This window comes from Mesoplodon mirus, assembly GCF_964341445.2.
Source record: "Mesoplodon mirus genome assembly, chromosome: 8".
NCBI lineage: Eukaryota > Metazoa > Chordata > Mammalia > Artiodactyla > Ziphiidae > Mesoplodon > Mesoplodon mirus.
Window position 1 is genome coordinate 14,716,046 of NC_138984.1, and position 144,179 is coordinate 14,860,224.

Genomic DNA, 144,179 nt, shown 5'->3' on the forward strand with positions numbered 1-144,179 from the left:
TAGTTGGGGAACTAAGATCCCAAAAGGTGTGTAGCGCAGCCAAAGAAAAAAATATAATAATAATATGTTTATTATAATAAGAAGAAAAGGGAAATAAAAAGATAATACCAAAAAGTATTTAAAAGATTTCTTAAAAACCCCTTAGTCCAACCACCCAGGGAAACCGCTGTTAAACTTATTATGTGTATCTTTCCAGGGTTGTTTTTTTTTTTTTTTTTTTTTTTTCCGGTACACGGGCCTCTCACTGCTGTGGCCTCTCCCGTTGTGGAGCACAGGCTCAGCGGCCATGGCTCACGGGCCCAGCCGCTCCGCGGCACGTGGGATCTTTCTGGACTGGGGCACGAACCCATGTCCCCTGCATCAGCAGGCAGACTCTCAACCACTGTGCCACCAGGGAAGCCCCAGGGTTTTTTTTAAATGCACATGTACATATAGAACACACACTTATAGATATAGTGTTAATGGGTGACTACCTTTTTTCCCCACCTGATGTAGTACGGATAGTTGGCCCATGTCAAAAAATTGTGCACCCTGTTAGCATTATTAGTTGCTGCAAAGTTGTAGTGGACACTAGCTCTGTGCTGTCCGAACGTGTACTGGGACTGCCAGTCTCCAACTCTGTGAGGTTAGGTAAGTCCACGTGACTTACTTCAGCCAATGAAGTACAGGCAGAAGCATTTAATTGCAGGCGAGAGGCTCAACCACCAGTTTCTTCCCAAGTGGTCACGGAAGTACATGTTGATAGAGGAGTGTGATGCTAAACCATCCCATGGAACCCAACTTGCCCTGGATTTGCAGTGGATGTTACATGAGGGGAAAATAAATCTTTGTTGTTTTAGTCCACTGAGGTAGGGTATGTGTGTGTGGGGGGGGGGGTTAGCTGCAGCATAATTTAGCCTGGACAGCGGTATTCCATTGTTCCATTATGTGGCTGAACCATCATTTATTTCACCAATCCCATGTTGAAATTAGATTATACATCTTTTGAATATTTGAATTTTTAATTAAAACTCTAAATATTTTAAAATACTAAACTCAGCATGCTTGTATATTCATCTTTTCCCATTTTTCCAATTATTAGGGTAAATTCTTAGAAGTAGGAATTGCTGGGTCAAAGAATATGCATATTGTGTTTATTCTTACTGCTAATATCCTCATACCATTGCCAACATTTGAATTTGTTCCTTTGAATAGGCAATAAACAGGCGTAGCTTATTGTCTTAATCTATGGAATTCTAGTTTGTTGATTTACGGGTTTCTGTAAGACAGTCTAGATAGAACCCAGGTCACCTCTGGCAGACTGTGCAGTGGACAAGGATGCGGGCGATAAAAGGTTGGCTGGATGACCTCAATGCTGTTACGACAGCCTGATGTGCTTGTTGCCATGGGTGCTGGAGAGTCAGCTGGTCGCTTTTCACTTGGAAAGTGGAAACAGACCAACAAGTTGTTTCCTGCCTTCCCTTTTTAGGTTTCACCTGGCTCACTTATAACAACATTCTCGGGAAGCTAATGCTGATACTTGAGTTATAGCTTCCTTTCCCATCTATCACTCTTTAGTCCCTAAGTTTCCTTGACTATAGTTAGATCTCTTTCTAAATCTTTTCACTGCACACACAAACCATCCCTTAGGGAGTTTATTACATATTGATACATATAGTTCCCCACAAAAGTTGAGTGACACACTATGAGACCACCTTCTTGACTTTAGTCTTGTCATCTGTGCTATAGAAATGGAGCCTGTGAGAGAGCTTCCCAGGTCAAACCCAAGTGGAAAACTGAAGATTCAAGCTCTGGTCTGTCTGACCTCAAAACTCATGCTTCTTTTTCTAGTACCCCATCTGGGTCTTTCATATTTGAAGAAATTTTAGATCCTGGAGAAAGATAAAGTAATAGAAATTTTGTTACACCATTAGCAAGGGATGTGTGGTATGTTTTCCCACACCCTAGAGTTTAAGGTCAAGAGGGGCATTAGAATTCTATCTGTCACCCCCTCACCTCCACCCTGGACTCATGAATCAGTGGTGTCACTGATAGGTGGCTTCTGTGGTGACATTTATAATGCCGAGTTTCTTACAAACCAATCATTTCCCGTATACTCCAAAGAGCAGTGATTCTTAATCTGTGTTTTATGATATTTATGATCCTCTACTATTTATACATCATTTTGAAACTGTTAAAAAATTCCTTCCAGAAAGTAAATTATTTTTATCTGAAATAGATTAACATTAATGCACAGCAAAGAATGTAGCAGTGTCCCCAGATCAAGCTAATAAATTTGAAAGAACTTGGGAATCAATCTTCTCAAGTATGGCTGTTAAGCCTGTGACACTGGTAAGGGACTTTTACTTAAATCTGCTCTCGTAACGGGGATTTTCATCTATTCCTGCAACATTTAAGAATAGCCAATAGCCCGTAGACTCCACCAAAATCAAACCCAACTAATAAAGTCACAAAACAGTTACATGATTTTACTATTTCAGAATTCAAAGTATCATTCCCTTATTAAATAAATATGATATTCTTTTGATAAGATAATGGTAACCAGATATTTCAATAGGTGTAGATTTTTCCAGTTAATGCTGTGATATCAAACTTTGCATGATTGCGCTATTTGTTGAATTCAAGATACCTGAAGTCACAGAAAGGAAAATTATCTTCGAACAATTGCAGGCTTATTTAAACTCTTCTTCTGGACCCGCCACATGCTTTAACTCATGACAGGAGACTTGATACATACATGGTGATGGCCTGCTAACATGTGCTCTGGTTCTTGCCTGAGAGCCTCTGAAAGGCAGGGACCAGCCTTTCTATCTGTATCCTCAATGCCCATCATACACTTGTTTCTTCTCATCCTTTGAAAATGCCACATTAGGCTGAATACGTTGAAGGTTTTATGTGCTCTTCCTTGAGCTGTTACCTGTAGTTAGAGGAACTAATTGGAGAGCAACTTCTAAAATTAAGTAGGAACATCTGGTTGAATTAACCCAGTGTAGTGTCAAAAAGAGGAAGGGAGAGGAAAAAGCATACGGTCAAACAAATTTGTTTTATTTCTGGATTTACTTGTGTAAAAATAATTCTTTGCTCAAGTGACTTGGGACTTTATTTCTGTGTTATTATTGTACTTTCCTATTTCTTGTATTTTATTGACATGGCATCAAATGTCTTCTGCTGCAGGAGTCATGTCAGCTGTAATCTATCAGATGAATCCCAAGTTGCAAATGTGTGCTGAAAATACAGGCAAGCTTGCAGACACAAACCTCAGTACAAGCCTATTGGCTCTACCTTCAAAATGTATCCCAGTACAGCCACTTTTCACCATTCACCTGCTATTACCGTGATCCAGTCATTTGTTTTGTTCCAGAGGCCTCCTAACCAGTCTCCTACCTCCTGCCCCTAACAGCCTGTTCTCAACACACCTGTTAAAACACGGCTCGGATCATGCCATTCCCATACACAAAACCCTCACGACTCCACCCCACTGACAGTAGAAGCCCAAGTTGTAAACTGTTCTGTCATTATCTCCCTGACTTCTGTGTTCTCCTTGCTTGCTCCTGTCTAACCGTGCAGTTCTTGTTTTCCTCTCTCTAACTTCTACGGGACAGAGAATTTGTGCAAACACAGCATGGAGCTGAGGATCAGGCACATCATAGACACTTAAATGATGATGCCTGTATGTGTACAGTTTGGGTGCTGTGTGCATAAATGCCAAGGAACTTAGGTGAATTTTCTTAGGGAGTGAGTCCGTAGTGTGAAATTCCTGTTCCTCCACCACCGTCATTCCTACCCACCCTATCTCACCTTCCAAGCTACTCTTACAGTTTCCAGAGGCTGGAAGGAGCAGTTAGAGAAAAGTGTAGAGAGGTTATAGAAGGTAAGTACACGGGGGACATGAGATGTTTCTAAAACATCAAGCTCTAGTTCTGGGAGTCTGATCATCATTAAGACCTAATCAGAAGACAACACTCTGCAGCTTCATGTTTGATGGGTATGATGGTTTAAAAATATTTCTGCAGATGCTTAGACCCTCCTCCTATTGAGTGGTGGGATTTAGGTACCCTCCCCTTGAATCTGGGCCAACCTTAGTGACTCACCAATAGAATATAGCAGAAGTGACACCGTGCAGTGTCTGAGGCTAGATAAGAAAATGCCACACAGCTTCCACCTGGTTCTCTGCGGGAAACCAGCCACCTGAGACCACCAGATGTTGTGGTCGGCGGCAGAGCTGAGCTCCGTCTGACAGCCAGCATTAACTGCCAGCCATGTGGGTGCGCCATCTTGGAGGCAGCCTATCTGAGCTTTCAGATGTCTGCAGATCCAGCTGACAACTGCCACGCAGGAGAGGAGCCAGTGAGGGCTGCCGAGGTGAGCCCTTCCCCAGTTCGTGACCCACCAAACTGTGAACAAAATAAAATGCTTGTTTTAAGCTGTTAAGTTGTGGAGTGATTTGTTACACAGCAGTAGTAACCTGAACAACAAGCCATTAATTCCTCATCTGGGAGCCATAGGACAGAGCACCGTCCCTACCCACCCGCCAACCCAAGCAAGAGAAGTGGACCCAAGGCAGCACAGTACCAACGGGCTTCTTCAGAAACAATTGGGGGTTTTTTTCGTAAGAGTACTCCAGGGACCTATAGCTAATGGGTCATGATCCTCATTGTCTTTCTTCAGATTTCCTTCGCATTCCTACCCACCAAGCCCATCGCCCTACCTCCACTCCAAATTTTTCTTTGAGATTTCCCTTTTGGACACATTAAACTTGTTTTTTCTTTTTAACTTTTTGTTTAATGTTGGAGTCTAGCCAATTAACAATGTTGTAATAGGGCTTCCCTGATGGTTCAGTGGTTAAGAGTCCGCCTGCCAATGCAGGGGACACGGGTTCGAGCCCTGGTCCGGGAAGATCCCACACACTGCGGAGCAACTAAGCCCATGCACCACAACTACTGAGCCTGCATGCCACAACTACTGAAGCCCGTGCACCTAGAGCCCGTGCTCTGCAACAGGAGAAGGCACCGCAATGAGAAGCCTGCGCACCGCAATGAAGAGAAGCCCCCGCTCGCTGCAACTAGAGAAAGCCCACACGCAGCAACAAAGACCCAACGCAGCCAAAAATAAATAAAATAAATTAAAACGAACAAACAAAAAACAATGTTGTGATAATTTCAGGTGCAGAGCATGTATCCATTCTCCCCCAAACTCCCCTCCCATCCAGGCTGCCACATGAATTTGGTTTTGAATTAACCCAGTCTGTACTAAGCATATTCAGATTTTATATTGGCCATATTTAAGGGTGCTCTAATTTTCTCAATGTTTTTTGCCCATTATGTAAATGCAAGTCATGTACCATGATTAGGGCATGGAGAGTTCTGAATTATGTAATTCCCAGTTTTCTAAGCACTGAAACGTTACTATATGTGATGTGTATTACATCATATATATTGTATTTTTACTGACACAACACCATTCATTGAAAAAATACTGAGTTTCTACCATGTATAGGTACTATTCTAGATCCTTGAGAAAAAAAAGAAAATGAACAAAACAAAGATCCTGCCCTTGTGGAGCTTACATTCCTACAGGGGGAGACAGACAATACACAGTAAGCCTAATAGATAAGTTATACAGTATACTAGAAGGTAATAGTGCTATGGAGAAAAGGCGAAGAACAGGTTGCCACAAATGGAGCATGCAGGTGGTGGGTAGGGGTAGTTTGCCAAATAGAGTGATCAGGGTGATACATGTTCAAAGGATTTGAAGGAGGTGAGGAAGATAGCTAAGAGGAAATCAAGGAAGGAGTTCCCAGGGAAGATAACTGGATCAGAGGTTCCAAGACAGGGGCGAGCTTGATGTGTCAGGGGAAGAGCAAGGAGACCAGAGTGGCTGCAGCGGAACGAGTGAAGGGGAGAGTTTTAGCAGAGAAAGTGAGAGCTCAGTGGGGGCTGGATCACTGCAAGGATGCTGGCTTTTACGGAGTGAGGTAGGAGCCACCTGAAGGCTTTGAGTACAGGAGTGACGTGAGCTGACTCGCATATTAGGAGGGTCACTGGCTGCTCTGCTGCCCATACCCTGTAGCGATGCGGGCAGGCAGGTAGCTGAAGAGGCTAGGAAGTAATCCAGGAGAGAAATGATGGCGGCTCAGTCAGAAAACGCTCCAAGTTTTCCCCTGAGCATTGGGAAGGGTGGGGCTGCCATACAGCTCAGAATTACGATCAGTTGTCGAGCTGAAGAGTAGATAGATGATGGGGAACCCTGATCCGAACTCGTACCACAAAAAGAACCCAGCATATTCAGAACTGACCAGATGCCAAGCCAATATTCCGTGTGCGTTTTTTTCTTTATTTCACACAACATCCATGAATGAGAACGAATCCCCATTTCACAGAGAAGGGAACTAAAGTTCTGAAAGGTTCAGAGACATTAAAGTTCAGTGACCTTGCCCAGCCTACTAAGTGGAGGGGCCGGGATTCAATTCCATTTTGACTCTACAGACTGTAGATTCTGCTGCATCCCTCAGGGGGACACTTCCTCACTGGACCTCAGCAGCTGGCATTTTCACTTTGTTTTTCATAATATGTTACTCAACTGTCCAGTTATGTAAGACAAAATTAATTATTGATTAAAAAACGTCACTGCCTCCTAAATCTCCCCTCTCCTGAATCAATGGATCCTCCAGTATCTTTATCCCTACAAATCCACTTGATTTACCCATTCATTCAACTTGAATGGCTTCTGTCCTTACTGTTTATTGTCTCATATCGCTTGAACACATTGCTGCCAAGGACTGTTGAAGCCAGGTTGCTTTGGGTCCTACCTATAGTTTTCTCATAATAAATACGTAATTCCTAATCATAGGTATCTAAGTATATAAGGTTTCTAAGAGAAGGTATATGAGTTACCTGTAGTTTCTGTGTCTTTGCTATGCTGACTTTGGCACCATTTTATTTATTTATTTATTTTTATTTTATTTTATTTTTTTCCGGTTCGCGGGCCTCTCACTGTTGTGGCCTCTCCTGTTGCGGAGCACAGGCTCCGGACGTGCAGGCTCAGCGGCCATGGTTCACGGGCCTAGCAGCTCTGCGGCATGTGGGATCTTCCCAGACCGGGGCACGAACCCGTGTCCCCTGAATCGGCAGGCGGACTCTCAACCACTGCGCCACCAGGAAAGCCCCCCATTTTATTTTTGACATCTAGATTCACTATGGTGCCAGATGATCTGTGAATTAGGAATGCCTGATAAACTACATTTTTACGTCTTTCTAGACTTCTGTTACTTGGAGATGGTTTTTTGTTTGGTTTGGGTATTTTTGGGCCAGGCGGCATGTGGGATCTCGGTTCCCGGAGCAGGGATGGAACCCGTGCGCCCTGCAGTGGAAGCACAGAGTCCTAACCACTGGACCGCCGGGGAATTCCTTGGAGATGTTTAATAGGAGGGAATTGATGAACGGTGGCAATGCTTGCAGGGGAATTACTGCTGCATAAATGCCATGCCTGCCGGACTGTTCAGCTCCTCGGGAGGTGTGGGTGTGGGGCACTAGTCCAGGATACTTTGTTAGATGCCTAGCTTGTCCATTTGAGAAGGGGGTCTGCAGACATTTTATTATCCCAGCTTGGAATAGTTATTGCAGTTATACCATTTTATTTGTTTTCTTTTCATTGTAGTTAATTATTTTATGTATATCCTTTTAAAAGGGTGAAGAAGTGTCCACTGATACCTTTATCATTGATAGATGGTGGCACGCAATCTGGTATGCAGGGTGCCTGCAAAACTACAACCGCTCCAGACTGCCTCAGGGCTTTTCAATCTTGGTTTCTTACTTTTAATTATAAGTGAAATTCAATGGAAGCTTGTTCACCTTCATTCGCTTTCTGGTTCCATTAAATGGTGCATAATCACCCTCACCCTCAGGGTCCTACAAGCTCAGGATTAATAACCTGTGTGGCTTTGACTCCTTAAATGTTATGCCCCAGGAGCCTCACATGCTGCACCCTAGTCCTGACCTGAGTCATTACCCTCATCTTCTTAGGAATTATCATCATCTGAAGCTGTCCTCTTCGTTCATTTACTAATGTGAATAATGTGACTAATATTTCTCTCTCTCCTTCGACTATAAGCTCAATGAAAATATAAACTCTTTGTCACAAACAGCCCACTTGTCCAGTAGGTTTAGGAAGCATCATGCCTACAGGCTCACAAAAGCTGTTTTATTTTAATTCCTTCTCAAATCAGAAGAAAACATGAAGATAAGAAGAATGAATATATAATAACGAGTCTAGCCTGGATTATATTTGTCTTTATACCAAGGTAGTCATAAAATATACTATTTAAGATATTTTTATGGGGACAGGGGGCCATGATGGCAAGAGTGGCCTGGGGCCCACAGAAGTTATAACGCAGCCCTGGTCACAGCACCTGGGACTGTGCCTGGCCCATGGCAGGTGCTCAGGAAATCTCTGTCATGAGAATGAGTTAGTGAAGGGAACATTCAACCAAAATAGAGATTTGGAGTCGAGTCAGGAGATACTGAACAAAGAATTTTGTCCCTGGAGTCTTCCATTTCTAAGAACTATTGCTTCTCATTTCAAGTTTTAATCTAGATTGAAACAAATACCCAAGGACTCTCTAATCCATACGGGTTCCCATATGGACTCTACAAAACCACCTGTCTGTGTGATTTACAAAGAATGTGAGGACATTCTTAACAGCCCAGGCCAGCATTCTTCAGCATTCTTGCTGAAATGGAAGGTTTTTTGTTTTTTGGGTTTTTTGCTTTTGGTGAAAATAAATGGTTATTGTTCTCCCTTCGCTGGCCTTTCATTTATCTAAAAAGTTGCCTAGTGTCTTCTCTTCATTAATTCAAATTCCCCAAGTTTTCACTTAAACACTTTATTTATACATGTCAGGAAACATTGGTGAATCTCAGTGAACTCTAGGGCACCATGCCCAAGGGTTAAGTGGATCACAGTGTTTCATATTTCAAGTCCCAGTAGTAGAAAATTCACATAGTTTATTTCAAAGAATATACAGCATAACCTCTTTGGGACCGATGATAAATACAGTTGATAAATTCAAAAAATTTAGTTTTTGTTGTTAATGGTGATAGCCCTTTCTTTTACAAGCATCTAACTTTGTTTGGGAAGGGGAGGCAGTGTGGGATAATGGTTAGGAGTGCATCCCCTGGTGACTTCATGCCTGGGCTTGAATCCCAGCTATCACTTACTGGCTGTGTGATCTTGGGTGAGTTACTTAGCCTCTCTGTGCCTTAGTTTCCTTATCTCTAAAGAGAAGGTTGTGATGGTGCCTACATCATTTGGAGTTTGTTATGGCCAAATCAATTAATCCATGTAAAAGTGTTTAGAATGGTTCCTGGCACATAGGATGTGTGCTCAGGATATGTTATGCAGATTCAAAATTCAGCTTATTAAGCCTTATTAAATTAAAATAAACACCTCTCTGTCTATAAACAGATAGGATTTATATTACTCAGGGAGGCAAATTTTAGATTAATACCAACACTCTTGCAAGTTCTCATAAAATATAAATGTTGTCATATTCAAATTCCTTCTGTTTCTTTGTTATATTCCCCCAAATGAGTCAAGGTCAAAGTTTCTATCAGACTCTACAAGAGACCCAGTTAAAACAGGATCAATTTTCATTAGAATTAAATTTTGAAAAGAAGATTTTGAATTATTATTTCTACAGAGTATATTTGATGCATTTTTCCATTTTTAATTTCTATTTTGAATTTGACATTAATTCACATTGTTTAATAGTCATAATTATGAGTGATATATATGTTGATTTTAATTAGGTTTCCAGTTTAGCTCCAAGACTTAAAACTATTATGACATCATTTTACTCATAATGTAATTTTAATCTAAAATGTTTAAAGCTTCCATTTTAATTTCATGAATTAAAAGCTAAAGCATAACCACCACCTCTCTCAAGATATGAAAGCTTCCTTCCTACCTTCCCACTGACCACCACCCCCTGCCCCCCAAAACACCCAGCTTTCTTTACTTCGACACAGTATTGCTAATTGATAACTAGAGAAAAGAGAAACGTAATTCTAGTTTTCAATGATTTCACAGTGACTTTCACCCCAGGTAAAAAAGGTTTCAATGGCCTTTTGTCTGTACAATAATCATCTTTTTAGAAAATAGAAAATATATTACAGAAATAAGTCCTTCAAAACCAATGGCCAACAACGACCTACTGTATAGCACAGGGAACCATACAGTTGCTCCTAGTTCCAAGTTCAATATCTTGTAATAACCTATAATGGAAAAGAGACTAAAAAAGATTCACTTTGCCGTACTCCTGAAACTAACACAACATTGCAAATCAACTATATTTCAATAAAAAATTTTTTAAAAGACAAATTGTCTTGATGTATTTGTCAGCATTTAAACATTATTTTTAAAAATTCCAATCATCTGGGACATGCATAAGACTGTTGAATTTATATTGGTCCTCAATTATCAATAATTGAGAATGCTGTCCACTGCTTTTTTCTTAACTTTTTATTTTGACACAACTTCAAACTTACAAAAAGTTGCAAGAATTCCCATGGACCCTCCCAAGTTCTCCAAATGTTAATATTTTACTACATGTGAAACTGAAGGCAGTCATCGGTTAGATCCCTTAAACTATAATTCACTTAATAAATAATATCCTGTAAACTGCCTTCACTGACTAAGCTCACTTTAATTATTTTTGCAAGTTGTATACCCTCCAAGCTTCACACAGTCTTGGTAATATATCACAAGACTCCCTAACTCCCCCCCCAACCCATAGATAATACCTCTGACCTATGGGTTGCTATCATAACAGTTGGAGCTGGCTAAGACTGGTTGGGACCACCGACACTCAAACTGGGCCTGTGCACCTGTCCAGTCTGACCTTTTGACGTCAGAGGGTCAAAATCTCCACCTTCAGAGCAAGCTAAAGCCACCATTTTCTGAACATGCATCCCATGAAGAGCATGTAACTCAGATATGTCTGTGCAGAGCAGCAATTGCCTCACCTTTTTCCTGCCTCAAATCACCTTCCCCTGCACCTCCGACCACCTTATACTCTTTACCCATAAATATCCCAAGCCCCTCGCCTTCAGGGAGGCCGATTTGAGAATTGTTCTCCCATCTCCTCACTTGGCTGCCTTGTGAAGAAACCCCTTCTCTGCTACAACCCTCAGCATCTCAGTGTTTGGCTTGGGGCACCTTGGGCAAACCAACCTGGTTCAGTAACACATGTAATGAATACTTTGAGACTCTGTGAACACCCTATTACTCTTCAAATTTTCACCCACTAGTTTTAGCATCCATTGGTGATTCTTGCTTGATGATTTTCTTGGTACTCACCAAGACTGCTTGATGATTTTTTAATTCCAGCATTTATTCTACATTTATTAGTTGCTTTCTAGTAAGAAAAGCTTTGCCTTGACCCAGCAATCCCACTACTGGGCATCTACCCAGAGAAAACCATAATTCAAAAAGACACATATACCCCAATGTTCATTGCAGCACTGTTTACAATAGCCAGGTCATGGAAGCAACCTAAATGCCCATCGACAGACTAATGGATAAAGAAGATGTGGTACATCTATACAATGGAGTATTACTCAGCCATAAAAAGGAATGAAATTGGGTCATTTGTAGAGATGTGGATGGACCTAGAGACTGTCATACAGAGTGAAGTAAGTCAGAAAGAAAAAAAACAAATATCATATATTAATGCATATATGTGGAATCTAGAAAAACAGTACAGATGAACCAGTTTGCAAGGCAGAAATAGAGACACAGATGTAGAGAACAAACATATGGACACCAAGGGGGGAAAGTGGCAGGGGTGGTGGTGGTGGCGGTGGGATGAATTGGGAGATTGGGATTGACATGTATTCAGTAATATGCATAAAATAGATGACTAATAAGAACCTGCTGTATAAAAAATAAATCAATCAAATTAAATTTAAAAAAAAAACTTTGCCTTTCCCTTCATCTGTTTGCTAGTTTGTATATAAATCAATCAATCCATGTAGACTAGTGAATTCTTATTTTATCCAATAGGTTATAATCCTTTACTATTATTATTTTATTGCTTGAATTCGTTTAGATTTTTCTCGTGGGAGTCCTTTCAAGCTGGCTCTTGTGTCCTCTTAACATGTCACTATCATTCTTTGCTTACTTTCTGGCACAACAAGACATTCCAGGCTTTTCTTACACTTTCCCTGTGTCAGCCCTGATGCCTGTCATTTCTTCAAAGTTTGTTTTATTTCATGGTATATAGAAGCAAGATCTGAGTTTTAGGTGGGCTCATTGCTTCTGGGGTATTACCGATTTTAGGCCTTTTCAAAGGAGTGAGTTTAGGAAATAGATATATGTCTTCACACACACATACATATACATATATACCTACATACACCTATATCTATTCTATACCTCTATCGTGCATTCGTTTTCTTTTCTTTTCTTTTCTTTTTTTTTTTTTTGGCCGTGCCACGCAGCATGCGGTATCTGAGGTCCCCAATCAGGGATCGAACCTGTGCTCCCTGCAGTAGAAGGATGGAGTCCTAATCACTGGTCCACCAGGGAATTCCCTATCATGCATTCTTAATGATAATTCCAACTTCAAGCCAACACTACAGGGTTCATTCTACCACCCACTCTTTCTGCATTTATGACTCCCTTCTACAACAGTGAGAAACCTGTCTCCCATGACCCATAATATATTTACTTACTTGTTGAATCCTAGAACATACAGGAAATAGTTTTAGAATTCCTAATCTATATCTCCAGATATATCTAATCTATATATCTAATCTATATATATATATATCTAATCTATCTCCAGATATACCTAATCTATATCTCCAGATAAGAAGAAGGGAAAGGAGGAGGAGGACTTGGGGGGAGGAGAGAGAAGAGGAAGAATTTGTTTACTAAATTCTGGTCCAGTATTTAACAGTTCTTTATTTTTAACCAGAGAGGATTTGGTCCAAAAACTGTACCCTGCAGGTTTTGGACTTGTCAGCCTCCATAACTGCATATGCCAATTTATTAAAATAAATGTCTCTCCAGGAATAAAGACACAGACCTACTAGAGAATGGACTTGAGGATATGGGGAGGGGGAAGGGTAAGCTGTGACAAAGTGAAAGAGCGGCATGGACATATATACACTACCAAACGTGAGGTAGATAGCTAGTGGGAAGCAGCCGCATAGCACAGGGAGATCAGCTCGGTACTTTGTGACCGCCTGGAGGGGTGGGATAGGGAGGGTGGGAGGGAGACGCAAAAGGGAGGGGATATGGAAACATATGTATATGTATAACTGATTAAATTTGTTATAAAGCAAAAAAAAAAATAAAATAAAATTTAAAATAAATGTCTCTCTATATATAGATCTCCCTCAACTCTTAATGGTGTTACAACCCAATCAACCCATCTTAAGTTAAGAATATCTTAAGTCAAAAACGTTTTTGATACACCTAACCTACCAAACATCATAGCTTAGCCTAGCCTACCTTAAACGTGCTCAGATCACTTACATTAGCCTACAGTTGGGCAAAATCATCTAACACAAAGCCTATTTTATAATAAAGTGTTGAATATCTCCTGTAATTTATTGAATACTGTACTGACAATGAAAAACAAAATGGTTGTTGGATTCAGAATGGTTCTAAATGTATGAGTTGTTCACTCTCATAATCGCCTGACTGGGAGTTGCATCTCACTGCCACTGTCCAGCATCACAAGAGAATATGGAACTGAGTATCACTAGCCCTGGAAAAGAGTGAAATTCAAAATTCGAAGTATGGTTTCTACTGAATGCGTATCACTTTCACAGCGTGGTAAGGTTGAAAAGTCATAAGTCGAACCATCATAGGTTGGGGGCCATCTATATATACACATCCTATTGGTTCTGTTTCTCTAGGAACCCCTGACTAATACATATGTGAAACATTAACCTGGATCCAAATGTTAGAACTGTGCCCAGAGCTATACATAGAGAAGTGACATTCCCCTAGCCCCTTCCTAGCTTCTCCATTCCCATCCCACTCACTATCTCTGGGTAAATAATCGGACAATGCCTGGTTTAGGCTCCTTTTGCACAAGAGGCAGATGCACGTGTGTTTTGTTTGCTCTTTTTTGTTGTATGAAGGTAGCGTACTATACATACTCTTGCACTTTGCTTTCTTCATTTAACAATATATCCTGGGAACCACCCACATCAGTTCACGGAAGTTCTTCTCATTCATTTGTGCTGCTACAGAGTATAGCTGTGCCATAGTTTATTTAGATGCCTCCTATGCACGGATTACATGTGGTTTCCAATATTTTGCAGTTACCAATAATGTCACAGAGATTTAGTTTGTACACTGTATTTTTATATTGTTGGAGGTGTATCTTCATGTGAGTTCTTAGAAGTGGAATTGCTGGATCAAAAGGTAAACATATATATAGTTTTGTTAGATGTTGACAAGTTACCCTGCATAAGGGTTGAGCCGGTTTGCATTCCCACAGCAATGGATGAGAGAGCCTGTTCCCCACAGCCTGCCAACAGAGTTTGTTGTCATACTGTTTAATGATTGATCCTTAACCAAAAGTTGAGGAATCTCCGGTTTTAATTTGCATTTCTCAAGTTGAACATCTTTATATATGTTTAATGGTCATTTAAAACATTGTGTGATGTCAATTATACCTCAATAAAAAACAAAAAGCAAACAACACCAACTTGTGTGTGTGTGTGTGTGTGAGAGAGAGAGAGAGAGAGAGAGAGACAGAGAGAGAGAGAGAGACAGAGAGAGAGAGAGATTTTTCAGTCAGGTATTTTGATCATTTTGTTCTCAATTCTGAGAAGTTCTTTCTATCTTAGGGAAGTAGCCCTTTATCTGTGGTTATGTTGCAAGAAATGTTTCCCCAGTTTTTCTTTTTTTGTCTTGTTTGGCCCTGCACGTGGCATGCTGGATCTTAGTTCCCCAACTAAGGATCGAACCTGTGGCCCCTGCAGTGGAAGTATGGAGTCTTACCCCAGTCACTGGACCCCCAGGGAAGTCCCTCCGCAGTTTTTCATGTGTCTTTTGACTTATGGTGTTTTTTTCCTGCCATAAAATTTTTTAAAAAATTTCATGTAGCCAAAGTTATCAATCTTTTATTGATTTTGTCTCTTGTTAGAAAAACTCTTGCATATACACAGGTTAAAGAGGAATTTATATGTTTTCTTTAGTCCTGTGTGATTTCCTTTCTCTTTCATTCTTCCTTTATCTCTTGCTCTCTCTCTTACCCTTCCTTCCTCCCTCCCTCCCTCCCTCCCTCCCCCCTCTTTCTCTCCCTCTCTTTCTCCCTTTCTTTCTTTTTTACAGTTAGATTCCTGATTCCTGTGGAGTTTACTCTCATGTGGCGTGACATATGGACCTAACTTTATTTTTTTCCAAATGGTAAATCAGTGTACCAGTACCATTTATTAAAAAATCCATCTTTGTATCAGTGGTTCAAGATAAGCTTTGTCATAAAGTTCCGAATAGACTTGGGTCTGTCTCTCCACTTTATAAGCCATTCCACTGGTCTATTTGCTCCTGTCACAAAGTGCTGTACTGCTTTAGTTCTAAAGGCTTCGTAGTATGTGTTAGTGTCTAGTAGAGCTAGTCTATTTTGTAGCTCCTTTAAAATGTTTCCTGATTGTTCTTGAATGTTTATTTTTCCATATAAACTTTATTTCTTCTTGTCTAGCTCTGTAAACAATGCCTTGGTACTTTTATTGGGATAAGTTATTTATGAATTAAGTTAGGGAGAACTGACATCTTTATAATGTTGAGTCATCTTGTGCAAAGAGAATGTGTTCCTTGTGTTCAAATCTACTTTGTGTCTTTCAGGAAAATTTTGGTCTCCTCTAAGGTTTTGCACATATTTTGTGTTAAATTTATTCCCAAGTGTTTTTTTTTTTTCTTTCATTTTTTGTTGATAGGGTAAATGCAGGTTTCTCAGCTATTATATCCTCTAACTGGTAATTGTGTATAAGAAGGTTATTGATTTGTTTTTGTCTTTTGAAATTATATCCTGCTTCTTTCTTTTTTTAACATCTTTATTGGAGTAAAATTGCTTTACAATGTTGTGTTAGTTTCTGCTATATAACAAAATGAATCAGCTATACGTATACATATATCCCCATATCCCCTCCCTCTTGCGTCTCCCTCCCACCCTCCCTATCCTACCCCCCCCCCAGGTGGTCACAAAGCACGGAGCTGATCTCCCTGTGCTATGTGGCTGCTTCCCACTAGCTATCTATTTTACATTTGGTAGTATATATAAGTCCATGCCGGTCTCTCCCTTTATCCCAGCTTACCCTTCCCCCTCCCCGTGTCCTCAAGTCCATTCTCTACATCTGCGTCTTTATTCCTGTCCTGCCCCTAGGTTCTTCGGAACCTTTTTTTTTAATATATATATCCTGCTTCTTGAATGAATTATTTTATTGGTTGAATGCTGAGGGTTTTTAAACAATTTTGTGTTTCCCTCTCCCCGCACCAAAAAAAAAACTGTTAGTCTTCATAAAACCTGGACATCAGTGATATAGTTATAATGAATTACTTGAAGATTTTTTTCTGCCACATTTCAACCACAACTTGTAAAAGTAGAAAAATGAAAATTAAGAAATGTACATTTTAATATAGTGTTATCTCAAACCTTCATATTTAATTATGGTAAAAAATGTCAAAATCCTAATTATACAACAGAGTTAAATTTGTAGCTGGTGTCTGGGAATGTGATATATATTTCTTTCACATGGCTCCTTAGAAATTCGTTTTATTTTTATTTATTTATTTTTGAATATTATATGAATTTTATTTTTCAAAACAGACAACTTTTTATTAAAGTATAGTTGATTTACAATGTTGTGTTAGTTTCTGGTGTACAGCAAAGTGATTTGGTTTTATCTATCTATCTATATATATGTATATGTATATATATATACATATATATTTACATATTCTTTTTCAGAGTCTTTTCCATTATAGGTTATTACAAGATATTGAATATGGCTCCCTGTGCCATATAGTAGGTCCTTGTTGTTGTTTATCTATTTTATTCCTTACAAATTCTTTAGAAAAACTTTAAGCCTTGTTTACAAATATTAAGCAGGTTATACTTATGTGAATTTGAACCTTCAAAACTTATTGGGTAAAGGGTAGGGAGAAACCTCCAAATAGTTTTCAGATTTCAGATTTCCAGAAGGCAGTAGACAAGGGTAGTTTTTGCTTTTCGATCGAATGGCTTATGTGTTAAAATGTATTAATTAAGGATAGTACACAATTAAGTACCTAATGGTGTTGAAAATGCAATTGCACATTTAGGAAAATTCTCCCTAGTAGCAAAGTTGCTTCTGTACTCCTATAATCACTTCAATTGCTCAGTGAAAGCTTCTAATTAAATGCAGAGTGCTGGATTTATTTCCATCTATTACCTAAGTCTCAAAACCAAGTCACAACAGGATCCTGAGGGGCATTTACAGCTCAGAAAATAAAATACCATTACAGAATTTGCCTCAGTGTTTGCACTTAGTGTCTAGAAAGCAAATATTCAAAGGGACATAAAAGGAAGTGTGTGTGCTTTAAGTCTTGAAACCTAGTTGCCTTTTTTTCTCTGACATCACAGGGCTCAGAGTTAATTCAATGACAAAAAAAATGTCCAGTATATTCTTCTAGATATCTCTGGTGAAATGAAAGAATATTGGGTTATTACTTACAGCCAACTGGTGTTTACAACAAAGTCAAATTAAAAAATAGAGCATTGAAGAACCAATGTTTCAAAGAGGGTAAATATTGATTCATGTATTTATTTATTTATTCATTCATTCAAATATCCTCTTCACATATTTAGTTTCTGGCACCGGTTGAAGCAAAACACTAGGGATACAGCAATAAATAAGACACATGAATCTCTGAGTGCTGGAGTTTATATTACACGATGATGGAATAAAACAGAAAGGGTTAGCTGAAATTTTGGTGTACAGGGACTATTTATAATCTATCTGGACCTTAATTAAAATTCCAGGGTCTTTTGGGCAATACACAGAGTTTAATAAGAAGGAAAAGTCCCTCTTCCTGGGAAACTTCAATTAATTGAAGATGACTCCTTAGTTGTGTTGAGAGGGGAGCACTGAGTAGGAAGTGAAGATGGTTAGTGAAGGACTAGTTAGATTGGTTGGTGAAGAATCCCTAGGGGATAGAGATATAGATACAGATCTAGATATACAACTTTATTAAAGTGTTTCCCTGGGGAAAAGAGGGAAAACTGTGAGTAGGAAGTTATGCAGAAGCTACTGCATACTAAAGATTTTTAAAACATGCATAGGTCCATGTAGTTTCACCTATTTAGCTTTACTTTACAGCTTTTCCCCCACTGGTTCCCTCTAACTGTAATCTTATAAATTTATTTATTTATTTATTTTTGGCTCCGTTGGGTCTTTGTTGCTGCACATGGGCTTTCTCTAGTTGCGGCGAGCTGGGGCTACTCTTCGATGCGGTGCGCGAGCTTCTCATTGTGATGGCTTCCGTTGTTGTGGAGCATGGGCTCTAGACGTGCGGGCTTCAGCAGTTGTGGCTCACGGGTTCTAGAGAGCAGGCTCAGTAGTTGTGGTGCATGGGCTCGGTAGTTGTGGCACACGGACCAGGGATAGAACCCATGTCCCCTGCATTGGCAGGTGGATTCTTAACCACTACACCACCAGGGAAGTCCCTAACTATAATCTTAAAAAAATTTTAATAAGCCTGTTTCTTTCCATTTACCATATTTTTATAAAAATAAAATTGAAAATGTCCACCTTGAAAGAATAGCCTCTTGCATGCTGAAAATAAAGGCACAGAATATATATTGTATTGCATTTTGTTCTTGAATCCAATGCTTACATTTTAGCACGGGGGTCAGGCCCAATTCCTACAGCACATAACATCTTCAGTACGCTGTGTTCTTGTTATTTGTTGCTTTCTCTTTGCATTTGTACATTTTCTCTGTTGGATTTTCGGCAGTTCATTTAAAAATCTGAATTAGAGCGTAACTAATTTCTCTATTCAAAACATATTTGCTGCCAGCATATAATTTTAAATTGTGTTCATTTGAGGCCAAGCCTGTCTGGATGTAAAGTTACATCTTTACTCGCCCCCGCCCCCCCTTTATTTTTTACCACCATGCTGCTGCTTCATCTTCCAAATGGCCTGGCATTACTGCTTCTGTGTGAGGCCCAGTGTGGGTTCCCTGCAGTCCAGAGGAGGTGGAGGTGGCATGGTGGTGCTTATTCTTTTTCAAATGCGGTGCTAAATTCTTCATCTGGGTTATTTGATTTAATCCTTTTAAAAACCCTCTGTGGTAGGAATTATTTTTATTCCTATTTTACAGATGAAGAAATGCTCCTCAAATTCTGGTTTTTCTGCCCAAGTGTTGATTCTGACTTCCTAGAGGAAGCCTACAGGAAGTGCTAATAAACACTTTCAAGACAGCATGGGGTAGAAAGTGCATGGACTTTGCTCCCAGATTTATCTGGGATTGAATTCCAATGCTGCTGCTCATTGGATATGTTAACCCGGGCAAGTTATGCAAACATCCTGGCCACTCATTGCTTTCATTACCTGTAGAATGAGTACAATAGTATTGCATATGTAAAGCACAAGGTGTTTAAAGTAGCTAGCTGAGTATCCATAATAGATATTCGTTTCTTTCCTCTCCCTCCCTTTCATTAGAAATGATGGTGTTAAAGTGGAGATTGAACATATTTTGGGGAAGTCGATGGAGAAGAGGAGAGTGGTGCGTGGGATATGCCCCTTGAGGCAAAACCTACTTTGGGTTGGAGAGTTGAGGTGTGTGGTCTGATTGCATCCTGAGTTCCTGGTTCATGGCCTAAAAAGAACACAGGGTGCTTTAATAAAATGTCAATACTGGGCAGTGCACGCAAGTGTTCCCTGACCCAGCCCCAGGGGTGCTTATTACCCATCAAAGAAAAGAAGCCATAAAATCTGATTGAGCAGGATTGAGGGATATGAGTGAGGCCGCCTCTCCAAGGGTAACAAAGAGTGCTCCGTACTCAGGGAGGGGAAACGTCCTCCATGGGCCCAGAATAGACCTGCTGGCCAAGAGTCCCTTAGGGGCCAGAAAGGAAGGGAAGGGGCTAGGAGAATCTGGAGTCTAGGAACACTCCTCATTGGGATCTTGAATCTTGAAGTGAGTTCCATTTTGATTCATCCAGTCATTCAACATTGATTCATTCAACTAATAAGCCCGCCTGCCCCCTGGGCAACCAAATAAATAAATATTTAAATAAATAAATATAGAGCATTTGGAGTTATAAATTAAAAAATTGATTTATTCAACATGTATTCATTGAGCACCCACTCTGCACAGCTGTTAGGGTTCGGTTAGGGGGATGGCCATGACCATGGGCTGTGGAGTCGAATGCCTGGACTGGAAGTTCCCTTAGGAGCTGTGTGGTCTCAGACCAGTTATTTAACCTCTGGCTTAAGATTTCTTTTCTATAAGGTGGGGAGAGTAATTACCTGCAGAGAGTCTAATAGTGAAGATTAAATTAGCTAATACATACAAGGTGTTTTGCACACGGCCTGCCACATATTCAATGCTCAGTAAACTTGAACTTTTTTTGTTTTTCTTATTATATTTTTCAGTAGCTTTTAAATTATATAATAAATGCATTTTTTTTTACAACTTAATTGATGTACGACTGGCATACAATAAATTGCCCATCTTTGAAGTGTACAGTTTGGTGAGTTTTGACATGTGTACACACCCATGAAACTATCACCACAAGCAAGGTAATGGATCTTGCCCTCACCCTCAAATCTTCCTCATGCCCCTTTGTTATCCATCCCCCTTGCATCTCCGTCTCCAAACACTGATCTGCTTTCTGTCATCACTATACATTAGTTTTCATTTTCTAGAATTTTATATGAATGGAATTGTACCATGTGTACTGTTTTCTGTATGCCTTCTTTTACTCAGCATAATGACTTGGAGATCCACCTATGCTGCTGAGTGACTGAACCTTTTGTTTACTTTTTTTTTTTTTTTGCATTACTCGGGCCTCTCACTGTTGTGGCCTCTCCCTTTGCGGAGCACAGGCTCCGGACGCGCAGGCTCAGCAGCCATGGCTCACAGGCCCAGCCGCTCCGCGGCATGTGGGATCTTCCCGGACCGGGGCACGAACCCATGTTCCCTGCATCGGCAGGTGGACTCTCAACCACTGCGCCACCAGGGAAGCCCCGTTTACTTATTTTATTGCTGAGTAGTATTCCATTCTATAGTATAAATTTGAACTTTTTTGATGCACCAGAGTGGGCCAGAAGATTAGAAATTCAAAGAATAATAATGCATCTCAGAGGCCTGCTAGGCACTTAGAGGGCCCTCCTGCCCAGCAGGTGGAGGCTGGGTATTGTCATCGAGGTGAAGACAGTGTTGGGCAGATCCCAGACCCAGTTCCCAGCCCTGCTTGATGAGGGGGTGTTTGAAAAGCCCAAGCTACATCCCAGGGTTTCACGTCTGAGTCTTTCTTCTCTGGTTCCTGACTGGCCTTTTGTAATCATGTCCTCTCATTTGGGGACAGGGACCACAGTGTAATGGGAGCCGCCCAGTCTGAGAGCCAAGCTTGGGGAATGCCATAGATTGGGACAAGTTGCAATGGTGACTCTTTTAAGCCTGGGAAGTTGCATGGAACTTTTGAAGGTTACAAGTTTAAAGTAGCTGAGAAGTGCCTAGGAGAGCACTGATGCAATCCCCCAGCTCCTCCATGACCCTGAGACCTGGTGAGGCTCAGTAACTTGACCATCCCAAGGCAAAGGCAAGACTAGAATCCACATCTCCAATCCTCATCACATACAATATATATGTATGGGAGTTTAGAGTTGAAATGGCTGCTGCACAGTACATGGACCAAACTTACTATTTTCACAGATGGTAACACTTAAGGCTCAGTATAGCTGAAAGACAGTTTATTACTGGCCCTACTTCTTAGTGCCACTGAATCTGAGCTGACTTGTTTATTTGGAAAGGTGGCAACTAATTATAGAAAAAATAAAGTTCCAAAGAATGGCCCTCGTGCATAAAGGACATTTTTCCACTTAACTCCTCTAATTTTCTCTTTTTTTATGTGAAATGTCACTTATTTTTATTAATACAATTTAGGGAGAAATCTCTTTGTCTTTTAATTTTTTGTGATTTTTTTTATTATCCAAGTATTCAAATCAATTCATTTCAATTTAGCAAACATTGATTACATTCTTACTGTCTGTAAGGCATGTAATTGGAATCCATTCACTTTTTAAAAAAAACTTAATTTTATTTATGTTGTGTTAGTTTCAGGTGTACAGCAAAGTGATTCAATTATACATATACATATATTCATTCTTTTTTAGATTCTTTTCTCATATAGTTTAACACAGAATATTGGGTATAATTCCCTGTGCTATACAGTAGGTCCCCGTCGGTCATCTACCTTATATATAGTAGCGTGCGTGGGTTCATCCCAAGTTCCTGATTTATCCCTCCCTCCTCTAATTTTCGTAAGTCAGGAGAAAAACAGGTTCATGTAGCAGCTATTACTCAAAATGAACACAGGGGGTCTCTACTGCCATGTCTTGGCTTGAAATTAGCTCACTCTTCTGGTCTTCCTTGAAAGCTGTACTAACACCTAACTCTCATAAGACTGTTAGAATCTAGTCTTTAAATCCAGCAGGAACAGAAAAAGTTATTTATCGCTCTGGGAACTTCATTTTACCAGAAGTCAAACTCTGAGCTAATATTCACACTCCCCTTTTGCCTGGAAGTGTAGGTTTAATGCAAGAGATCTAGGCAAATGCTCAATGATCACTAATTTGGAGCAGTGAAAAATGTGGATCACTCCCAATCCCCACATTCCAAGAAAAATGATTTCCTGTGCTGTTTAGGGGAGCTCAGATAAGCAAATACCGCCATAGCCAAGGGTTGAGATAGGTGACGCCATTTAAAGAAGGATTCAGAGAGAGGGGAGAGGAGTGGGGAACAAGCATTCTGTTCACGAATTTGTTAATCACGGGAACTAATGAGATTAGGGTGCCATTTTGTTTAGAAAGCTAAAAGAAAGAGATGTTTTAAGAACAAAATTCTAGCTCTATCAGAGCCCTAGAGGCCTGCTTCACCTGGGACCAAGATCTTCTTCAACTGCTCTGCCCCCCATTGTGCTCCAGCCCCACCTGCCCTCCTTCAGCTTCTCCAAGCACTCACCTGTCCTCTCCCATTCCCTTTACCTGGCTGGTCCCCTTTCAGCCCTCAGGTTAAATGTCTCTTCATCAGACATTCTCTCCCTTTATTCCCCTTCTAAGCAGATTCCCCATTGTACTCTGGCCAGTGGTTTCATCCATCATAGAATTCACCACAATTTCCAATTATAGTGTTTTTGTTGGTACTGGTTACTTTCCATCCCTCCACTAGATTATAATTCACTGGATACTGTCTGTTGCATCCACGGGTGCTTATACACCTAGCTCAGTGCCCAGCACATAGTAGGGACAAAATACAGAATTTCTGAATTGGGCTTAGAAAAGAAAGAAATGGTGGTGAATGGAGCAGTGCTTGCAAATAAGGAAAGTGGCTCTGGGGTCTTCACAAGGTGTGAGTCCTCTAATCATTTATGCTGGAAAGTGTGGGGTAGTCTCTGCCTTGACTTCGGGCTTCTCTACCCAGGCAGCTCTCGGGGAGAACGTCTTATTAGGGAGCATTCCAGACAGAACTGAACTGAAAAATAACTGCCTGTGGGGATGAAGAATGCTTGTGGGTGTCAGGGGCAGGGAGAGCAAGCTCAGAACTCCAGCTCCTCTATTAGTCTTGGGGGCACACAGTCCGAGTGAGATCTTTGTTTTGGCCTAAGAAAAAATTCACAAAAATTTAGTATCAACAAGAACAGTTAACTTTTATTAAGCACTTACTATGTACCAGGTACCATGCTAGACACTTTTCAGGTATTATTATTGTGCTTCATTCTCACAACAAAACTGAATTGCTTGTTGGTGTTATCTCCATTTACAGATGAGGAAACTGAGGCACAGAGAAGCTAGGCAGTCAGTCCAAGGTGGCAGAGCTAGTAAGTGGTGAGGCCAGGACTAAAATCAAAGCCTTGTAGTAGAATGTGAGCCCATAACTACCTCACTCTGTGCCCTGGAACAGATCTCCTGAGTCTGCATTTCTCAGGAGGGGCTGGCATATATATCTTTAGCATGTTCCTTCCTCAGTATTTCTGTGCACACCAACGTTTGGGATCCACTGGCTCTAGTGAGTGGGGCCAGAGTTCTCATGGCTTCCCATGGCAGGAATTTTCTCATGGGTGTTTGAGTTTGCCCTTCCCATCCGTGGGACCCTGACCTGTGTCCAGGGTGGGGACTCCCATACATCAGGCTTGAGAAGGAGATGTGAACGGTGTGTGCAGAACAGGAAACCTTCTTCAGGATTGTGCTCGAAAATGCTGGAAGTTTGGGAGTTGGGAATAAAGAGGACAAGAATAAAGGAAAGCTCAAGTTCTGGATAAAACACAGGCTGGGGACTGAAAGATTACTTAGTGGAAAAATACTAGACTTTGGAGCCAAGTTTGCCCAATCTGAACCCCAGCTCTGCACTTTACTAGTGAGGTGATCTTAACAAGTTTTTCACCATTCTGAGCCTCAGTTTTTTTATCTACAAAAGAGAGATAATAACTTACACAGAATATCTGGAACAATCTCAGTACTTTCCAAAATGTGTGACTAGGGAGGAAACAAAAGGGGAAAAAGCATGACCAGAGAGGAAAGGAGGAAAAATCTGTGGTTTAAGAAAATAGATAAAGAGGGGGCTGAGCCTGCATAGAAAACCTCAAGGCTGAATGAATTCCTGCTAATTATTTGCTTCACCCAAGTCTTAAAATACTATATCAAAAGGGCAGAATATTTGAAATAAAGATAAAATTAACAGCCAGTATGTGTTACCTCCTAACACTGTTTTTAGAATACTGACCCATATTAGAAAAAAGCCAAGCAACTGACAAAGGCTTAATTTACAAATATACAAACAGCTCATAAAACTCAATAATAACAACAGCAAAACCTCCCAATCAAAATATAGGCAAAAGACCTAAATAGACACTTCTCCAAAGAAGATATACAGTTGGCCAATAGGCACATGAAAAGATGCTCAACTTTGCTAATTATTAGAGAAATGCAAATCGAAACTACAACGAGGTATCACCTCATACCAATCAGAATGGTGATCATTAAAAAGTCTACAAATAGGGACTTCCCTGGTGGCACAGTGGTTAAGAATCTGCCTGCCAATGCAGGGGACACGGGTTTGGTCCCTGTTCTGGGAAGATCCCACATGCCGCAGAGCAACTAAGCCCGTGTGCCACAACTACTGAGCCCACGTGCCCAGAGCCCGTGCTCTGTAATAAGAGAAGCCATCGTAGTGAGAAGCCTGTGCACTGCAAAGAAGAGTAACCCCTGCTCGCCACAACTAGGGAAAGCCCGTGCGCAGCAAGGAGATCCACCGCAGCCAAAAACAAATAAATAAATAAATCTATTTAAAAAGAAAAGTCTACAAATAATAAATGTTGGAGAAGGTGTGGAGAAAAAGGAACCTTCCTATATTGTTGGTGGGAATGTAAACTGGTGCAGCCACTATAGAAAAGAGAATATAGGTTCCTTAAAAAACTAAAAAGAGAGTTGCCGTGTGATCCTACAATCCCACTCCTGGGCATATATCTGGAGAAGACTCTAATTCGAAAAGATATATGCACCCCTATTGTAAGCACTACTTACAATAGCCAAGACATGGAAGCAACCTAAACATCCATTGACAGATGAATGGATAAAGAAGGCATGGTACATATATACAATGGAATACTACTAAGCCATAAAAAATAATGAAATAACACCATTTGCAGCAACATGGATGGACCTAGAGATTATCATACTAACTGAAGTAAGTCAGACAAAGACAAATATCACACGATATCACTTATATGTGGAATCTAAAATATGATACAAATGAACTTATTTATAGAACAGAAATAGACTCACAGACATAGAAAACAAACTTACAGTTACCAAAGGGGAAAGGGGGGAGAGATAAATTAGGAGTTTGGAATTAACAGATACACACTACTCTATATAAAATAGATAAACTAAAAGGTCCTACTGTAGAGCACAGGGAACTATATTCATTATCCTGTAACAAACCATAATGGAAAAGAATATGAAAAAGAATATATCTATGTAGATATATATACAACTGAATCACTTTTCTGTACACCAGAAACTAACACAACATTGTAAATCAACTATACTTCAATTTTAAAATATGCAAATAGTACATACAACCTATATCAATGGATAATTGTATTAAATAAGGCAATACATTTAAAATCCTCTGCTGGAATCACAGTAAGCAGTTAAGAAATGTTCGTTATTATTATTAAAAAAAAAGAAAAAGAAAAAAGCCAACATGTAATCAGGTATTTATGATGGCATAATATTATAAGGATGGAAATTAGAAGGCAGAGAACCTGATCTCTTTCAACAGAAGGAGGAAAAATACTCTCTCACAAATTCCTGAATGCAGGAGGCAGTGAGCTGACATTTTCTTAGGTGACCATCTCCCCTAAGCATTCACATCACTTACCCTAAAGATCCTTGAGACCATGTGATCGCCCAAGTCCTGCTTGTGTGTGCAGATTATTATTCTGCTTATTACTTGAGTTTCATGTGAAAGTCAAGTGTGGTTTGCACTGCTGGGGACAAGCTGGCTGGACCCATGGAGCTACAATGCCATCCCACTTAGCCTTCTCCATTGCTTTGAAACATGCTTTTAAGAAGGCACATTATGGGCTTCCCTGGTGGCACAGTGGTTGAGAGTCCGCCTGCCGATGCAGGGGACACGGGTTCATGCCCCGGTCTGGGAAGATCCCACATGCCACAAAGCGGCTGGGCCCATGAGACATGGCCGCTGAGCCTGCACATCTGGAGCCTGTGCTCCACAAAGGGAGAGGCCACAACAGTGAAAGGCCCACGTACCGCAAAAAAAAAAAAAAGAAGGCACATCATTCTTTGGAAAAGGTGTTTTGGTCAGTGAGTATACAAGGCAGCTTTTAAATAAAGTTAATACTTATCAAATTTACTACTAGTGGTAGTAACAGCTATAATTATTGAGTGTGGACTTTTTAATACTGCTAACATCTTTAGGAGGCATAAGAATGAGATAAGGAAATTGAGGCACAGTGAGGTTAAACATGGTGCCCAAATTCACATGGCGGGTAAGAAGGGAGACCAGACTTGCATTCCGGGCATCTGATTGCAGAAACTCCTCTCCTCCCATAAGACAATCCCAACACATTACCTTGGGGAGATGTTAGCTCTCCACTCATTCCCTGTCCCAACTCACTTGAGGACTAGGTGATTCTGATTGTTCTCCATTGCCCTCCCCACTCCCTGCCCTGGATTTTGATATCACTGGCTTTGACGTTCAGTCTCTTGCCCAACATATACATTTATCTAGTGACTCTGTACACATGCTTAGCCTACACATGACCACAGGATTACATGGGGAGTTTGACTAAATGCTACAAAACCAGAAGTTGTTGCTTATCAGGAACACCAAGGCAAAGGATTCTCTAGTTGATGTGAAATTTAAATATCAACCATGGAGTTCAGTATATTTCACAGGAGACTGCCAGTGTATGAAACCAATGTGGCATTAAGCTTCAGAACAAACTGAAGACCCCTTCTACCCAGCTATAAATCTGGCCCCAAACATCACATCTATGTCTTGGGTAACTCATCAGTGTCACCACTGGGTATTGTGAGTGGCCACATGGTGATTGAGCATTCAGAATTCAAAGTCGGGTGGATATAAGTAGTGAGAAAATGGTGGCAGAAGTCAGACAAAAGCGCAATGCAGCACTCAGGACTGATGCCAATCCTTTGAAACCAAGACCCAGAATGGGGAAGGCAAGTCTCTGAACATGACTGGAGGATCAAATCAAAGGCCAGTTCTCACACAATAAATTGTTTCTAAGGCTCTCCAGTTTCCATGGCATCCATTATACTGACATATTCTGCATTGTTAATGGTAATTGTAGCTGCCAGCCAATATCAAGGTGTATCTGCATTCCATTTTCTTTTCTCCTTTGGTGTGGCAGTGATAACCATCCGCCTGCTTTGTTGAAGTATCTTGTATTTGACCAGATTAACAAAATGAGAAACCCAGGGACTACTCCTCCCATTCCATTTATTTTTATTTTAGTTAGCCTTTAACCAGATTACCATTATGATTAAGAAAAAAGAATGACCTTGTACATTGCCTGACAAATCTTGTTGGATGACATCAGTAAGACTCATTTATTTGCAGATTCCAAAGATTACTGTTAAGAATTCAATCAGGAAGGGTTTTGCAAATCACTCCTCCCCACCCCACCCCGCGCGCGGGCGGCCCACACACAAAGGCACACTTTGTACCTTTTTTCTTTTCTAAAGACAATCTGGCATTTACAGTGTGATAAATTAACATTTGAATAGTATTAATTAGTACATACATCTGGTTAGATACCATTAAACCTCTAAGGCAGAAATGCAGGTAACTGCAGGGATATTTGTCTCATGCTTTAATAATTTCACATTCTCAGGGATTTGCAATGTCCACGAATCCTTCAGTGTGTCAAGAAGAGATGTTAGACCAGCCCACTCTTGGTGATATGCATGTAGCTATGTTTTTAAAGCCAATTTGTGGACTCTAGAGATAATGGCATACTTAACTTATGGAGGCACCAGTGGGGCCTGGCAGTCTAGGACTTTCCCCTAAGAGGGAGGAGCCCACTCAAAGTATCTGCCACTGCGAACTTGTAGGGGTGACAGTGTTACCAAAAGCTTGGCCTCTCTTTTGGTAACACTGGGGCCGAATCAAATCTCAGAGACAGAGTTCTGGGTGAAGTAGAAAAGGATAGCTTTATTACTTTGCTGGGCAAAGGGGGACACACTGGGCTTCTGCCTCGAAAAACTGAATAGCAACCCGGGAGGGTTTGATGAAGGCTTTTATAACAATGGGTCAAAGGTGGGGTCTCCAGCAAGATTAGGGCGTGAGCAGGGCTTGCACTCCCTTTACCTCATCTCAGGTGGTTGGTCTCCTAATCTTGATGAGCTTCTCTGTTCCCTTTAGTCTTGCCACAGGTGGTTTCTTGGCTACTTCTCCCTTGATTAGCAAATGTTCAACTCTGGAACTCAGGGAAGATCATGGAGGCTGGAGTCTTGCCTACCAGGAACAGGGAACAAAGGGGCCTCCGTGCCTGGGAGCCCCACAGGGCCCCGCTTGGTTTCAACAGTAAACCTGAAGCATCTGGCTTTCCCACCTTCCTCAAGGATATTTCCCAGCCCCACCACAACTCTGGCTCTAGGGCTTGCACCCCTCTTTCCATAAATCCCTACTGCATGAAAATCATTGTTGGAAACAAGCTTATATAGAAATGGAAACAGCTTGAGAGTTTGTGGATTGCCTTCCCTGGTGAATGGTTTCAATAATCAATAAAAGCCATAACACAAAGGAACTGAATTCTTGTAATTTTGCCTTTATTGGGGATGTGTGTGTGTGTGTGTGTATGCACATGTGTGCATGTGCATACATGCATGTCAGTGAATTAAGTCACATACACACACTGAATTTCTTGGCCAGGTTACCAGTTTCTTCTCAAATCCCAAAAGGTACACTTAGGGGCTTCCCCGGTGGCGCAGTGGTTGAGAGTCCGCCTGCCGATGCAGGGGACGCGGGTTCGTGCCCCGGTCCGGGAAGATCCCACATGCCACGGAACGGCTGGGCCTGTGAGCCATGGCCGCTGAGCCTGCGCGTCCGGACCCTGTGCTCTGCAACGGGAGAGGCCACAACAGTGAGAGGCCCGCGTATCGTATCGGGGGGGGAAAAAAAAAAAAAAAAAGTACACGTAAAATCCCACTTGATTGGACATCTAGTTGTTTGAACAGTCCCTCCAGTCATCATGTCCTTATGCCCTGCAGCCAAATACCGTCTCAAGTTAATCTCTTTCAAGCACAGCTTTGTTTCAGCCACATGTTAACCTTTTCCACTTGAAGCCCCTCCTGACATGCTCACCCCCACTATAAAAACTTCAATAGATCCTCATTGTCTAAAAGTAAAACAGGAATTATTTGACTGACATTAGTGCCCTTTAAAAATTGGTCCAGGGGACTTCCCTGGTGGCAGAGTGGTTAAGAATCCACCTGCCAATGCAGGGGACACAGGTTTGATCCCTGGTCTGGGAAGAGCCCACATATCATGGAGCAATAAAGTCCGTGCACCACAACTACTGAGCCTATGCCCTAGAGCCTGTGAGCCACAACTACTGAGCCCGTGTGCTGCAACTACTGAAACCCATGTGCCTGGAGCCCAGGTTCCACAACAAGAGAAGACACTGTAATGAGAAGCCCGCGCATTGCAATAAAGAACAACCCCTGATCGCCACACCTAGAGAAAGCCTGAGCGCAGGAAGGAAGACCCAACTCAGCCAAAAAAAAAAAAAAAAAAAAAAATTGGTATAAATACACACTAGTGGCTTTGAAACACTATCTTAACTCATGCCACATCTCAGCTAAACTAGGGAGTGAATGTGAAGATGACAGAGATCCAAACACTGAGTGTGGGTAGGCCAATGCTTAGAGGATTGGAATAAGAGGGGGATTTAGTAAAGGCAAAGGACGGGGCCAGTGAGGCAGAAGGAGAGCCGAGAGAGTGGTGTCCTGGAGGCCAAGGAGACAGTGTTTCCTGGAGGAGGTTGCCTGCAGTTTGGTCAGACCTGGCTGATGGGTGGACTGAGATGAAGATTGAGCGTTACCCACGGGGTTGGGCAACGTGAGCTCATTGGCGATCTGGATAAAAGCAGTGTGGTGGAGGCAAAAGCCTAATGGGAGTGGGTTCAAAAGAATGTGGGATCAGAGGATGCAAAGACAGGGAGTAACAGCTAACTGAGTCTTTACTGCTGCAGGAAGGGAGATCCCCTCCAGGGCCCGAGAGTGGGCTTTTGTTTAACACTCTGATACGAATTGTCCGAGGAGACACACGTGCTGACAAAGCAAGAGACTTTATTGGGAAGGGGCACCAGGGAGGAGAGCAGGAGGGTGAGGAAACCCAGGAGAACTGCTCCGCCATGTGGCTCGCAGTCACGGGTTTTATGGTGATGGGGTTAGTTTCCGGGTTGTCTCTGACCAATCACTTTGGCTCTGGGTCCTTCCTGGTGGCGTGCGCATCGCTCAGCCAAGATGGATTCCTGTGAGAGGGATTCTGGGAAGTTGGTAGGACATTTGGATGGGATCTCCTCTCTCCTTTTGACCTTTACCGAATTCTTCTGGTTGGTGGTGGCTTGTTACTTCTGCGTTCCTTACCAGGACCTCCTGTCGCAAGATAACTCATGCAAGTGGTTACCATGGTGCTTGGCCCGGGTGGGCGGTTTCAGTCAGTGGTTCCCCTAACGTTATTATAAAGGAGAGAAGAGATATAGGGTGGCAGCTAGAAGGGAGCACAAGACCAAAGGAAGTTTTGTCTTGTTTTTAAAGAATGGAGGATATTACTGCATGTTTAAATGTTGCATGGGGATGGGCTTGTAGAATGGGACGAAGTGATGATGAAAAAAAGTGTGGCAGTTCCAGAACAGGCTTCTGTGAGGGGCAGGGGGGTACTTCGTGCCCAAGCGGACAGGTCCAGACAGGCCATCCGTGGTAGTAATGGAGCAAGGGGGAAACATGAGAGAATTCGGGAAGGCTGGAACACTGGTGTTTTTTGTTTGTTTGTTTGTTTTTTGTTTTGTGGTACGCGGGCCTCTCACTGTTGTGGCCTCTCCTGTTGCGGAGCACAGGCTCTGGACGCGCAGACTCAGCGGCCATGGCTCACGGGCCCAGCCGCTCCGCGGCATGTGGGATCTTCCCGGACCAGGGCATGAACCCGTGTCCCCTGCATCGGCAGGAGGACTCTCAACCACTGCGCCACCAGGGAAGCCCAACACTGGTGTTTTAAGGCAGGGGAAGTTATCTTTCTTTTTTAAATTTTTATTTTATATGTGAATATAGTTGATTAACAATTTTGTGTTAATTTCAGGTATACAGCAAACTGATTCAGTTATAGATATACATATATCTCTTCTTTTTCAAATTCTTTTCCCATTTAGGTTATTATAGCGTATTGAGCAGAGTTCCCTGTGTTATACAGTAAGTCGTTGTTGGTTATCTATTTTAAATATAGCAGTGTGTCTTTTGATTGCTTCTGTTTTCTCAGTGGAATAAAAAGCTGAGAGGGAGGAAAGGGGAGAAGGTGCTGAAGTATGAGGAGAGAAGAGAAGGTCTTCAACAGCCCTCCAGCCGAGGGGAGCAAGTTGGCTGGGGGATGCAGTAAGACTGCCAGTTGGCCCTAAAGGCTATTTAAATATGTGGGCAGGAATCTAAACTGAGACAGGTCAGCAGAGTTGTGAGTTTTCTCCAACTGAATTCAGCTGGAACTTTGTTTATACTGAAATGTATTCTTAATTCAAGAGTTACGTGGGTTTTTTTATTACTGGTGGGAATATAGAGCAGGATAAACTGGATATATATATAGAGAGATGCTTCAAAAAGGTTTATTCTTTCAACTAGTAATTTGAATTTTATGAATTTATCCTGATGTAACCAGAAGCTTGGAGAAAAATTTTATGTACAAGATTTCCATTGTATTGAATAATATTCATTAAATAACAAGTGGAAACAATCTCAGTATTTAGTCATAAGGACTTAGATTCCTGGAATTTCCTTATATGTCAGTTATAAGGAAATAGAATATGCATAGCCCAAGAACAGGCTATTTATATGTCCTTTAAGTATTGTGGTGGTGTTGTTTTTGGCTGCGTTGGGTCTTCGTTGCTGTGCGCGGGCTTTCTCTAGTTGTGGTGAGCAGTGGCTTCGCTTGTTGCGGAGCACGGGCTCTAGGCACATGGGCTTCAGTAGTTGTGGCATGTGGGCTCTAGAGCGCAGGCTCAGTAGTTGGGGTGCATGGACCAGGGATCGAACCCGTGTCCCCTGTATTGGCAGGTGGATCCTTAAGCACTGCGCCACCAGGGAAGTCCAAACTGGTTTCTTATTGATTCTCCCATCTCTAGAGAGCAGGCTCAGTAGTTGTGGTGCATAGGCTTAGTTGCTCTGCGGCTTGTGGGATCTTCCTAGACCAGGGCTTGAACCCGTCTCCCCTGCCTTGGCAGGCGGATTCTTAACCACTGCGCCACCAGGGAAGTCCCTGTGTTTTTGTTGTTGTTGTTTTTTAACTAGAAATTGATACTGAGAGATTCTCACAAAATAGCATTAAGTAAAAAAATCCAGGGACTTCCCTGGTGAACCAGTGGTTAAGAATCCGCCTTCCAATGCAGGGGACACAGGTTCGATCCTGGTCAGGGGAACTAAGATCCCACATGCCACGGGGCAACTAAGCCTGTGCACTCTAGAGCCTGTGCACCACAACTAGAGAGGAGTCCAAGTGCCGCAACAAAGGTGCCGCAACAAAGATGCCGCAACTAAAACCCGATGCAGCCAAATAAATAAATAAATAAATATATTTTTAAAGAATCCATTACAAGAATCCTGGTCAAAGTCACTGTATCATCTTTCACTTGAAATATTGCAAAGACCACTTAGATGCCCTGTATCCTCTCCTGTCTGCCACCAGTTCTATTCTCCGCACCATAGCAAATTGTTAATAAACATCTTTAAAACACAAATTTGACACTTCTTTACTTGTAAGCTTTAAATGGTTTCCCACTTCTTGATCTCATATTCTGAATGCTTAATCCAACCTCCAGGGCCCTGCGTGATTTGCCCTGTCCCTGCACTCAAGCCTTTTTGGACCCATGTTCTGCAGCTTCATCTGCTCCAGGCTCCTGAGCATGAGCATGCTGTTTCTTGCCTTCAACTGGTCTCCTCACCTCCCTCCCACTTCAGGCCTGCTTAACTCCTATTCATTCCTCAGATCTCACCTTATACCTCCCTTTCTCAGAGAAACCTTACCTGACTCATTTATGCCTCAAATCATCTTAATCAACCAAACTGTGACAACCAAATTAGTTCAGGTAACTGCAAAATCCAGGGTTAGTTTCTGGCTTGATCCGGGACTCAAAAAGTGTCACCAGGACCTGGTTATCTTCTCATCTCTTGGCCGCATTTCTTTGGTGCTGGTTCCAAAGAGAAGCTCATCTTTCATGCTAAGATGGCTGCAGTGGCTCCAGCTTCCTTCTTCACCTTCAAACCTAGGAGGAAGAGTGGATATATTTCTCCAAGGAGATTCCAATAAGTGTCCCAGAATTTAGTCTTGTTGGCTTAGGTTACTTGACTCCAAGCATATGCCTATTTTAGAGCCAATCATCGTCACCATGGGAAAGCAATGCTTTGATCCACCAGGACACTGTCAGGCCATGTGCTACTCCTAAGGCTAAGCGTTATGTGTGTGTTGGGTCCCCAAACCTAAACTGGGATTTCAGGAGGCAGGGAGACTGGATCCTGTAGAGGCAAACAACAAATGTCTGCTAGGACTTTTTTTTTTTTGCAGTACGTGGGCCTCTCACTGTTGTGGTCTCTCTCGTTGCGGAGCACAGGCTCCGGACGCGCAGGTTCAGCGGCCGTGGCTCACGGGCCCAGCCGCTCTGAGGGATGTGGGATCTTCCCAGACCAGGGTACGAACCCATGTCCCCTGCATCGGCAGGCAGACTCTCAACCACTGCGCCACCAGGGAAGCCCCCTGCTAGGAATTTTTTTACTACATGTTTGCATAGCACTTTCTCCTTTGTGATAATTACACATTTATGTATGTTAGTTACAGAAAAAATTATCTTCCCTATAGCACTGCATACTCATCTTGGGAGGGACCATGCTTTTTTTTTTTTCTCATTGTTCTATGCCCAGTAACCAACACAGTTCTTGGCACAAAGCAGATGCTCAATTAATATTTGTTCAGTTACCAAAAAAAAAAAAAAAAAAGCCCCAAACAAAAAAAAAAACCAATCAGTAGGATATAAAACAGTACATATGGTAGGATCCCAATTTTTGTTTTAAAAACTAAATCTCCCTCCTCTCCTCTGTGCCTGTAGAATAAAAATCTGAAAGGAAATACACCAAATGTAACAGTGGTTATTTCTTCATGGTAAGATTAAGAGTGGGGCTTTAAAACAACACTTTCCTGTATTTTCCAAATCTACAGTGAACCTATAATATTTTTTAACTGAAAATTTTCTAAAAATACTCTTTAGAAACATATTGGATAATGTTCTTTTATTTGGAATAAAAATGTCCAGTTTTGAAAAGAAAAGAAGTTTTCTAAAAACATAAGTCCTCAAACCACAAGTTTCCCCATGACGAGGTGAATTCCTGAACACTGCAGAGGGGATTACTGGAGATGTTGATTGCTGGAGACACTAATAGGAAGGCACTGAAGAACAGCAGGGCCAGGCTTCAATCAGATGTGTGCTGCCATGCAGGAATTGCACAGGCTGGCTTTGAAGTTGCCTTCTCCTTTGCTTCTTTTATTTTATTAAACTTGTAGCTTTACTTTCCTCAATTTCTAGAATATCAGTTTCTATATATTCTGGTTTATGGACTGTCATCATTTTGCTTTATTCCCATGTCCCTGATTTGTAACCTCACCCACCCCACTTCCCCTCTATGGACTCCACGGTGGCTTTTACTGAATTCTCTGTACTTTCTGTTACTATGAGTTATAGAGTGATCTGAGAAGTGAAACTCATAACTCGAGTTGACCTCCTACCAGGGCTCTGTGCACAGAATCACACCAATCTGCTCAGAGATGGCCTGATCTGAACCACATCCCCCACTGTGCTTCCTGGCTTCTGCTTATGGCTGTAGATTTGGAATCAAAGGCACCTTCAGGATTGGACCATCTTCCCGGTGGAGTATCGTGATATACAGGACCTCTGGGTCCTCCTTGGGGTTGGCCTCATTATTGGTGGACCTGCTGTGGAGTTCAAAAGGGAGCAAAGATGGGATAGGGAAGTCAAGACTCAAAAATGCAAGTAATTCCACTAAGATCCATGAGTATTCTGAATAAACACGGCTTATCCCCCACTGTGTGTCCTGAGTGGCTCTGCCAGGTGTGAGGCTTCAGCGGGAATCAACTTGAGCCTCTGAAACCGCGCACCTGAGATTGGGACTTGAACCCAGCCAAAACCCTGATTGGGACTTGAACCCTTGAACCCGACCAAAACCCACAGTCTTCCAACTGAGATAACACACCTGGTTTCAGGACTTAATGAAGCTCAGGTTCTTGATGTCTCATCACAGAAAGAATTCAGTGAAAGACAAAGTGACGGGTAAAAAGTGGATTTATTTAGAGAGAAACACATTCCACAGAGTGTGGGCCATCTGAGAAGGTGAGAAAAGCACCAGGGTATGGGGTTTTCAGTTTTTATAGGGGTGGGTCATTTCATAATCTAATGAGTGGGAGGAGTATTCCAGCTATTTCAGGAAGGGGCGGGGATTTCCAGGAATTGGGCCATCGCCCACTCTTTGATCCTTATGGTTGGTCTTGGAACTGTCATGGAGCCTGTGGGCATGTCATTTAGCTTGCTGATGTGTTACAGTGAGCGTATACTTAGGCTCAAGGTCTAGTGGAAGTCACTTGTCTGCCATCTTGGACCCATTTGGTTCTAATCAGTTTATGTCATGTCCTTGGGCTGTGTCATTCTTTCAAAGGTTGTGCCCTGCCTCCTTCCCTCCTGTTTCATTCCCCTCTCAGAGATTTTACTCCCATATTCTTATGGGAAGCAGAAGGGCATGGTCCAGTCTTATGTAACTGCTTCAGGGCTGAGTGCGGGTGTGGACCCTCTCTGTCAGGGAGTAAAAATCTCTGGATGACTGATCTAGGGGCCCCAGGGTCAGGGCAACTCCTTGTTTTACCTCATTATGGGCTGTAATCCTCGCATAGCCATCATCTTGGTGTGGAACTGTTGTAACTGCTTCCATAGCTTTTCTATAAATCTCCTTGATGATGAAGCACTTTTTGTAACAGCATCAGACTACGAGAATATCTATAAATGACAAAAGACTTAAAAGTCATGGTTAAACATCTGATTATAGTGTAATCAATAAGGAAACTTGGTTACAATAACCAGAATTCTGACTGATGACATTTAACTTAACATACCAAATAATCCTAGTTAAATATTTCTCTTTAAGATACCTCAGGGGACCTCTAAAGTACCCCAAAGTTAGCTGGAAATCAAAAGAAACAATTAAAATTTGATACTTGGGAAGTTTGTCAAAAAGTTTTAAAACACTTGGTCAAATAAGATCATAGGTCACTGTGAGACAATACTTATTCCTTAACCAAAGTTACAAAAGATCTCAAAAGCAAATACAAGTCACTTAAAGGCAAAGAAACTCACACAATCTGTTGTCAAAAGCAGAATTTCAAGAATACTTTGGAGGGAGAAACCAAGTCCAGTCTTGTTCCAGCCCATTCCTAACAAAATCCATTTACTCAACTAAATTCAATCCAGTCTTAGAAAATCCTAATCATGAATAACTGTTTTCAGTATTTTTCATTCTTCACACCTTCTTTTACTAAAAACGCATATCTTACTTTTCTTAGAAGTTTTTGCACATTGAGATACTTTTCTTGTTGACAAATTTGTAACAGAGTAAGGTCTTATTTGACCTCTAATAAACCTAGGTACAACACAAGTATTATACTCAACACTGATGACTCTAACTTGCCTGTATTAATCAAACCAACAAGCTTAAGCCACCTTCAATACCAGATATCAGATTAGTACTGAATATTTTCCAGATGACATGAACCTGAAATTCATTCTGGCCAGATTATTTTCTATTTCTGAGTATTTATATAATTGCTTTTTTTTTTTTTTTTTTTGCGGTACGCGGGCCTCTCACTGTTGTGGCCTCTCCCGTTGTGGAGCACAGGCTCCGGATGTGCAGGCCCAGCGGCCATGGCTCACAGGCCCAGCCGCTCCACGGCATGTGGGATCTTCCCAGACCAGGGCTCGAACCCATGTCCCCTGCATCGGCAGGCAGACTCTCAACCACTGCGCCACCAGGGAAGCCCTACTTATTATTATTTTCTTTTTTAAAAGCCAATTAAGTAGAGCTCTGAATTCATTTTTGGCAATATCATACACCTACAATGCACATATAGATACATATGAACACACAAACACAGAGGCCTCATAGTTCCCATTCCAAAATTTCAGCCCTGAGTCAGGTACAGCATAAAACCATCAGTAACAAGGGGTTGGATTCAAACTGGGCTTCTAGCAGATTGAAAATCAAGGTCACCTACCTAGATGGCTAAACCCTATTTACTCGTGTTTACAGAAAAGACACTTAAGATTTCTATTTATCCTTGACAAGTCAAGTTCTAAATTACTTTACCCTCATTTTTAAAATTTGCAATTACAAAGGTGGCAGAGATAAGGCTTTCTGAAAAGACCAGATAGGACATTTTCATCTCAAAGGTACAGGCAAATTCCTCCTAGGATGACTTTGTTTCCCCTTTGTTTAATACTTACAAGCCTCTTAAATACATAGGGAAGGTTTTGGGAGTGGTAAAAGGATTGGTGGGTTTTGGATTATTTTTGGAGCCACACCTCTGGTCCTATACAGACTACATTTGTCAAACAAGGACAGTTTTGTTTTCTTTTTCAAAGAATTGGGTGGTTACCTCAATGATACTGAAGGACTGACATACCCATTCACCTAAGTTTTACTTTTCCTCATTTCGCTTAGGGGAGAAAGCCTCTTCCAAAATTCCCATCAGGCTCTGAATATCAGCTATGGTCAGCTTAGTCAGACCAGTGGCCTCCTATTTTGGTAATCTTCTTACAAACATTTTTGAGGATCTTCCCTAGGTTTAAGAAATTTGTACCTTATATTCAGACACTACATAACACTTTTTACTTAATAATCACTGGCTGGATAACTTTGGCCAAGCCCAGAACCTCGATATTCCATATTCCAGGGTCTACTAAGGCTTCTATTTTAGCTTCAGATTTTATCTGTTCCTTTTTGCTTTTTGTTAGAACCATTTGGTGATGAGGGTGGCTCCCTTGCCCCTCAAGAAACAGAGTGGTCCCTAACTTAGTTCATAAATCTCTTGCAATTAAAGGGATGGGACAGTCAGGCATGAACAGAAAGGAATGTAAAAACAGTTGGCCATTGATCTTGCACAAAAGGGTTCCAGGAAAGTGTGTCCCTGTCTCTTCCCTGACAACCCCATTACGTATTCCTTATGACTGCTAAGGTTTCCAATCCTTTGGGTTAAGACCGAGAAGGTTGCACCAGTGTCTATAAAATAATTTTATCAAGTGGCCCGCCACATCAATGACCACCTGAGGCATGACGTTAGTTATGTAGATGGTACTTCTAGGCAGAGCCACTTTCGGCCTTGGGCCCCTTTAGTCTTTTGATTGCAAAACCATCAATAGAGGAGGGGGCCCGTCACTCTCTGGCGTCTGGGGCATTCTCTCTTCCAGTGCCCTGGCTGTTTGCAAAGGGCACATCCATCACAATCCTCCCTCCAGTGCCCCTTTTGTCCACACAGGGTAACACTGGCCTTGTATGGGTACCCGTGGGCCTTGGGGTCTGTCAGGGCCATATTGGCCCAGAAAAGCCAGCTTCCCCTTTGGTGGCCTCTGAGCGGACAAAGCTACTGCCATCATTTGGGTCTTTTGCATATTTCTCTGGGTGTGTTCAGCCTTTTTGGCTACATCCTTATTACTGAAAACCAAATAAACCAATTGGAACAAACCATTCATTGGAGTCTGAGGACCAGCAGTTGTTTTCTGAATTTTGCACCTGATGTCTGGGGCAGACTGGGCTATGAAATGCATAACAAAAGGGCCTGTACCTCAGGGGAGGAGGGATCCACGTTCATTCGGGATCCATGGCCCTGTAGGGTAGGTCAGTTAAAAAGCCCTCTGTGTCCTTCCTAGAGTTACCCCTCTGAGCTACACACGCCTTAGATTTCTTTTGGGTTTCATTGCCTAGATACAAGGCTGTGAAAATCTGAACATAGGGTACTTCATTTTAAATTTCCTAACTCATATTGTGGCCAAACCTGATAACATAACCTACTAAGTTTTTCCTTTTAATTAGTTGTCCAAATCTTTCCCAGTCCCAGAGTATATGGTCCAGGGGGTATTGGTTGAGATTGATGCAGCCTGGCCAATTTCAGACAAGCCTGAGCCTAACTCCTGAGCTATCCAAATTCTACTCTTAAGTCAAAATCCACTGCACAGGGCTTCCCAGGTGGTGCAGTGGTTGAGAGTCCGCCTGCTGATGCAGGGGATGAGGGTTCGTGCCCCAGTCCGGGAAGATCCCACATGCTGCGGAGTCGCTGGGCCTGTGTGCCATGGCCGCTGGGCCTGTGTGTCCGGAGGCTGTGCTCCGCAACAGGAGAGACCACAGCAGTGAGAGGCCGGTGTACCGTAAAAAAAAAAAAAATCCACTGCACAATTTGGTCAAGATTTGCACTTACGATTTTAGATGCTATCCTTTCCAAGGTAGTCTCCCAACCAGGTTAGGGTCCCAGAAGTTGCAAAGAAATGGTGCAGATGTCCCCAGTGGTGTTGACGATGAGCGGGAGTTGGTCTAGCTATAAGTTGGGAATGAAGGGTCAGCACTTGTAAGGGTCAGAGGGAGGGGAGTAAAAGTAATAAAAAGTACACCTTGGTGGTCACACAGGTCTTCTGGGGTTAATAGAAGAAAGAAAGAAATAGAGCAGGAATGAACAAGAATGCAAGAATGTAGGAGAAAAACCTCAGAGTCAAGGAGAAGAGTATAGGAATTGACAGTTTTGTCGTGGATCTGCTGTTGGATGTGCAAAAGTATATGGGGTTGACCTGCCGGTCAAAAACGAGCTGACAATCGACAGAGCCTCCTCCCCAGTGTGCCTGGCTTGTGGCGTCCCATGGGCCTCTTTAGAACCAAGACCAAACTCTCAACATTTTCTTACCTAATCACTATCCCTTCGTGGTTGCCAGCTGAAACCGTGCACCTCAGATTGGGACTTGAACCCATGTGCTGGGACTGAAACCCAGCCTAAACCCAGATGAGGACTTGAACCCACGCGGTGGGGACTCGAACCCAGCCAAAACTCAGACTGGGACTAGACCCACGTGGCTGGGACTGGAACCCAGCGAAAACCCACAGTCTTCCAACTGAGATCACACGGCTGGTTTCAGGACTTAATGAGGGTAAGAAGTGGATTTATTTAGAGAGAAACACATTCCACAGAGTGTGGGCCATCTGAGAAGGTGAGAAAACCACCAGGGTGTGCGGTTGTCAGTTTTTATAGGGGTGGGTCATTTCATAGGCTAATGAGTGGGAGGAGTATTCCAGCTATTTCAGGAAGGGGCGGGGATTTCCAGGAATTGGGCCATCGCCCACTCTTTGATCCTTATGGTTGGTCTTGGAACTGTCATGGAGCCTGTGGGCGTGTCATTTAGCTTGCTGATGTGTTACAGTGAGCGTATACTTAGGCTCAAGGTCTAGTGGAAGTCAACTTGTCTCCCATCTTGGACCCATTTGGTTCTAATCAGTTTATGTCATGTCCTTGGGCTGTGTCATTCTTTCAAAGGTTGTGCCATGCCTCCTTTCCTCCTGTTTCACCTTGGTGCCTTGATTGTAGGCTCAGCTCGGCCTCATTAGCCATCTATGGTTGCCTTGGTCTCACCGCCTCTGAGACTCAGGCTCTCATCTGTACAGTGGGCACAGCACCCCCTCTTTTACAGGTTGTTTGAAGGCCAGATAAGACCACCTATGTGAAGTGTCCTGCCCTGAGGGTGACTTTGGCTGTGATGTGGGAATTTGGAGGGAAGAACATTAGAGGGCAGAAGCTCAGGAGAGTGTCCTCTGCCCATCGCAGCAAGGTCGTGAGGGAAGGCAAAGGATGGTCCTATTCTTTTTTTTTTTTTTTTTTTTTGCAGTACGCGGGCCTCTCACTGTTGTGGCCTCTCCCGTTGCGGAGCACAGGCTCCGGATGCGCAGGCTCAGCAGCCATGGCTCACGGGCCCAGCCGCTCCGCGGCATGTGGGATCTTCCCGGACCGGGGCACGAACCCGCGTCCCCTGAATCGGCAGGCGGACTCCCAACCACTGCGCCACCAGGGAAGCCCGATGGTCCTATTCTTGAACCAAGCTTTTCCAAACCTGGGCCATACAGTAAGGGAACTTTCTTCTGCTTTTATCTTTTACTTAACTGTCATGACAAGAGCATTGAGATTTCTATAGCTTTAAGCCTCACCTTTAGCATTCCCATCTCTTTCCACTAGCAACAAAATCCTTAAAGCAGAAGCTCCACAGAATGGGCAAGGTGGGTGGGACAGGGCTGGACCCTGCCCTGAAGTCAGATAGAAAGGAGGAGACACAAAGTTTAGACCGAAGCCAAAATGCCCAAGAAAGGAAGAAAATGTACCCTGAGGGTAGAATTAGTTTAGAAAGCAGCTCTCCTAAATTTACAGTAAATTGCAGATCATCCCATAGCCTGGGGTTTAATTATTGCTTAAATAATCCTCTTCTAGTTGAGAATTTCCAGGTTGGAGACTGGGGTTGTCTTGGTGGCTTTTAGTGCATTGGTTACCTTAAGGTAGGGAAGACCCACTCCCTCTTGCCCACCCTCTGACCTCCTTTCACTTAATTCCAGACACAGAGGCTCTCTTTGGGGTCTTTTGAGAAGGACAACTCTTTTTTTTTTTTTTTCCTTCAGTGCACTGGTATCTCACCTCCACATCTCATGTCACCTTCTCAGGGGGAGGCTCTCCCTGACACCCCAGCTAAATAAATGTAGCTTCCCTTGTGCCTGTCCCAGCAACCTGTACTCATCTTCTTGGAAATCTTCTCATCTACTTAGCATTCATTACTTTCTAATGATCTATTTATTTGTTTATTATTTGTTGAGCCACAAGAGATTATAAGCTTCAGAAGAAAGCGCTTGTTTATTCCCAGCTGGATCTCCCACCCTCCTTCTGTAGGACTCTTCACAGAGAAAGCACTGATTAATGTGGCATCAACGCACAGATGGATGGAGCTTCCCTTATTTCCAGGTCACCTGGGCTGGACCACACCGCAGAAGGCAGATCTGAGGATTTTCACCAATTTTGGCTTCCAGAAACCACTCAGGCAAAGGTTCTTAACCTTTTTAGGGTCACAGATCTCTTTAGGTATTTGATAAAACCAAATGACTCTCCCAAATGAACATAAAAATGCACTCATAACTCTGCTTACAACTTGGGGGTTTGGAGACTCCTAACGGCCCAGGTGGAAACTCCAGACTTAAGAAAAACCAAGGGGAGAAGGAGAGAGATTAGAGGCTCCACGCCACAGTCTTAGGAGACACCTCTTAAAACCGGGCCAGTTTAAAATGACCTATGCCCTTGGATTGCAGATATATATATATATAATGCATGAATATGTGTGTATATGTATATATATGTGAAAAGAAAGAAATCAGAGGCAAGACATCGCTTCTTGCCAGCAGAGTTCCAGATCTGCCAAACGCTCCCCGCCTTACGCGGTTTAGGACAGGACAACCAGTGACACTTCCCGCAAGTGTCTCGGGAGATCTCTTAGCCAGGTCTGATCAGTGTTTGTGGGATGAATGAATGACACACTCGCTCGCAGAGTCAGGAAAGCAGCCCCCTCAGCGCTCCCCGTGCGGAGCCCGCGGGCTCTGGTTCCCGGCGCCTGGGCCTAAGAGGCTGGAGGCGGAGGCGCGCGCGCAGGTGTATTCGCACCTAGGGCAGCCCACGCGGCGCGGGGCGGGGCCAGCTGCGGCGGGGCGGGGCGGGGCGGGGCGGGGCGGGGCGGGGCGAGAGGAGGAGGGAGGAGGGAGGGGGAGGGGGAGGAGGGAGGGGGAGGGGGAGGGATGTAGGAGAGGGAGGGGGCAGGGAGGGAGCTGGTACGAGCCGGAGGGGAGGGAGGGCAGAGGCGCGGGGAGGAGTCTGCAAACTTTCGCTTCGAGGGCATTGTGGGAAGCAGCCATGGTCTGAGGCGGGCACCTCACCTGTCAGCCGCGCCGGCTCCTGCGCTCGCCTCTCGCCCTCGAGTCCACCGCTCTCGTCTCTCGCCCGCGGGGACGGCGGCGGCGGCCCGGCCACCATGGTTAGTGCTGGAGAGCGGGGCGGCGGCGCGGACCAGGGCGGACGTGTGTGTGCGCGCTCCCGGGAGGCACCTGCTGCGCCGAGCCGGGCGCGCGGCCGGGTGGGCGAGCAGCCCCATCCCGCCCCGCCTGTCCCCCAGCCCCCCGGCCCGCCCGCGCCTGTAGTCCCGGCGCCCGGATGGTGCGGATGCGCCCGGGGCGCTAGGGACGCCAGCTTGGGACTCTCGGGCACTGCCGCTTCATTCATTCCACCGTTTGCTGAGCGCTTAGTCTGTGCCAGGCGCGGTGCCAGGCGGTTGGAGATGTCGCGGGGACCAGGTGGAGTCCTTGCTATTGGCGGCTTACCTTCTAGGAGGACGATGTGGAAGGAGGGAGATGAGTAATATACCAGTAAAATGAAGATAACTTCCGAGAGTAAGTGCTCTAAAGTCTCAAGTACAACCGGATGGAGGGATGGAGAGGCTGCAGCTGCAGAGCGGGCAGGCAGTGAAGGCCTCCTTGAGGAGGTGACCTCTGAGCTGTTGGAAGTCCTAGGGGAGCTCTGCAGGTAGTGGGAGCAGAGAGAGCAAAGGTCAGAGAGAAGGAACCCTTGCTTGTAGTGAGAAAGGTAGACAGGGGCCAGACGAGGCAGGTCCTAATAAACCAAGTTAAGGAGTTTGGATTTTATTTCCACTGAGTGGGGGAGCCTTGGGAGCGGTTTAAGCGTGAGAACTGACTTTATCCCTTCTATACTTTTAAAAGATCGCTTTGGCTGTTGGTGGAGAGTAGCCTGGGGTACGTGTGTGAGGAGGTGTGGAAGTGGAGACAGGGAGACCAGTTTGCAGTGCTCCAGGTGAGAGGTCCTGGTTGCCTGCACTTGGATGGAAGCAGTAGCTTCAGGCACCTCTTGTTCTTGCCTTCTGTTTAGGGTAGTGTTTTGAGAGTGCGGTGGCCTGAACTGCATGAGTTCCACTTCTTCAGCTGAGCTCACTTCCCAATCGGAGGAGGAACAGAAGTGACCTGCACTCTGGGCTTGAGTACCCTCCACAGGCAGGAGGAGGAGGGCCATGTGGGTTACAAAAGTTGATGGACAAGGAGAGAAGTGGAGTGCCAAGCCCCTGGACGGGAAGACCACAGATGCTTTCCAAGGAGAGGTTTGGCTGCACAGACTGGAAGCGCCATTGTTGTTTGTTGAGGCTTCCTTGTAAATATAGCATGATGCAAAAAGGAGGCTGTAAATAATGGAGCAGCTCTCCTGGCTTGCTCAGGTTTCTCAAGGAAGAAGGTGACATGTGTGCAGCCCGCCACATTTTTTGCCTAATGGAGGGTGGAGCAAGGCCCTGGAGTTTCTGAGTAGCAAACATCTTCCATCCCGAGAGCTTGTGTAGGGTCCATGCTGTGGACAACACCTGCAGTGGAATTTTATTTTTTCTTGCTGGTGTCAAATGATGAGTTGATCAGAAATGTGCAGTTTCCCTAGCTTTTCTACTACATCTAGCCCAATGGGAAATATTGATGTTATTGAGTGCCTGTGATAGGAGGATGCTCAACTCTTTACCTTCATGATCTCAGTCAGTTCTTGCAACAAACAACCAAATGAGGGTATCATGCTCTTTGTATTTTACCTGCTCTGACCTGTCCCAGCAATGTGTCCTTGGACCATGACTTGACCTCTCTATGCCAGTTTGCTCATTTGTAAAATGGAGATAATAACTTGCCAACTCATAAGGCAGTGGTTCTCAAAGTGTGGTCTGGGTACACTTAGGAGTCCCCAAGACTTTTTAGAGGTCCACAAGGCCAAAACGATTTTCATAATAGCACAGAGATATTATTTGCCCTTTACACGTTCATTCCTACATGACTGTACATGACGTTTTCTCAAGGCTAACGTGACCTGGGAGAGTGCAACAGAGTGAATGCAAAAGCGGTAGCAGAGTCCAGCTGTCTTCTATTGAGCCAGACATTAAGGAAATTTGCCAAAAAGTAAAACAGTGCCACTCTTCTCACTATTTTTTGTTTGTTTGTTTTGGAAAGTATTGTTACTGTTCATCAAAGAGTTGTTTCTGATAATGTGTAACAGGTTGATTATAATTTTTAAGTGAATCAATAAGTGTCTAAAATGTTTCTCTATTTAAATTTATAATACCATACAGTAAATTCACCTTCCCAAGCTGAACTGTGAAGTTATTTCTTTATCTGAATTTATGTTATAAACAGCATGAGTGCTTCCCTTTCCTAAATAGGGTAATTCCAAGTTTCCCATGTTCATCATAATCTCACTGTATTACAGAGAAATAGGAACTGTGAGAAGCTGAGAGGGTGAGGGTGGAGATATCTAACTCTGAACCTGGAGATCCTGCTGTGAACCCCTCTCCAACACCCAGTATATCAATTTTATTGTCTGAGGCTTAAGTAAATTGTGATTAGTATGTATTGTTATTTTGGTGGTTTAAATTCCAGCTTGAGTGAGGAAGCCTATTATGGCAGCGGTAGCGAGCGCTGTCCTCCACTGAGACGTGGTCTGGGCTGCTGGCCAGCACTTACTGTGGGGTTGAGGGGTTGGGAAGAGACCCTCTTTGGTGTTCAGTTATCCAAAGAGGGTTCACCCACAACAGGCCCTTCCCACGGGCCTCCCAACAGCACCAGTGAGACTTGTGTTTACCCCTCCCCAGGGTTGTTACTTCTGAGTTCCCATTACTGGTTTCTGTGACAAATACTGTCAGCAGCTTACAATTTTTGTGTGGTATTTTATTGACAACAGCTGGCAGGAAATGGTCAGCAGATTGTGTATTTGCCCCACTGTTTCCAATGTCTGTCCTTTTGGGTCCCATGAATTATTTTATTACGGATGAAGACATAATGGATAAAGTCACCCCTTCCCATAACACAAATAAAGAAAGTTCCTGTATGAGTCCCCAAAGATTAGCATTCCTTGACATCTCTATGAATCATTCTTTCAATTTTATTTTCTTGTTACTGTACAGAGATTCTCCGAGTGAGCTGAGATTTCACTGGTGTGCCTTCTTTCCTGAGGCCTGTCCTTGCCTCTCTCTCTTTTTTTAAAAATGTTTTCCACAGCAGCTACACCATTTTATTTAAATTATTTATTTATTTAATATTTATTTATTTATTTGTTTGCACCGGGTCTTAGTTGCGGCACGTGGGCTCCTTAGTTACAGCTCAGGGCTCCTCAGTTGCAGCACATGGGTTCCTTGGTTGTGGCATGCAAACTCTTAGTTGTGGCATGCATGTGGGATCTAGGTCCCTGGCCAGGGATTGAACCTGGGCCCTCTGCATCGGGAACGTGGAGTCTTATCCACTGTGCCACCAGGGAAAGTCCCCTTGCCTCTCTTACAGTCTCCCTTTCTCACGTATCTTGTTTTTCTCTGATGGAATTCTTTGTTTTCTAGCCCTTTACCCAGGAGAAGCTCCCTTTCCAGATCCTGTGATGTAAAAGAAGGTATGCAGAGATCAGAGGCAAACACCCCTAAAATCCTCTCAGGGGTGTACTAAACTGTCTTGCCAGCACTCTGACTAGCAAGAGAAAATGTACTTCTTGCATGGCTGCTAACGTGGGATAAATTAAGAATTTTTACAGTGGAAAGGGGGTACTGCACACTGTTTCAGTTAGAAGTGAAATGCCACTGACCATTATGAGGAAGCTGGCCTTCAAAAAATCTCCCACAAAGTCCCAAGTCTGAACACTTCCCAACAGGTAGAGCTGGGTTCTGAAATAGCTCTCTAAATAGTTTCTGAAAACTGCCTGGGGAAAAATAATATAACCACTTGTTAGTCCCTCAGTGCGATGGGGCATAGACCTATATTACATTCAGTCAACAGCATAGGCATGCAGGATTCCATTTTTAATGTCCTTGTTGGATCTTCTCTAGCAGGGCTTCTGGGCCGGTAAGAAATGATGGGTGTGTGGCAAGGTTCAGTGGCCACTTAAATGCTACAGGAGCCTGCCTTCAACACTGGGTCTCTTAGGAGGAGGAACTAAGGCCACAGTACAAACTGTGGTGCTTCTGCCCTTTGTATACTTGCCCTTGTCAAGGGGGGACCTTCAGGGGTAAAAACAACTCATCCAGCTCATTATAGACTAAAAAAAGAATTTTTTTTTTTACATTAAAACATCAATGTATTTGGGTCCAAGAGGCAAAACTCCCATAAACTTTAAAGATAAAAACCTAAGAAATAGTTCGTTTATGGCTAGTTGCTTAAGGCTGACCCTCTAGGTCTCACAAGGCTACCTGCCTTTTCTGCAGTTCTAATTATTTGGGAAGAGAAATTTGAGACAGTGTTCTAAGGCAGGTGTCAGAGACATTTTTCTGTAAAGGGCCGGATTGTAAATATTTTAGGCTTTCTGGGCCTTACAGCCTCTGTCACTATTACTCAACCACTCTGCTGTAGAGTGAAAGCAGCCATGGACAAGATGCAAATGGCTGTGACTGTGTTTTAATAAAACTTTATTTACCAAAACAGGGCCAAAATTGGCCTGGAGGCTGAGTTTGTTCTGTAGACCCATGTTTTCAGGCAACTTCCATTAATTCACGCATGTGTACATTTGACAAATAAATTGGACACCTGCCCTATGACAAGCAGTGTTCCAGGCAGGACTGGCTATATAATTTGTGGTGCCCAGTGCAAAATGGAAATGTGGAATCCCTCGTTCAGAATTTATTGGGAATTTCAAGACAGTGGCAGCAGAGCATTAAACCAAGGGTGCTCCCTTTGTGAACCCAGGGCTCTGGTGTTCACAAAAGCCAGCCCTGGATCTGGGCCCCAGCGGTTGTATTGAACAAGCCAGAAGCTCTCCTGCTCTCCTGGAGCCCACGTTCTTGGCGGGAAGTTCTCTAAACTTTCTTAATATGTATTTTGTATCAAGCATACAGAAGAGGATTATACTATAAAGCACTGGTGAGTCATCATCTCATTTTTACATCATGGAAGTTGTAGATGATTCCCAGGCAGGTGGCATGGGGACCCGAGCAGTGCTGATCCTGGTGGCTACGTCAGGCCCTGCCATCCCTTCCCTTCTTGTCCTGAGGTCGTTCGTCCAGCTGGCTCAGACTGTACTTGGTCATTTCCTGAACCAGTTCTGACTGGATGGGGAGTTCTCAGCCATACCCATCTCCCCGCGTTTGCTGTTGGTTAGATCCTTAGGTTGTTAGTGCTTCTGCTGCCCTCATTGCCTTTGTCCACGTCCCAGTGGAGCCCTGGGCACGGGATGCCGTGGCTTCCCCAGCTCTTCCTGGGTCTGCCCTGATTGTCAGGTGTGGTATAATTTGTCAGCTTGGACAAGTGTGTGTAAAATGATGACACAGATATACCTGCAAATAAACAGAAAACTTGTAGAAGGGTATGCTAGAGACAGTGATTGTTTCTGGGAAGGGCTCTAAGCATCTGGTGTTGTAAAAAGAGTCACTTTTTATTGTGTGTTCTATTAGACATCTCAGTTTTTTTTTTTTGTATTTGAACGTAGCACCTTTTAAATTATACGAAAAATGACTTTTAAAATGTTCCCATTTATATTCTCCAGCAAAACTCTGCTTTGTTTTTCCCTATGTTTTGTAACTTCTTAAGCCTGGATGTGTCTGGAATTGGATGGAAGCAGGAGTTTCCTTAAAATACGTCCACACACACACACACAGACACACACATACATGTGCACATACATACATGTACACACACAGACATTTTCTCTCTTCTCTTCTCTTTAACTTGGTCAGGCTTCCAGGACTCCTGTTTGTACCTTGTTTTTTTTTTTAATTAATTTATTTTATTTATTTTTGGCTGCACTGGGTCTTCATTGCTGTGCACGGGCTTTCTCTAGTTGCGGTGAGTGGGGGCTACTTTTCGTTACCGTGCGTGGGCTTCTCATTGCGGTGGCTTCTCGTTGCGGAGCACGGGCTCTAGGCATGTGGGCTTCAGTAGTTGTAGCACATGGGCTCAGTAGTTGTGGCTTGCAGGCTCCAGAGCGCAGGCTCAGTAGTTGTGGTGCACGGGCCCGGCTGCTCTGCGGCATGTGGGATCTTCCCGGACCAGGGCTCGAACCCGTGTCCCCCGCATTGGCAGGTGGGCTCTCAACCACTGCGCCACCAGGGAAGCCCTGTACCTTGCTTTTGAATGAGAATTGAGACTAGCTGAGGGGGAAAAAAATTGTGATCCATCTTTCTCACTTCAGCGACTCTGAAAACTTTTGATAAAAAGGTAAAATAATATTGCTAGTCACTTCACAGGATGGAACCATGAAAGCACAGAGATGCTTGTCAGATGAACTAGGGTTGGCCTCACTGTGTTCAGTAGACAGCGGAACATTCTAGCAAGATTGAGAAGTCCTGTCCCTGAAAGAGTCAGGGAGGACCAGTCAAGCCCGGTACCAGTTTCAGATTGTGACTGAATAGTTCAGCCCCCAGTTTCAGTGTCTGCTGCCCACCTACAGCTTCTCTTGGCTTCCCTGAAAAAAAAAAAAAATCAGGGCAGCAACTTTTCATTATGTAGGTGAGGCTGCAAAAGGCCTGAAAAAGATGACTGTTTCTTTTAAGAGAAGTCTCAGAACTTCCTCGGGAGGCAGAAGTGCTGTTGGAGGAGACATCTCTGTTGTGTAAATGTTGAGCTACACGTTGCCTGTGGAGGTGACATGCCTACAGCGTTTCAGGAAGCCTGCCTGTGCTCATTTCTAAAGGCAGGTGTGGGATGCAGGTGTGACGTGGTGGTGAGGCAGAAGGCGCTGGGCTCCTGGGTGCAGACTCCGTGATCTGGGAGGCTCTGCTCTTTGCTCTCATAACCAGGCCAGCTTCCTAAATTTCCCTGAAGATTGAATGAGCCAATCCTGTTCAACCCTTAGCTCGGGGGGCTGGCACCTGGCATACATTCCATGAATGTTAGCCAGGACATTTTTAAGGGAAATAGGAAAAAACTAATGAAAAACTTAAAAATAGTTCTTAAGTTTTTTCTTCTTTTAATGAGAAATTTATTTGAACGGATGAAACAAAGCAACAAAATATCACAGACTGAAGATATTGGGGAGGTGGGAGAAGATAAAGGTTATCGTAATATCACATTTTAAAAAATGTGCTTCTAAACTCAGAGTGTGTATAGAACGTTTTCCTTTTATTTCTGAAACAACTGCTTGCCTCCAGTTTCTTTGTAAGAAGTCAGGTCCTCAATTCAAAGTGTCCTGTGTATGAGTCCTACCTTTCTAAGTCTGTTTGGCCTCACAATTTGGATACTTTAAGAATTCAGAAAATCTAGTCTACGTTGACAATCTTTGTAAAAAAATAAGGGGAAAAGAGGAGGCTTGACTATATAACAAGGCAGGTCTGTCTGTCAGATTGAACCTGAATTTTCAAAGAGTGTGGTGGATGTGCAATCTCCCACCTCTTAAATTTTGTGCACAACCATTAGCATGGTTGTCAAGGTATAAAGGCCCTGGGGACAGATTTTTAATGAGTGTGGAGTATAGGCTGCAATAGGAAGGAAAAGGAAGGTTCTTAAGTGATTACGATGCAGGGCGCTGAGTTTAGCATAGTAATCATAGCAAGTTGTTCCTGGCCACAAAAAAATTCACATTAAGAAAGATCAAATAAGCATCACTATGAAATATGAATGGGGTCCCAAGTTATTAAGGTTTCATTCGACTTCAAAGGCGAATTGAAAATTGCTTGGGATTTCTGCTCCCTTATTTCTAGGACCTTTTCCTCCTTGAATGATCTGAAACAGAACCAAAGGCCAGTCTGCCTCTCAAAAGACTCCAGGAGAAAACCTAATTAGGGACATATTGACTATAAGACAAAATTAAACCACCAACAGGTATTGTTGATTTACCCTAAGTTGATTACCTTGTCCAGATGAAATGATAAATGGAGAAATAGTACATGAATCACTTTTCAGGGTATTTTTTTTTTCTTCTTCATTTGTTAATCCTTGTGTTCTTAACCAAGGAAGTTATTAGAAAAGAAAACCCCGCAAGTATGAGATCTGTTTCTTGATTACAAGAAACTTGTGTTGTTGGGAAGAAATTTCTCACATGCATAGCAAACCTAGATGAGTATGGGAGTAGATAATTAAGCTGTGAAGTATGTCGTTCAGATTACGTAATTGCTGCAGGAATTCTGTGCAGGAGGACATGGGAGGGGCCCATGGGAGAGACAGGTGTGGGGCTGCCCCGGAAGAGCAGGTCACCCTGCCTTCAGCTCTTCAGAAAAGGGTGTGGGTGTCTGGTATGTATGTGAGTGGGAAGGGGTTAATAAGTAGAAGTAGACAACACGGAAGGTGGTATTAAGAAAATGTAAGTCCTGGAGGAGGGCCTGCTGAAGGTCTACCATGACAAACTGGTTTCTTTCTTTTTTTTTTTTAAAGATGTACCTTTTTTCCTTAATTAGTTGTATTCCATTTAATTAATTAATTAATTAATTAATTAATTAATATTTTTGGCTGCGTTGGGTCTTCATTGCTGCACACCGGCTTTCTCTAGTTGCGGAGAGCGGGGGGCTACTCTTCGTTGCAGTGCACGGGCTTCTCATTGCGGTGGCTTCTCTTGTTGCGGACCATGGGCTCTAGGCACACGGGCTTCAGTAGTTGTGGCATGCGGGCTCAGAAGTGTGGCGCACAACCCAGGGATCAAACCCGTGTCCCCTGTATTGGAAAGTGGATTCTTAAGCACTGCGCCATCAGAGAAGTCCAAACTGGTTTCTTATTGATTGTCCCATCTCTAACTCTGCCCTCCAGTCAACCCCACTAAGAAATTCTTCATCCAGTATTATCAGGAATGACATTTCTCACTGACTTTACAGATAACGAAAGAGGACAAACTTTTTATTTTAGAGTTAAAAAAATATTAATATCTTATTTAAGCATTTGGGGAAATGGGTCAAAAGTAGCTTGAGGCTTGTCCAGAGTCCAGGGGAGCCTCACTTCACTCAGCTGCATAGTTTTGAAGATGGGTTGCCTTCTTAGCAGCCAAGAAACAATGTTACTGAAGTTGTAGGTGTGTTTAGGGATGTGTGCATGTGTTTTGTCTCTGAGTAGGCTAGTTTCCTTGTATATCTCTAAGAAACAAGTGCTGTTACCTTCCTCCATCACTCTAATGAACGTTTTGAAAAGGAAAGCTTATTTTAATAGCAGCCGAAGACAAACATCACTAGAAAGACAGAAGAGCATGATGCTTGGAAGGATTGCTAGACTGGAAGATAAGGGGATTTGGGTCCTGTACCCAGCTATGCCAGCAACCATGACCTTTATTTACCACGTTACCTAACTTCCCGGGGCCAGTCCTCAGCTGTCTCTTGAGGTGAGAGAGAATCTTAAAAATCCTTTCTGGCTCTCACAGTTTGTAATCAGCTACAAGAAAGTCATATGCCTCTCCAAACCCAATATACATTATTTTCTGCATGTGTCAGGTCCAGAAGCAGGGCAAGCCTGATGCTGAACTGTTGACCCATATGTTCTTGTGTTGCTGTTGATCAGGAGCTGGGCTCCTTCGTAAGTGCAGCTTGAAGGTGGGGTTGTCACGTACCATGAAGGCCATACCAACCGAGCTCATGTAGCTTTACATCGAATCATTGCATTGCTCACATCTATTTGTGTGTGTGTTTAGGCACAGGTTTAAGTCCACTTTTGGCTTCAATCAAGTCAGGTGTAAAAGAAGCACAGCATTATTATTTTGCTATAGGTACACATTTACTGAATACCCCCTGTGTGGTCTGTACCCGGAATTGGAGATTCTTAAGAGATATAAAGGAGACAGAAATGATTTATGCTTCTTATCCCACAGGTAGGGAAAACATAAATAGTACAACTTGCATGTTTCTTTCAAGAATGTCGAAAATAGAGATGGAGCTGGGATGGGATAGGGTACATGGGGACGTGTAAATTTTATGAGAGATTCTGAAAGGATGTTATAGACTTGGTTGGGTGAAGGGTATATTTCGAGCATAGGAGAGGAAGGAGGAATGGGGTGTGAGATGCGTTCTAACAAGGCGTGTTTCAGGGCCTGCAAGCAGATTGGCGTGACTGCATCTGGGAATCAGTTTGGGAAACATACACACACAGAAAACTAGTTCCCGAGAAAAAGTGGAGTCATTTGGTGGAGGATGTTGAATTCCAGAGGAGATTTTCTCCCTGTCATTTGTTGGGAGGACAGTTCAGGAAGGTCTGGCTTTTTTGTTTTCTGTTCAGAAAGATTTTAAAGTGAACTTTAAAGTTTTATGTTCATTTTCTTTTATAGTAGGTAAGTTGAACAACCACACCCATATCTCAGAAAAACTTGAATCTATCTTTCATAATTTTTTCTTTATTTCCTCTTTATTGAGATGAACCTCCTGATCATGAGCTTGGGTGTTGGGGGAATGCCAAATTGCTATAAAAATTTTTTTTTGAGATATAACTGACATATAGCATTATATTAGTTTCAGGTGTAACTAATATAACGATTCAGTATATGTATATATTGTGAAATGATCACTGCAATAAGTCCAGTTAACACCCATAGTCATTTTTTAAAGGAAATTCAGGCCAAATATATTTATTTATTGAGCAGCTATATGTCATTGCTTGTTAAAATTCAAACCATTAAACTTATTGAAGAATAAAGTATTTTAAAACATAATGGACCAATGTGAAAACTTCAACTCTTGCTCCTGTGTAAAGCATTTCGAAAAAGACTTATCCTGTGTCAATTGTAAGACAAATAACTTTTGGTCTGAGAAAAAACCTTTTTAAAGTGACTTGCTTTGTAATAATGGGCTTGTCTAATTAATTGACGTTGATCCATATTTATTAGTAAAATCAATATCAAAATGCATTTTAAATCATGATAGAAAGTAATTTTTGGAGCAACTGCTTAGCAAACATTATGCCAATAAAATTTGCGTTAGCGCCATCTCTGCTGCACATAAGTCAGTTTTGGGATCAAAACATTGATATTTTAAAGACCCCGCTAAATCTTTCTGAAAAGAATTATGTCAAGACTTTTAAAGTCAGCTTTTAAATCTCATTTTTCTGAGCTCCTTTTTATAACCAGTGAGGACAATTGTGTTTTATCAGTAAGAGCTCAAGAACAGAATATTTAAGATAACTAACTGCAATAATCATTATATTTTTAGCAAATATTTACAACATGAATGCTTCCATAATATACTTCCAATTTAGAATTATATTCTGTACTACAGTCTTAGACATGGAAGCTAAAAATTTTGGACCTTGTAAAAGTGACCAAAAAAAAAAGGCACAAATTCTTTTTTAATTAACTGTGAAATAATCACAAACAGAATAGAACTTTTCTTTCCAGAGCTTCTTTTTTCTTCCCAGTTTTATTGAGATATAATAGACCAAAGCATCTTGGAGTGGTATTTTTTTGGTAACATCCTTGAAAGATTTATAATTAAACATCAGTTTTACTGCCAACTGCCATATTTATTTATGGGTGCCAATGACTTTACAGTTTATATTGTAGTTATACATTGCTAAAATTAGGTTAGGTTTCTGAATTTTAAATAAGTATTTAAAATGTTAGGCAAGGGAAAGAATTGAGAAAAATAGAGTGTCCTTTTCTTTCATTGCCTGGTTTTTCTCTGCTGGATGACGTAAAGAATGATTATTTCCTGCAAAAGTGACCCCAAAATACCTGTCGCATCCTCCCCTTAAAGAAGTCATACTATTTGTCAGGTCTAATGAAAAAAGAAACAAGTTTTCAGACTTGAAGATGTCAAGTCCATCTTCAGCCTGCACATGGCTGATTGCCATGAACCCAAGATGGGCCAGGCCAGTGCTGGTGTTGTCTGATGTTCCATGAGCTACTGCTGTGTAGGGAGCTGGAGACCGCCAGGTAGAGAATGGGTGCACTCTAGCTGGTGCACGTTTATTTACTGCCCAGCCTTAGTCTCATCACGTTATAAGAATAGAGAGAGCCCAGAAAGGGGTTATATAATGAGACTTGAGCAGAAGGCCAGACTCACTATCATGTAACTGCCGTGAAATTACTTTGTTGGCAATTAAAATATATTTAAACTATTTCTCCATGACTGAAGCTTAAATCTGTGACTATTAAATAAAGTCCTCTTCAAAGCAGCTGGTGATTCTTAAAGTTTTCTGGGATAAGAATCCTTTCGGAAATCTGCTAAAATTTCTGCACTTTGTCCTTAGAGCAATGCTCATAAATCCAAAATATACTTTTAGGAAGTCTACCAACAAGTCTACCTTTCCTCTTCCAGATTATCCTTAGACCTTGGACATTTCTTGTAAAGCTATAGAATGCTACCTGAATTCAATACTTAGCCCTGCCATCTATAGCTTGATGACTCCGGGAAAGTCTTTTAAGTGTCAGAAACTTAATTTATTATTATTATTATTATTGTCTTTAATGTTGGTACATTGTTTCGATATGTGTATTAAACAATATAAAGCATATAAACATAGCCAGCATTGTGCCTGCCATGCAGTGGGCCATTTCTACTGATTAATAGAATTGTCATGTGGAACACTGCGTTCATTTTAGTTGGTCAGCAGATTTGCATCTTCCTGGAGGAAAGGCCCCTTGAGAAGTTAGATGATGACCAGAAGATTTTTGGGGGGCTTAGGACCGGAGTAGTGAGAGTTGGTGGGCCGGTGACAATGTCTCTAGTGTCATATAACTCATAGCTGTTGCATCTGTCTCCACTTGAGGTAAAGAAGTCAACCGCAGATAATCACAGAGGCCAGATGGGGGCACGTTTGCCCCTGGAGATGTGTTCACAAATTCTTCCAAACTGTCTTCTTTTTCAAGGACTCTAAGCAGACCACTGCTGTTAACACAGCTTTCTTCAGACAGGCTCCTGTAGAGTAGATCCTGGAGCCACTTTCTTGTTGTCATTCCAGCCATGTCGTCCTCTGACCACACCGTGGTTATGTTGATTGGAACATGTCTTCTACAGAGGGCTAATCACGCTGCCTGTGGACTATTTTATTTTAATTGCCAAGTTATGGGGATTGCATGTAGTCATTTGTGAACAGTCTGCAGTATTGTTGAGCCTAGTGTTATGCAACACAGACTCAAAAGACTCATGTAGTGTAAAGCAGTCCCATCTACACTGTGCACATATGAAGACTGCCTTTTTTTTTTTTTTTTGCGGTACGCCTGCCTCTCACTGTTGTGGCCTCTCCCGTTGGGGAGCACAGGCTCCGGACGCGCAGGCTCAGCCGCCATGGCTCACGGGCCCAGCCGCTCCATGGCATGTGGGATCTTCCCGGACCGGGGCACGAACCCGTGTCCCCTGCATCGGCAGGCAGACTCTCAACCACTGCGCCACCAGGGAAGCCCCGAAGATTGCCTTTGATTGTGGGAAGGACTGATGTGTGGATAATGGGAAGACCTCAGGCTTTACAGTCAGATCTGTGTTGGAATCCCTCTCTGCCATTTACTAGCCTTACAGCTCAGTCATTAATGTAGGTATTATGGTGCATCTATCCATGCCCTCAAATGAACACTCACTATCTGTTCCTTGCTGATGGTTATCCTGATGGTGATGGCTTGTGACTACTTACATTTCCTGCTTCTTTTAGCAATGCTGCGTGTTCATGCCTGGAACTCTGGCTTTGTGCAAAAAGGGCCATCTGATCTGTTGATTTGCTTTCGACAAGTGACCAGCTGAAGTAGTTTTTTCAAATGAATGGGGATGGAAAAAATAATCATCTACTATCTGTCATGGAGATTCATCATTGAATATATTACTTACATTCCTAATTTAACCGATTAACCTAGCTGATGACAAAGTTCATTCTAGTAGTATTGTGTTCTATGGAATGCAGAATAATGTATAAATAAGAATGGTTTATGCGCTTGGATTATTTGCTGTGGAATTTTAAAAAATTTAGATTTTAGTCAACTAGGACCCATTGCCTTAGTTTTTCTTACAAGGTTCACATGTTAGGTTGGTTTCACAAATCTATGCAATATTCATTTTAGGCTTGTTTCTACCACAGTCCTTAGAATTTGAAGTTAGTTCATAAACTTAGGAGGGAAAGTGATTGTTATCTGAGAGTTGAGTCAGACCCTGAAGAAACATTACTTGGGTCTGTCTAGAATTTAACCCAGTCTCTGCTTTCCTTGAATTACATCCAAAATCAACCCTGGATGGTTTCTTCCAGAATGAGTTCCTTCAGACTCTTCCTCTCAAAGAAGATGTGTCTTACACTGGAGGCCACAACTGAAATTTACCAACCAAGGAGACCCAATGAATGTCCTAGTTTTATAGCAAAAGATTCTCAAAGGTTTTCCAATGTGGTTTATAGAACGTTGATATTTACTTTCAGAATCAATGGTATTGTTTTCCTAACTTTATCTATCCTATTGGTAGAATGAATTAAAAGTCCAAATGAAAAACGAAATCACATTCATTTAAAATAAAGATTGGGTCTTTATTATTATTGTCAGCCTGAAATCTCCTATACAGTCTTAGTATTTTTTTGTTTAATGTACAAGCCTCGTTTTGATTGAAGTACGACTATATTTGAAACATGAGGCTACATATTTTGCAAATGCTGGCTTTTTACATGATCAGTGAGAATTTTATTTGTGCTATTTGGTAGGTGATTGGAAAACCTGTCTTGGCCACATACCCCTGATTATTGTGGCCTAGAGGGCGGCCAGGGATGGTTTAAATGTTAGCTTCCAAGCATATTCAGTTTCAGAATTAGGTGATGTCTGAGAAGCAGAAAGGCCAGCCCTTTGTCGTTTTTGTCTCTTTGTTAAGCTCAGTACTGATGGGCATGGTCTCTTGCTCCTAGGCTGTGAATTAAACAGAGCAGAACAGAAAATGAAAGGCAGAGAACAGCTGCTTACCATTGTTAATGGACGAAACAAAGAACAGAGGGTGGGATACTCAATGATGCCAGCTGTGTCCACCGCGGTCTCTTCCCTGTGATTTTTCTCTGACTTGCTCAGCGCAGTCTTCCTGGCAATGAGAGCCACAGGGGGTTAGAGGCTGGGAGGCAGAGAGGGCACAAAGCCCAGGCCACTTCCATAGTCTAAACATGTGACAAAACAAAGAAGTGCCCAAACAAGGCTATAAGTATTGTGGCACCTTTTCAAACCTTATGCCTAACAAGATAATACATGCAGTGTTCATAAAATTCTGTGCACTTCCATTTTGCCTTTTGCGAAATATTTTAAGGATTTATAAAACTTTATTGATTCATTGTGTATGCCAGGATCTTGAACTGGTAGTGGGATACAAGCTTATAGCCACATAAAGAATGCCTCTTTCAGACTCGTTGGGTTTTTTCTGTGACGGTCTGAGTAACGCATGATTCTAAATTTCATTCAGTGGGGTTACCTCCGATTCCGAGGCTGATTTGTCTGTCTTTGCAGTCCCACACATTAGCACTCATAGTGTCCATATTTTGGAAAATGGCTTACAAGGGGCATGCAGGGGCCGTGTCAGAGTGGGCTTAGCCAGGCTGTGTCCTCCAAACAGGGCTATAGTTGGTAAAAGTTATTCAGAGTTGGGGATCTGCTGCCAACCTTGCTGGCTTCCAAGCCCAATTCTATCAACTATAGCTGTGTGACCTTGGACAAGTTACTTAACGTCTCTGTCCCTCAGTTGCCCCAACTTAAGAAATGGAAACTGACTGGTAGCAAATGATATTTCAAATAATGTATAATGGTAAGAAATTACTGTTATTTGTTGGACTATTTATTCTTCTCCCCAAGATTTTAATCTATTTGTTCTCTTGCTCTTGGGCTCAGGTAGGAGATGAAGGCCCATGAATATACCACATGGAGATGCTGTACTCCATCTCTAGGTATCAATTCTAAATGACAGGCTTTGAAAGTCATAGAAAAATCGCTCACACAGATTTTGCTCTCTGCTCTTGATCCATATAGCTCTTTTCTAATTTCTAAACCAAAAAAACTCCAACATTGATTTTGAATGAACTATAGGAAGCCTAGTGGACTCAGTCAATAGCGCTGACTTGAGAACGGCCATGGTCAAAGATGTAAGGGCCTCTTGATTTTAGAAGGTGTTCTATTACATCGTTCTCCATATGACTGATAGAAGCATTACTGGGAAAACTGTTATGAAGCCCTTGGTGCTAGTGCTGATGGAATCAGTTATTCACTCATTCTAGCGTTCTGCAGCTGGTGGACATTGCTGCTGTTCTGTGACTTGAAGGACAGCTAGAAAAATCATAAGGAGAAGAGAAGGGGATGGATGGTGACAAAGGCTTGGATTCCCATTCTGAACTTAGTGGCTTGGAAATTAAAACTTAAGTTTTTCCAGAAAAACAAAAAAGTAAAATGGCTACCTCTAATAATGTCTTTAAGAAAACTCTTGAATTTCAATTCATACTTACCTACAGTTTCAAGTGTCCTTAGGTAGAGGCTTGTTTTCTGCTTTTGTACAGTGGGAATTCTCATAATCTAGGTGCATCCCAGATGCACAGCCTAGTCTACTTTTGTGTTGTCAAGACTTTTCTTTTGGCCATTATTTGTTTTCTGATTGTTTATTGTCTCTGTCTCATTTTCTAGGAGGGGATAATGTTGAATGTATTGGAAAAACAGATATGTGGTAGCCAGTTGGAAAAGTTAAATGCTCATTTCTTCGTTTTGAGTTCAAGTAAATGTTCAGTCCCCGTGGCAGTTACTTCATGATTGTTAGTCTTACCAATAAATGGGCTAAGGGAGGTTTTTTTTGACTTTGCTATGATGGATCATTGCATCTTTTTTTTTTTTACAATGACATTTACAGGAAGGAAAATTCATAGTGTTTTCATGTTGCTTTTAGTATGTTGTCCTAGAATTATCCATCAGAGATTGACACCAAATATACTTGTATGCTGATAGTACATCAACAATTTCCAGAAAAACTTAATTTATCTCCTCTCCCACAGGCAAAATCTGCCATTAAAATGTGAGGCAGCAATGGATTTAGACATAATTCGAAACCCATCAATATTCTAAACATTAATCTTCTGAATTCTCATAGTTCTATTGTAAGTTAATTAAGTAAATACATTTTACACATTATATTTTCTTTTTTGTATTATGGAACTACTATTAAGTAAATTGTTGCTTTATCATCTTCACACAAGAGTTGATCTGCCATAGAACTTCATCCATTCATTCAGAAGGTATTTCTTGAGGACCTACTATGTGCTGGTCACTGTTCTGGAAGAGTGGGAAACAATGAACAAAAGGCAAAATCATTGGCTCTGGAGCTTACATTGTAGGGTGTGGAGTAGCAACAACATAATAAGTAAAATAGTAGGTCAAAAATACTGTGGGGCTTCCGTGGTAGCGCAGTGGTTGGGAGTCCGCCTGCCGATGCAGGGGACACGGGTTCGTGCCCCGGTCCGGGAAGATCCCACATGCCGCAGAGCGGCTGGGCCCGTGAGCCATGGCCGCTGAGCCTGCACGTCCAGAGCCTGTGCTCCGCAACAGGAGAGGCCACAGCAGTGAGAGGCCCGTGTACCGCAAAAAAAAAAAAAAAAAAAAAAAAAAAAAAAAAAAATACTGTGAAAAGTAATGGAGTGGGGTTCAATAGTAGGGGTGTTGAGGTAGGGTAGTGAGAGTGGCGCATTTTATACAGAGTGTTCAGGGTAGGCCTTACTGAGAAGCAGATTTTTTAATAGACTTGATGGAGGTGAGGGAGTGAGGCAAGCGGATATTTGGGGGAAGGGAGCATTGAGCAGAGGGCAGGAGTAGATGATCTCAGAGGTAGAGAGGGGCATGTGGAGTAAGGCCTCATGTAGGTCATGGTAAGGACTTGGCTCTTGCTTGGAGAGAAGGGTTTGAGGAGGGGAATGACCTGCTCTGACCTACACTCGATCTGGCTGCTGAATGAAGAACTGATGGTAAGGGAGCAATGGTGGAAGTTATTGTTATGATCTTCCTAATGAGCTCTCCTAAAACTTCACCAGCCTGTCAAAATTTATTGAAAAGAAAATGTTGAATATTTCCAAGGAAATTTAGCTGCATTGTCTTCTAGTTCATGATTCTAGTGCATTCTAGTTGATTTGCCATCAAAGAATCAAAATGTAGGGGCCTATTTAGGTCTGCATTAATGAAAAGATGTCATTTAAAATTAGAACTTATATATCATACAACTTTCAAATGAAAAGTGATTGGAAAGAGTCCTTCCTTCTGTAATGCTTCCAGCGGCCTATGGAATGACCAAAAAAAAAAAAATTCCCCTTCCATGTAGCATTAAATCCCCCTTAATTAGCCTAGAATTTAAAACTCATCCAAAGGGATGGGGCTACACAGGGAGGAGAAGAAGCAGTACTCCTCAGCCTGGCTTCCTGGGGCCCTCAGGGATGATGTTGGTTAGCAGCTGCTGGTGATGACAGGGTGACAAGATGGGCTTCTCCAAATCCTTGAAGCCCTTTCTACCTATGTCACCTTCTTGTGTTCTCAGGCCGTATCTTGCCATTGGGAAGAATTTATGTTACCAATTTTTTCACTTCTGATTAAGGAAGTGAAAGTATTAGTCTCTTTCTAGACGTAAGCCAAACATCAGCAAAGCCATATTTTCTTGGCTGGAGTGTGTTGGGGCATGGGCTGGGGTGTGTGGCAGAGTCCTTGCTCCGGTGTCCCTGAGTAATAGATCTGCCTCTAGCTATCCAGCATTCCAGAAAGCCCAGTTCTTCCCTTCCTGTGTTGGATTAGCTACTATATTCTATATTTCCCTAGGAATTGTAACTTAAATTTTTTTAAAATTGTGACTAATACATAATTATTATAGAAAACTTGGAAAAAAACCCAGAAATGTGAAGAAGAAAATAAAAACCACATGAAATGATGCCTTGGGAGAACCACTGCAATGTTGTTTATACTATTACTTTTTTCTTCAAATATTATAAAAAGTAAACATGAACAATATCTCAGCATATATCTATATATATATTTATATATATATATATATATAATATCTATATATAAGTATTTACATATGTTCTGAATAGTGAGAGTATAAAGTTTACTTCCAAAAATAAGAAAAGAAAAAAGGGAAATCTAAAATGATATAAAATGATATACAGCTAAAATGATATAAAATACAGCAGCTAAAGGACATAAAATTATATAAAAACAATCAGCTAAATTATATGAAAATATATACAGCTAAAATGATATAAAAATAATTCTTCCCTTATACCAAAAACTGAAATATGACCTTGAATTTCACAAGACGTGCATTTTGCATTTACTGGCGTGATTACCAGGAGGGGTTATTTGGGTTTGGCACTTTCAAAAGTGAAAGCATCCACTCAGTTGGAACCTGTCTGGTTTCTTTTTAACTTGGCAAGCATACCTGCTAGAGAGCTATGCAGTTTTTCTAGTGTTTGTATTCAAGTTTGTCTTTATTTTTATTTTTCTAGAAGTTAAAAGTTTGACATTCTTTCTCTGTCTCTCATTTGTTAAAACCTTTACTTAGTACCACCCACTCTCCTGTAACATTTGATTCTGTACTTGATCAGTGTTAGAAATGGAGGTTTCTGGTATACTCAAACTAGTGAAGGCGCAGAAAGTATTCAGATTTAACCTCAGATTCACCATCGTTTTCAAAAGTTCTGAAAAAAAATTGTAGCTCAATTATGTATACTACTTGGGTGAAACAAGTAAAGCAAAAGGGGAAAAGAAAACCCTCTCTGAGACTTCAAAGCAAAATAGGTCAAGGAACAGCCTGTGAGAAACCAAAATACTTTTTTTTAGAAGTATAAGAAGTTAGATGTGGCTCTGAATGACAACGAGGTATTAAGCATATATTTGTTAAAGTAATTTGGAATGGTATTAAATACACATCTAAAGTATCCGATGGATCACTTACCAAGCGGAATAAACTCTGAGACTAAATAATTTTGTCTTGACACCAGAAGTGTAGCACCATATATTGTAAATATAAAGGCACAATCTTCAGAAGTATTTTGGAAAATTGTACATCAATATATGTTAAAGCTGTAATGGTCACTACTTCCTACTTCCCACTGACGGATTTAAAGGCTTCTGTTCAACGTTGGCCTTTTCTTTGCTGGCCATTCAGAGGCAGATTCTTACTTCACTTGTTTCTCCAGGAATGTTTTCTCACAGGTTCGTTTTACTTGACTTGTACACATATGAGCTTAACGCCTGTATAATTTTAGCTGTTAGTTTAAGGTGGTTTTCAACTAACTAGAAACAAAGTGCCCATTCCCTACAACACTGCTGCAAAATTAAGACTTTATCTAAGATTCAGTATTCAAGATGGACATACATACAAATGCAATTTGTAAATTTTACCATTAATATCCTTACTTTAGAAACTCCCCCTCCTTTCATTTGATCCAGAAGAGTCTTGTCTTTTCCAACCTCCCCTAGTTTGGAATCAGGGACCTGGAAAACTGGAAGAAAAGTGATTATGGCATTGGCAAAGCACGCATGCTCACTTGAGAGTGCATTGTGGAGATAATTAGTGGTTCCACCTCCATGTTGGCAGCGTAGATTTGAAGCGACTAATTTGGCTTTGGGATGTGTGCTTAGCCACTGGCTGCTGTGTCATGCTAGAGTCATGGGTGGGACCTAAATTTAGGGGCATGAACCTAGGCGTCAATTGGGAGGTTTTCCACGTCTAGCTTTACCTGACTCTCATCACACATTGTTTTTTGTTAAAGGGCCATTATTCAGCCTATGGAAAATGGGAGATGCAGGGTAGGTTGGGTCAAAATCAACATTCTACTTAAGTTTGAATGGACATCCTTACACTCCACATTTGGGCTGTCCATTCCACCTTTCAAAGGTCAGGAAAATTGTACTCATTATTATTTTTTGGATACCTAATTTTCAAACCAGATAATCAGTGACCTGCCATCCTGGGACTTCTTAAGAACAATTTTCTTTGAGTCTGACCTGTCACTTGTACCCTCATGCTAGGTGCCATGCTATTAGGGTAAAACCAATTAATTACTGCATGAAATGGAAGCACTTACATATGGAATGCTGAGAAGTAACATTTAGTGACACTAAACTTGCACCATGAAATTGGGACATTATAAACCTTATTAACAGTCTCTAATTTTTGCATGCCATTTTGGTGCCTCTTGATCACTTTGGATATAAATTTTAAAAATTAACTGGTTGCATTCAACTTTGAATAAAGCTTTAGCTTTCTAAAAGAGGAAGACTGATAAGTGAATTGTTTGAGGATAGATCTTGGAGTTGGGGTGGATTGTCTTCAGTGTGTACCAATGATTTACATGAAGAAAACACTTGACTGCTGATGTGTGTTTATTTGCATTTGATAACATCATTGCAGTTTAAAGTTACCCTAAACAGGGTTCAAGTAGTCATAGAAAAAGGTTGGTCTGAACTATCAACCAATACAGAAATTTTGATTGATGGAAATGTTCAGACTTTAACACAATTAAGTAGATTGCCATAACTGGAAAACCATCTTACGTTGGTTCTAGCATATACTAGTTTATATAGCCAAGGATATAGATGCTTATTTATTGCAGTTTCATCTATAAAAAATGCTTAATTGTTCTAAAATATTTCTGGATTATCTATATTGCAGAAAGATATTTCTTTTGAGAACTGTGGATGGTGGAGAGGACTAAACACTTCAAAAAATGCTCCTTTTTGAAACCATTGATGAAACTCTTAATTTACTTGACACTGAGGTTTAATAGAGGAAAACAGTTTGTCTTTGCTGCATTTGGGATTTGTGTGGTTTTTTGGTTAAAATTGTGTAAGTGCTACTATTCTTTAACATAGTTCACATTATTGCTTAAGAATGTAATTTATGATTTTGGAAATTATTTTTTAAAAATGGGATTCATTACTGGGAATCAAAAAGGCAAAAGACCATTAGTAATTTTTACATTGTGTTTTATAAGAAAATACTTTTATTTGTCCTTATTTTGAAAACCTTTGAAATGGCTATAACAATCTAGCACAAATCACTATGAATTTTTTTTACATGTTAAAATAACATTAATTGGGACCCTGCATAGAAGCATTGCTGATTACATGGTTTATTATTGGAAAGGGGTTCATTATTGTGAAGTACTGAGACACTCCCAATCGACATAGTATTATTTCTTTTTTCCTGAGACATTTTGAAATGTTCTTTAGTTTTTTATTTCTTTTATTTTTATTTTTTTATTTTTATTTATTTATTTATTAATTTCTGCTTCATAACAGAAATGTTCTTCTTTAGTGAATCCAAAATTTAAAAAGAAATAGATAAGCAACACAGGATATAACTAATGCTGTCTTTCTCTCCAGGTTGTACAGATTGGCTCTAGGGAGGTGATGGGAAGGGGTAAAAAGTTTGACTCTTACTCCATGAGAAACACTGTAGGGTGGTGAACATGGGCTGGATACTACATCTGATTTTACTCACTTCCTTTGTGGTCTTGGTGAGTCATTTCCCATCTCTGTGCCTCAGTTTCTTTATTTAAAAGCATGGGATTAGAGCCAGTGATTTAAAAAGGTTCTCCTCACTTAACTCTGTTCTAAGCCTCTGCTGGAGAACAGTCTCTACATTCCAGAGGATCTTGAAGCATGACCTGGTTGAGTCTCCAAGCCTGTTGCCACCGCTATGACTGCCCTGTCCTCTTTGGTGGTTTATCTCCTACTCTTCCTGGGTTCCCTGGCTCAGAAAATTTGCTACCACTCTTGGGAATTATCCTTGACCCTTCTCTCCCTCTCACACCCACAGCTAACCAAGTCCCACTGGTTCTACTACTTAAATAGCTTTGACTACTTTAACTTCTCTCCATCCTCACTGCTACAGCGATGGAGGCCACTGTTGTCATCTATTGCATGTGTTACTCCATTCTTGGGCTCCTTTATTCCCCTTTCCCTTAGACTAAAGTCCAAGCTCCTTACCCTGGCTTACAAGACCCTCCTTCTGTTTGCCTCTGCCATCTTTCCTGTGCCATTTCTCCCCGCTCTTCCTCTCTCAGTCAACCAGCCATATGTGCTGTGCTCAGTTTGCAGAAGATGCCATAGCCTTTCCTTCCTGTGGCTTTCCTGTCCATTGTTCCCTCTGCCTGGTCATTCTTACTTAGCTCTACCCTTTCTGTTCCCTGTTTCCATTTGGCTGATCCTCTTCATCTTTCAGATCCTATCTTGAATGTCACTTCCCCAAGGGTTCCCTGACCGTTAGACAAGGTTATTTTATTTTCCCATAGCTCTTTGTGCTACTTGTGCTTTAACGCATCGGGCTCGGATAGAATTCATACTGTTTAGTTGTCCATCTCCCTCTGTTAGAAGGTGCGCCCCACGAGGGTAGGAGCTTTTCTGTTCTGCTCTTGGTGGTATCCTCATCTCTTGACACAGTACCTGGCACATAGTAGATATTCAGTAAATACTTGCTGAATGAATACGTGAAAGAAGGAAAGAAAGGAAGAAAGGTAAAATTCTATGCATTTGCAATAAGAAAGCAAGCCCAGCAGGCAGCAGCTGTACCTTCCTCCTCTCTTTTCTCGCCGTCCTCCTCCCTCCCTCCTACCCCATTTCTGTTAGGTACAGGGACTTCCCTACCAATACAGGCCCTGTTTTAGTTATCACCTCAAAGGAAGTAATGGCCTTCCCTCTCAGTAATGTTACAGACCCTGAGTAGAGCTATCCATGCAAATTTTTCCCAGGTTCAAGTTCCTCATTGGTCCCATTTATATGAGAAGTGATACAGGCCCATGTTGGATCTACCTAAACTGCATAGATGGCTTTAGATGATCTTTCTCTGCTAACAAAAAGTTTCCAGTCCAATAAACTTCGCTTAATACTTTCTCTACCCATCTTGATGTCATTGCTGTGATATGTTTAATAGTAGTGACTCAGAGTGATTCAGTGCTAATGTCATTATTATCTTCAGTTGAATATTTATTTGTCTTATTTTGATTTCTATAAGTACAGACCTTTTGGCCCTTCCTGCTCATTTTTAAAATTGTTACAGAAGCTCTTGGTATTGGATAAGGCAGGGACAGCTTCAAGGACTACCTTCTAGTTACAAAAATGGTCAATATCATGTTGACTTTAGAAGTGGGTGAATCCAGCCTCATTGGTGCTTGTCTGTATCTGTGCTGTCTCCCCATGAGGTGATGTTGCAGAGCAATTTAAAACGTGGGCTCCAGGGGCTTCCCCAGTGGCGCAGTGGCTGAGAGTCCACCTGCCGATGCAGGGGACATGGGTTCGTGTCCCGGTCTGGGAAGATCCCACATGCCGCAGAGCGGCTGGGCCCGTGAGCCATGGCCGCTGAGCCTGTGCTCCGCAACGGGAGAGGCCACAACAGTGAGAGGCCCGCGTACGGCAAAAAAAAACCAGTGGGCTCCAGAATCAAAGCCCACCTCTGGAACCTTCTTGCTGATTAACTCAGAGCAAGGTCTTAACTTTGCTGGGACCCAGTTTCCTTACCAATCAAATGAGGGTAATAATAATATCTACATCTTACAGTTTTAATGAGGGTTAAATGAGGTACTGCATGTAATGTGCTTAGCGTGGTGTTGGCAGGTGTTCAACACATGCCAGTCATTGTAAATAGGTCTCTGGGATTAGCATAAGACTCGCCTATTGTAATTATTTGCATAAATGGGAAAAAAAGTAGTAGTTAATTAGCTTTGCCGGAAAAAAGTGGTTTAAGGTGCCAAGTGCAAAGAGCCTTGGGCTGGGAGCCGGGAGATCGTCTTAACTCTGCCACTTGCTAAGTACCCAACTGAGGGTCAAGTTACCAGCTCTCTGTCGTAAGATGAGGTTTGCACCAAATCAGCTCTGCTGCCCTTTCTAATGTTATTAGCATTTTGTGAGTCCAGGAATGAGTGGTTATTTCATTTTAAATACCTCACTAGGGTAGACACTGAATAAATATTTTCTAAGTTGAATGGAATCTGCTGACTTTATCTCTGGAATGCAGATGATTCTTTTAAAAAGCTTTTTTCTCCATCTATTGAAATGATCGTATTTTTTTTTTAATAAATTTATTTATTTCTGGCTGTGTTGGGTGTTCGTTGCTGCATGCAGGCTTTCTCTAGTTGCGGCAAGCAGGGGCTACTCTTCGTTGTGGTGTGCGGACTTCTCATTGCAGTCGCTTCTCTTGTTGCGGAGCACGGGCGCTAGGCACGCGGGCTTCAGTAGTTGTGGCTCGCGGGCTCTAGAGCGCAGGCTCAGTAGTTGTGGCACATGGGCTTAGTTACTCCGCAGCATGTGGGATCTTCCCAGGCCAGGGCTCGAACCTGTGTCCCCAGCATTGGCAGGTGGATTCTTAACCACTGCGCCACCAGGAAAGTCCCAATGATTTAGTTTTATGATATTGAATTGTAATGACAGAAAACAATGGTGGTGATTTTGAGATTTAAAAAAAAGAAAGACAAAATGAAAAGCCAGAGACAAGCTGTATATCAGGGCTGTTGTAACAAAGTACCACACACTGAGAGGCTTAAACAATAGAAATGTATAGATTCACAGTTGTGGAGGCTGGAAGTCCAAAATCAAGGTTTCAGCAGGGCTGATTCCTTCTGAGGATTCTGAGAGACAGTCTGTTCCATGCTTCTCTTCTAGCTTCTGGTGCTTTGCTGCCAATCTTTGGTGTTCCTTGAGTTCTGCTGCATCACTTCAATCTGCCTTTATCTTCACATGGTGTTCTTTCTGTGTGCATGTCTTGTCCAAATTTCCCTTTTTTTATAATGACACCCGTCATATTGAATTAGGGGCCCACCCTACTGTAGTATGAGCTCATCTTAACTTATTACATCTGCAGTGACCAAGGTCACATTCTGAGGTGCTGGAGTTAGGACGCACGTCAACATATGAATCTTTGGGTGATGCAGTTGAACCCCTAACAGGATGCTTATTCTGTCCTTTTTGTATAGCTCTCCATCTCTCCATCCTTCTTTCTTACCTTCCTTCCTTTCTTCCAATAAACATTACTGTGCAGTACAAGCAGATTGATAACAGACAATTTTAGAAGCATCTTTAAAGCTTTACATAAATGGCCTCGAGCTAATTCTCAGCAGTTGACTTTTTAATTTGTGGCTTACTCATGACTTTTGTTTCTATCTCATTTCCTTTTTTTTTTTTCTCTTGCTGCCCCTCTTACTTTACTCTTCCTAACTCTTTCTTCTTCACCCAATTCACCTAATTTTCCTTCTTCACTGAGCATTTCACTTGTTATAAATAGATAGTTCTGCCACCAGATGGTGTGCAAGGACTGGGAAAGGATTTGAAACACACTGGCCGCTGTGGCAGCTTTTCAACATTTTATCTCAGGAAGAAAGTTGACGTAATAAGCCAAAAATGAGACCCTGAGATTGTGTAGATTTTACTTCTCTATATACAGTTTCTCTTCCTGTACTGTGCAAGCAGAACCCTGAGCTGGAAATCTTGAGGAAAAAAAAAAAGTGAAAAATTTTGATGAATAAGAGTTAACAGGAGACACTGATCTGAGAATAGTTTCAACAACAATATTAGGCTGAGAGGTGGAAGCAAGGTTCTGGGGTCTGGGGGCCCCTTCCTCAAACAGGTAGATTTAGAAACCACAAAAAAAGGGGAAATCTGTAGAGCGCAATAAAGCTGTAGAAAGGCATTCATGAAATAAGGCGCTTCAGCTGTCATTTAATTCAGCAGTTTCAAATGAGGCCTGCAGCCCAAATGCAGCTCACAGACCACAGCCACTCACAATGTGCTTTGCTTGGCTTGCACAGGGTTTTGTTATCATTATTCCTATTAATTGCCAATATTAAAACAATCCCGGTATTTCACATAATCATCCAGTTTTCAGGCTTCTTCTGGAAAAAAAAAAAATCTGAAGACCTGGCAATACTGGCTGAATGTTTTTCTTGGCAATACCTTCCTATGGCTGAGTTGAGGCTGGCCCTTGGAACCTGTGATTTACAGTTTGATTTTGTGTCTTACACCCCTTCTGAATACGGAACCCTCACCCTCATTGAAAATGTTGCCTGCCTCTGCCCAGCCTGTGAAAGGTATTTGACTACGTGACCCTGCTCTCCTGTTTCTTAGAGGAGGAGATGAGGCCCAGACAGGGGAGCTGACAGCTGATTCAGTGCCACACCTGCCCTGGAATTCCCACTGAGCCCTGTTGCCCCTTGAAAGAGAAACTGGTGGGGAAAGTGTGAGCGTGACCCACCACAGAAGTGTGATGCAGTTTAAACAAAGAGTCAGCAGGGAAGGTGAAAATCCTGAACACCTCTTGTTACTCAATATAGAAAAAGAAACTAGAGCCATACACAGACACACAAGTGAAAAAATTGAGGAACCCCCAAGTAAACACCTTACAGGGAACTTGGAGAGAATTAACAAATACACGACCAGAACGCCAGTGGTCAGCCGTCCAGAGAAAGAAAGGAACCCTAAAGGACTACCTGCATGTTTGGGCTATCTCTGGACTAAACTCCTTATTTAAGCATTGAGAAGGTGGTTGATGAGACAGAGTGACTGAGAAGGCAAAGTAGCACATCAGCTAGAAATTGGATGGTTTATTATCCAAAGAAACAGCAGAATGCCTTTCTGGGCACCTATGAAATGGCTGTCACAGACACTTTCCATCAGAATGTGGGGACCAATTAGTGAAAAAGTGATGGGGTAGACATGGAGTGATTCTAAAGGTGGAAGCAGGGAATTTTTTGCTTGCCTCAATGAAGATAAATGGGATTGTAAATGGACTGGGCTGACTCCTGGATGATTCATTAGCCATAGCAAGTATTTATGGAGAGCTTACTCTGTGCTAGGCTCCGCACTAAAAGGTAGACGTGTGATATCATCGTATCCCTCTACATTACTGATGTCATCCCTATTTTATAGATGAGGAGACTGAGGACCAGAGAGGTCAGGGAACTTTTCCAAGTCCACTTAGCTCACAAATGACAGAACCTGGATTCCAATGCAAACTCCCAAGCTGCCTATCACCAGAGTCTTCCCGTGTAACAACCAACCTGCTCTACTGCCCCCCAGCCCTGACCAAGGCCTGGCCTAGTGATAAATGCCTTTCATGTCCTGAATCCAATTTGGGTTGGCCTAGTGGTAAATGCACAGCGTGTCCTGGATCAAATCTGAAACAGTGGTGGAGGTACACCATTTGGACTGGGTGGCATATAACGAGTTTGAAAACACTAAAATTTAAATTTCCAGGGAACTCCTTGGTGATCCAGTGGTTAGGATTCAGTGCTTTCACTGCCAGGGGCCTGGTTTCAATCCCTGGTTGGGGAACTAAGATCCTGTAAGCCGTGTGGTACGGCAAAAAAAAAAAAAAATTCCAGCATGCAACTAGTTTGTTTCAAAGGGTCACTAAGTTAGAGGTCTAGCCAGTTGTCAATGAACCTTTGTCCTAAGAACACGAGTAAATGACTTCTGGGAAACTTTGTGGTCTGACATCTTATTTCCACCTGGGGCATGCTGGTAACATCTATAATAAAGGTAGATCACTAGAAGCTTAAGCAAATGACCTTTTTAGAGAGAAGGAAACTTGGCTTGTGGAAGAGGGAACTGGAACCCAATGAGAAGGTGAATCCATGAGGCTGGTGAAGAAGCAGTGGATATCCCTTCTTTCTACATTCTGGAAACCCCTCTGATAGGGGTTCCGACCAAAGGGAGATGCATGAGAGGCAGCAGCCTTGGAGGGTTGGTCTTGTCGCTTTCAGAGCAGGCTTAGAGGAAGGAAATCAGGCTAATTGTTAAAGGGATCATTCCTACGTGCAAGTATAAACTGTGGGACCCCGAAGGAATGAGTGCCCAGACCAGTTGTGGGTAACATTTTTTACAACTGATCTAGCAGAGAGAATAGGGCAGCTGGAGCTCTTGGTTTTTAAATGCTATTAAGCTCTTTTGGCCAACGAACTGTTAAGCCGGACAGGATAAGCTGCCAGAAGATCTGGCAAATACAACAAGTGAGAGTTGAGTTTATTGCATCTGGAGAAAAGGAATCCCAGTTACAAGCATATGATCCCAATAAAACCCCAAACCACAGTGTTCTCCAACCCTTATAGAAAACCCAGTTCTGTACTCAGAATATTAATGCAGGGCTAGTTGCCGTTTCTCAAAATTCAACACTTCCACCAATATTTACTAAGTCACTGTTATGAGCAAAAAGTGGAGTTAGACATGATCCAGGAAGAAACATGCAAAATGATAAGGGGATTGAGAAACCCATGGTATGAAAAGAAGTTTCAGAGGTGAACGTCTTTGCTGCACAGGTGAAAGCTAAGGGGGATGTATAGTGAATTGTTAGTACATGAAGGATAGGTACAGAATCTGAAGAACCTTTTTAATCCGTCCTCTCTTTTTAAAAATTATATTAGGAAGAGTAAAATTCTGGTCAAATGTTATGTGATTGAAGTAAAATCAGGACATAAAATGTATTATTCCACCTGGAAGCTAGTAAACTAATGGCACTCTTATTCATGAACTGGTACAGGTTGAAAAATAAAACTGCCTCAGATAAAATCAAATGAGAGCTCATAACTGATAGTTTAGAATAGTTAATGTATTTAAGGATTTTTCCCTCTAAATTTCAGAGATTTTTTTTTTTTTTTTTTTTTTTTTTTTTTTTTGCGGCACACGGGCCTCTCACTGCTGTGGCCTCTCCCGTTGTGGAGCACAGGCTCTGGATGCGCAAGCTCAGTGGCCATGGCTCGCGGGCCCAGCCGCTCCGCGGCATGTGGGATCTTCCTGGACTGGGGCACGAACCCGTGTCCCCCGCATCGGCAGGCGGACTCTCAACCACTGTGCCTCCAGGGAAGCCCCTAAATTTCAGAGTTTAATATTAGGAGGGAGAAGGGAAAATATCTCAGAACATGTTTTTTTTAAATAAGTTTATTTTTTATTTCTATTTATTTATTTTTGGCTGCATTGGGTCTTCCTTGCTGCCTGCGGGCTTCCTCTAGTTGAAGCGAGCAGGGACTACTCTTCGTTGCGGTGCACAGGCTTCTCATTGCGGTGGCTTCTCTTGTTGCGGAGCATGGGCTCTAGGCACATGGGCTTCAGTAGTGGCACACCAGCCTAATTGCTCCGTGGCATGTGGGATCTTCCCTGACCAGGGATTGAACCCGTGTCCCCTTCACTGGCAGGCGGATTCTTAACCACTGCACCACCAGGGGAATCCCCTCAGAATATGCTTGAAATGTCACTGTCAAATATAGGCATTCCACCATCCCTTATTTATTTATTTTTAACTCCTTAAAAAATTTTAAAATCCAAGTAATATAGGTAATAGTTAAAAAAATCAAACAGACATATAATTTATAATGAAACACAGCAACTCTTTTCCTTTACCATGTTCTTCACTTTCAATAATTGTAGTCTTTCTTTGGGTAGTTATGTCTATATTTCTAAATAATATGCTTATGCTGGCAGTTTTCTACTCCTAATTCTTTACATTGTCTCCTGCCTTCCTGTCATAGTAATTGGGCATTTACTTCCTTCTGCTCACATGCAGATTTCCTCACTTTTCTTTCTCCCAAAGTAGTTTTAAAGATGATGATTTCTTGCTTGTATCATTTCTTTTTCTGGAGTTTATAAATATTTTTTCCACTGGCCTGGTTTTCTATGTATCTATCCCTGTTTTGTCCCACCAGTGCACTAGCTGATCTTTCAGATGGCTATCAATATTCTTTCCAACTGTAAAAAGAAATGAAATGATCAATAAATTCTATTTCTCCCTTCCCCTCCCCCTCCTCCAGCCTCCACCACTTCCGTCTGGAATGGTTGCTTTCTTGGTCTGATATGTGGCTGTCACTCTGGCCTTTCCTTTCAGCATCATTTTGCTTTGGGTTCCCTGTGCCCTAGGTAACCATATCTAACTCTTTTCTACTCTTTGCTCAGAGACGTCTTACAGTGGCTTCCTAAGAAAGATATACTGAGTGCAAATTTCTTTATCTTTCTCTCTTTATTTTTAATCTTTGCAAGTGTGAAAATTCAAAGGTCACTTCCCCTCTTTCACTCGATTGATAATTTGGTTGGGTGTAGGTGTAGTCGTGTAGTCTTCCAACAAATGCAGGTGAGGAGTCCAATGCTCTTTTGTTTTGTTTTGTTTTGTTTTTTAAAATTTTTATTTCTTTATTTATTTGGTTGTGCTGGGTCTTAGTTGCATCAGGTGGACTCAGTTGTGGCACATGGGCTCCTTTGTTGCGGCATGTGGGCTCCTTAGTTGTGGCACGTGGGCTCCTTCGTTGCGGCATGTGGGCTCCTTAGTTGTGGCATGCAAACCCTTAGTTCTTCCTCTCCATTATCTCTGTTGTAACTCTCTGGATTTTGCACCTTCTAGGTTGACCCCTTAATAGTTTTATTTTTTCCTCTAATTTTCCATCTGTCTTTCTGTTTGTTCCGATCTCTTGGAGAACCCTCTGACTTTATTTTGGTTACCATACTTTTTAATTTGCAAGAGTTTTCTCTCTTTTCCCCCCAGTAGAATGCTGTTTTTGTTTTATTGATATAGGAACTCCATCTTCTTTGAACTCTCTGAGCATATTCATGTTCGTGTGTGTGTGTGTGTGTGTATATGTGTGTGTGTGTGTAACAGTTTGTCCTGCTCCATGCTTTCTTACTGTATCCAGTGCTTACTTTTTTTTCTGTTTGCTTTTTTCAGTCTCTTTCTTTGACATTAGAGACTATTCTCAAATGTCTGGTAATCCTTGGCCTCTGCTCATATTTAAAAGTGGGTGCTAAGATGCTAATAGGCAGTTCTGAGGGCATAGTCAGGTGGCCTGGAAGGCTCCATTGTTAGTACCTAGAGGTCTTTTCTCTGCCATTTAGTGTCTCCAGGGAGGAATCATTCCATTTCCTGATTAGGAGATGGGTTTTTTATACAACAAAGTTGGTGGTAGAGGTGCAGGAACATGTTTCTCTCTTAGTGAAGATACATATATAGCTTTGCAGGCTCTGAATTACGTTTAAAATCCAGGAGGGTTGCAGGTGTCTCTAAATATTTCTTCTTACAGGCGTAGATTGCTTGTGTAAGGTCTCTGAGAGCCTTAAGTAGAGAAGAAATATGGCATTGCACAAATTTGAGCCTCTCAGGTTGAGTAAACCGTGCCTTGTTTGGATCACCATTGGCAGCTGCTTGCTATCCATTACTGACTGGGGGCCAGAGGAAGCTGAGCTAAGAGGTGCTTCAACTGCATGACCTCCACTAAATTTCTGTGCCCTTGAATAAAGCAACTGGGAACTTACTGAGGAGTGTGTGTATGTGCATGCGTGCTATGTGTGTACACATGCGTGAGTGTTCTCACTTAGCTGTAATCCACTGGAAATGCCAACCACTCTGTAGGTAGACCTTTAGCCAGTGTCCTTGTTTTTAGAACTTTGTGGAGCCATGGTACCCACAAGTGCTGCCCTCAGGCTTTCTCTGGGAGAGTTGTCTGGTTTGTCTTTGTAATCTGCCTCTTAAGCTATGATTTTCCTTATTTTGCTAAGTTAGTTAACAGCCTTCTGTCTCCTTCCATCTTCCAAAGACTTGTTGATATCTCTTGGCTGCTATCACATCCCCTGTCATTCTCCTAGTCTTTGAGGGTTAATGTATTTAAGAAAATTCTACTATTGTCATTTTAGTGGCACTTTGGGAGGTAGAGGAGATAAAGCCCTGTGGTTTAATTCAATATGTTTACTTTTATTTTTTGTATTCTTTATCACAATTAAAAGTGCTTCAAGGTAAAGAACCAAGTTTTACGTTGTAGGTTCATAGTGCACAGAGTAGGCACTCAGTAAATATGTGTTGCGTGAATAAATGATCTGTGCTCTAAGGTCTCTAAAATACAATTAATTCAGCTGCCAATTTGATTATTTCCTCTGCTATTGTCTCAGGTTAACCTTGAATGAGGGAGGGGAGAGCTCAGTGAAATCATATGCCTACCTAAGGCCAGAACACTTGGGCCAAATGTAAGAAGTCAGCCTTGCTCATCATACTTCGTTGGATGTTATGGTTGTTTCTGGAGTTGGCATTTCCCAGAAGAGGATTACCAATCAGCCTCTCCATTATTCCTTTCTTGCCAGCACTATTATTGAAACAAAATGCCTGGGTGTTCTGAAGTCAGTTGAAGTTTGTTTATGACATCAACTTGAATTAAAGTTGGCTCTTTGTAAATATTGGGAAAAAAACCCAAACCCTCCCAATTGCCTTTTTCTCATACTCTCAAGCTAATGCTAATCAAAAATGGTATTTGATTAACCTCTTGAAACATATTATCCAAATATGCCTTGAATGACTAAACTGATAAATTGGATACAATTAATTGCTCGAGGTGATGAACTCCTGTGAATCACTACAATTCATTCCGCCAGTTTTCTCATGCTAGACTGTTAACTCTGGAGAGGTAACAGACCCCAGACACACAGGAGCGAGCTACACTGCTTCTCCCTCAGAGCAGAACTTGAGAGGATAAAATCTGTCAACACTGTCTTGTGTAATGCAATTATCGGATAAACTTGAACCTATTTGTTACTTCTTTTGAATTTGAAACACATTTTTATATTTTAAATCGCTTTATGGATGTGTGTATTATGTTCCTGGTCATCCTTTCTCTTTGAATCCATTGTTAGAATGAAAAAGAGTTATTTGTTTATTTTCTACCTTGTTGAGCCATTTAAGAAGGCAGGCACTTGATCTTGAGAGAAAGTTGCAATAGAAGAAATAGAAAGTAATCCATAATTAAACTCAGCAATAGTTCCAGCCACTCACTGGAGCTCCTTGATCTGAGCTCCATAAATTAAAAGCGACATTTATCTATGAAGTAATCCTGGAGGAATTGTAACAATGATGGTTTTGAAATCTGATAATAGAACCAATAAGAAGAAGACATGAAACCAGGGTAATTTCTTCCAGAAGGAAAGGACTCCAGGTACACTTTAAAGTCTGTCTTCAAGTATTTGAAGAGTTTGTTATTATTTCGAGGGTAGTGATATATTGTCTTTTAATATGCTCTGTGGATAAAATCAGGGAAAATCGGTTTAAATTGTAACAGAAAAGATTTAGGTTAGGTGTGAAGAAGAAAAATTTCTGACAGGAAAGGCAAAGTAAACACCAAGAAAATGTGTGGATTTCATTTCTCTAGCAGAGGTCTGACCAGTCACTAGAAATTGGATTGAATAGTTTTAGCCACTGGTGATAATCCAAAGCTGAAACTTGTTCTCAAGATCCTGAGGTTTTATTATTCTATTCCCATTCACTTGTGTACTTTTAGAATGTCACTTTTATGATGATCTCTAATTGGAAGCAAAAAATACCTTTCTCAATATGATTCTTAGAAAGCGGTAGCTATGTTTCATTATTGAATTATCTATACCTGTGCTGATAGTGAAATGTGTATTTAAGAAAATGCTCTGTTCTAAGCAGATGCTTAACATTCCGGACTGAGGGTGATTTTTCTTAAAGCTGCGAGTTGAGCAGGGCTTTTTAACTTGCTTTCTTTTCACTTGCCATGTCTTGGTTTTCAAGTCCTTATTAACAGATGTTTCCTTTCTAAGAAAGAATATAGTTTATTAAGAAGACCTCAGATTGTATAGGTTGGGGTAGGGGATGCTCTGAGGAAAGATCCTGGTTTCTGTTGGTCTTTGGATATATCCACCTACTGAGTTTGTATGATTTGTGCTGTGACATTCAGAGCTAAATCTCTTTAATAAAAAGGGTTGAATATTTTATTTGTAGAAAGTTTTAAAATTTTAATTATTTTGGCTCCTAGTATATATTGTTCCCTCCATGACACAATTAACCTCAATAATGATTTTTTAAAAACAAAACAAACATGCAACATAATAAATTATGATTCTAAACTTGATCTTCTCCTACTGTGGATTGAGAAAACTTAATCTCTTAAAATAAAGATCGGACCATCTGACAATTTCTGAAAAACAAATCTTCCATTCCTCCCAGGCTCCACAGTAAATTTCTACAGTGTCTTCTATTCATTTAAAGCTTTCAAAATTCATTGAAATAGGAATGTGCATTTCAAATACACACTTTGAAACTTAATTGAAAATAAAATCAGGTTTTTTCCTAATGTGGTCAACACACTATTTAAATTGTAAACATTTATTGTGATGCCAAACTGTATCTTGAGATGGTCGACTCTAAAACTCTCAGCCAAGTAACCCACAAAGTGGAATAAAGAGCTTACATTTGAGACTTAGTTTGAACTTTGAGAAAGGTGCCAAGAATGCCCAGTGGGACAAGGACAGTCTCTTTTATAAATGGTGTTGGGAAAACTAACATCCACACACATAAGAATGAAATTGGACCATTATCTCACTTCACATACAAAAATCAACTTAGAATGATTAAAGACTTAAATGTAAGGCCTGAAACTGTAAAACTATTAGAAGAAAACCTACGGAAAATACTTCTTGACATTGATATTGACATTGACGTTGATCTGGGCAATGATATTTCGGATACTACTCTAGAAGCACAAGCAACAAAAGCAAAAATAGACAAGTGGGATTGCATCAAACTAAAAAACCTCTGCACAGCAAAGGAGACAACAAAGGAAAGAGACAACTTATGGAATAGAAGAAAATTTTTGCAAACCATACATCTGTTAAGGGGTTAATACCCAAAATGTATAAGGAATTCAAACAAGTCAGTAGCAAGAAAACAAATTATCCAATTTTTAAAAAATGGGCAAAAGACCTGAATAGACATATCTTCAAAGAAAACATACCAGTGACCAACAGGTATATGAAAATATGCCCAATATCACTAATCATCAGGGAAATGCCAATCAAAACCACAATAAGACATCATCTTAGACCTGTTGGAATGACTATTATCAAAAAGATAGGAGATAAGAAGTGTTGGTGAAGGTGTGAAGAAAAGGGAACCCTTGCACACTGTTTATGGGAATGTAAATTGGGGCAGCCATTATGGAAAACAGTATGGAGGTCCCTCAAATGATTAAAAAAAAGCAATACCATATGATAGTACTTTTGGGTATATTTCCAAGGGAAATCTTACTTCTGGGTATATTTCCAAAGGAAATGAAATCAGTTTCTCAAAGAGATATCTGCACTCCCATGTTCATTGCTATTGTTATTCACAATAGCTAAGACATGTAATCAACCTAAGTGTCCATTGACAGATGAATGGATAAAGAAAGTATGCTGTGTGTATGTGTATCCAGAAAGACAGATACTACATGATCTTACTTATATGTGGAATCTAAAAACATCAAACTCACAGAAGCAGAGAGTAGAACAGTGGTTACAGGGGATGGGGAGGTGGGAGAAATGGGGAGATGTTGGTCAATGGGAACAAAGTTGTAGTTATGTAAGATGAATAAATCTAGAGATCTGGTGTACAGCATGCTGACTATAGTTTATGGTACTATACTGAATACAGGAAATTTGCTAAGAGAGTATATTTCAGGTGCTGTCATCATACACAAAAACTGAGAACTGTGTGAGGAGATAATATGTTAATTAGCTTGACTATAGTAATCACTTCACCATGTATATGTATACCAAATCATCATGTTGTACACCTTAAATATATATAATTTTTATTAAAAAATTAGAATATGGTCCCCTTCTAGTTTGCTCACTTTTCCCCCTTGCTTCATCCTTATTTCCTTCCCTTACTTCTCTTCTTTATGTCTATATTATCATTTGGTTTCTATACTTGTGATATTATATATATATATATATATATATATATATATATATATATTTTTGTGTGTGTGTGTGTGTGGTACGCGGGCCTCTCACTGCTGTGGCCTCTCCCATTGCGGAGCACAGGCTCTGGACGCGCAGGCTCAGCGGCCATGGCTTACGGGCCCAGCCGCTCCGCGGCATGTGGGATCTTCCTGGACCGGGGCATGAACCCGTGTCCCCTGCATCGGCAGGCGGACTCGCAACCACTGCGCCACCAGGGGAACCCAAGAGTATAATTTTTAAAGTAAACCCTTCTACTGTTTTTAACTTTTTTTTTGACTTGTGAAGGAAGAATTTAATATTTTCTCAAAAGAGTTCTATTCTACCTTGATATATTTTTTTCTCACTATGAATTTGTGACTCATAAAAGAAAACTTATCTCTCTCCTATAGTATAAGTAAGCTATGTTTGTGGTGTATACCTTTCTTTGTTCTTTTTGGGTTAAATGTAATTGTCAGATGGGATAGTTTTCATGCTGGTAATTATTTTTTCCCTCTGTTCAGTATAATCCTTTGTAAACCCTACTGCTGTATTTTAATACCTATGGTAGAATGATTTGGCTGACCAAATTCTGTTTTTTTTCTCTCCTTTATTTGTTCTAGATTCATTTCATATTGCTCTTCAGTCGACAAGGGAAATTACGGCTGCAGAAATGGTACACTACTCTCCCTGACAAGGAAAGGAAAAAGATCACCCGGGAAATTGTTCAGATTGTTCTCTCTCGTGGTCAGAGGACAAGCAGTTTTGTTGACTGGAAGGATCTAAAACTTGTTTATAAAAGGTGTGAGTAACTTCATAAGAACTGAATTTCTTATTACTATTTGGTTTGTTTAGTCCTGAGCATTTTAGATTGCAACACCAATTCTATCATTTACTGAAATCTTTGAAGGCTGGAGCCCAAATGCGTGTACCAGTAGACTAAATAGAAGAGAACTCTCATTTATTGAAAGGCTTTCCATATGCCAGGACGGCTTCTAGATACTTATTCTAGATACTTAATTTATGTGTTGATAATGCACACATGCATTCAAGAAATTATGAGCATCTATTATATTTCCAGCACTGTTCTAATGACTGTGCATACAGTAGCAAACAAGACACAGAACATTCCTGCTCTCTTGGAACTTATTCTGTCTGTTAAGCAAACAAAACAGTTTCAGTTAGTAACAAATGCTATAGAAAAAAGGTTAACATGATAGAGAGATGGGCAGCTCTTTATTAGTCACGTTTGCAGATGAGGAAACTGAAGCCGTAGAGAGTTTAAGTAATTAGTCCCCAGTCACAGTAATTGAGTGGTAATCAGCAGAGCCAGGATTCAAATCCAGATTTTTCTGACTTTAAAGACTGTATATCCTCTCTTTACTGTACCTACTTGCCATGGCAAGACCATACTAGAAAGGGACCTCGATTTCTAGGTGAAGAAACTGAGGCCCTGAGAGGTAAAGTCATTTTGCTCATAAAGACCCAGATAACTGATGCCTAAACCAGGACCAGAACACAGCCGATCTGACCCTGCATCCAACATCATACTGCAACTTTCAGAGGGAAAACAAACATTAGAAAGGCTCTCACAAGGTGTGTTTATAAAACTGGAAGGGGAAAGACCGAGGTAACATCAAAGGCTGTATTCAGTGGAGTAAATTACCAGGAAGCGCCTGGACCAAGCTTCTCTCGCTGGGCCCAAGGTCAAAACTTTTCGTACTGGCATCGTGGGAGATATCAGCAAAGGCCTCTTATAGTAATAAGCATCCCAGGGATAGAAAGACAGAGTCCCAGGAAATCCTTGACGACAAAAGGCTTGTCCCTACTCTCTGCTGGTTTCTACAACTTGGGGTTCAATTGTGATTTAAACCATTACCTGAAGAATAGGCTTCAGCAGTTCTCTCAACAGATATCTATAACTACTGGGTAGACAACGGTGAGCAACGCAGACTTAGTACCTGCCTTTGGGAAGCCATTGATTTAGTGGGGGAGAGACAGGCCATGAAATACGGAATGAAGAGCTCTGGATGCTCTGTGGGGAGGCACAGGAATGCATAGCAGGGGCATCCAGTGCAGTCAGGACAGAGATTTTCTGGAGGAAAGGACATCCAAGCTCAGAGCTACAGGAGAAGTAGGAGTGAGCCACATATATGGGGTGAGGAGGGTATTTTAGGCAGAAGAAACACACATGGGGGGGAGGACTTGATAAGCTGAGGATGGGAGACACACTACAGTACAGTATGAAGTAAGAGACACACTACAGTACAGTACAGTATGAAGAGACACATTACAGTATGAAGTATGAAGTAAGAGGGCCCAAGTGGGCCCCTGGGCCCCTTGGTCAGGGCTCTGGAGTTTAGAAAGGACAATTCACAATCCAGGGAGGGGCATGAACAGGCACCCTGATTACCATGGGTCAAAGGACTCTGTCCCCTGATCACAGCTCCTCAAGGTAAAGTTCTGAGGACCTTTCACATAATTAACAGAAATAACCCAATCCCTACCATATTTTTTATATATTCTATTTTACATTTTGGGAGGCTATTGGATATGATGAATAATGATTTCCCTCTTGGATGTGGACAGGAAGAATCCCTCAAGAGGAAGCGGTTAACTGCATATTCATGGAAAAAACCATCTTCAGGTTGTGTAATGTGTCATTATATTTTATGTTATCTTCTTTTCTTTTCAAGGTATGCTAGTTTATATTTTTGCTGTGCAGTAGAAAATCAGGACAATGAGCTCTTGACACTAGAGATTGTGCATCGTTATGTGGAGTTGCTGGACAAATACTTTGGAAATGTAAGTGGTGTCCTGGTCTCTAGAATGAGTCAGCCTCCACCCCAGCTCTGACTTGAGTTCTGTCTGTTTTCACATTCCTTCTCTCTCTCAGGTCTAAAATATGAACTGCATTTGCACCGAGGATCAGAATGCAAGGCTTTTCCCCTTTCCTGTAATTCTTCGTAAATGGGAGATCCAGAGCTTTCCAGAGGCAGGTGGTGTGTGTATGTCCAGACCACAGCCACACTAGACAACCTTGTTTCAATAAACTAGAATTTAATTGTGAAGGATTCCTTGATATTTTGTCCTTTACTCCCCACTGACTGTCTTCTCTTTTCTATTGTAACTTTTTATCCTCTCTCTGGTTTCTTTTACTAAGCTGCAAGTGTTCTTTAATTTTATTTATACATAAGAAAAAAAAAAACAACACCAGACAAACAAAACCAAAATCCTTTTCCTTCACATTGCTATTCAATCTCCATGCATTTACTGCCAAGTAATACACTCTACGAGGTGCCCTGATCCCCAGAACACATTCACTCTGCGGCAGCTTATGGCTTGGCTTCACCTTTACTCCTCCAAGGAAATCATAATGGTCAACATCAGTGATGCTGCTTTAATCTTCACCTGCCTTAACCTCTCTGCAGCACTGGACCCTTGCTCAGTGCAGTGCTTTCTTTAAATCCGCTCCTCTTTATTTTGCCCTGACACTGAGTTCTGCTAATTCTCATCCTGTGTTTTTGAAGGCCCCAACTTGGTTTCTTCCCCAGCTCCCTCCCTCCCCCTGCCCTCTAAATGCCCTCCTGCTCTTTCTTTCTTCTCTCCTGTGTGTCTACTAGACTCTGTCTCCTGGAAATCCATCACCAGATGACTCTTCTTCACTTTGCTGATGACGCTCTTCACTGGACTTCTCACACTCACCTCAGTCTTAACGTGACAAGAACTGAAAATCAGCTACTGAAAACCTGTTCAGTCTTGTGCTTGAAATTATGATGTCCTAGGGTCTTTCAGTGCAGAAGGACAGTGTTCCTTACATATTTCTCCACCCTTTACTTAAGTCTGCCTCTGTCTATTCAAGTTGGACGAAAATTCATCTCCTTTCACTCTCACTAGTATAGTTTTACTTGGAATTACAGTTTTGCTTTTCCTTTAAACCTCATCTCCCCCTTTCTGCCTCTGGGCTCATCTCTGCTTGCCTTTCCTAGCCTGTTTGTTAGCATCGTCCTTCCAATGCACAGATCTCTGGTGACATTCGGTCACTCTCCTCCATCTTTAATGAATACAATTCAAATTTCTTAGCTTGGCATTTACTCATTGTAAACATTGGTCCCAGACCACTGCTCCAACCTTCTCACTTCTCTGTCTTTTTATCCCTGACATATCCAGTGCTCCAGCGACATGGAGCAGCCTTGTATTATCCTCAACTTGTACAGGATTTGCCTGACCACCAAATTGCTAGTATCTCGAGATCATGACCTGGGACTTATTTGTTCATTTTTTCAACACTTGGAACCAGCTCTGGGCCAGATTTTAGAGAATGTTCCAGAAACATTTTTTCTAGTTCACAGTCTCAAGAAGTGAATCAGTGGATTAGGAAAATGTTTTCTTCTCAGTAATACTCTCTTCCCTATTTCCTGGCTCACTGAAGACTTTTTTTTTTTTTTTTTTTTTTTTGCGGTACATGGGTCTCTCACTGTTGTGGCCTCTCCCGTTGTGGAGCACAGGCTCCGGACATGCAGGCTCAGCGGCCATGGCTCACGGGCCTAGCCGCTCCGTGACATGTGGGACCTTCCTGGACCAGGGCACAAACCCGTGTCCCCTGCATCATCAGGCGGACTCTCAACCACTGGGCCACCAGGGAAGCCCTCTGAAGTTTTTTATTAAATGCTGTTAAGAGAATTTGCTTTCAGAAGAGTTTTCTGTGCACTGTATTCTATATAATGGAATGAACAGCAGTTGAAGTATTGGTTAAGGTTTTATCAGATTTGTTGCAACAGTTTTCACAAGGATGAGTACCTGAAAGTTTTCTGAAATAATTTTCCCTCCCTTTCTCCCTCTCTTTGATTCTTCTTCTTCTTCTTTTTTTTTTGTCTTTGTAAGTTATGTTATAAGACCTAAATATTGCTTCAGAGATTTCAGTTTGTTGGTCAGCGTATAGAAATAATAAGACAGACCATTTTTCTTTTGCTCTCTCCTGGTTCACCAAGTTTATTTTCATGTTTTTAAAGAGAGATTTGCAAATATATAGTGGCAAGTTTTCAAACCTGAGATTATTTAATTTTATGCTTTCAATTATTCAGAGGAATTCTGATATTGCAGTACTTTCTTTTGAAATAAACTGCAGATTTGGCCTTTAACAAAGCCCTAAAAGAGTTCTCCTGAGGCCCAGAGATTCCCATAGCCTGCCTTTTCCCCCTCATTTCTGCACTCTGGTTTGACTTGTTGTGTTTTCTTAGATTTATCCAACTGTGATAATGTGAATTGGGATTGAATTTTATCTCAATCTTATCTGACCAAATATCAGATATTTCAGAACACGTTGCTTTCTCAAGAGAATTTGAATCAACTTCACTAATTCTAAGCCCAGTTAAAGTGTCAGCAGAATCAGGATGCATTCCTATTTCTCTAATATTATTAATTTTTCATCCTGTTTTGGCATACCTTTAGAAGCTATGTCTTTGTCATGGACCAAAATTTAATTCACTAAAAAAATTCAATGAATCTTTCATTAAGCTAACAGCAGCTAAGAGCAGTTCAAGCCTCTGTGCCCAGTACATGTTAAATTCTTATTAATTAACTGTGATGAGTAAGCCCAGCAATACTGATTCTTATGACATTGTCTCAGGAATGATATATTTCTCTTTGGTTTTCTTTTCCTCTTGTGTTAATCCTGAAGATTTCCTTGAATTTTGCCCTTATATTATCCCAGAAAAAAACTCTGTACTGAGTTTCTCGTAAGACTAGAAAATATTACCTTCCTATGACAGATAAATCAAAATATCTGCCTACTAATTTATGGTTTTGTTTTTTTTTTAGCACTTTTCAATTTCCAGGAGATTTACAAGGATTAACTAGTTAATCTTTTGGTCTTCAGTGAGTAGCATGAAGCCCAGTTTATAGAGGCTAAGAGGCAATGCCTCAGAGTCTCACAGTAGACAAGGGTCAGTTTGAGGACTTAGACACCTGCCATATTTTCCCATTATAGGCTGTTATGTGAGGTTTTACTGATGCACCCAGATGGTGCAAAGGTTGCTGTGCTGGCGAGGTTCTGTCTTGATTCAGGGAGTTTTCTTGTTGTCAGGGGAGGGGTGCTCTATGTCCTGCTGGATCCTGGTGTCAGCTGGCTTTCTCACCAAACCCATGATTTGACTCATTATAGATCTCTATTTCACAGATAAGAAAAATGACATTCAGAAAGTTGAATAGAAATATTTACTCTGCTAATCTCACAGGGGCTATTATGAGGCTCAAAGACATAGTGTAATTAACAATATTTATAAACTGTCAATTGCTATGTAACTGTACTTTGCATTATTATTTTATACATCCTTTTATGCATTTGCTGTACATAACTTGAACTTTTTGTACTTACTTTAGAACAGAATTCAGTAAGGGAAGCTCCTTCTTAGAGTCTATCCAAAAAGATGTAGTTATTTAAATGCCAGAAATAATCTCACTACATCATGTATTATGCTATAACAGAAGTCCCTCAAGCCAAACTATAGTAAAATTGTAGTAAAGCACAAGGCTAGGAGATCAAAGGTAACATTAAATTACCACTGTTTTTTTCTTTTGTAAGCTTTCTTCCAGAATAGAGAGACATGAGAAAATGAGAAAAAATAAGGAAAGAAGCTCATGTGTTTATTAACACAGAAGCCATGTGCTTTTGCGTAATTAGATGGAGTGCAGTCATCTGAGCATCAAGGGTACATTTCTGATATACTGGGGCAGCACCCTGAAGGTAGAATTAGAAGTAATATTTGAGTAATTAGGCAGTAGATGAAGAAATCTACATTATGTCTCAGGTTCTGAGGTGTTTTCTCTTCTTACTCTCAGATACAATAACCCCTTGGGGTTAGACTCAATAGCAAATAGAGTAGTATTTTGAAGTTGCTGTATATGAATGACTTGCTTGTTTGTAACATTCTCTATAAGGCCAGTAGAACTTGTGTAGCCATTTCCCTTATGATCTGGAGATAGTAACTCTATAATCAAGGGGTATGTGTGTGTGTGTGTGTGTGTGTGTGTGTGTGTGTGTGTATCTGTATCTGGCTTTGCATATTACCTAACCTTATCCCTACCCCTTGAAACTAGGTGCAGTAAATTAATTGCCCCATGGCCATTGGCGAACCCTACAGCCTTGGGGATGGGTTGCTGCTAGGAGAATGGAGAGTGGGGTATGAGAAGTTCCCAGAGAACTTGCATTAGTATCTGTCAAGTTCACTTTGCAGGATTCTGGTTGCTCGTTTCTTCTCATGAGGTTCCTGTCTGTCCTGGATTCCTGGTCTACACCTGCCTTGAACTCTGGGGTTCCCCAGCTCTTGCTACTATAAATCCTGATTTCCCACCTCTTCTGATCTCTGGTAACTGCTTACTTCTTGTACCTTCTTTAATGTGCATGAATGTCTAATCTACCGTGCTTTCTTTCTGTTTATCTATATATTGTTTAAAATTGCAAAATAATACATATTTTTACATATCCTTCTAGACTTATACAGTTTTTTAAATAAAAAATGGTATTGTATTATACATATTATTCTGCAACTTTCTTTTGTTTCCCTTACCAGTCTATGTTAGAGCTATTTCCATGTCTATCCATGGAAATCTACTTCATTCTTTCCAACTTTATGCATAGAATTCCCATGGTATATAATACGATACACAAGTAGGAGTAGACCATACTTTATTTAAGCAATTCCATTATGGCTGGATTTTTGAGTTGTTTCCAATTTTTATTATAAATGATGCTGCCATCATCCTTGTTATTAATATATATTATTATGCACTGGTTTGGGTATAGCATAGGAATAAATTCCTTGCGGAATTATTGGGTCAAAGTTTTAAATTGTACATTTAAAATTGATGGACACTACAATTTGAGCCTTCAAAATGCCTATAAAATTTACAAATTCCACCAACAGTGAGCGCAAGTACCTATTTATCCATGCACTTAACCAGCAATGGATATTATCTCTTCTTAATAGTCAGATGGTCATTAATTCAATTTGCATTTTTCTGATTACTAGTGAGGCTGTATATATTATTAGATGTGCATTGGCCTTTTCCATTTCTTGCCTTGTCTATTAATTGCTTCTTGACAGCCTTTATTTGATTTTTTATGTTGTGGTGTTTATCTTAGGGATTCCTGAGAATTCTTTCTATATCATGGATACTGTGCTTTCCTTTCTGTTATATATGTTGCAAATATTATTCCCAATCCATTGTTGTACTTTTAACCTGTACTCTGATCTCTACATTTTTGCCTGGGCAGCTTAATTCTCATCTCATTCAAATTCCTGGAGTGAGTGTTCTAGAAATAAAAGCGTTTACAAGCTGAGAATATTTCCTTTTATGATGCCATCCTTTTTCTGATGGTTGTTCTCAAGAGGGAATCCTAAAGTTCTGGGGAAGTCCTGGATTATAGTATCATGTCCCAGTGAATAGACTCTTATTTTCAACTGGTTTTACACATGTATGTGTGTGTATGTGTATGTGTGGAGAGAAAGAGAGAGAAAGAGACAGACCCTGTAGGGAGGGGGAAATTAGTGTGTGTGTGTATATACACACACACACACACACACACACTTGTTGATTTGATGCTGTTTTCTAATGAATGAAGAGACCATAACCTTTGCAGATTCATTAGATTAGTTTTTCTGAGTTGGCCATGTATTATAGTGGTTTTGTACTTATTTGTTCTTATGCTTCTAGATTCAGTTGGATCTGTCAATATAAACCATTTTCCTTGGAGAGTCTGCAAGTTTATTGACCTAAATCCTAAATATATGGAGCAATTTGTTAAAATATTGACATCCGTTGTATGTAAAGTCAGGATTGTCGATCTGGGAAGCCATTAGCCCCCAGCATCATAAAAATAAGGCCTGTATGGTAGCCGACTCATTCATTTATCCTGAGAACATTTATTGCATCCTACTATGTGCCAGGTTCCAGAGGTATATGGATGACTAAGACAATTTCTGTACCTGAGCTCACAGTACAAGGGGAAGTGATTGATAAGTAAGCGTATACTTGGGCACACAAGATGTAAAAGAACACAAAGGAAGTAATGTAGAATCTCTATGTGAGAAAAGAGGACTTGGGGGAATCATTGTGCTCATACCTTTTGAATTTGGCCTTGAAAAATGAGTTTGATTTTGCCAGCAGAATAAAGGAAAAGACATTTGGGGAACATTCCAGGAATTTCTGGAATGTGCAAAGGGCAAAAGCGTGAAAGAACGGTGTGAGTTTGTGGAATGTGTAGCTTTAGCATGGTGTGGGTACCACACAGGAAGCCAGAGAGCTGGGCTGTAAAGATTCCTACATGCCATGCTGAGGAATCAAAACTGTCCTGAACAGAAGACCTCACCCAGGAAAGGACCCAGATCAGCATTTTAGCAAAGTGCTAGTGGTCATTGGCCTCACGTGGGTAGACACCACCTAGAAAGTCACTGCAGCACCCCAAGCGAGAGACGTTGCAGGCCTTAGCAGTAGCAGCGGTGAAAATGGACAAGAGGTTAGGGGTTTATTTACAAGATGGAATCAATAGAAATTGGTGATCAAATCGAGAAGGATGAGATCAAGGGGGAGAGAGGAATGAGAGGGAGGGGAACTTAAGCTGAACTGTAGAATGAATTAGATTGAGCCACAAGATAGAGCTTGCAGCTACTAAGCAAAATAGGAACTAAAGGGAAAAGAATATGCTTGACTCAGTTTGGAATATGGGGATGTAGATTGAGGAATATCCATGCAGAAATATCTGGTTAGTGGGTGAAAATATTGGATTAGCGCTGCAGAGAGAGATCAGGCCCACTCACTTTGTTAAGCCACCTGCATGGAAGACCCAGCTGTAGAGAGTCAATGAGATTATCTAGGAGAATGTGTGTGTTGCAAAGAGAGAAGAGGCTCTCTTGGGAAGCACCAGTCTTTAGGAAGAAGGTGGGTCCCTAGAATGTAAGCAACCTGCTGCAGAGATGTTTGTTTTGCTGATTGATGTGTCCCAAGCATTTTGCAAATACTTCTTAAATGAATGCAAGTTTCCGGGGGGAGATAAATCATCCAAGGAGCCTGAGAAGGATCATCAGAGATGGAGTAGGAAAACGGGCACTGAGTGGTATTGCCAACATCAGGGCGTAAGCAAGAGCAGATTTTCAAACAAAGGTTGGGTGAAGTGTATCAGATGCTTTTGAGCCATAAAGCTGGGAGAGGACTGAAAACTTTCAGTGAGCAGACCTTCCGTAAGGTATGGAAAGCGAGAGTTGAGGAATATGTGAGAAGGGAAACAGCAGGGATGGTGCCTGAGTGGCTGTCTGGTTGAAGCATTGGAATTGAGCCTTATTTGGATTATGGGGAGTGGTCTTGCTACTTGCTGCATTTAACCAAATCTATCAGACTCTACTTTGGTCTGTGACAGTGGTAGCGGTTCTCGACGTGTGGTCCCCACACCAGCATCATTAGCACCACCTGGGAACCCATGAGAAGTTCAAACTGTCGGGCTTTACCCAGACCTACTGAATCGGAAACTCCAGGGTAGGGCCCAGTAGTGTGCGTTTCAATGAGCTTTCTGGGTGATTGGGATATACTCTGTAGTTTGAGAAGCACCGGCCTGGGACATAATTTTGAGAAAAATTAACACAATTGAGCTAATTTGCCTCTGAAGAATGAGCTTCTGAGAGTTCTAAAGCTAGGAGCCAAATTTACAGACCAGAGGGCAGGAGCAACGAAGCACTGCCCTCGTGCCTGAAACGCAGTGGCGGCTCAGCTTTTATCTGTGAGGATGGAGAGATGAGCTGCGCAGCTTCACTCCTGGACTGAGTCTCAAATTTCCTGTTGTGACATTAAACAATATTATCTAAGGACATGCTCTGCTTTAATAGAATGTGGTTTTACTTTTATTCAGGGCCCGGATTTCCGTAGTTCTACTTTTCTGGCTTTAAAATACCATCTGGTATTTTTATCTTTGGTGTGCCACGTGGGTGTCACTGTTGAAAAGCTTGAATCACTGGCCCATGTTTCCCCTGATACTACTGCAAGTTTATCAAAATATTCATTTTTGTATTACCAGGTCTGCGAGCTAGATATTATCTTTAATTTTGAAAAGGCTTATTTTATCCTGGACGAGTTTATAATCGGTGGAGAAATTCAGGAAACATCCAAGAAATGTGCTGTTAAAGCCATTGAAGATTCTGATATGTTACAGGAGGTCAGTACACATCTTCTCATGCCCTGGGAAAAGAGGATGGTGGTGCTGTGATGGTGGTAGTGATGATAGATTGACTGACACTTACTGGGTGTTTACTCTGTGCTGGGTACAGTTTTTATTTTTAAGGTAAAATCTTTATTTTTAAATTTTGACTTTATTTTTTAAATTTTCGGCTGCATTGGGTCTTAGTTGCAGCATGCAGGATCTTTTGTTGTGGCACGTGGGCTCCAGAGCGCATGGGCTCTGTAGTTTGCAGCACGCGGGCTCTAGTTGAGACGCACAGGCTCAGTAGTTGTGGCGCACAGGCTTAGTTGCCCCGTGGCATGTGGGATCTTAGTTCCTCGACCAGGGATCGAACCCGAGTCCCCTGCATTGGAAGGATTCTTTACCACTGGACCACCGGGGAAGTCCCAGGGTGCAGTTTCTAAGTACGTTACGTGTATTAACTTATTTAATTATCACAGCAACTCTAAGAGGTAGGTATATTGTTACCCTCATTTTAAAGATGAGTAAACTAAGACACAGAGAGGTTTAATGACTACTCAACCTCACACAGCTAGTAAGCATGGGATAGAGATTTGAACCCAGGTAATTGGGCTCCACAGTCTTTGCTCTTCATGTCTGAGCTTTTCAGGGAGGATACCCCACTATCAAAAAGGGATTACATATTTGGTGCTATTCTTTTCAAGAATAATTTTATGGGAGTTATAAAAAGCCTTTCATTAAAATATCTGTGCTGCCCTGGGAAAGGAGAATAGCAATACATTATTATTTTACTTGCCAGGGATACTAGAGCTTTATTATTGAAGATGGCAATCATCATATTAATTAAAATTTCCTACCTTCCTGGGAGGCTGTATGTGTGCTCCTATTTGCATAAATAAATTGGGAATTCTGTGGCTTGCTTGTCAAGGGATAAATGGGCCCTGCAGCAGCCATTTGGTCATGTTCCCGACTCTGTGATACTTATATAAAATACACTGGGACTTTTCTTGTAGATACAGTCTAGATTTGCATTGTCCCTAATAATGGAACATACCTACATTAACTCCTTCAGTCCTCCCATGGGCACTGTGAGAAAGAGCGCTTCACCCCAATGAACTTTGCCCCCCCCAAATGAGATGATCTGACCAGCCCCTGCTCAAGCATACCTTTGGGGACCTGCGTTCCATCCGAGCTCTGCCACCTCTGGGTTCTTCTTCTCACAGCATCATTGAATCTATCTTTCTGTTTTCATGATAGCTGGTCAGAAGATTCCAGAGCATTATCAAGTGTCTTTTAAAAATTGGCATTAAAGCCATTCTTGCTGCTGTTTGGAAGTAACAGCCTGCTTCAGTTATAAAACATTAGACATGACTTCCAAGCAACTGTTTTGGCACATCTTTGAGCTGATTACTTGCTCCTGCCCATCTAGGGAACCAGTCCTCAGGTGGACAGATACCAAGAAAGATACAGGGTACCCCTGAGCCTCTGTGCTTGCCTATTAGGAAGCTGATGCATTTATTTCTAGGCGTGTTATCACCTCAAAAAAATGCATTTAAACTTTCTGATGTTCACTTGGCTGTCTCCAAATGACACAGGAAGGGAATTTTACAAGGTACCTGAGAAATCAGTGGTTTGGAAATTCTACATAACCTTTCTTAAAATATGCCAGCGGGTTATTTATAATTCTATCCTCAGGGTCCTTACTGTGGAATCACATTAAAGGAGAAACAGACATTGAACAGGGTCTTTGGCACTTCAGTAATTAAAGCTCCTTGAATTAGGGCCAAGATACACCTGGGTTATTTTGAATTTCCCCTCTGTAGGAAGTAGAATTTTAAAGGGCTTGCGGGTTATCTGGTGCTTCTAGTTCCATTTAAATCTGGGAAGCAGGTATTGCCTGCTATTTCAAGAGAGAGGGCTTTCACAATTAAACATTAATTGGTCGTTCCCTGGTGATTGAGTGGAAGGTCTTGATAGGTGGGTCTCAGGGGACCCTCCATTTAGCTGCCGTGTCCCCATAGTGATCAGGCAGTATCATGACTGCCCTCTAAATCTTTCACTGAATTCACAACACCTGCCAAATAGAAGCAGTGTTACCAGTGTTCTCTTGGGGTTTGGTACTTCAGCTAAGTCAATGAACATCTGGGGAGCTGGTTGAAAAATTGACTTTGTATATATGGTTTGCTTTGTGTATCTGGTCAGAGCAGTTGAGCATATGAATAGGCACAAGTAATATAATTGCATAAAGAGAAAAAATGTTGCTTTCTTTTTTCCCTGTCCTTTGGACTTGAACACATATTTGTACTGAATACAAACTTAGTTGCTTACGTTTAAGGGAGGCCTTTGTAATACTGCTTTTACTTTTAGCACAACTGAAAATCTCAGAGTAGGCCCTGGACTTTTCCCTGACCCTTACCCAATCAAAGTTTTTTAGAATAAAAAGACTGTCTCTACATTTTTAGTAAGAAGATACGTAGTCTTAAAGCCCTAAATGCTCAGAGCTTATTCTGAGTGTACTGGGGCTAGATGTTGATAATATGGAAAGAAAGGAACAGTTTAATTGCTTGGGGATGACTTTAAGAGGTATCTTATTTTGAAGGTACCTGTGGACAATGGTGCAAAGATGATTAGAAGGAAAGAGAAACTCTGAAAGGAGAAGGTAGTGATCCTTAAATACAGAGGTTGCAATTCTTGGGATCACCAGTGGGGGCGACAAACAGAAGATGTTCCGACCACAGAATAAGAAAGCAAGTTAAGAAGGGAGGGTCAAATGGTACCTCATTAGGTCAAGCAATGGGATACCTCATATGTGTATGTGCGGATTCATGAGAACTGGCTAGGTGCACCCCAACACTGTCACCCTTAAAAGCACAAACCATGTTAAACAGCTATTGCATTATGGTTTAAGTTAAACCGTAATGCAATAAAAACTCGTAGCATGCATTGTGCTGAATGCACGAGAAACACTGCTGTGCTGGGTGGATGACTGGGGTCCCAAGGTACCCTAGTCCTCTTGTGAAAGGCTAGGGCAGAGCTCTTTAAGTTTGTGCCAGCCTTAAAAGTCTGTTCCAACCTTTAAAGGGGCAAGCCCAAGAAAGTACCAACCTCATATGTCATTGGCTCATGTAACCCTGAGTAACAGCACAGCTCAGAAAGGGCAGCCAGCGCAGTCTCAGGCAGATTGACTTATCCGGTGGTGTGAAGCAGTGCCAATAGTTAGAGACCAATAAACTGTGAAGCCAGTGAAGTGACAACTCCAGGGCCTTTCCTGGCCCAGACCCCTTCTAAGGCTGCAGGCTCATGTGGTCAAATTTGCAAAAGTAAGATAGCTCAGCTGCAAAGAATTTGTGGCCATATAATGAATATATAAGATATTATAGAAGTGTGTCAGGCACTTAATGAATGAAACCCATTCTGCTATTGTTCTGGATTTTGTGATATTTATAATTCTTGTTTTTTTGTTTTTTTGCGGCACGCGGGCCTCTCACTTTTGTGGCCTCTCCCGTTGCGGAGCACAGGCTCTGGACGCACAGGCTCAGTGGCCATGGGTCACGGGCCCAGCCACTCCGCGGCATGTGGGATCTTCCCGGACTGGGTTACTAACCCATGTCCCCTGCATCGGCAGGCGGACTCTCAACCACTGCGCCACCAGGGAAGCCCTGATATTTGTAATTTAAAAAAAAAATTTGTAATCTACTCTCATTTTTTTTCTCATTCTAAGTAAATGTATACCCAATTTTATATTTGTAATTTTGTATACTCTTTTAAATGGGCTAAACTCTAGGTACCAAGAAACAGTCATGGGCCCCTGGGCAATGTGATACCCCTGCCAAGTTGACAGACATGGGTAGCATCTGTAAGAGGAGAGATAGGGCAGAGGTCTTAAGGTGTGGGCTTCTCTTGGCCAGTGCTCATCCAGAAGGTGTAAGAGCTTTATAAGAAAGTGTGGATAATGGACCAGAAGTATTTTCAGCAGAGGAGGACTGGAGTTCTAAGTAGAGCTGGTGAACACAGTTAGAAAACCTGATTTCTAACCCTAGTATCTTCTGAGCAGTCTTGCTTAGCCATGGTCTTGGTCTCTTTGGGCAAGGCTGGTCGATGTCTTCCCTGGCAGGTGCACGTGAATCACATCTCCTGGGGTTCAAGCTTAAGAACAGGTTAAGCATTGCTGGTTGCGCTGTGACGTCCATGGAAGAGGTAGGGGTGTTACCAAAGGCTGGCCCCTTGAGCTCCCTGATTGATTCAACCCAGGGGCCTTGTCACACAAATAGATTTGTTACACAAACATATGTTTATAACAGGAGAGGGTGGAAGAGGAAGTCCATCCATCATGCATAATAAAGGGCTTGCAACATGACTGTAACTTTGAACTCTGCCTGTGGTTGTGAATCCATTTAAACATTTTTTTTAAGTATGGGGAAAAAATTAGGGCCTTGTGGCATGTTAGCAAACTTGGTAAGTGATGAGGAGGATGAAGAAACATAATTTATGTACTTTGGAGGAAAGCCTTTTCAAAGTACATGAAAGAAATTCTTAAGAATTATGGTCTGTTTATCCCTTATGTCTTGGCAATAAGATGTTCTGTATCTGTAATGATACATATGTTATGTATGTATGTAATGATACATACGTTATACAAATACAATTCAGATTTCTCTAATACCTGTGTCTGGAGGTAGTCCTCATGGTTATTTTAGCAGGCACGTTTTTCTGAAGTCAACAGTGACAGCTTTGCAGCTGTTGCTTTAGCATTTCTCTTATCAGACATTCCTTTTATGGTCAAGCTTAGCCATTTCTCTGTTGAAAGTTATTTAATTCCAGCCATATGGATGTGTATACAAATTATACTCAAACTTTGAACCACCTTTCTTGATTAGAATGCAAAGATTTATGACCATGTACACTTCAAAAACTTCTTTTTGGGAATTCCCTGGTGGTCCAGTGGTTAGGACTCTGGACTTTTACTGCTGTGGGCCTGGGTTCAATCCCTGGTCAGAGAACTAAGATTCCACAAGCTGTGTGGTGCAGCCCAAACAAAAACAAAAACAAAAACTTCTTTCTTCTAATGGCAAAATAAATGAGTAAGAGAATGAAGAATTTTCACAGTCTGCTAAAGGATGTGGTTTAAGGGAAAATTGCTCTAATCTATGGTTCTCTTTCAGACAATGGAAGAATACATGAACAAGCCTACGTTTTAACCATGCATCTACTTGAAGACTCCAAGTGTTACATGTTGTGAACCCGTAAATAAGCAGTGCCTTGCATCCAGTTATCTGACAGAGCCTCTGGCACCATGCCAAAAATAACTTAAAAGGGATTTTTTGTTAACTAGCAAAAATTAAAGTTGTTTAACATAATATATTTATCATTATTCATGTCTGTATTATACTGTATATGACTACTTGGATGTTAAAACAACTGCTTCATTGCTCAATAGGCTGAATGTTTGTTTGTTTGTTTGTTTTGCGGTTTGCGGGCCTCTCACTGTTGTGGCCTCTCCCGTTGCGGAGCACAGGCTCCAGACGAGCAGGCTCAGCGGCCATGGCTCACAGGCCCAGCCGCTCTGCCGCATGTGGGATCTTCCCGGACCGGGGCACGAACCCGTGTCCCCTGCATCGGCAGGCGGACTCTCCACCACTGCGCTACCAGGGAAGCCCTAGGCTGAATGTTTGTTTGCAGTGTTTTACCTCCATGTCATATTTTTGAGCTAATTTAAATAAATTTATTACAATGTGTTTTGTTGCATTTGGTCCTCTACTGACAGGGTGTAAACTATATTGTCATAATCCGTGATTTTGAATGTAAAGTATATCTTATATCAATACTTTTTCTGAATGTTAGCTTTTTAAATTGTATAATGATTCAAAATTATGTTCATAGTTCAGAGTTCATACATGATGTTAAACATTTTTAATACACTTAATACTGTAATTTCAGTCCAGATGCAGTGTATCTGATTTTAATGTCCTGAATTCATTAAGTTTTCAGGGCTGGAATTAAGGACAAGAACCAAAGATAGTATAGGCCTTAAGTGTTTTTGATGCCTTGGAAGCTGCTATCTAGGCTGAGGTTTTAATTTTACCTTTTAATTGAATATAAGGGGCATTCCAATAAGGTTGTGTTTTGTACAAACTCTATGTATTTATTAAGGTTTTGAGACATCTGAAAAAGTGTCTATAACTTCCCTTACTATAAAAATAGTATAATAAAGATTAATAACAGTAGCAATAATACTTATTAATACTACTATTTTAATAATCTTTTATGTTACAAGCACCCTTAGTTGCTTGAGAGATTTTTGTTTCCAGTATGTTTTCTTGTATATCTAATATATTTGAAGACATTGTTTATTAGGCTTACTTGGAGCATTTAATATTATTGCAGCCTATATTGTAGGTGCCTTTCCTCCTTTTTTTTTCCTCATCTCCCAAAGAAACTATTTGCTGCTGACTGTTATTATTGTGACTATGTCGCATTCATGCTTCCTGGAAAATTCTATATAACCAGGTGGTGGAAGTGATCAGACATTCTAGGGAAATAGCTTGTACTGTTCCGTCTGGTGCCCCGCTTTTGATGTCTTACCTGTGCATTTTCAATGTTAGTTTTGAGGTCAAATGTCATCATGTGGCAGTGGTTAGGGACCTTCTAGTATTCTTCCTAAGAGAAGAGTGTGCTTGCTCTTGGAGAATCCAACATGAGGGGAAAATGTCCTCTTTGATTCATCGTATCGGACATATTTAGGGAAAGGATGGCAAGAGAAGAGTGGAAGAACATGAGGAAAAATTGACCAACTCCAAAATATAACCATTATTAAAAGGAAATACTTCAGGTTAGTATATGAAGTAATTATGGAGCTTTTAACATCGAATATTTCCTCAAATTAATCATGTATTTACAATTAGGGCATCAGATTGAAGTTTGTCATTTTTATCACTTTGTTTACTTTAGATCTTTGATTTTGTGCTTTAGTTTTTTTTTTTTTAATATGGCAGAACTCTTTATTTTAAAAAACACTGTGTAAAGATAAACTTTATTTAAATTGATGTAAGTTTTTCTGGTTCTTTTGAAGCTCTCCACCATTTTTAGATAAAGGTATTGATTGAATAGCATTCAAATGTACTCCACATATTCTGGGGAATTCCATATCAGACACTGTCTAGTTATAGTGGGAGGTCCTCAGACTTCATATCAGCAGCACACATAGGGCGTGAACATAATGATATGGCACTCGGGGGTAAATTTGAGGGATTGGGGGACATCTTACATGGACTTTGGTGAAAATAATCATTATGTTTTCTTTATATCATATAATTGTCATTATGTTTTCTTTATATCATATAACTGTAATAAAACCACCAAGGGAAAGGAAAAATAATAAATATTAAACTTGTATAAAAACTTCCAAATAAAATTTTTCAAGTTTTTTATTGAGGAACTTAAGCGTGTTTTTATGAATATAATTTTTTTAAATCAGATTTTATGCTTGAAATTGCTACCCATAATTCTTGATGAAGTCCTTCTAATATAACCTGTTCATTTTCTAGGCAATTATCTATCAAGGTGTAACTTCATAAGCAGGTGACAGCAAATGAGAGAAGAGAATTTACTGTTTTGCTCCTATTGGCTTTTTTCTCACCATTCACCCACATTTTGATAATCTGATCTCTTTACATATAGTTAATGACTCAGTCACCCTTTAAATCTACTAACTCCTTTTCTTTCATTAACAAATGTAAAGTTGACATTTCTTATGATAAATCAAGTGAATTTTTTTAAAAAAATACTTTATTTATTTTTGGCTGCATTGGATCTTCGTTGCTGCGCTCAGGTTTTCTCTAGTTGTGGAGAGTGGGGAGCAGGGGCTACTCTTCCTTGCAGTGCATGGGCTTCTCATTGCGGTGGCTTCTCTTGTTGCTGAGCACAGGCTCTAGGCATGCGGGCTTAAGTAGCTGTGGCATGCAGGCTCAGTAGTTGTGGTTTGCGGGCTCTAGAGTGCAGGCTCATTAACTGTGGCACACGGGCTTAGTTGCTCCGCAGCATGTGGGATCTTCCCGGACCAGGGCTCGAACCTGTGTCCCCTGCATTGGCAGGAGGATTCTTAACCACTGCACTACCAGCGAAGCCCAAGTGAATTGTTAATTCAAACTTTTTCCCATATTCAGTCTTCTGAAATAATATAAAGCTTTTTCATCAAACATACAACAGATGTTGTTCTTCTACAGCTAGTAATTCTTCTTTAGGATTTGTATTTTAATACCCATGAAATATCACTCAGAACTGTCTTTAACTTTACTTTTCTGAGTTTTTATCAGTAAACTTTATTGGTAAGTGTTAATATATTTTTTTCACATGGTCCCTGCAATGTTAAATTAAGTTCAGTAGATGCTCTGGAATGTGAGTAAGCAAGCCAATGACTCTTTCAATAATTTGTGAAGGAGGGTCATTAAAAAAAATTTTTTTAATCCTTATTGAATGTTCTAAGCATTTCCCTTCAGGGCTTAACAGCATAGTTCCTAACAAGGGTAGATTTAACCATCTTCTAGATTAGATAGAGTTGTTTTCATGTCCTTGACATGTCCTTTGTTTAACTAATAGTGTTATTCCAAAGTGGTAATTTTTACTCATTCCTTTGGAAAATAGTGTTTCCATGGAGAGTGGTAAAGAGAGCATTTGTGCAATTGTGTGAGTTAATGTGGGCTTTTGCTGTTGTTAGCATGATCTTATAACTACCTTTATGAGCTACACCTGATATTGCTATAATTTATAAGAGAACTTTGCTTCTTAATTTATACTTGTGCATGTTTAAAATGTTAATCTTGTGTAAAGTGGATGTTTAGTAGAAAGATGCCAGCATAGTTTACTTGATAATATTTTGAAGTAAATAAGACATTTAGACTGAAGAAGAGGAAAAATTATGAGAACACTTGGTTCCAAATGTGAGGTAATCCTCATACTGCTTTAATAGTGATTTTAAACTCTCTTTTATACTGTTTTTGGAGGGAGAGAAATCTGTTGAATTTGTGAAGGCTCTCCAGTTTTAATAAAATTTTTCCTCTACAGTGGAAAAATATCTGTAAAATTTGAGACTATATAAATGTGAAGAAAAAACCTAACGGACTTGTAAGGGGTTTATGGTCAAAAATTGTTTAAAAAATAATTTAAGTTTTTATGTTTTTAAGAATGGTACAAAAATATAATTTTGGAAATGAATGCAGTCAGTGTTGGAAGTATTAAAATATTAATTTCCCTTTAATAAAATAAACTTCTAAAAATGTCTTAAATTATAAACATTACTTTCGCTTATGTAGGATTAGATAATTTTGGAGAATCTGTATTTAAAGGATTGATTATATTTTCCTGTTTTTAGAAATAAGCATTTTTATTTCTTGAAGCCAAATTTTAATGCTCTTTTATTGGGTCAGAGTTTGGCTAATTATAATATTAAAAGCTAAAACTGAAACGATGGATGGATGAGTGAATAAACCAAGGCACATAATAAGAAAAATGGATAAAATCAATTATGTTCTACTTAAAATGTCTAATCTTATATGATGATAGTAATAGTTGTAAAGAAAATGATGTGTACATACTTCCGCTATTAGTTGAACACTTCATTAAAAATGTAAGAGCAGAGAGCAAATTAAGTTGGAAGAAAATTTAATTTTTTTACCTACACACAAAGAAGCTCAAGAATGATAAATCATAAAGTAAAAATCAGACTAACTCACCTGGAAGTGTTACATGTGTGTATATTTTATTTATGCCCTATCAGTTCTCTGTGCTTTCTGTATTCAAAATTGTATGAGCATAATTGCTGAATTTAGGACTTTTTCTGAGACAGCCATCCAAATGCTATTCAAATATAAGTTCAACTCTTGTGAACTTTTGAATCGATGGGAAATAATTGCTTATCATTTTAAAATCTTCTGTATATGATTTTCATCCATCAGTCTCAGAGCAAGCAAGTGGGTTTTCTCTCTGGTAGGAATGTTCTGAGGCATAAGACTAAGTGTCATGATGATGTTTAGAGCATCGAAATGGACTAGGGATTGGGAGCCTTCATGCTTGTCCTGAATGTTCCACTGACAAGGTTCATGAACTTGCTCTTTGGAATGGATGGAATGTCAGAATCAGATGGGATCATGGAAGTGAGCTAGTCTGAACCACTCATTATACAGAAGAGGAAAGAATAATCATTACATTAACATTTATGTTTTAATCAGGTCCCAGTGCTAATCATTTGCTTAATTAAATCTTGCCTTGATCAAAGGTGTTACCTCATGAAAGTGTTTGATGAGCTTGTTTCCTGGTATGAAATAAAAGCCTAATGACATTCAAGCATGTTTTTCACCCTTGTAAATGATACAAGTGAAGTATATTGAGTGCACTTTAGATGAAGGGTGCCATTATAAGAGTAGAAAGAAGAGCTGCTCTTGGAATACAGATAAAGAGCGAATCACCAAGGTTGCATTGTTGAATTTTGGAGGTGGAATATCTTACGTGTTTTAGGTGAAAGGAGAGAACAGAAGAGCAATACATTTTTTGGCTAATGTGAATAAAAGGGACTAATGATCTAGAAAAGTCATTGAATTATGTGACTTTTCTTGCATTCAACTAAAGCTTGTCATTTCAACCTTGTTTATACCTAACTATGAAGTAAGACCTTCACATGTAGTTCTGAGTCAAGGAGCCAGTGCTGGATGAAACCAAAGCACTGCTTGGAAAATATGATAGAGACCAGATGTTCATTTACCAGACCATTTCCCGTTTCCTTCTGGGTTTACAGCTAGACTTCACTTCCCACCCTTCTTGAAGTTTGGTTTATCCATAATGGAATCATAAGCAGTGGCATGTGGGTCCAAGTAACGTATGCCCAACTGCAGGTCTGACTCTTAAAACACTCCCTCGTGTGACCCTCCATTCTCTGTCTTTCCCGGTTTATAGCCAAAGGAAAATACTCTAAGATCCAGAGAAGGCAGAGAGCCATGAGATGGAAGGAACCTAAAACGGTTGTCAGGAAAGCCAACTAAGAAGGAATACTCACACTGGACAGAAGTAAACATGTGTGACAGAAGTAAACTTCTATGATGTTAAGTCCCTGAACTCCTGGATTTGTTGGTTACAGCAGTGAACCTACCCTGACACATAAAACAATCGTGGGTTACCATCAGTGGGATCAGGATATGTTTAATCAAGGTTTTCTTCAGAGAATGGAAAAACATAGCACCCTTTAGAGTTAATACACACAATTAATTATGTAGAAGAGGTAATCAGATAATAAATCTGACTGAGAGAATTGAGGCTGCTGAGGGACTTCCCTGGTGGCACAGCAGTTAAGAATCCACCTGCCGATGCAGGGGACATGGGTTCGAGTCCTGGTCTGGGAAGATCCCACATGCTGCAGAGCAACTAAGCCCATGTGCCACAATTAATGAGCCTGTGCTCTAGGGCCCATGAGCCACAACTACTGAGCCCACGTGCCACAACTACTGAAGCCCGCATGCCTAAAGTTCGTGCTCCACAGCAAGAGAAGCCACTGCAATGAGAAACTCGTGCACCACAATGAAGAGTAGACCCCACTCGCTGCAACTAGAGAAAGCCCATGCACAGCAATGAAGACCCAACACATCCAAAAATGAAAATTAAAAAAAAAACTAAATAAATTTATTTTAAAAAAAAAGAATTGAGGCTGCTGAGAAGTAGAAAGTTAATGTTACTATCCACACAAGAAGTCAGTTTTGTAGAGGTACAAATTGGGTACCACAAGATACCCTGAGCCTGCATACAAATTTTGTTTGGCCTTCACTGTATGAAAAATGGAATCAATTTTGTGATTTTATATAAAACTTAGATTTTTTTCCCCTTCTCTTGAAAAATTGTAAGAACTGGCCACTTAGGCCCTGCACATCTGCGTGCAATAATCAACTGAAGCTGGAGGGTGTGCACTGCTGACTTCTACAGTCCCCACCACTATACCTGCCCACCTCACCAATTTGCACACTTGTCACCCTGTACTAAATTTTTACCTTGCTTCTGTGGTTGCTGAGGCAGCTTCTTAGTCTGGCTTTTAAAACCTTCCATGATCTGAACTCCAAGTCACGTATCCCATCCTTTCACAGGTCGATGTATCACTCTTCTTGGCTGTTGCTTGTTCTACTTTTTCCTTTTACCTGAAATGTTATTTAACCCCTCCCTATGTCCAGATTCTTTAATACCCAGCTCAAGTGTCAGTTTCATGACTCTTCTCTTATTCCAGCCTTCCTTCCTCCTCTAAAACCCCTTTGTTTTACAATAGTACCTCTCAGGGTACTTATTATTTTTAGTATTATATTATAAATATTTATATACATGCCCTATCTCTTGCTGACCTGCACAATCCTTAAGAGCTGTGTGTGTGTGTGTGTGTGTTTATGTGTGTGTGTGTGTGTGTGAGTGAGAGACAGAGAGTCAGAGAAAGATTGCTTTTCTGAATCTCCTAAAGGGCCTGTTAAAGTCTTATATTCACTGACACAATTTCTCATATAGTTATTCCTTACTTTTTGGAAGTTCGCTTTACGACCCTTGGCTTTTACAAAAGACCTGCATTAGTACCTGTTTTCTATAACTGAAAGAAATCTGAAGAGGATTTTTGATTTTACAAAAAAGCAGAAAACGAAATACGGTTCAGTGTGTGTTTTGCGGGAAGCCATTATAAAGGCAGCGGGCACCCTGAACAGGAGACTGGCGCTACCAAGCTCCTTCCCCAGGAGTTACAGTCAGCATCTCAGCCTCAAGCCAACATAGCTTTGAACTGTGTCTATAAGCATCTGTGCCTTATCTGCTTTTATACCATTTTGGCTTATGAAATGTTTCATAGGACACCCTGCTTTCAGATAATGGAGGAAACCTATAGATATCAAACCAGAATCTGAAACCCCACCTTTAAAAAGGTATGTTTTTTGGCAATTCCCTGGTGGTCCAGTGGTTAGGACTCAGTGCTTTCACTGCCATGGGCCTGGGTTCAAACCCTGGTTGGGGAACTAAGATCCCACAATCCGCATGGTGTGACAAAAAAAAAAAAAAAAAATTAAAAAGGTATATTTTCCTTAACACTCCCAGATTGGAATGTTTTTGAAGAACCTTAAGAAATTCATGAAAAAAAAAGAAATTCATTAGACCAGCAAGCAGTCTGCTCATTTCTAGAGGATCACCAGAATAGTTTATTTTTGATCAAGATATATTATCTCTTATATTGTCTTGAGTTCAGAAATTAGGGACTTCCCTGGTGGTCCAACAGGGAACTAGATCCCATGTGCTTGCTGTAACTAAGAGCCCACATACCACAACGAAGATCCCACGTGCCTCAACTAAGACCCGGTGCAGCCTAAACAAACAAACAAATAAGATATAGCATTAAAATCTTATATTTCTGAAGCACGACAGGCTCCCAAATCTTCAGGTGACACTGCTGCACTTCTGTCTGCAGCTATGTCCCCAGAAATCTTATCAGTGCCTGACACTCAGTAAAATATCAATAACTGTTTGCTAAATGAAACTGGATGACAAAAAACTAAATTCAATATGGCAACTAATTGGCTGCAGTAGTTCCTGTGATGGTAAAGGGATCAAGTTTTATTTTTTACATTATTATTGGAGTATAATTGCTTTACAATGGTGTGCTAGTTTCTGCTTTATAACAAAGTGAATCAGTTATACATATACATATGTTCCTATATCTCTTCCCTCTTGCATCTCCCTCCCTCCCACCCTCCCTATCCCACCCCTCTAGGTGGTCACAAAGCACTGAGCTGATCTCCACTAGCTATCTATTTTACATTTGGTAGTGTATATATGTCCATGCCACTCTCTCGCTTTGTCACAGCTTACCCTTCCCCCTCCCCTTATCCTCAAGTCCATTCTCTAGTAGGTCTGTGTCTTTATTCCTGTCTTACCCCTAGCTTCTTCATGACATTTTTTTTCTTAAATTCCATATATATGTGTTAGCATACAGTATTTGTCTTTCTCTTTCTGACTTACTTCACTCTGTATGAGAGACTCTAGGTCCATCCACCTCATTACAAATAGCTCAATTTCGTTTCTTTTTATGGCTGAGTAATATTCCATTGTATATATGTACCACATCTTCTTTAACCATTCATCTGATGATGGACATTTAGGTTGTTTACATCTCCGGGCTATTGTAAATACAGCTGCAATGAACATTTTGGTACATGACTCTTTTTGAATTATGGTTTTCTCAGGGTATATGCCCAGCAGTGGGATTGCTGGGTCATATGGTAGTTCTATTTGTAGTATTTTAAGGAACATCCATACTGTTCTCCATAGTGGCTGTACCAATTCACATTCCCACCAGCAGTGCAAGAGTGTTCCCTTTTCTCCACACCCTCTCCAGCATTTATTGTTTCTAGATTTTTTGATGATGGCTATTCTGACTGGTGTGAGATGATATCTCATTTTAGTTTTGAATTGCATTTCTCTAATGATTAATGATGTTGAGCATTCTTTCATGTGTTTGTTGGCAGTCTGTATATCTTCTTCGGAGAAATGTCTATATAGGTCTTCTGCCCATTTTTGGATTGGGTTGTTTGTTTTTTTGTTATTGAGCTGCATGAGCTGCTTATAAATTTTGGAGATTAGTCCTTTGTCAGTTGCTTCATTTGCAAATATTTTCTCCCATTCTGAGGGCTGTCTTTTGGTCTTGTTTATGGTTTTCCTTTGCTGCACAAAAGCTTTGAAGTTTCATTAGGTCCCATTTGTTTATTTTTGTTTTTATTTCCATTTCTCTAGGAGGTGGGTCCAAAAGGATCTTGCTGTGATTTATGTCATAGAGTGTTCTGCCTATGTTTTCCTCTAAGAGTTTGATAGTTTCTGGCCTTACATTTAGGTCTTTAATCCATTTTGAGTTTATTTTTGTGTATGGTGTTAGGGAGTGATCTAATCTCATACTTTTACATGTACCTGTCCAGTTTTCCCAGCACCACTTATTGAAGAGGCTGTCCTTTCTCCACTGTATAGTCCTGCCTCCTTTATCAAAGATAAGGTGACCATATGTGCGTGTGTTTATCTCTGGGCTTTCTATCCTGTTCCATTGATCAATTGTTCTGTTTTTGTGCCAGTACCATATTGTCTTCATTTGTGTAGCTTTGTAGTATAGTCTGAAGTCTGGAAGCCTGATTCTTCCAGCTCCGTTTTTCTTAATCAAGATTGCTTTAGCTATTCGGGGTCTTTTGTGTTTCCATACAAATTGTGAAATTTTTTGTTCTGGTTCTGTGAAAAATACCAGTGGTAATTTGATAGGGATTGCATTGAATCTGTAGATTGCTTTGAGTAGTAGAGTCATTTTCACAATGTTGATTCTTCCCATCCAAGAACATGGTATATCTCTCCATCTATTTGCATCATCTTTAATTTCTTTCATCAGTGTCTTATAATTTTCTGCATACAGGTCTTTTGTCTCCTTAGGTAGGTTTATTCCTAGATATTTTATTCTTTTTGTTGCAGTGGTAAATGGGAGTGTTTTCTTGATTTCACTTTCAGATTTTTCATCATTAGTGTATAGGAATGCCAGAGATTTCTGTGTATTAATTTTGTATCCTGCAACTTGACCAAATTCATTGATTAGCTCTATTAGTTTTCTGGTAGCATCTTTAGGATTCTCTATGTATAGTATCATGTCATCTGCAAACAGTGACAGCATTACTTCCTCCTTTCCAATTTGCATTCCTTTTATTTCCTTTTCTCCTCTGATTGCTGTGGCTAAAACTTCCAAAACTATGTTGAATAAGAGTGGTGAGAGTGGGCCACCTTGTCTTGTTCATGATCTTAGTGGAAATGCTTTCAGTTTTTCACCATTGAGAATGATGTTGGCTGTGGGTTTGTCATATATGGCCTTTATTATGTTGAGGAAAGTTCCCTCTATGCCTACTTTCTGCAGGATTTTTATCATAAATGGGTGTTGAATTTTGTCAAAAGCTTTCTCTGCATCTATTGAGATGATCATATGGTTTTTCTCCTTCAATTTGTTAATATGGTGTATCACGTTGATTGATTTTCATATATTGAATAATCCTTGCATTCCTGGAATAAACCCCACTTGATCATGGTGTATGATCCTTTTAATGTGCTGTTGGATTCTGTTTGCTAGTATTTTGTTGAGGATTTTTGCATCTATGTTCATCAGTGATATTGGCCTATAGTTTTCTTTCTCTGTGACATCCTTGTCTGGTTTTGGTATCAGGGTGATGGTGGCCTCGTAGAATGAGTTTGGGAGTGTTCCACCCTCTGCTATATTTTGGTAGAGCTTGAAAAGGATAGGTGTTAGCTCTTCTCTAAATGTTTGACCGAATTCGCCTGTGAAGCCATCTGGTCCTGGGCTTTTGTTTGTTGGAAGATTTTTAATCACAGTTTCGATATCAGTGCTTGTGATGTGTCTGTTCATATTTTCTATTTGTTCCTAATTCAGTCTTGGCAGATTGTGCTTTTCTAAGAATTTGTCCATTTCTTCCAGATTGTCCATTTTATTGGCATAGAGTTGCTTGTAGTAATCTCTCATGATCCTTTGTATTTCTGCAGTGTCACTTCTTACTTCTCATTTTCATTTCTAAACGTACTGATTTGAGTCTTCTCCCTTTTTTTCTTGATGAGTCTGGGTAATGGTTTATCAATTTTGTTTATCTTCTCAAAGAACAAGCTTTTAGTTTTATTGATCTTTGTTATCATTTCCTTCATTTCTTTCTGATCTGATCTTTATGATTTCTTTCCTTCTGCTAACTTTGGGGGATTTTTGTTCTTCTTTCTCTAATTGTTTTGGTGCAAGATTAGCTTGTTTATTTGTGATGTTTCCTGTTTCTTAAGGTAGGATTGTATTGCTATAAACTTCCCTCTTAGAACTGCTTTTGCTGCATCCCATAGGTTTTGGGTTGTCGTGTTTTCACTGTCATTTGTTTCTTGGTATTTTTAGATTTCCTATTTGATTTCCTCAGTGATCACTTCGTTATTAAGTGGTGTATTGTTTAGCCTCTATGTGTTTGTATGTTTTACAGATCTTTTCCTGTAATTGATATCTAGTCTCATAACGTTGTGGTCCGAAAAGGTACTTGATACAATTTCAATTTTCGTAAATTTACCAAAGCTTGATTTGTGACCCAAGGTATGATCTATCCTGGAGAATGTTCCATGCATGAGCACTTGAGAAAAATGTGTATTCTGTTGTTTTTGGATGGAATGTCCTATAAATATCAATTAAGTCCATCTTGTTTAATGTATCATTTAAAGCTTGTGTTTCCTTATTTATTTTCATTTTGGATGATCTGTCCATTGGTGAAAGTGGGGTGTTAAAGTCCCCTACTATGATTGTGTTACTGTCGATTTCCCCTTTTATGGCTGTTAGTATTTGCCTTATGTATTGAGGTGCTCCTATGTTGGGTGCATAAATATTTACAATTGTTATATCTTCTTCTTGGATCGATCCCTTTATCATTATGTAGTGTCCTTCTTTATCTCTTCTAATAGTCTTTATTTTAAAGTCTATTTTGTCTGATATGAGAATTGCTACTCTAACTTTCTTTTGGTTTCCATTTGGATGGAATATCTTTTTCCATCCCCTTACTTTCAGTCTGTATGTGTCTCTAGTTCTGAAGTGGGTCTATTGTAGACAGCATATATATGGGTCTTATTTTTTGTATCCATTCAGCCAATCTGGGTCTTTTGGTGGGAGCATTTAGTCCATTTACATTTAAGGTAGTTATCAATATGTATGTTCCTATTCCCATTTTCTTAATTGTTTTGGGTTCGTTATTGTAGGTCTTTTCCTTCTGTTGTATTTCTTGCCTAGAGAAGTTCCTTTAGCATTTGTTGTAAAGCTGGTTTGGTGGTGCTGAACTCTCTCAGCTTTTGCTTGTCTCTAAAGGTTTTAATTTCTCCATCAAATCTGAATGAGATCTTTGGTGCGTAGAGTAATTTTGGTTGCAGGTTTTTGTCCTTCATCAGTTTAAATATGTCCTGCCAGTCCCTTCTGGCTTGCAGAGTTTCTGGTGAAAGATCAGCTGTTAACCTTATGGAGATTCCCTTGTGTGTTATTTGTTGTTTTTCCCTTGCTGCTTTAATATGTTTTCTTTGTATTTAATTTTTGACAGTTTGATTAATATGTGTCCTGGCGTATTTCTCCTTGGATTTATCCTGTATGGAACTCTCTGTGCTTCCTGGACTTGATTAACTATTTCCTTTCCCATATTAGGGAAATTTTCAACTATAATCTCTTCAAATATTTTCTCAGTCCTTTTCTTTTTCTCTTCTTTTTCTGGAACCCCTATAATTCGAATGTTGCTGTGTTTAATGTTGTCCCAGAGGTCTCTGCGACTGTCCTCAGTTCTTTTCATTTTTTTTTCTTTATTCTACTCTGCAGTAGTTATTTCCACTATTTTATCTTCCAGGTCACTTATCCATTCTTCTGCCTCAGTTATTCTGCTATTGATCCCATCTAGAGTATTTTTAATTTCATTTATTGTGTTGTTCATTATTGCTTATTTCATCTTTAGTTCTTCTAGGCCCTTGTTAAATGTTTCTTGCATTTTGTCTATTCTATATCCAAGATTTTGGATCATCTTTACTATCATTATTCTGAATTCTTTTTCAGGTAGACTGCCTATTTCCTCCTCATTTGTTAGGTTTGGTGGGTTTTTATCTTCTCCTTCATCTGCTGTGTGTTTTTCTGTCTTCTCATTTTGCTTATGTTACTGTGTTTGGGGTCTCCTTTTTGCAGGCTGCAGGTTCGTAGTTCCCACTGTTTTTGGTGTCTGTCCCCAGTGGCTAAGGTTGGTTCAGTGGGTTGTGTAGGCTTCCTGGCGGAGAAGACTAGTGCCTGTGTTGTGGTGGATGAGGCTGGATCTCGTCTTTCTGATGGGCAGGTCCACATCTGGTGGCATGTTTTGGGGTGTCTGTGGACTTATGATTTTAGGCAGCCTCTCTGCTAATGGGTGGGGTTGTGTTCCTGTCTTGCTAGTTGTTTGGCATAGGCTGTCCAGCACTGTAGCTTGCTGGTCGTTGAGTGAAGCTGGGTGCTGGTGTTGAGATGGAGATCTCTGGGAGATTTTCACCGTTTGATATTATGTGGAGCTGGGAGGTCTCTTGTGGACCAGTGTCCTGAATTTGGCTCTCCCACCTCACAGGCACAGCACTGACTCCTGGCTGCAGCACCAAGAGCCTTTCATCCACACTGCTCAGAATAAAAGGGAGAAAAAGTAGAAAGAAAGAAAGAAAGAAAGGAGGGAGGGAGGAAGGAAGGAAGGAGGGAAGGAAGGAAAGAAAGAAAGAATATGAAATAAAATAAAATAAAGTTATTAAAATAAAAATAATTATTAAGAAAAAAATTTTTTAAAAAGAAAAAAAAAAACACACGTACGGATAGAACCCTAGGACAAATGGTGGAAGCAAAGCTATACAGAGAAAATCTCACAGAGAAGCATACACATACACACTCACAAAAAGAGGAAAAGGGGAAAAAAAATAATAAATCTTGCTCTCAAAGTCCACCTCCTCAATTTGGGATGACTCGTTGTCTATTCATGTATTCCACAGAGGCAGGGTACATCAAGTTGATTGTGGAGCTTTAATCCGCTGTTTCTGAGGCTGCTGGGAGAGATTTCCCTTTCTCTTCTTTGTTCTCACAGTTCCCAGGGCTCAGCTTTGGATTTGGCCCCGCTTCTGCGTGTAGGTCGCCTGAGGGCTTCTATTCTTTGCTCAGACAGGACAGGCTAAAGGAGTAGCTGCTTCGGGGACTCTGGCTCACTCAGGCCTGGGGGAGGGAGGGGTAAGGAGGCGGGGCGAGCCTGCGGCAGCAGAGGCCGGAGTGACGTTGCACCAGCCTGAGGCGCGCTGTGCGCTCTCCCGGGGAAGCCGTCCTTGGATCACGGGACCCTGGCAGTGGCAGGCTGCACAGGCTCCCCGGAAGGGGGGCGTGGACAGTGACCTGCGCTCACACACAGGCTTCTTGGTGGCGGCAGCAGCAGCCTTAGCGTCTCATGCCCATCTCTGGGGTCTGCGCTTTTAGCCGCGGCTCGTGCCCGTCTCTGGAGCTCCTTTAAGCAGCGCTCTTAATCCCCTCTCCTCACGCACCAGGAAACAAAGAGGGAAGAAAAAGTTTCTTGTCTCTTCGGCAGGTCCAGACTTTCCCGGACTCCCTCCCGGCTAGCCGTGGTACACTAACCCCCAGCAGGCTGTGTTCACGCCTCCAACCCCAGTCCTCTCCCTGCGCTCCGACCGAAGCCCGACCCTCAGCTCCCAGCCCCCGCCCGCCCCGGCGGGTGAGCAGAGAAGCCTCTTGGGCTTGAGCACTTACTGGTGGTACCACAAAGATATATTTATTTTCTTGAGAAAGAAGAAACAAGAAAAGAACACAAGTGAGTTGGGACCGGAAGTTAAACTATCACATTTCCAGGTCAGCCTTAATTCCATATCTTTTATGTGAGTGACACTGAGCTTTTATGTTGAAGCCATTCATCTGGGTGGCAAACCCATCACCAGCTCTTAACAACAAGGGGAGAGAACCCGAGGGTTTTGTTGATGTGGTTGTAGAAAGAACAGCCTCCTAAAAAATATATATATATATGGTTCACTTCTACCCAAAGGTGTACACTCTTTGTGTTTTTAACTGTGTCACATGGACAATGTATGACTCTTCCATGTGATTATTACAGGGGTTGGCTTTTTGTTAGAATGGAACCTCCCTTTCTGATGATTTTTTTCTAACTCATGGAGTAGAAAGTAGTGATGTGCTAATTCATCTCTGTCTCTTCAGCTTTGCTTTGCCCTCTGCTCCAAAAATGAGTTGACTTGCTTTTTAGATACCATGTGAGATCTGTACAAATGCAAGTGATGTGAAAACAAAGGTATGAAGGCACATTGGTAAACAGAAATGGAAAAACACCTTTCAAAGAAGCTTACCATAGCAGAAGGTGGTATTTGCCTTGGGAATGGTAACCACCAATAAATTAGAATTCACACTAGACCTAGCTAAGATATTACTTATAAGGGACAAGAGGGGCAGTTTCTTTTAAAAATTTAGAACGGATGAGCAGGTTAGGAAGGACAGGCAGCATAAAAGAGAATAAGTTATTTTGTGTTGGTAAATGTAAAGGTTCTCCATTTATTGATTCTCTCATTTCATGCTCCTGTTAATAGATGAAAAATAGTAGCATAAGAATTTAGAATGAGCAAAAATTGTCAAGGAGGTCTGAGAGTCAAGTTGGATTATTTTTTATGAGTGCTATGATGTAAAAAATGTTGGGAAACTGCCATAAACTACCCAGTAAAAACTAGCCTTACAAAGTTGACCTTAGAGAGAGGACTTAGAAAAGTCCTCTTTTATATGATATCATGTAAATAATGAGGACTTAGAAAAGTCCTCATTATTTATGATAGTCCAGAAACCCCCAGTACACTGAGCTCTCTGTCTCTAATACAAGTGCTGTACCCTTGGCTTGAAAATCCTACCTTTTCCTTTCCTGCTTTCAGGGTACCCTGCTCACTGTTGACCTGGCAATTCTTGGCCACCACCTGGGCCTCAGTTCAGGTGTCAGCTCCTGTGAAACTTCCCCCATTACCTCTTCCCCAGCATTAATGGATGACATCAGATGCTACAGGAGCAGAGAACACTGTGGGTCAGAGATACATGATAATATGTTGACAACAGGGTGCCTCTACCTCAAGATTGCGAGTGTCTTCAGGGCAGAAGCTGTGAGCTTCATATTGCTATCAAGATATCTACTTAATGTTTGTTACATAAATTAATACTTTTGAACCTCCGGTGGAAGTTCAGGTTAAAACCTTGGTCATGGGGTTTCCACTGAATCCATGAGGTTTGGATTGGTCCCATTGTCCCTTTTTATTCCAAAAAAGCATTTGAAGGGATCTGTCTTTTTCTCAGATCACAACTAGTACAGGAAAGGGTTAATTCAGCAGGTCTGAGTTGCTTAGACCGGGCACATTCTAAATAAAAACCTGCCTCCAGCTGGCTGGCTCTAGGGAGATAACCTCTGAGCCCTCGGAGCGTTCTGCCTGATAAGAGTGTTTTTTATGCCTGAGGGATGGGCCATGCTACTGCGGTGTGAGAGTTTATCCTGACAATGTGATTGATGGTAAACACCTGTTTTTGTTTTTTTTTTTAACTCTGGGTTGGGGCTGAAGTCTGAGTACCTGAGATCAGTCACATGGGCTCTGCCCACCTTCAGGACTGATCCGCAGTAGAACTCCTGGATACCAAGGCCCAGTGAGCATCCCCAGTTGGCAGCACTTAGTATGTTTTGTGCACATGGCTGCTGGGAGAATTAAGCGTATTCCCATGTGACACTGAAACCGTGCAACTCAGATTGGGTCTTGAACCCATGGTTCTCTAAGTTAGATCACACACCTGGTAACAGGACTTAATGAAGCTCAGGTTCTTGATGTCCCATCACAGAAAGAATTCAGTGAGACAGATATTAACTAGAGTTATCGTGATAATCATTGTGCAATACATACAAATATTGAATCAATATGTTGCACCCAAAACTAATACAATGTTATATATCAATTATACCTCAATAAAATATTACACTATATATTGAAAAAAAAAGAATTCAGTGAGAGACAAAGTGATAGGTAAGAAGTGGATTTATTTAGAGAGAAACACACTCCACAGACAGAGTGTGGGCCATCTCAGAAGGCGAGAGTGGCACCAGGGTATGGGGTTGTCAGTTTTTATAGGGGTGGGTCATTTCATAGGCTAATGAGTGGGAGGAGTATTCCAGCTATTTTGGGGAGGGAGTGGGGATTTCCAGGAATTGAGCCACTGCCCACTTATTGACCTTTATGGCCAGCCTTGGAACTGTCATGGAGTGGGTGGGTGTGTCATTTAGCTTCTTGATGTGTTACAGTGAGCATATACTGAGGTTCAAGGTCTAGTGGAAGTCGACTCATCTGCCATCTTGGACCTGTTTGGTTCTAATCAGTTTATGTCGTGTCCTTGGGCTATGTCATTCTTTTAAAAGTTGTGCCCTGCCCCTTTCCCTTCTGTTTCAACGCCACCAAGAGGGGACACATGGAAGCTTGTGCCTGGTTTCTCTTGGACTTTGCCCCACATCCCTTTTCCCTTTGCTGATTTTATTTTCTATCCTTTTACTGCCATAAACTGTAACTGTGCCTCATAGCTTCTGAGACTTGTGAGTCCTAGTGAATTATCGAGCCCGAGGTTGGTCTTGCGGACCCCCAACAACAACCTTAGTCAGATGCTATCACTTAGGAGTATGGTATTGAAAACAAATAATTATGGAGACCAGTAAGGGGAAAGCCAGGGAAGGTGTTTTGGGGGCAGAGTGTAGTGGGTCCTGTGAGGAGTTTGGATCTCTCCTCTTTACCAGGATTACATAGTTAGAGCCAGAGATGAAGTGGCTGGAGAAAGACTCTTAGCTCTATTTCTTCTGACATTGGATGTATCTCCATGTTCCCAAGGGAAAAAGATGAGGTAAACAAAAGGTAAGTATGTAGAACTGACAATTTTTCAGACTTGGGGTTCTAATTCTGCCTGGGGAACGTTGTCAACCTTGCTGGGACTGGTCCCTATGAGGATCAGGAAAGGCAGACCTGCATGGGAGCAAGGGGAGAGGTGGGTCTTTCTCAGCTTCTAAGACCAAGGGAATCTCTTCACATATTCCATTTTATAAACTCTTGAAATTAGTACCTAGAATCTCTGAATTGATAGTAAAGTGGGTTTTGGACCTGGAACTTCAGGATTCAGTCACACACCAATTGTGTGACTTCGAAAGTGCTTAGTCAATGCTGGTGTTGGTTTCTCTTCTGGATCATCTTGAGGCAGGAGATAGATAGGCCCCAGGCTGAGCAGTGAAGTCTGTCTCCTGTAGACAGATACTCCAAGATAAAGACAATGTTGGGGTGGGGTGGGAAGGAGGAGCTGAGTTCTGCCCAGATAAGAGATAAACAGACCACATATTTCTCATTCTTGAGGTCAAGGAGAACTTCCTGACTACACTTGTCAAGAAGTGAGGTGTGACTCTCTCTCTGAACCCGCCCGTGTGTCCATCCACAAGTACTATACTCTTTTTCCTCCTATTAAACACCTTACTTGCTTCACTACTTTCCATCTCTTTGTTGAAATTCATTTCTACAAAGCAGACAATCCAGGGCCTTGTCACTAGCCACTGGCCCTCATGGTCTAGTGGTTAGGATTCAGTGCTCTCACTGCTGTGGCCTGGCTTCAATCTCTGGTCAGGGAACTGAGATCCTGCTTCAAGCTACTGCCAATCCAGGCCATCTGAGATCAGTGTGATAAGTGGCAGAAGAGCTATCCCAACTCTGATGTTGGGGAGATGGTTTGTTTTGCCTAAAATAGCTTCATGGAAGAAAAATAGAGCATCCTGTGAGTTTACAGAAATTAGAGATTACAGAAATTGCACTTGAATGCCAGTTCTTACATACTGAATTCAAAGAAGAGGATTCCTTTAAGGCAAACATGGTGGTCTTCCTCCTCCCCCTCTCCCTGTGGGGTCCTTCCTGGACTCCTGCCTGCAGCTGTGGTGGGGGCCAGGACGAATTGCTTGTTTCACTGGACAAAGGGAGCGTGAGACTAATATCACCCCTGAGGCCAAGAGGACAAATTTGACACAAGATGAGCTTTAATCATAGTCAAACTCTAGGTTTAAAATAGTCTCTTCCTTTGACATATTCAGGATAATTCCCCAAAGAAAAGCTAATTTTTACATAGCTTGGAAAGGCCACAGGCTAGACTTGGAGCATAATATCCTCAGTGTGCTGAGGGCCTGACGTGACATGGTACCTTCTATGATATGGTCAGGCTGCCTCCCCACGGTACAGTTAAAAGAAAGGCATGGGGGGCATTTTATTCTTCTAGGGCCATGGGCTCCATTTCCAAACTCTTAAAAGTTTTAGTAAAATTGGAATGATAAGAATTTCTGGCAAAATTTCTTTAATGAAAATTCAAGTGATATTTAGCAAAAAAAGAATGAAAACTAAACATGATACCCAATGTTGGATGCCACAGGTGAACAGCATACATTGCTGAAGAAGCAATGTTAGTGTATGTAAATAACATTTTAATGATCATATCTTTTGACCCAGGAATTTTGAGAATGTAATGCAGGAGTTGGCAAACTGATCCATGGGCCAAATCCAACCCAAGGACTCTTTTTGTATGACCAGCCAGGTAAGGATGGATGTGCAGTTTTAAAGAATTATTAAAAGAGGAAACAGAAAGAAAAAGGAGGAGGAAGACTGCATGCCCCACAAAACCTAAAATTTTTGCTATCTGGCCCTTTCCACAATAAATTTGCCTATTCCAGATCTTACTTAAGCAATAATCCAAAATATGGAGCATCTACTTGAACAAGGATGATCTTTGCAATAGTTTTGCAATAGTTCAAAAGATTAGGACCAATCTAAATGGATAGATTTAGATCTATTGGTCCTAGGATAGAGGGATAGTTATGTAACTATTAAGTAATTCATGTGAGGATGTTTTACCACCAATAAAGTGATGGCTAGTGAGGGCCATGGGTCTGTGATTGTGAATTTTGTCTGTCTTAGGAAGGCTTTATGGATTGCCATGGCTCACCCATGTCTTCTCACTCCTAAGTGCTCAAAGAAGATGTTGGATAAACTGCACATTTAAAAATTTGAGGATGTTCTGCCTTGAGCTTAAGGAATAGACCCGACAGCTCCTGATACCTGTGCTCTGGCTTTTAGGACCCTTGTAGCAAGGAGGTGACCAGGGTTGCACAGTTTACTTGGAGAGCTGTTCAAGCTCAGGACACTCTATTCTTCATTTTCACTTAAAGAAGCTTCTCCTTTTCCCAGCATCTCTCAGGACCCCTTCCTCCACGTTTCCACAGAGTATGCTGTGGGTGCGTGAGATTCTTATGCTCTTTAATTGATTTATGTCTTTCTGAAACCAGATACTGTAAGACTTGTTATATGTATCTCATTGTGGCTTTTGTGGTTATTTCTGTAAAAGTCTGTCTTCAGAGCCTTGACCAGGAATATAATCATGGTCACATTTTTGTTCTGTTGAAAAACATCAGATATAGTTCACAATGTTTGCCCTTTTTCAGGGAAAGAGACATTGACTGTTTCAGTCTTTCCAATGAAGAATTTGAGAGGAATTTTCTAACTCAGGTCCTGTGCCAGTGATTTCTTTGGGACTGAGCAAAGCACAGCTAAGATACTTTTCCCTTTGTTACTCTAAACCCTTCCGTGGTCCCCTGGTGCCAGTAAGATAATGTCCAAACTCCTTGGAGTGGAACGAGGTCTTGTCCCAGTCTCTCTACCTCAGTGATCCCAGTACGCCCCATGTAACTGCACCTCCAACATGTGATAAGCTCTTGCTTTCTTCTGAAATTTTGCATGTTTTGGAACTTACTACCTACGTCACCTCCCCAGAGAGTTCTTTGTTGATCACTCCAGGTAAGTTGCAATCTAGCTCTCTCACCCTTAACACTTTCCCGTACCCCATGTCTTTATTATAATTGAAAACCTTTTGAATAAGTTTAAAATAAATTTATTTTCAGCAAGTGACTTTCCTATTGGATAGCGAGTTGCAGAGTTGGAGCTGGAACCCACATCTCCAGATTCCTTGTTTAGTGCTGAAGTTAGACCAGAATTCCTTATTCAATGCCACGTTTAGACTAGAATTCCTTATTCGATGTCATAGTTAACATATTTAATATTGAAGCTGGAGCTGGGTTTGAATCCAGCTCTGCCACTTATTCTCTGTGGGACCTTGTGTTTTGCCTAACTTCTCAATTTTTTCATCAGTGAAACTGAGGGGAAAAAAATCCCCTTTTTGTTTAAGGTTGTGGGAATTAAATGAAGTAAAGCTTGTAAGAGATTGGTTCAATGCCTAACAATCAGAAAGTCCTCAATAAATGTCAGCTAAACCCAGTTATGGGTACTTGAATGAGTGGAATTGAGCTGTTGCAGTGACAGACATTCTTCTGAGACAGCCACACTGCAGTCAGGAAGTAAATTGGTCCAGGATGCTGGTGAGTGGGTAGATGATACATGTGTTGAGGAACTTTGCCAAAGAAACAGCTGAGTGAAAGGTCACATTCCTGGCTCACAGTGTTTTTAAAAACGGACTCCTGCCTATTCCTAGATTGTCCAAGAATGTGCTCAAAATGGAAGAATGGAAGTTCGACCAGAAGGAGGAGGGCAAGAGAGGAATGTGGTTGTGTCTTTCAGGTGCTTCCAAGTTCTGGATGTCCTTGGAGATAGACACACAGGATCCTGCACAGGGTCCTCCGTGGACTTCTGACCTAGAGTGAGAGAAATCGCTGTGGGTTCAATCTAAGCCCGTGCAACACTGAGAAACAAGCCATTCACCATGTGGCCCATCCCTGGCTCTTCTCTGCAGACTCCTGCTTGGAGTCCCTCCCTGCCCCCAACCTTCTCCAAGGGGCCTCTCCATGTTTGCTGCTCCAGCAGAGGTACCCCACCTTGGTGCAAAGTGACCCATTTCTGTCCCGTTGGCAAATCCATGAAAACATCCCAATCATCTAAGCAGCCCTTGCCTCTAAGAGGCCCTGCCCCAGCCCAAATAGAACATGCCAAGCCAGAGATCAGGGGAGGGACACAGGGTCACAATTCCGTAGTCACAAGGTTTGCTTTGAGCCAAGACTGAACATCACTCCCTCTCTGTCGACCTGTGCTCATCCCTGGCTCCGTATCCCCTCTTTTCTTTTGTTGCCCCCAGCTTTGGGGCCCATAGAGGTGGGGTTTTCCAACTCTGATTTCTGACCTCTGACCTCAGGTTCCTTGCTTGCATTCTCCTCCCAGTTCCGTATGGCTCCAGAACCTTCCCTGGTATTTGACCTCTTGGAATTGGCCTCAGAGTCCACTCCTCCGAACCACCCTTCCCAGCAGCTTGAAGGCTGAGACTGGACCTCATCATACCCACTTCCCTGCAGAGAAAGTGAGTGGGTTAATGTTTTTTTTCTCCTGAGTAGTTACTAGGGCGTCCTTGGACCACTCTGCTTTTACCCCACTCCTCCCCTAGGTGTGAAACATCCAAGTCTTTTCTTTTTTTATAGCCAATATTGTAAAACTCATTTGTTCATGGAAATATTTAAAAAATCATAACATATTGGAGGGAAACCAACATATGGGATAACATCCAAGTCTTTGCAGGAGATACTCAAGAAAATAAGGTCCTGTGATGAAAAATGCTTTAGAAACATTCAGAAATTTTGCAGTCTCTTCTCCCTTGTGGAGAGTCACAGTACATCTGAGCCCATTGCAGGCTTGGGAAACTCCTACTGCAAAGAGACCTTTTAATTTGGTGTTTCCTAATTGTATTTGAGTGATAGAAACATTTTTTCCAGAAAGTACTTATTCACAACCTAGAGAACTAATGCTTCATGGAGGATGCTGCCTTTGCTTCATGTAAAGTTGGTGCTCCAATGGGGAGAGGGTCACACCATGGTAGGTGCTCGTCCACACAGTCTTCCCACTTAGTGCTCAAGAACCCTACAAAGTGGACATTATTACCCCCATTTATTTTCTTATTTTTTAGGCATTTTTAGGTTTACAATAAAATATCAAAGGAGGTATAGATGTTTTCCATATACTCCCTACCCCAGCACATGCATGGCCTCCCCCATTATCAACATCACTCACCAGAATGGTACATTTTTCTTTTTTTAACCAAGGATGAACCTACATTAACACATCATAATTACTCAAAGTCCATGATTTACTTGAGGCTTCACTCTTGGTGTTATACATTCTATGGGCCTGGACAAATTTATAAAGACATCCATCCATCATTATAATACCATGCAGAATATTTTCATGGCCGTGAAAGTCCTCTGTGCTCTGCTTTTACCCCAATCCTGGAAACCACTGATCTTTTTGCTTTCTCTGTAGTTTTGTCTTTTCCAGAATGTCATGTACTTGGACTCATACAGTATGTAGCTTTTTCAGATTGGCCTCTTTCACTTAGTAATTTGTATTTAAGTTTCCTCCATGACTTCATGGCTTGATAGCTCATTTCTTTTTAATGCTGAATAATATTCCCCTGTCTGGAATTTATTTATCCATTTATTGACTGAAGGACATTTTGGTTGCTTCCAAGTTTTGGCAATTATGAATAAAGCTGCTATAAACATCTGTGTGCAGGATTTTGTGTGGACTTAGGTTTTCAACTCCTTTGGGTAAACACCAAGGAGTGTGATTGCTAGATTGTATGGTAAGAGTATGTTAGTTTTTTAAGAAACTGCCAGATTGTCTTCCAAACTGTCTGTACCCTTTTGCATTCCCACCAGCAATGAATGAGAGTTCCTGTGACTCCACATCTTTGCCAGCACTTGCTGCTGTCAGTCATTACTTCCATTGTAAAGAGGAAGTTGAGACCCAAGAGGTGAAGTAGTTTTGCAGAGACTGTAGAGACAGGGTTTAATCCCAAGACTGCTGACCCTGAACCTGCTGGGTGTGGATTCAGTGTTTCCACTGGCAATCAGGAGTGAGGGACACTCTGTTTTATGTCTAATCTGCTGATGCCCCCTGTCAGAGTGGAGGAGAGGGGCAATGTCACCTCTCTGGACAACTGTCAGAGGGGCTAAGAAGGAACCCCAATCTATGTTGCTGTGGGGCTGACTGGTGAGTCCAGCCTGAAGAATCTGCTTCTAGACTTTGCTTATCCCTCTTACTCACCTCCAGCTTACCTCTGAGACCTGTCAAATGTCTCTTCAAAAGCTTTTAAAAATTCAGACTATTTTTGTCACCTATGCCTTTACTACACTAGTTCAAGCCACCAAATTTTTAAAAACATTTTATACAATTTTTAAAGGTTACTTTCCATTTACAAATTATTACAAAATATTGGCTACATTCCCTGGGTTGTACAATACATCCTTGAGCCCATCTTACACCCAATATTTTGTACCTCTCCCTCCCCCACCCCTATATAGCCCTTCCCTCCCCTCCCCACTGGTAACCATTAGTTTGTTCTCTATATCTGAGTCTGTCAAGCCACCAAAATTCATTGCCTGGATATCATAAAGGTCCTTTAGATGGCCATTTCCATTCTTGCTTTACTACAGTTCATCCTGTAACAATAAGAGTGATCTTTTTGAAATAATAATCACATCATGGCACTTCTTTTTTCAAAAGCCTCCAAAAGCTTCCTATCACACATATATCAAGTTCAAATTCTTTATCATCATCTGCATGAACCTGGCTCAAGCCAACATCTCTGCCTTCAGGTTGCTCTCCTTTTTGGTTTACTGTGGCCATATTGGCTTGCACCCCTGATTTGTGATGGAGCCCAGCCAAGATCAGCAGACACCTAGCTAAGCCCCCTGGACATGTGGGCAACACAAGCTCAGTGCTATATTCCACAGAGGTTCCATGCTTGTTTGTTATAGGCACCATTTGTCAATAAAGAGCCAATTATCTGTTATTGTACAACACAGGGAATATAGTCAATATTTTATAATAACTATAAATGGAGTATAACTTTTAAAAATTGTGAATCACTATATTGTTTACCTGTAACATATAATATTGTACATCATCTGTACTTCAATTAAAAAAAAAGAATGTTAAAAAAAAGAGCCAACTGTCTGACTTCCTCACTTTACTCATTTATATTTGAATGTCTCCTACTCAAAGTGGTTGTTCCTGACTGTTCCATCATTTTCTATTTCTTTATTTTTTTATTATTATTTTTAATAAAATAAATTTATTTATTTATGTTATTACCTTATTTATATTTCTTCAGAAATTCTTTCTATTTCCTTACCTCACTTTAGTTTCTTTTAGCAGTTATCAGTACCTAAAGTGATAGTATATATTTATTATCTACTTATTTATTGTCAGTCTCTCTCAATAAGCTACCTGAGGGCAGGGGTTCTGTCTTATTCATTACTGTATCCCCAAGGTTGTGCAGATAAATGGCTCAATAAATATTTGTTTTTTTGTTTTGTTTTTTTTTTTTAATTTTTTTTTCAGATGTTGGGGGTAGGAGTTTATTAATTAATTTATTTATTTTGGGCTGTGCCGGGTCTTCGTTTCTCTACGAGGGTTTTCTCTAGTTGTGGCAAGCGGGGGCCACTCTTCATCGCAGTGCACGGGCCTCTCACTGTCACGGCCTCTCTTGTTGTGGAGCACAGGCTCCAGACGCGCAGGCTCAGTAGTTGTGGCTCACGGGCCCAGTTGCTCCGCGGCATGTGGGATCCTCCCAGACCAAGGCTCGAACCCGTGCCCCCTGCATTAACAGGCAGATTCTCAACCACTGCGCCACCGGGGAAGCCCAAATATTTGTTGAATAAAGGACTGATATTAAATTCCTTCTACCTCAGCCTGTATGTTACCCTCAAGAGGCCTCCTCTGATTCCCCCTACTCAGTAGTAATGTACTCATATACTCAGGCTTGGTACTTCTTTACTCTCTAGTACTTCCCTGGCTTACCACTTTCATGCTGCTTGTCTATTTATCCGTATTCATCTCTAGACAATAAGTTCGTGGAGACCAGGGGCTCTGTGTTGGTTGTCCTTTTATCCCTAGAGTTTAGCACCAAGGCTTCGTATATGGCAATGGATGCTAAATATTTTCTGAAGGTATGAGTATATACTCAGCACACAGTCTTTTCTGGGATAAATGAGTTTGTCTATTATGCTAAGGGAGGATGCAAATAGAGAGAAAAATGCCCTAAAAAGGAGAATAAGGTGCCCTTATGTTCATTTGTTTTATTGTATAGGATCTATTTTATAAAAATTGAAAAAGTTACTTTTAGTTGGCTGAACTGTCTACCCATAGATGATTTAAAATTGTCCCTGAAGAAGGAATGACACAGAAAAATAAGAATAACTGGTGTTCATGTGTGAATTATACCCCTCAAAGACACTCAGCAGCCTGCATATCAGGTACATCAGGCTCCTCTTAGTTGCTGTATTTATGATGTGGACTTGAATTCAGAAGACTAAATATAGCTTCAAAAACCCCAGGCAGTTTATAAGAGAGATTACCAAAAGTTTATCTCAGGGTTTCCATCTAGCTCCCATTCGAGCCTGTCCCTTTTAATCTAGTTTTATCTGGATAAACTGGGAGCAAGAAGTATTTTATTAAAGATATCCTTATTTAAGGTTAAAAAATACCTCCACCTGTGACTTGCAGTGCAGAACATATTCAAAGCTGATTTCGTTTGTTTTTGTCATTTTCTCCCTCCCTTTCTTCCTTCCTCCCTTCCTTCTCTCTCTCTCTCTTCTTTCTCTTTCTTTCTTTCATTCTTCCTTTCTCCCTTCTTTCTTCCCTCCTTCCTTCATTTTTCTTTCTTCCCTCCCTTCTTTCCTTCCTTCCTTTCTTCCTTCCTTCCTTCCTTCCTTCCTCTCTTTTCTCTCTTTTCTCTCTTTTCTCCCTTTCCCCCTTCTCCTTCTCCTTCTCCCCCTCCTCCTCCTCCTTCTTGGAGCACTGAAGCCTCATTAAACGAGTGGAAATACAACTACAACAGTAATTAGATCACCTGACAGTGAGATTGCTAACCAAGGTCCATGCTGAAGTCAGTCTCTATTCCAAAGGGCAAGTTGTAAAAGCAAGTCTGTGTTGCCTTGGAAGAGTCCAAAGCTTTTGTTCAGTTTTGGGAAAAAGTCCAAGGTCATGGTGTGACGATGTGATCTATCCTATTGTTTTCTAAGTAGAAAGATGGAAAAGAATTATAGACATGAGTAGCTAATGGAGTAATGAATTATTCATACCTGTGCACAATTTTCTAATGCAAGACTGTGAATGTGGGTAACTAAGACAGTTGAAATTAAAATCTCATCTTCATTAGTTACATCTGGCTGGGAGAGCAAATGACATGATCCACTGAGATGGTTAGCACATTGCCTGGTATACAGTGAGTGATCAATAAATGCTAGTTGCAATTATTTTGTTGCTGTTGTTATTGTTGCTACTATTTACTGAGTTCTTACTATGTGGGACACACTTTTCTAGGGGCTTTGTATTTCTTTGTGCATTTAATTCTTACAACAATCTTATTAAGTAGATATTCTTATCATTTCCATTTAACATTTGAGGAAACAATCAGAGAGTACAAGATCACACAGCTAGTAAGTAAGTAGTGGAGTATCATCATCACAAGCATCATTATTACCACCATTACTTATATCTGGCTTTGGGAACTATATATGAAGGAGGATTATTGTGTAGCTATTAAATAGGATAATGCTTTCTTTTGAGAGGATCTTATTTATTTATTTTTTAAATCTTATTTTATTTTTTGGCCATGCTGCGTGGTTTGTGGGATCTTAGCTTCCTGACCTGGGATCAAAACCCATGCCCCCTGCAATGGAAGTGTGGACTCCTAACCACTGGACCACAAGGGAATTCCCTGAGAGGATTTTTAAACAAGATTTATTCAAATTATAAAACAAGTGTAAGTTCATTAGAGAGAGTTTAGAAAATTAAAAAAATTTTAATTAAAAAAAAGAAAATGAATCCTGCTCACTATCCTACTGTAACAAGAAGACCTGGATTATACTACTAACACTGGCTTCAAGCCAATTCCAAAATAATGTATTTACAGCCTTCTCAAGGATCTTTTCTATAAATGGTAGCTTTCTCCTTATATAAAGTAGTCCCACATCACTTAATTTTGTACATCATCATACCCTGTTAATGACTGTATTACAGTTTATCTGTGTACATGTACTTCTACTGGACTGCCTCTTCCAGAAAAAAAACACTCCTTCAGGGCAGCCCTCTTGTCTCATTATCTTTTCATCCTTTGCTCAGTGCCTGATACATAGTAGTGCTGAGAAAAATATCATTACTGATTGATTTAAACACATACACATGCGTGCGCGCGCACACACACACACACACAGAGAATCCCAAGTATATACTATAAGTCTTTCCCTAAGCCTTTCACAAAATGACCTCAAAGACTTGTAAAATGCAGAGGTGGTAAAATCTATTATATCCGCATTTTTCTTGCCTATTTGGTTTATGCAGAAGGAAGAGAGATGTGAGAGAATGCCTGTGGATTATTATAAACTTAATCAGATGGTGACTCAAGTTGTAGCCTCTGTTCCAGATGTAGTGTCTTTACAGAAGCAAATCAGAAAGCCCCTGGTGCTTGGTATGCAGTGATTGACCTCATGACTGCTTTTGTCCCTACGCCAATGTGCAAGGACTACTAGACGTAGTTTGCTTTTACCTGACAGGGCCAAAAGTATATCTTCTTAGTATAGGCTCAGGGTTGTGTTCACTCTCTTACTGTCTGCCACAATGTAGTATGCAGAGATGTTGATCATCTTGATATTCCAAAAAATAATACACTAGTCTACAACATCAGTGACATTGTGCCCATTGGACTTAGGTGAACAGGAAATACCAGTTACTTTAGGTACCTTACTAAAGCAAATGTGAGTCAGTGAGTGGGAAAGAACTTCAATTTCTGGGATCAATAACTGTATCAGTTTGGATTCAGTCATGAAAACATATCCATAATTTTAGCAGAAAGAATTTAATATAAAAAATTTGTTGGACAGGGGCTTCCCTGGTGGCGCAGTGGTTGAGAGTCCACCTGCTGATGCAGGGGACACGGGTTTGTGTCCCGGTCCGGGAAGATCCCACATGCCGTGGAGCGGCTAGGCCCGTGGGCCATGGCTGCTGAGCCTGCTTGTCCAGAGCCTGTGCTCCACAACAGGAGAGGCCACAACAGTGAGAGGTCCGCATACCGCAAAAAAATAAATAAATAAAAATTTAAAAAAATTTGTTGGACAGGATGGAAGGTTGAAAAGGCTAAAAGGGAATCATCATGTGTCACAGAGGTAGTTCACAGTCTTATGGAAAAGAAGAAAGAGGTTGGAGTTACTGGAACCTAGAATCTTGGAGGAGGAATATTCCAGAGCTGGGCCTGGGCCTCTGATGAGTTTCAGGACTTGTGGGTTGGGGAAGCGGTGGCCCTGCGGAGTTACTGACATTCAGACCTTCCACCAATGGAAGAACTAGAGAAATAACAGTAGGAACTATTGTTGCACAGAAAATGAAGGTTCATTCAAGGCTGTTGGAACATCAGTTTATACTTACCATATTGGGAAATTTATTCGACTTGATGTATTTCAGGAATGGGATGAAGAAGTAAATATATAAGATGAGGTAATATTCAAGAAAATGTAGGATATATTTCATGCAGATATAGCTCATTTTTATTCCACTTTAGCATCGATGTTGGCAGAGATGAAATGCCTACAGAAAACAAGTAGAAAGTCAATAGAAATACAGTGACTGATTCCTGGAGGTGAGAGGCAGCAACCCACGGGCCCAGCACATGGTGGGAAATACAGAGAAGCATCTGAGCCAGATAAGAACTTAGTTCAAATCTCAGCTTTATCACAAGCTGTGACATTACTCACATTATTAAACCTTGAGATAATTATTACACCATCACACATTGATTTTACAGAGTTAAAATTTAAGTGCCTTTATTCCTCCTGCACTTATCACATGCTTCATTCTGAGCCTGCTCTTTCCCTAAAGATCTCCCGTATAATAGCCATGAACCACCTGTCTTTTTCTGATCTCTAATAATAATTTTTTTATGATGAAGATACTTATGTGGATGATATATGAATGTAGCTAGAATACTGTTGTTTTCTTGAATGTGAATTGAAAAATTGCAGTATTTTTAATGATATCTTATGATATGTGGTTTTATTTATTATTATTATTTTTTTAATTTTTATTACAGTGTAGTTGCTTTACAATGTTGTTAGTTTCTACTGTACAGCAAAGTGAATCAGTTATATATATACTCTAGTAATTGTTTATGGTTCTCCCTTTTTTCCCCAGTAGATGCCGAGAGTTTGGATCTCTTTAAGATGAACTCCTGTAACTGATTCACTTTCTAGACACACACCCAAACTTGGGACATTCCAGATTGAATATTGAATACAAAGGGTTAGAGGCTCCCAGGCAGATGTTCCTCAGGGGTCTATTGGTCAGAGTCTCAGTGAGAGTGATAATAGTTAACAACCAGCACAGCAATGACCCCCCTAAAGACAGGGGGAAAGGAAGAGAGTTTTGAAATAAAATGCAGATATAGAATTCAGAAGATACAGATTTATATAAACTTTAGAAAAAGGAGTCAGAGAACAAGAATTGGTCTTGGTGACTCTAGGCATTTCCCAAAGATTGGGGTCCCACTTTCAAGAGACCAAACTTTTATCCGTCTAGAGAAGGACAGGGCAATTCATCAGCTTTCCAAAGCTTGTTGAGAATATCTCTGTTTAACTCTTATCCGATATTCATCAGGCATATCTACTTTTTGTTGTAATTTGCTTTCCTTAGCAAACTTGTACTCTAGGAAGTGCCTTCTGCTAGTGTTGTCGTGCATAGGCTAGGGCCTTCTCTCATGATGTTAACAACTGGTTTTCTGTTACTAATCAGTCCTGTGTGAATTTGGGGGATGATGTTACACTGAGGCTTAAGCTGGGGCAGGACTGGCATCAAATTAATGAGTTTCCCACATCAATAGTGTATATGTGGATATGTGAAGAGGTCCCAAAAGTCCTTCTTACCCTGAATTATCTTTCTTACCCACTTACTATAATATCTGAAATGCTACTATTAGATTTATGTCATTAGACTATAGTTCCAGAGGTCACCATCATGTAAATTATATTTAACCTCAAAAACTCTTATTGGGTGAACTTTTAGTGCAAAGCATTGTGATGGGTGCTCTGAGTAAAAGAACAAAAGAAAAATTAGGATGATGATAAAGTAAGTTTACCTCTCTCAAGAGCCACAAAACAAACTGTCAGGTACAATGAAAACTTAATAGTATATCAAAAAATGCTGAAAGGCGTGGCAAAGACCTTTATGAAATAGAAATTCAGAGAATCAAGTGATCTGTGGGTGCTGGAGTTGACGGTTACTTGAATGGAGATTTCAGAGGAAGACCAAGTAACCCATTAACAATCATCAATTTAGGCTTGATCTGTTAATTGGATATCTAGTTTCCCTGGAAAGAAGAGAAGGATTTAGAATAGATCAGATGACCCAGGGGACTAAACAATGAGACAGCCTGGGTGGGAGGCCCCAGGACCAATATCAAAGGGGACTGAACTGTGACATGGCCAGAAAGTTTCCAGGGGCACATTTGTTTGACTTTTTTGACTATTGTCAGAGCTTTGTTGAACTGTGACCCAGGGGTTACTTGGTGCACTTGAACCTCTGTTTGAATAAGTATGATTAAATTGTGGAATAGCTCTGTGCATCCTGGTAAAGTCCTTGGAAATCAGGAAGTAAAAGGCAAACTGGAAATTATCACTTTTAATATGTTGTAAGTAAATTATTATTTACTGCATGTTTGTGTCCCTCCCAAATTCATACGTTAATGCCCTAACCCCCCAGTGTGACGGTGTTTGGAGGTGGGGCCTTTGCACCTTCATTAGGCTTAGATGAAGTCATGATGGTGAACCCCCAGGTGGGATTAGTGTCCTTATAAAACGAGGAAGAGACCAGAGCTCTCTCTCTCTCTCTCTCTCTTTCCATCACATGAGGATATAGCAAGAAGGCAGCCATCTGCAAACCAGAACGATGGTCTTGGTCAGACACGGAATCTGCTGGCACTTTGACCTTGGATTTCCCAGAAATAAACGTCTGTTGTTTAAGCCATCCAGTTGGTGGTATTTGATATAGTAGCCTGAACTAAGACACAAATCAGTACAAAACACACCATGAAAGGGACTGCATTCCTTCAGCATTTTCCAAAGAGAAAAAACTCACAACAAAGATTGGCTATTACTTGACAGGAAGAAAAACTCCTGTTTTTAGTTTTCCAGTCAACTTGACAATGAAGTTGGAGTTTTCACAGCTTAAACTTTGGGTTGAAATCATCATCAGGCGGGGGAGGAGTAAGCCGTCATGACCCACACAGACTCATGAGGGCATCTGGGTCATTTTACCCAGGCCATTACCATTCTCTTCCTACTCCTCTGAAAGGAGAAGAGGCTTTGATGTCAGGTGCAGATGAGTCATCTTTCCTCCTGGGGCCTCTGCCTGGGATTTGCAGGCTGCCTTTGCAGGAGCTATTCTGTTAGTCATTCACAAAAAAGGGCATATTGGAAAAGCTGGAGGGAAATGCTTGGATGAAAAAGAGATTAAATTTCTGTTTTCAAAGCAGAGAACCCACTTGCTTGCTCACAAAAACAGTCTCATCCACTACCAGGCACCCTAAGGGCACACAGTAAATACTTGTTGATTGACTGACAAAAGCATCTGCTTGGTCCTTGTAAATCTTGGTGCTGAAACTGAGTTTTCAGGTATGATTATGTGGTTTGAATACAGAGGTTTGTGCTTATTTACTCCTTAGAGCCGTGGAATGTCACTCAGCTTCATCAGATTTACATAAAGAAGTTAATAACATCCCTGGCTCCATTATCATAAACATTCTGAAAGGAAAAATGAATAAGGACTTTTCTGGAGCTTTATCTGCAGGCCACATTCAGTGGAAGGAAAACTGAACTGTGTTCTAAGAATAATTCTGTTTTGCTCCAAAGCCCTCATCAGTCCTTCAACCTATTTGAGAACCTGTTAGGGAAAAGAATAAAAATATCTCCTTACTCGCCAGCAATGTAGAGGAATGATCAAGAATGAATAAAAGGAATTCCTTCAGCCTGAGACAGGATGTATCATTATTGCTTTGCTTCCATTGAACTGGTAGGGAATCTGAGACCCAGAAAGGGATGGTGAACTAGCCAGTGATACCGAGGAACTATGGTCTAAGCCTTCTTCTCTTCTTTACCCTCTTGGGGGATCTCTATGGCTTTGTAGACCATACATGTCGATGACTCTTGCATTTCTTTCTCTAGCCCTAGGGTCCAACTGCATATACAACTTTGTGCTTTACACCTTTGACTGAAGATCTGATTGGTATTTGAGTCTTCATATTCAAAGTGGAACTCATGACTTTTGCCCCCAAATTGCTCTTTCCTTGTCTCCCTTAGGAGGGACCACCATTTGTAGTTATTTAATCCAAAATGTCTAAGAGTCATCTTTGGTTTTCCTGGCCTCCTTCTCTACATCCAATTCATGAGTAAGACTTTAAATTTATATCTTTATTTCCATCTCTCCATGTCCAATGTCAATACTCTAATGTAAGCCATCACCACTTCTCACTGGGTTGACAGCAGTAGCTCTGAACTGGTCTCTCTTCTTTCATTCTTTTTTTTAAACTTTATTTATTATTTATTTTTGGCTGCGTTGGGTCTTCGTTGCTGCACACAGGCTTCTCTACTTGCCGTGAGTGGGGGCTACTCTTCATTGCGGTGCGTGGGCTTTTCATTGCAGTGTCTTCTCTTGTTGCAGAGCGTGGGCTCTAGGCACGCGGGCTTCAGTAGTTGTGGCACATGGGCTCAGTAGTTGTGGCTCGCGGGCTCTAGAGCCCAGGCTTAGTAGTTGTGGTGCATGGGCTCAGTTGCTCCACGGCATGTGGGATCTTCCTGGACTAGGGCTCAAACCCATGTCCCCTGCATTGGCAGGCAGATTCTTAACAACTGCACCACCAGGGAAACCCTCTTCTTTCATTCTTGACTCCTATAATCTATTCTCCACTGTGAAAGTTAATGTGAAACTCTAAAAATATTAACCAGATCTTTTTACCCTGGTTCTTGTTTTAAAATGTTCACTGGCTTCCCATTGTTTTTCAGGTGACATTCAAACCTCCCATCATGGCACAGGGTCTTACATGATCTGGTTTATCTCCCTTCTCTTTCATCTTCTTGCTATGGATTCCTTTAGTCCTCCCATGCACCAATCTTGCCCTACCTCAAGATCTTTGCACCTGCTATTTCCTCTGCTGGGAATCTTTCCCCTTTTCACAGAGCTGTCTCTTTTCCATCTTTTAAGTATCAGTTCTAAGGCCCCTTCCTCAAGAAGTCATCTCTGAATACTCTTTCTAAATCAGTGTTCCCCTGTCCACCCTTAATCATTATTCATCACATCACTCAGTTTAATTGCTTTGTAAGACTAATCTCAAATGGCAATTATCCAGCTTATTCATTTACTTGTTTATTGAATTTCCACCACCTCCCTGCCTCTTTCCAGGTAGGTTGTAAGCTCTAGGTAAGCAAATGCCTTGTCTGTCTTCAAAGAAGCAGTATGGAGCTCTCACATCCTGGAGACAGATTTCTTGCATTCCAAGTCCAGCCTTGCGACTTTCTAGGTATGTGGCCCTGGAGAAATTGTTTAACCTCTCTGACCTCCATTGCTAAATGATGGCCACAAAAGTTCCTGCCTCATAAAATTGTTCTGAAGAGCTCACTACGCATAAGATATCCCTGGCACAAGAGTATATCTTCAGCCAATGTTAGTTGTCTTTACTGTTAATCACATACTTGCTTAACACGTATTTGCTAAATGAACAATGCATTAACTTATGTATTCAAGGAAGACTTCCGCTATGTCACAGAATTTAGAAACGTATTGCAAGGGGTTCTCGCCTGGGGGCTGAGAGTACAGTTCTGTCATCGTCGGAAGCTGTTTGGAAGCTGTCTGGGAGAGCTGCAGCTGGGGAGAGAGGTGGGAGTTGGCATGTTGAAATGGAAAATGATAATAATAGAAGCCCAAGTTTATTTAGTACTTATTCTGTGCTAAGTACTGTGACCCATTTTTCTATTTTTTTCCCTCAAAATGACTGATGCATTACTGTGCTGTTATATTATGAAGCACTTCTTATGGCTCCTATTACACCAACCTTCTGCAGAAAACAGAAGGTTCGTACAGTCCATTCCCCTACCCGATTACTCTGCTCATCCTCTACCCCATGCCTAGTTACTAACCATCTTCAACTCTCAACCACAATGCCATTTCCTTAGGGAAGCCTCATCTGACCCTGATGGAATGCTCCAGATCTCCCTGTAATATGTGTTCATCATACCACCTACCTTTCCTTTCTTGCATGCTCCAAACTTACATTAATTTACATGATTATTTAATTAATCTTCTGACTTGATTCTATACTTTGTGAGGTCAGGTTTCTGTCTTGTTTTTCTCACCATTTTATCCCCAGAGTCCAGCAACACCCCTTCCCAGTGGTTGGCACACAGGATATACTTACTGAATAAGAAGTGGGTATCAATACTGCAGCAGAATGAACGCCCCTCCCAAACCTAACTGTGACTCTTCTTTGAAGACTGAAAAATGCAAAAGCCAGTTTTATTTGAATTGAATTTTTGTGCTTATCAACTCCTATGCTTCTCATTTCTTTCCCAACTGAACTTAACCCAAGATAATGATGAAAAACAAAATTTGTCTTAAGCTCTAAAAGAAAAGAGAAGTCACAGAAAGAAGGAAATTGAAGAGAGATAGCAGAGGGAAGTGAAAGATAAAACCAGGACACTTTCTACCATCTTTAAATTTGTATTCTATTGAGAATATTTAAAAAAATGATAAATATTGTATTTTTCTCTTTGCAACTAAAAAGACACAGTCTCAACTGAATCTTATACAGAGTTATCTGTACATTCATTATAACTGCTCTAGAAGAAAAGCTTGATTTTCTTTAAAATTTTAAGTTCTGCTGACAGCATGAAACATATAAATGAAAAAATAGCACCGGTCCAATTAACATTATTTCTTAAGAGTCTGGCTCAACAAAAAAATAATCAAACTCAAAAGAAAGAATAGGGGCTTCCCTGGTGGTGCAGTGGTTGAGAATCTGCCTGCCAATGCAGGGGACATGTGTTCGAGCCCTGGTCTGGGAAGATCCCACATGCCGCGGAGCAGCTAGCCCCGTGAGCCACAATTACTGAGCCTGCGCGTCTGGAGCCTGTGCTGTGCAACAAGAGAGGCCGCGATAATGAGAGGCCCGCGCACCGCGATGAGGAGTGGCCCCCACTTGCCGCAACTAGAGAAAGCCCTCGCACAGAAACGAAGACCCAACACAGCCATAAATAAATAAATAAAATTAAAAAAAAAAGCAAAAGAAATCTGAATGAAATATGGTCTTAAAAAAAAGAATAAAAGAAAAAAATTTTTTTAAAAAAAGAAAATAAAGAATAATCAAATAATCAAAGAATAATCAATAGCAATATTTTTATCATTTGATAACAAAGGTCATTCAGTACTTTATTATTCCCATTAAAATAAGAATTACTTTAATTCACTGTGAACCACATAAAAGGTTTTGATCGTTCATGCCAGTGATTTCCACTAGGGCAGATGAAATTCAGAGAAAAACACCCAATATCACAATGATGGCAAAAGTGAGGAAATGACAAAAAGAAACTTGTTTACTCACTCAAGTGACGGTTTATGAGAAGGAGAAATGCTTCTGAGGGGAGAGATCAGATGGTACCTCTAGGAGTTCAGAAGGAAACATGACAGGTTTGAATTCAAAGACAGTTCGTAAGACACTGATCAAGTCCAATTGTGAAGAGACCTATTTCAAATGTAAAGCCAAATCTCTGGTTTGGAATTTGAATTTTTCCTAGCCTTTATCAAATTAATATTTTAAGCAGCAATAAGATTTTCAGAAGGGCATATGAAAGTTATATTTTCCATTTGGGATTAGATGTAAGACCAATAAACTGAAATTACATTATTGATGAAGTTACTGGAAGATCTTCTAATATGAATTGAAGCCAAAAAAGAGAAATTTACATGAGAAAATTTTCTGAACCGGTGTTCAAGCTGAAAAATATGGAGGGAAATAGCAGAAGAGAGTACCAGGAAAAAAATAAAATGAATCAAAATGAAGAACTTCAGAATAAGTGGGGAGTCTAGAATTCACCTTTTTAATTTTTCAAAAGTATTTTTTGTTCTTTTTATTTATTTTAATTTATACAAGCAATTTATAAACTTTCTATATTTCTTCTACAGCAATATATCTCTTTGAACTCTCTATCTAATGAGTCAATTTTGGAAAACTGTATTTTCCTACATAATTATCCATTTCATCTAATTTTTCAAATGTATTTGTATAGAGGTCTGCAAATTAATCTTATTTTAAAAGTCTTCTATTTCAATGATTATTTCCCCCAATACATTAATTTTGTATATTTGTGCTTTCTCCTACAATTAAGTTAGTGTTTTATTCATTTTGTTAATTTTTTAAAAAATAATATTTTGTCTTACTAATTAGATATGCTGCTTTTCTGTCATCTCCCTCATTAGTTTCTGTTTTTATAGTTATTATTTCTTTCCTTATTTTATATTTTGGTTTATTTATTTATTTTTTTAAAAGCTTTTAAAATTTTATTTATTTTATTTATTTTTGGCTGTGTTGGATCTTTGTTGCTGTGCATAGGTTTTCTCTAGTTGTGGCGAGCAAGGACTACTCTTTGTTGTGGTGCACAGGCTTCTCATTGCGGTGGCTTCTCTTGTTGCAGAGCACAGGCTTTAGGTGCGCGGGCTTCAGTAGTTGTGGTTCGCTGGCTCAGTAGTTGTGGTGCATGGGCTTAGTCACTCCATGGCATGTGGGATATTCCCAGAGCAGGGCTTGAACCTGTATCCCCTGCATTGGCAGGCAGGTTCTTAACCACTGCACCACCAGGTAAGCCCATGGTTTATTTTTTGTTGTAGTGGTGGTGGGCTTTTTCTTTTTTTTTTGGCTTTTATGAGTTGGGAGTTTAGCTTTAAATTTTTTTTTGGTATTGATAAAGTATTTAAGGCTTCGAATTTTTCTCTATTAACAGATTTAAATTTATCCCACAGATTCTGAATTGTAGTGTTTCAACCAATTATAAAGACAATGAGGGATGGTAAGTCTTCTTTTGGATTCTCTTACCTATATATTAGGCTCTATGTCAAAATCTCTCAAGCACTCAGTTTTTCTATCATAATTCTTTAATAATATGGCTTGTAATACTGATTTCAGTGTACAGACATTAGAAAGTTTAATAGATTTTTGGAGGTTTTATGAATGATAAGTAGGCCCATTGGTCATGTCTTAGAGAATAATAAATATCTGAGTCAAAAATAATATAATAATTTTTAGAAGTTCTGTTATTTTGGTTATAAAGCTCTTTGTATTTAATAGCTATTTGATAGCAGTATTTTTCAATTGAAAAATTTTAAAACAAACTTTTTATTTTGGAATGATTTCATATTTACGGAACTGTTGCAAAGATAATACAGAGTTCCCATATAGTCTTCAACCAATTTCCCCTGTTGTTAATATCTTAGGTTATCATGGTACATCTGTTAAAACTGAGAGCCAATATTGGTATACTATACTGTGAACTATGCTCCAGACTATTTGGATTTTTCAGTTTTCCATGAATGTTCTTTCTGTTCCAAGATCCAATCCAGGAGATCACATTACATTTAGTTGTCATATCTCCTTAGTCTCCTCTGGCCTGTGCCAGTTAAATAGCAGCTTTCAAATTTCCAGGAGGAAGGGTCTTTCAGCTTTTTAAAAAATACTTTATTAATAATTACTGATTTTATTGCATTGTCATCAGAGAGTTATTTTTCTGTCTTATGCAACTTACTATTGCTTTCCTTGTGACCTAATATTTGATCACTTTTGTAAATAGACTATGTGTTCCTGAGAAGAAAATGTGTTTTCTATTATCAGGGTTAAAGTTCAGTATAGGTCTGTAAGAGCTATCTTATTAAATATGTTATTTAGGTCTTCTACATATTTATTTATTGTCTATTGATTTATCTTGTACTGAGAGTGGAAATCTCCTATTATTAGTATGTTTCCTTTTCTCTTTGCATCTCCTATGGTTTTGCTTAATAAAACTAGCTTTGACCTTATTTGGTGCTTTGATGCTCAGAGATGTTTGATCTTTTTTGTGAATTTTAAAACAGTATTTATATGGACCTTCGTTATCTTTAATGCATTTTGGCTTGAATTCTATTTATTTGAGACATCAGAATCTGAAAACTTCCTTTCTTTTTTTTTTTTTTTTTTTTTGCGTTACGCGGGCCTCTCACTGTTGTGGCCTCTCCCGTTGTGGAGCACAGGCTCCGGACGCGCAGGCTCAGCGGCCATGGCTCACGGGCCCAGACGCTCCGCAGCATGTGGGATCCTCCTGGACCAGGGCACGAACCCGTGTCCCCTGCATCGGCAGGCGGACTCCCAACCACTGCGCCACCAGGGAGGCCCCTTCCTTTCTTATTATTTATATTTTCCTAGTATATTTTTGCCCATTTCATTTAAACCTCTGAATCACTTTGTTTTATGTGTGTCCCTTGAATACAGCATAAAGTTAGGTCTAGCTCTGTGAATATAATTGAGATTTATTTATTTTAATAGGTGAGTTAAGTCCATTTATTGATAGGGTTTTTGTGTTTGGTCTTAACTTTTTCAAATTATTTTCTATGTACTATACTGTTTTCCATGTTTCTTTATGTGATGTGTTTTTTTTCTTTAATTTTTTTCCCCTTTTGATATTCAGGAAGGTTTTACTTTTCTAGTAGTTACTTTTGCACTGTTATCTTTTTGAAAGGCCTCTGTTCCTCTATTTTATTATTTAATCTTCACTATCTGATTTGGGAGTTTTTAATGTTAGCCTTTGATACCCACCAACTGCCTACTCAACAATCAGTGAACTCACTCTGCTTTCCTCACTGATGAGTGGGCACGTGAGTTGTTTCAAGTTTTTGGCAATTATGAATAAAGCTACTATAAACGACAAAAAAGGGATCTCCAGGTAAAGATGGTGGGGCATATTTATAGGTTTTCGCTGATCGCATTCAGCCTGTATCTAAAACTTGTCCAGATTGAATATGCTTCGTCTGCTGTAGCTGGAGGAGCCCCTTCAGTGGGAATTATAGCTGCAAATGGTGTGGTATCAGCAACTGAGAAGAAACAAGTCCATTCTGTAAATAAGTGAAATGTGCACAAAGTGGAAGTGATGACCAAGCATAGAGGTTTGGTGTACAGTGGCATAAGTCCAGATCTCAGAGTGCCAGTGCACAAAGCTGGAAAACTAGTTCAGCAATCTATCTTGTTTACCAAGAACCCATTCTCACAACTCTGCTAGTACAGAGCTTAACTTCTGTGATGCAAGAATACACCCAGTCAGGTGGTGTGCCTCCACTTGGAGGGTTTTTTTTTTAATTATTTGTGGTTGGAATGAGGGATGACCATATTTATTTCAGTCAGATCCATCTGGACCTTACTTTGCCTGGAAAGTCACATCAGTGGGAAAGAAGTATGTGAATGGGAAACGTTTCCTTGAGAAAAGACATAACCAAGATCTGGAACTTGAAGATGCCACTCATACAGCCAAATTAATCCTAAAGGAAAGTTTGGAAGGGAAAAGAACAGAAGATTACATAGAAGTTGGAATCTTCAGTGAAGCCAGGTTTACAAGTCTTACTCCAGCTGAAGTTAAGGATTACTTAGCTGCCCTAGCATAATAATAAAGTGACTGGAAAATCCAGAATGTCAGACAGTCTATCTACTTAAACATATCTAAATTATACTTTGTCTTGTCAACTTTTTGCATACTTACTTCTACATAGTTTAATGGACTGATATATTTAAAATGACACATAAATCATAATAAATTGTTAAAAAAAGTGCCCCACACCCTTTTATACCTCCAGTCTTTCCTCAATGGTCTTCCTACTGATGAGAGAACACCTCTGCCATAGTGTGTGACTCCTACTTTTTGTTCAAAGCTCAGCTCTGAAGGAAACTCATTTATGAAATTTTCCTGGAACTCCCCACTGGCTGGGTTAGGTGCCCCTCTTATATTCAGCCCTGTAGCACAAAATTTGAAGCCTCCCAATAAATCTAATCACAAATTATTTTCCAGCTTTGTCTCTGACTATGGTCCATCATATGTTTATAGGCAGGTTTGCATAGTGGTTAAGAGAGAGGACTCTGATATCAGAATGCTAGGATTAAAATTCTGGTTCTACTATTTCTAATTACATGACCTTGGGAGAATTTCCTAATTCTGAGCCTCTTTCTTTTAAAAAAAATAATTAATTAATTATTAATTATTAAGTTTTGACTGTGTTGGGTCTTTGTTGCTGCACGTAGGCTTTCTCTAGTTGCGACGAGCAGGGGCTACTCTTCGTTGCTGTGCCCAGGCTTCTCATTGCGGTGACTTCTCTTATTATGGAGCACAGGCTCTAGGTGCGTGGGCTTCAGTAGTTGTGGCTTGCGGGCTCTAGAGCACAGGCTCAGTAGTTGTGGCACATGCACTGAGTTGCTCCGCGGCATGTGGGATCTTCCCGGACCAGGGCTCGAACCCTTGTCCCCTGCATTGGCAGGCAGATTCTTAACCACTGTGCCACCAGGGAAGTCCCTGAGCCTCTTTCTTTGTAGGAAATATGGAGAGTTTAATATCACCAACCTCCAGATAAAATCAGGTGCCATGATAATGAGGTAATTCGCTTATTAAGTTGTCTCACACTTACTAAGCACTCTCTACCTATTAGCCGTAATGTTACTATTAGTGATAGTTGGAAATACTGTATCTCATGCTGGACTTTGCTTGTTTTTCCTAAAGTCTGATTGACACTGGAAGCCCAAAACCTGCAGTTTGAGAACTTTCTACCATATTAAAAGTTCAACCTAGAATTAAGTCCACAGGGAAGAAGGAAGTCAAGATATGTATAGTGATACAGAGGAGAAGACAGTGGACTCAACCTGTGAAAATATATCAAGAGTGGGTTAGAGCTCAGAAAGAAATGCTTTGTAAGCCTTATTCTAATGGTGGAGAGAAGATCAGTCTGGCCAGAGGAGACATTTGCACCAACACAGGAGTGGTATTTCAAGTTATCCTTAGAAGAGGCTTTGGATTAGATTATACTAAGATTTATTTTAAGAGATTAAAAATCATCAGAATTTATTATTTTATTTCATAAACCAAATTATAGATATAATATATTATATGTATTTTATGTTTCAATTAAGGAAAAAACCTTAAGTGATTCACATACTTTGACGAATTTTCTTTCTCCTTATGCCAAGAATTTATAAAATAAAATGGTTGGATGGGATGATTACTAAGGCAGTCTATAGTCTTTCAAGATTACCTCTACCGCTGACATTCTATGACATTTCAAAAAATTCTCGTTTCCTAAGAAGATTTCTATGGTAGAGAAGGAATTGTAATATAGCAACAATCTTCTTAATGCGCTTTCCTCAATGGAGGGTCATTTAGAGTTTAATAGGATTAATTTGGCTGACATGTTCAATTTTAAAAGGAATCTCTGTTCTTGTGCCAGCCAGTATGGATTTTGACAGGCTAAAAGCTCAGATCCTGCCAGTTTCTCCCAAGAGTATGGCTCCTTAAGCCGGGGCTCTGGCTGAAAGCTGCTTGCAGACACTGGTTGTGGAGATGATGAATAGATGGTTGGATGAAACATTCTGCTCCTGGGCTCCCATATGGAGCAAATCCTCCTTGACCTCCAGGCTATCCTAGCCCAGTCTCTTGGACCCTCTTCCTAATCTGCCCTAATAGGATAAGCAGATTTAGAGGGGAAGAGAGTTCCTCCACCACAGGCCTCATGCACAATTGAAGATGGATTTCATACTAAGAAAGTTCATCCCAAAAGACAATGGAAAAATTTCCAGTTATGGAGGCAGCCTTGGCAGCCCCATAAATTCTCCTCTCCCTCACCAGCTCTTCTCTTTCTGTATCTTCAGGATCATGGAAGAATAGCTTTCTATTGGTGGTACTGGCGTTTTCAGTAGCAACGGTTCTTTTATCTTCTTCCAGGTCTGGCAGGGACACTTTTAAGCTCCAGCTGCTTTAAAAATTTTACATCTTATTTAAAATGGATAACCAACAAGGACCTGTACTCTGCTCAATATTATGTAACAACCTAAATGGAAAAAGAATAGGTACATGTATATGTATAACTGAATCACTTTGCTGTACACCTGAAACTATCACAACATTGTTAATCAACTATACTCCAATATAACATAAAAAGTTAAAAAAATTTGTTTGCATCTTATGCTTCTTCCTCTGGATAGGAGTGACCTTAGCGACTGAGAGCAGGGAAGTGATAAATAATTAGGGCCAACCCAGCAGAAGCTGAACCCACTGGGATATAAGACAGATTGGTCCCCTTACACAAGAAAATATTGCCAACTAGCTAGATTCCATCTTTATCTTTCCTCTAAAGCTGAGGGTGAAGGAGAGGATAACAGAAAAAAACAGGTATTGATCCATGGAAAACATTTCTATGACTACCGTGTTTTGGCACATTGAACTTAATTGATTGGAGAGAACTTGTCCTGGAGTAAAGGCATGGTGATGCTGTCAGGTTACCTTATGACCTTAGTACCTGACCCTGGAAGGCAACACTTGTATTGGTTAAGACTTATACTTTGACTTGACTTCAGTCTAGGCCTACTGTACATATATGCAGTACCTGGACAAGTTACTTAACTTCTCTCTATATTAGTCTTCTCTTCTCTAAAGTTAGGGTAATAATAATATTTCCCTCATAGAGTTGTAGTAAGATTAGATGAATTAATTTAAATGCTCAATGCATACCAGTTAACTTAAGGCCTGGACAATATCTTTTTTACCTCTGTATTCTTTATCCCCAAATCCAGGTTTCTTGGCCCAAAGTAACATGTTCTGTGGCTTGAATTAGATTGGAGGCAGGGGCAAGGGAAAGAAAAGGTTAGTTTAGAGAAACTTTGCAATTAAAAAATAGTCAGGACATGGTCAATCCTTTTATGAGAGGTAAGAGGAAACCAAGCCTCATTTTTAAGTTTGGAACTTCAGAGACAACGACAATGGTGATACTAGGGAGTGAGAAGTTAGGAGAGGAAACGTTTCAAGACAGAAGATGACTTTAGCTGCTGATACATAGAAACTGAGGCATTGTTAGCACACCCAGAACAAATGTCCAGCAGGCAAATGCAAGAACTGGGAAAATAATATTTTTTTGTTTACCTCTAGAAACTAGGAAAAGATTCTGAATATAACATGATTTTGATGACTTTATTTTGGATAGTTTTGCTCAAGATTTTAAATAGTACATAATTTCCTTCTTCTGTCCACCAGCATTTGAATGCATTTTAAACTTAATTTTTAAATTACACTTTGCTTTTTGGAGGAATTTTACATTATAATTCTTTTCCAGGGGGTGTAAATTTTATTGTTTTCCTTTAAGAATTTTACCCTTATCTGGACATGTTTCGATCTTTATTTTAACTTTAATGTCAGCAGAGTCAATGAATAAAGTACATGTTCTGGGACCTAGGAGTTCTAACTACACAGGAGTGTGTTCATTATTTATCATTTCATTGATTCACAACTCAGAAATATCTTTAAAAGAAAGTCCATTAGGAAATGTTTCCCTTTCAAAAGAGATGTTCTGAGAATAATCCTATTAGGCTAGAAGCTTGCTAAGCTTATTAACTCTAGACACATTTCTCTACAAAGAGGAGAAAAAATGCAAATAGAATGAATGTGACAAGTAAATGTTGATAGAAAACATATGTCAGTTTCATGCCAGGACAAATTTGATGACCTTGTAAGATCTAAGCTTGATAACATTTAGTTGAAAAGTGAAAAATCCTGTCTATCTTCAAATATTTGGATCAATGTGATTCTTTAAATAGTCATATGTATCTTTAAATTTAAGACAAAAATAATCTCTTACATATTTGCATATATTTTTCAATTTTAATACTCTATTTCTTCCTGAAGATTTAGGTTTCCATTCCCTTCAGCCTGAAGAACTTTACCATTTTTGGCAGTGAAGGTCTGCAGGCCATGAAATCTTAGTTTTCTCTTATTTGAAAATGTCCTTATTTGATCTTGATTTTTGAGGGATAATTTTGCTGGAGATAAAATTTTGCATTCACTATTTAAAAAAACATTTCAGCACTTTAAAAATCATTGTTTCTGATGAGAAGTCAGTGATTCTTTTTCCTTTGTGATCAATGTGTTATTTTTCTTTGTCTACTGTTAAGATTTTCTCTTTGGTTTTCACCAGATTGACTATGATGGGTATAGGACTAGTTCTTTTTGCATTAATTCTGCTTGGTATTCACTGTAAATTTCTTACTTGGACCAAATTTGACAACAATTCACTTATTGAAATTGAAAATTTTTTCAAATATTTTTTCTACCCCATACTTTCTCTTCACTCATTCTGGGACTCCAATTACACATATAGTAGGCCTTTTGATATTGTCCCACAAGTCCCTGAGGCTCTGTTCCTTTCATATTTTCAATCTTCTTTTCTACTTGTCTTTATTTTTTTTTAATATTTATTTATTTTATTTACTTATTTAATTTATTTTTTTGGCTGTGTCGGGTCTTAGTTGTGGCACACAGTCTCTTTGTTGTGGCACGCAGGCTACAGTGTGAGTGGGCTCTGTAGTTTGTGGCAAGCGGGCTCTCTCATTGAGGTGTGAGAGCTCAGTAGTTGCCCCACAGCATGTGGGATCTTAGTTCCCTGACCAGGGATTGAACCCATGTCCCCTGCATTAGAAGGCAGATTCCTTACCACTGGACCATCAGGGAAGTCCCTCTACTCGTCTTTAGATGGGATCACGTCCACTGATCTAGTTTCAAGTTGGCTGATCTTTCCTCTATCATCTCCACTCTGATGCTAAGCCCATCTGGTAACACTTTAATTTCAGATATAGCATGTTCTAGATGAAGAAATTATATTTGATTCCTTTATTTTTCTGCTGAGATGTCCTAATTTTCACATACTATGAGAGTATTTTCCTTTACATCCTTGGGCATAATTATAGTAGCTGCTTTAAAATCCTAGTCTGCTAATGTCAATATCAGAGTCATCTCAGGATTGGTCTATATTATATTGTCTTTTCTCTTGAGAATGGGCCATGTTTTTCTATTTATTTATATGTTGAGGAGAAATTTTGTATTGTATCCTGGACATTGTGAAGAATGTGTTATAGAAACTCTTGATTCTATTATGTTCCTTTGAAGAATATAGATTTAAAAAAAAATCAGGCTGGTAACTTGGCTGAACTGAAATTGAAAATTTTTGTCTCTCCTGTGGTAGGTGGCAGCTCAAATTTCAATTCAGTTCTTTTATCCTTAAGACTCCCATCCATCAAAAAAAAAAAGACTCCCATCCATCAGAAAGTTATAAAACTAAAATTTTACCTAGTGCCATTCTCTTTTTACAAATATTGACTCCACTCCATTTTCTGCCTGCTTCTGTTCACCCTTCAGTACCTTCAGTTAATTGTTTTATACCTTGTCCAGAGTTTGTAGTTGTTATTTACTGGAGGGTTTGTCTGATAGGAGCCACTCAACCATA

General features: G+C 40.7%; 1 protein-coding gene and 1 pseudogene across 2 annotated transcripts; both read left to right on the plus strand.

Annotated features, from left to right (window-relative positions):
• Positions 1 to 44,060: 44,060 nt before the first annotated feature.
• On the plus strand, positions 44,061 to 99,326 carry AP1S3 (adaptor related protein complex 1 subunit sigma 3). Its single transcript, XM_082630444.1, has 5 exons — positions 44,061 to 44,180; positions 81,364 to 81,542; positions 83,437 to 83,545; positions 91,806 to 91,943; positions 97,091 to 99,326. Exons 1-5 carry the CDS (start codon positions 44,178 to 44,180, stop codon positions 97,124 to 97,126), a joined length of 465 nt encoding a protein of 154 aa, XP_082486570.1. The 5' UTR covers positions 44,061 to 44,177; the 3' UTR covers positions 97,127 to 99,326.
• A 38,282-nt stretch (positions 99,327 to 137,608) lies between these two features.
• On the plus strand, positions 137,609 to 138,314 carry LOC309809330 (proteasome subunit alpha type-2-like; annotated as a pseudogene). Its single transcript has one exon. The product of its transcript is annotated as a proteasome subunit alpha type-2-like (transcript).
• Positions 138,315 to 144,179: the final 5,865 nt, after the last annotated feature.

Coding starts and splice junctions, on each gene's coding strand:
- AP1S3 (XM_082630444.1), top strand. Junction 81,543..83,436: donor CTAAAACTTGTTTATAAAAG/GTGTGAGTAACT, acceptor TTTCTTTTCAAG/GTATGCTAGTTTATATTTTT. Junction 91,944..97,090: donor ATTCTGATATGTTACAGGAG/GTCAGTACACAT, acceptor GTTCTCTTTCAG/ACAATGGAAGAATACATGAA.